Genomic DNA, 125,818 nt, shown 5'->3' with positions numbered 1-125,818 from the left:
GAGGGTTCTTGCTCTTTTGTTATGGCATCAAAACTAAAAGCTATCAAGGATAAATTAAAAATTTGGAGTATGGAGAAGATTATGAAGTTGGATATTGAAAAGAAGGCTTTGTTGAACACCATTGTCGAGATTGACAGAGCTAAAGAGGCGGGTCCCTTGACTAAAGATCTGAGACTTAAGAGGTCAATTGCAAAACTCAGATATGATAAGATGGTAGTAAAGGAAGAGATGAAGTGGAGACAAAGAGCTAAATCTATTTGGCTCAAAGAGGGGGATAAAAATACGAAATTCTTTCATAAAATGGCAAATGCTCGTGCTAGGATCTCTTCAATCAGCAAGCTGGTGTGGGAGGACAGGAGTGGTGAGTCTAGCTCCGAGGTTAAATTTGTTGCTACTTGTTTTCATAAGAACCTTTATACAGAGAGGTGGGTTTAAAAACCTTTTTCCCTCCTAGTTGCATTTTAATAAATTAAATGAAGAGCAGAAATTCTGGATTGAGAGGCCATACAAAAGAGAAAATTAATGGTGCAGTAAAGAAGCTGGAAAGTGATAAGTCACTAAGTCCGGATGGGTTTTCTAATCTATTTTATTTAAAATATTGGGATATTGTGAAGAATGATTTGATGCAGGTGTTCCAGGCATTTCATACTAATGCCTCATTTCAAAGAAGCCTAAATGCAACTTTCATCACTCTCATTCCAAAAATTGAGGGTGTTGTCAATATAAAGGACTTTAGGCCCATTAGTCTCTTGCATAGTTTTTACAAAATCTTGGTTGAAGTCTTGGCAGAAAGGATGAAATGTGTGTTAGGTAGTGTTATTTCTTGCAATCAAAGTGCTTTTGTCCCAGGTAGACAGATGGTTGACTCAATTCTCATTGCTAATGAATTGTTGGAATCCAAAAAAAAGAGAGGGGACCCCAGGTGTTCGTGTGTAAACTTGATATTGAAAAAGCTTATGATCATGTAAACTGGCATTGCTTGAACCTGGTGTTGAAGAAAATGAATTTGGAGCAGAACTTGAGAAACTGGATCAGAGTTTGTGTCAAAACCCCTAAGTTCTCCATCTTAGTTAATGGGCAATCGACGAGGTTTTTTGGGAGTTCTAGAGGTTTGAAGCAAGGTGACCATTCTCTCCCTTGCTTTTCATTTGTGTCATGGAAATTCTAACTCTTTTTAGCAAGAAGGTTGCTAAGAATGGGCTTTGGGATGGCTTTGCAATTGCGTCGGGCAAGAAAAAAGTTAATATTCTTCAATTTGTTGATGACACTTTATGTTTTGTTGATGCTTCCCCAAGTCAGCTGTAGGTGGTGCTTGAAATTTTGAGTTGGTTTGAGGTGGCGTCTGGCCTCAAGGTTAATTTGAGTAAATCTCAAATCATCCTTGTAGGTCATGTTACAAATCTAGATGACTGTGCAGAAGTAATGGCTTGTCAGACTGCCCATCTTCCGGTCAAGTACTTGGGGCTTCCCCTTGGAGCTAAATGTACTTCCTCTAAGACTTGCCAGTGATTGAGAGAATGGAGTGGAAATTGGCATCTTGGAAAGCTAAATATCTTTCTTTTGGGGGGAAAGTTACATTGATAAAAAGCACTCTCTCTAATCTTCCTACTTATTTCCTCTCCCTCTTCCCTATTCCATCCAAAGTAGCAAATAGATTGGAGCAAATACAGAGAAACTTTCTTTGGAGAGGTTGGGAGGAGGAGAAGAAGGTTCATATTGTAAACTGGGACCAAGTGTGTCTTCCTAAGGAAGTTGGTGGGTTGGGAATAAGAAAATTGAAGAACTTCAACTCTGCCCTCCTATGTAAATGGCTTTAGAGATTTGCAAATGAAAGAAATACATGGTGGAGAAAGCTTATTTTGGATAAATATGGAGTGGATTGGGTTGATTGGAGATCCAAGTGTCCTGTTGCAAGAGGGATAAGTTCCATTTGGATAGGTATATTGAAGATCTCTACTCTATTTGAGGAAGGAATCGGATATAAATTGGGAAATGGGGAAAGAATTAAATTTTGGAAAGATTCTTGGTGTTCTGAAATGTGTCTGAAAGGTGCCTTTCCTCTCTTGTATCAAATTTCTGTAAATCAAAATTCCTCGGTTGCTGAGACTTTCAATGCTTATGCTAATTCTATTAGTTGGAATCTGCTTTGTAGGAGGAGCCTCTTTGATTAGGAAGTAGAAGAGTATGTGAATATGTTGGGCTTGCTTCAAAATCAGAGGGTTGACTTGAACAAGGAGGATGCTTGGAGATGGAAATGGGAAGCTGATGGCTGGTTCATTGTAAAGTCTATGTACAACAAGTTGATAAGTTCAAGTCATGTGAACTTTCCGGCTAGGCAAATTTGGAACTCAACTAGTCCTTCTAAAGTAAAGTTTCTGCTCTGGACAATGGTTTTAAATAAGTGTCTAACCAGAGTTAATCTAATGAAACGTGGAATTCAGATTCTGGACGTGTCATGTGGTTTGTGTGGTGGGTTGGCAAAAACTATTGAGCATCTTTCTTTGCATTGCCTAGTTTCAATTTATATTTGGAGGCATTTCCTTCAAGCCTTGGATGTCAGTTGGGTAATGCCAAATTCGGTGAAGGAACTGTTGTATTGTTGGAGAACTGAGGGTCTCAACAAGAAAGGGACCTTGGTTTGGAACACTATTCCAGCTGTGGTGCTTTGGACTATTTGGATTGAAAAAAACAACAGAATTTTTTTAGGGTAAAGCTAAATCTCCAGAGGAAATGGTGCAGAAAGCTGTAGGCAAATTATTGTCTTAGGTGTCGGTAACAGAGGAATTTAAAAATCAAAACATGCGATTGTTGTTTAGTTCTCGATCTTGGATGCATTTGTAATTCTGAGGTGGCTCTAGGCAGCCTCTACTGGAGTAGGCTCCTTTGTACTGTTATGTGATTTAATAAAATACTTACTTTTTACAAGAAAAAAAAAAAAAAGACTACCGTGTGGCAGAAATGGGTTGAGGCAGCCCATATACTCGAAAATAACAACTTTTCAAAGAATAATCTCTCTCAAGGATGCCACGTGAAAGAATCAAGTCGGGTTGACACGTATACCTGGAAATTAAAAAAAAAAAAAAACATTTTGAGAAAATCTTCTCTTAAGACTACCACGTGATAGAAACGGGTTGGGTTGACCTATATATCCGAAAAAAATATATTCTGAGAGAATTCTCTCTCTCAAGACTGCCACGTAACAAAAAAAGGGGTCAGGTCAACCCACCTGAAAATGCAAAAATTTAGATAAATGTAAAAAATAGCAAAAAAAAAAACAGAAAATACCAGAAAATTACGAAAATGCAAAAAAAAAAAAGTAAAAATTTGCAAGAGATGCATGAAAACACCAAAAAATGCAGCAATTATGTAGAAAAGCACCAAAATTTATAGAAAATGAAGAAAAATACTAGAATTTTTTTAAATATGTAGAAAATACCAAAAAATACAAAAAATGCAAAAAAATGCATAACTTTTATAAAAGTGTTTTCGTAAAAGCACTTTTATAAAGTGCTCTTATTCTTTCATAAAAGTACTTTTATAAAAGTGTTTTCGTGTAAAAGTACCTTTGTAAAAGTGCTTTTGTAAAAGTACTTTTATAAAAATGCTTGTATGCTTTCCTAAAAGTGATTCTCACTTTCGCAAAGTACTTTCATAAAGTGTTTTCATGTAAAAGTGCTTTTGTAAAAGTACTTTCGTAAAAATATTTCTATAAAAGTGCTTTCCTGTAAAAGTGTTTTCGTAAAAGTACTTTTCATAAAATTACTTTATAAAATTACTTTTGTAAAAGTGTTTCCATGTAAAATTGAATTTGAACACGAAAGTTAATAAAATCTATTTTATTTCGTTTGAAATCACAAAATGAAATGTGACATGGCGGTTTGGATTCGTAATGAGATGTGTGCACACTAAGAGACCTAAGTTCGAGTCACTTTAAGCGTTGTATTTTTGAGATTTGGCAAGTATAAACCCAACCCGTCCTGACCCGCACGACCCAACCCACCTTGACCCTAATGGGTACCCTTGACCCAACCCACCCTGACCCTAATGAATTACTCGACCCATATTGACCCATAAGTGAGTTCCAAGGTGGGTGGGTCAAATGGGTTGGGGCCAAGATTGCCAGCCCTAATATATACATAGACACACACAAGAAGCATTGTATAGAATTACAAAAATATAGTGGGGAAAGTGAAGTAGGATGCAAATAAAAAATAAGTGATGAAAATATTATAGGTCAAATAGGACATAACTGGGTAAAGTTTATCAATTAAAATTGAATTTGTTCAAAATTGGATTTTGTACAGAGATATATGCCTATGTGAGTTAAAATGTGGTTACAAGACCTATACCTAGCTCCTCTGCAAGCTCATCCCACAAAGGAAGAAGTATCAACACAACAAGCACTATAGCAACTATTATAGCTGTTCTTCTCCATGTTCCTACTTCTGAGACATCGTTTAAGCATGGTTTCTCGGGAGTCCTCTGAATAAATAAAATCCACAAGATTAAGAAGAGAAGGAAGATAAACTATGAACATATGTAAGACCAGTTTAACACTTTTTTTTCATACCTGACATATCAACACATAAAGCCCCCAAGGAAGTGACAGAGGTCCTCCAAGCTGAAAGAAAGGATGGAAATGAGATTCATGAAAAGCATATAGATTCTTTGGAAGAAACCAAAGTGAAGGAAAAGAATAATTTTGAATTTAGGCTCAGTTTGGAAGTACAAATACAAATATGCAGAGCGCAAAACCTTGTATTTTGTATTATTTAGTATACATTTGTACTGTACATATTTGTATTTGTACTCTTTCCAAACTGAGCCTTTGGACAAAAAGATCAATTCCTGCCTGTGCCATACAAATTCAGGACAATTGGCTTAATTTTGACTCGTCACATTTTTTAAGGTAAATAAAAAAGAAAATCTATTAAAATAAAGGAAGCAACATACATCGCCAGGTGATGATAAAGATGAAATAGGGGAAATTTTTAATGAAGTTATCAGCATATAATGGTCCTGAAAGCTCATCATTCATTCACTCCAATTCTGACACGGTATCTCCATGTCAGAATTGGATCTAGAGTGTTGTATTATTGGCAAACAGCATTCACATCGAAAAGTAAATTTTAAAAGAGAGCTAAAGACCAGCAATGTTATGTGCAGAGAGCTGCAAAAACAATGGACATGGCACTGAACAAAAAGGGATGCTGGAACAGAATTTATGTACCCATAACCCCATATAGTTGGGACAGTCAAGGTTCAAATCTTCACCTTTACCACCCAATATGCATATTCGTATCGGGTGTATCAATATTTTGAACCTTAGGGACAATGTTATTAAATTCTGAGTTGAGAGATCAAGCAGTGTGTCCATAAATTGAATGCAGGGGAAATGAGTGTGTTGAAGAGGGATGAGTGGCAAGAAAATAAATGATAGAACTGGATATCAGTGCAATCGCTAGAACCTAGTAGCCCAATAAGTGACAAAAGGAGGGGAAGATAACCTACTAAACCTAAAAGAAAAACAAAGGTTGTAGAGCTATGGAAAAGTAGAAAAGAAAGAGATCAGCTAATTCAGGTGGCTGGTGTGGGGGATGGAAATCAGGATGGGTTGGGTTAAGAGATCAGCTAATTCTTTAGCTGATGGGTTAGCTAAACAAGGGATAGAAAGGGAAGCAATGTTTTGGGCTGAGTTGTAACTTAACTGTTTCTTTTTTCCTTTTCCCTCTTTGGAGGGTTTAAGTTGTTTTCGGAAGATAAGAGTGTTTGTCTTCCGTGCTGTAATTAGTATGATGTTTCAATGAATATAATGAATCAGTTATTGATAAAAAAAAAGTAGAAAAGAAAGACCTAAAGGGTCATGCTAGTAGCCTAGCAGGCATGGCAAAATGGGAATCATTTATCTGCTCCAAAAAGTTGCAATATGGATTTGTTGAGTTGACTCTGGATGTATACATGTAGAATAAGCACAGATGGAAATTAATCTGAATTCTCTACACCACTAATTACAGTGTCCACGGGAGCACTTGAGCCAATACCCGAACAATGGTCTTACTTGTAATTGGCTAAAACCAAGTATTCTCACTGTAACAGTGAGACATCTTTACAGTCAAGTACTTACCAAAAATAAAGAACTCAATAACCAGTCATTTTTTAAATACTAGAATAAGAAACATATTAATATCAACTTGTTCTAAAGTTGAATTCAACATGTTGTTGAACTTTATTGGCAAAAGAATATGCAGTGAAAAATAAAGGTATACCACTCCCAAACCAAGCAGCGTGTAAGTTGCCAAGCCAAATCCAACCAGTGCATCTTTGCCGAAAGCACCCTAAGAAAACAAATTGAATGTTAGAAAAGCAACGCAATTTTAATAAATAGGAAGACAAAAAGTTCTTAAATAACACACAGAGCTCCGCTATTATCCAAAAATAGTTTCTCATGAAGTTGATGGCAGCTCTAGTAATCTTTCTTGATAACTCAGTTGATTAAGGGAAAATTTTATCTTCCAGGAACAGTACATGCACCTTGTATGCATAGAGCTCAAGGTGTTTGTACAGATACATAGGGTATCCATGGGATTCACAGAGACAGTTACCAGCATTGGCAGTTACAAGAGAGAGAGGATGTGGCATTTAGAAATGTTGATCATGGTAATAGTTAAATGTCTTGTCAACATTTTGCAATGATGGTGGTTCAGACATTTAAAATTTTACAATAAAATTTTTCAAAAACCACCAAGACATTTAAACATCCTTTCATATTTTTACCTTTTGTAAGCTTAAATCACATGTGTTTAAAATCTAAATGCATATATTTAAATATAATATTTCAAATCTGAAATCCAAAAGCATTTAATCATAGGCCCGGAAGGCTGGAACTAGGCTTGGTCAGCCAAGCCCAGGCTTATATTTCAGGCCTAGGGTCTAGGGTAAAACCCTGCTAAGCCTGGCCCATGATCACCCCTACTTGGAAGGAGAAGGAGAGGTGAGCATCTCATGAGAAGAGTATGATAAACAGCTCCTTCAGTCTTCCAACTAGAATCATAATAAAACAACTCTTGCCAAATCAAGTGTGGTATATCTTGCCTCACAACTGTCCCATTCTTTGACTTGGATCATTAATTTTGGAGCTTTCAATCATGACTGGGTCACCAAGTGTGTTGCCCCTATCTTAGTCCTCTTCTTCACAGTTTGTTAATTAGCCAATGGTGCTACATCTTCAGTTTGCGGTCTGGATTATGTCTCTTCATCATTCATTATCTCTAACCTTCCTTCAATTTCATGTTGTTAGCAAGTAAACTAAATCCCTTAACCATTCTATTACATTCTTCCCTCCAATTCTATGTTTTTCAGGATCTAATGATAGGAAAGAAGATCGGTGATGGGCATGAAGATGGAGGGTTGCATTACCTTAACATTTGAGGTGGATCAAAAGTAGCTCTATAATCATCCCTTACTCCATCTTAGTGGCATTTATGTCTTGATCATCTATCACTCCAAAAGCTGAAGTCATTGATAACTACTTTGAGTCATGTGTCATATTTGGATTGTCAATCTTGTTAGTTGAGTAAGAACCATAGTCTTTTTAGTTTAAGAGTTGAAAGTAAAGTATCTAGTTCTTTTCTTCTTCTTCATTTTAACATTTGAAGTCCCATTAAAGTCAAGATATATAATGGCTACAGGTATTTTATAATCTTTATGGATGATTATTCAAGGATGGCTTGGATGTTGTAACTATGCTTCAGATGAATGAAATAGTAAAAATTCATCAAAAAAAAATGATGAATGAAATAGTAAAATAAAAAGTGAAATAGCTGCTGGTAGAAAGAAAACCCAGGCTCCTGTTCTGTTATGATTTATTCTATCTTATTTCACACTAACTAGGCAGTGAGGTATATACTTTGAGTTTGGAAACCTAGTTTCAGAGCCAGGAAGTGTGAAGTCCATATTCAATTATGCTACCTCTAGGCTAGCCAGGATACCATATATTTCTAGTTCAAAGATTGGAGAAGAAAGACGTATACCTGCACAGCTCTCCCACCATCTAGGCAGCCTACTGGAAGCATATTAAAAGCTGACGTGGTTAAACCACACCTGAAGAAAAAGCATAGATGGTAAGTGTTTCATGCATGGCATAAGCACCTAAAATATATAAATAACATTCAAGAATAGCTACATCACCAGCCTGCAATCACAAGAGGGTGGATAGAAACAGTGGCAGCATGCATGGCACTGCACGTAGATATTAACAAAACATTAATAAAAAAAATGAATGGAAGATAAACAAAAAATATTAGTTGGTATAAGAATCAAATATTGTAATTATTGCTGAGGCAGATACACACAGAAACTATCATGTGGTTGAGGTCTCTACCAGAGGAGCTGGATATAGCTGCTCAAATGCCATTGTTGCTAGTTTGTGATAACCACACTACTATTAATATTGCATACAATCCAGTACAACATGTCAGGACAAACACATAGAGGTTGGTCATCACTTCATTTATGAGTAAGTTGCCATGGTGATGTTTACATTCCATTTGCCACAACAGATGAACAGTTGGTAGATAAATTCACTAAAGGAGTTCCTAAGGTTGCACTACAGTTCACTCTTAGCAGGCTAGGCATGATTGACATATATGATCAGCTTGAATGGGAGTGTAGGAAAGAGTGGATTGTATCCTATTTAGTTTATGTTTCTGCTCATAGTACTATTGCTTATGTTTTTTATTTTATTTGACGTTAGTTATGTGCCTGTAGATAGTGGGCCGTGTGTCTTTCTTTATTTCTTATTGATCTTTACCAGTGCTGCTACCCAGCACAAATGTAATTTTCTTCATTGTTATAGTAGTCATAAAAGATAACTTGGTCAAATCTTCAAGCTAATCCAATCTTCTCTAAGCTTGACAGGTTTTTAGTTTCTCTAGATTGGGAAGAGCATTTGACAGATTTGTTGGGAAGAACATTGCCTAGAGTCACCTCGGATCATTTGCCAATTTGCCTGTTCCAAAAGAGATTTGATGGTGGCCCATCCCCTTTTAGGTTTGAAAACATGTGGCTTACCCATCCAGAGTTCAAAGCCAAAGTTAAGGACTGGTGAGATACTCCGGCTCAACCACCTATTTGGGAAGGCCAAAAGTTCTTAAAGAAATTGCAGCTGATCAAAGAAAGAATAAAATAGTGGAATAAATTGACCTTTGGGAGACTATAGAAAAAGAAAACAAGTCTGATTTCCAGATTGAGGAGATTGATAAAAAGGAAATGGAAGATCCCATCAGATAGTGATAGCGATTTACAGTGGTCTATGAAGGAACTGAGGTTACTCTTCTCAAAGAGGAAATTTATTGGAAACAGAAATTCAGGGAAGGCAATGGTAATACGAGATTTTTCCATGCCATTGCAAGCAACAGAAGGAAAAAGTGCCTAATTACTTCCTTAAGCTTGGGGGAGACTGAGGTTACTAATCACAATGAAATAGCCAAGACCTTTGCATATCACTTTAGGTCAATCTTTCATAGACCACTTAATGAGAGTTGGTCAATTGAAGATCTTGATTGGGAGACTTTGGGAAATGATCAAGTAGAGATCCTGGAGAAAAGGTTTCAAGAGGAGGAAATTAAGGAAGCAATTTTTTCAATGGACAGATCTAAAGCAACGGGGCTGGATAGCTTTACAATGGCTTTCTACCAGGATTGTTGGGAGATAATTAGAAATGATTTGGTTAGAGTGTTCAAGAAATTCCATAGGAGGGGCAAAAGTAGCTTGGTAATGAACTCAACTTTTATAGTTTTGATCCCCAAGAAAGTTGGCGCTGCCCATTCCAATGATTTCCATCCTATCAGTCTGGTTATGAGCATTTATAAGATAATTGCTAAGGTTCTATCCCTTAGAGTCAAGAAGGTTCTTCCCCCACTTATATCTCAATTGCAAAGGGCTTTTGTTCAAGATAGGCAAATTGTAGACTAGATCCTAATTTCCAAAGAGTGTGTCGAAGCCCAAAAGAAGAGATTAAGGAAGAAAGGAGTTGTGGTGAAGCTAAATATGGAGAAAACTTGTGATCTTGTGGACCAGAAGTTTTTAATTAAGATCATGAGAAGCTGTGGGTTTGGAGAGCTTTGGTGCAAATGGATCAGAGGGTGCTTGCAGTCTACTCATTATTCAATTCTTGTCAATGGGTTGGTAGTGGATTTCTAAAGGAACTATAGGCCTCAGACAATGCGATCCATTGTCTCCCTTCCTATTTACCCTAGTAGCTGAGGTGTTTAGCAAGCTGATTTTAAGAGCAATATGCAGCTGATTAAGGGCTGGTCAGTTGGAAGGGGTAGAATTCAGGTAACTCACCTACAATTTGCAGATGATATTCTAGTTTTATGTGAGGGGGACAATAGGTCTGGAGTGGAAAACTTGAAGCTGGTAGTTAATCTTTTTGAGAAGGTTTCATTAGGAACCTAAAAGAGTCTGAATTTCCCCTTGTTTCTGCTTTGCTCTCCTTGTTGAATTTTGTGGTTCTTGGAGATGGGGTAACTCAACTGGGACTTTCACCTGGAAATCTTTTTCTCAATTCTCTTGTAGCTTCCTCTCCCTTGCCTTCCCTTTCTTTCCCAGTAAAGGAAACCTAGTGTCCTCCCATTCCCCCTACAGTTAGTGCCTCCTGTTGGGAAGTGTTTCATGGTTGCATTAATACTTGTGACAAGCTTCAAAGAAAAACGCCAAATTGGTGCTTGTCCTCCAACTGGTGCAGCTTGTGCAAGGTTAATGGTGAGACTGTTTTTCATCTTTTAATCTCCTGTCCCTTTGTTGGCTTTATCTGAGAGTGGTTTGCCTCACTTTTTGGTTGTAGGTGGCTCTCTCCTGTTAGCTTGGGAGGGCTGTTTAACCTTTCTGTTTGCAGGTGCACTACCAAAAGAGGTAGACTGATGTGGAAATATACAAGGGCAGTTGTTTGGACAGTTTGGGAGGAAAGAAAGTCTAGAATTTTGGGGGAAATGAAGAGAACTAAGGAAGCATTGATTGAGACCATAACCCTCTGAGTGGCTCATTGGGTTAAGACATTGAGCTTGTTCTTAGATTTCCAGATTGATGGTTTCTTCAGAGCTTGGGGGACTATAGCTGCTTCAGCTTCTAGAAGACATGTTGAAACAGTGTTCTGGTCTCCCCCGCACCGTGGCTGGTTGAAACTGAATTCTGATGGGAGTAGTGTGGGAAATCCAGGCCCTGCTGGAATTGGAGTTATCAGGGATGGAGAAGGTTGTATGTACCTTATTCTCAGGTTCGGCTGGGCAAAGTAATCTTGCATCAACAGAATTCTTAGCTGCTGTATTTGGGCTTGGAAAGCTGAGGAATTGAGCCTAGAAAGGTTAATTATTAAAGGTGATTCCAAAACAATTTTGGACTGGTTAAGGAAAGAGGAAGGAGTCTCTTGGCACCTAAGGAATGGCCTTAAGAGGTTCAAAAGGCTCTCCAGGGATATGTTGATTCAAATTAATTGCGTTAGAAGATCGGCCACCAGTTTGGCAGATAGTTTAGCCAAACAAGGGGTACAAAGATGGTCTGTGTTTTTAGGCCTATATGTAATATTTGGGGGTTTGGACATCTGGTGTCCTTTTTGTATCCTTCACAACTTCTGGTTGTACTGCTTTATTTAATTTTAATGAAATCAGTTCTCTGAGTTATTGATCAAAAATAATAATAATAATAAAAGATAACAGGGTCTAACGCCCCATGATCTGTTTCTCACCTGAAAAGTAATCTTTCTTATAGTTTTTTTTATCAGCTAAAGGATTCCATTAATAAACTAAAAAAAGGTTAATACAACCATTGGAGACTTCCAACACACCCTAGTCAAACAAGTTTACAATTTTGCCCAAAATAAGTTTGGTCCGTCAACTCCCTGTTGGGCTAGAATATCTGCCACCCCATTTGCAGTTCTCCTCATCCAGATGAAACTAAAATTTATTTTGCTATGACATCAATTTCCCTAAAAGCATGCTTATATTTCCAAGGTGCTGATTTGACTATCTTTGTCCAATGAATGACTAGCTGTAAGTATCCTTCAACTTCCACATCTCTGAGACCAAGTTGCAGTGCTAGTCTCATTCCTTGTAAGAGTGCCATGATTTCAACCTTGACCAAGTCTCCTAAATCAACTGGACCTGAATACATCACTACCACCACTCGCTAGTGATTTCTAATCACTCCCCGAATGCCTGCTCTTCCCAGATTGGGAAATCTTTCTTATAGATTAATCAAGTTTATTAATTGGAGTAATAGCATATAAGGGCAACTTTTGGGGTTTAATATCAATAAAAAGTAATATATTTAAAAAATTTTCAAAAATAGGTTAACTTTTTAAAAATGATATCAATAAAGGGCAAAAACATTGTTTATTTTCTTCTTCTTGCCATTTGTTCACCAGAGCCGCCGCCCACCGCCATCCGCTGCTGCCCACTGCCGCTGCCACCTCTGTCTCCACCCATCTCCGGCAACATTGCCGGAGGTAGAGGTGGAGGTGGCAGCGGCGGTGGGAAGCAACGGATGGCGGTGGGTGGCGGCTCTGGTGAACAAATGGCAAGAAGAAGAAAATAAACAATGTTTTTGCCCTTTATTGATATTATTTTTAAAAAGTTAACCTATTTTTAAAATTTTTTTAAATATATTACTCTTATTGATATTAAACCCCAAAAAGTTGCCCTTATATGCTAGAAACCCTTATTAATTTGCAAGGTGCCAATCAGCTGATTGGTAAGACCTCCTCCTGATCATAGCAGAGACTTGGGATCAAATCCCGCCTGCACCTGGGTGGGGAGCTATGGATTGGGGGATGGGCTACCCCCCGTTGTGTAGCCCTTCAGAAGATATCAAAAAAAAATCAAGTTTATTAATTTTGAAATCTGCTGGACCAATCGACAACTCTGTTTAAAAAATTCAGATTAACTAACAAATCTATATCTATAGTATATTAAAAGTACAAATGAGGGAGTGGAACTTTTGTTTGACTAAAATACCCCTATTTTGAATTTGATCCCTCTCTAATTGTGAGGGCAGAAAGTGTAATTTCAACTACTACTTTTCACCTTATTTAATTCCCTCTCATTAGCTATTATATTTAAGGTATTAACTCCCATCAGTTTTAATTGAACCTTATTCTTGACTAAAATGCCCTTATCTTTTAACTTGGTCCCTCCCTAACTGTGAGGGTAGAAAATGTAATTTGAACTACTTTTTACCTCATCAATTCCCTCTCATTAAGTTTTATATTTAAGGTATTAATTTCCATTCTCTCTCGTTAAATCCTATATTTAGGCTATTTTTTCTCACTAATAAATTCTATAATTTTTTTGTTTGCTTTAAATAAATTCTGTCAATTAGATATAATTCCAATACTTTTGGCCATATAAAACCCATGTTTAAAAACCAACCCAAAAGTGAAGTTGTTCTCACGTTCGGTGATAGGTCAATAGTTCCACATTTTATGTCAAATATGTTAACCCTTGATGCCATAATTAAATTATAAAAATTAAAAATAAAAGATAAAACACAAAAAAGTTAAAAAATGAATAAAATCTGTAAAAATCAGTTGGGCACATCTCTAATATCATATATTTATCAAATTAAACAAAAATAAGTGTGATAAATAAGAATTATTGTTGTACACATTAATTTAAAAGAAATTATTGAAAATTTTGGAAACATATTATTACTATCATTGTCGTCGTCATCTAAAATTTCCACGTGTGAAGCATATGGACATTTACTAGTTTAACAAGAAAATTATACAAACCCAGAGAGCAATGATGAAAAACCTCAAACAGAATTGATGACAGGAAAGACAAGACATACGCATAACCAAGAGTTGCTCTGCTGATGAGCCCAAGAAGCAAAGAACCCTGGAATAGCATGCAAGGCACCTGCACCAAATCTCCTGCAGCATCTGGGTTTGATGAGAGCAGCAGGCCAACACAAAACATTGAAAGAGAAAGTGCAGCACCGGCAAAGGGACCCGCAATTGAGACATCAACTTTTGTCCTTCGATCAGGAAGAATAGATTTGAACTACAAGAATTGATAGGAAGAAAATGAGCAATATGGCATAAGATCAAAGCCCTCATCCCACCCCTTCCACCATTTGTCACATACATAAATAGTTAGGACTTAGACTGACAATGTTATTATTCAACAACTAAGTATTGAATCAATGGAAAGAAAATAACAAGGAAAGCAAAATGAAAAAAAAAATCAACTGCATATAATTAATTTCCAAACTTTCCTACCAAAAATATTTTCACTTGATTCATCAGCTACAGATTTGCACAGAATATTTCCCAAATCCAAAATCAATTATAATTAAACTCTATCAAATACCATCTATATATTCGGGTAGGTTGCAAAAGATTGCTCACCTGAGTTATTGCACCAAAGCTGCCAAGTGTAATGTTAGGAATAAAGTAAGGAATGCCCAGTTTTACTTTCTTTGGAAATGCAGCCAGGAAATGCCCAACCTCCTGTTTGTCAAAAATAGAGAATAAGAGAAAAACAAAGTAATCTATGTACAAATACGAATATATACAAAGAGTATTAAGAAGAACAAAGATTATCTAACAAGTAAAAGAACAAATACAAACCATGAAATTATCAGGAAAATTCATTATTCCAAACTAATAAAGATTATTTTATCAGTATCATTAAAGGTTGCACAAAACATGAAGGTGACCAGGACGTGCAAAAGGAACATCTAGAACTTGAACTGGAGCAAGGCAGATGCCAGCTAAGAAGCTTTGACCTAATTGCAAATAGACATGGTCAAGTTGCAAGTAGGTTGATGCCATTGCCGGTCTTAGGGTGAAATTTTGGGAAAACCAGTGGTAAGGAGACTTACCTCTATGTCAATTTATTTCTAATATAATTACATTATCCATGGCTAGTCTCACTTGGGACTTTGGTTTTTGGATGGGCTTGAGATATTACGGCAGTTAGGTGGTTAGACCTCTGGGTGTTATAAAGAATGTTTTTCTTGTACAAAATGGGGTTGATAAAAGAATCTGGCATCCGTTAGGGTCCCTCTCTTGTTACTTCCTTTTCAAATCCTTATATATCATCCCTCCATCCACTCAACCGTTTCCAGTCTCTCTTTAGAACGGTCTCTCTCCCTTCATATGTGCATTCTATAATTGAAGAGTGGAGAGAATGTCATGACTTATTCCTCTCTCTTGTACTTTCAATTCACAAGTAAAGAATCCCATTTTTCTTTTGTTTGGTTGTTCTTGGTTTTTACCGTTGGATATATTAGAGTATTAGACTCATTCTCACCTCAATCACTTCCTTTACACAGAAAGGGGAAAATCTCGTGACATTACACCAAGGAAACAGCACTATGGAGTAATTTGGACTAAAAGAAATGCAAGAATATTTGAGAAAAAGTACAAAATTTACATATTGTTGGAATTCCTTTTATTCTTTGTATATGGTCAGCAGGGTTATATTTGTCCTTATCCTATTTATTTCTTTTATTTTCTTAAATACAGCCAAAGTTGTAATTTAGCATTCTATCATTAAGTTAATAAAAGAAGGGTGGCAGTTGAGGAGAGTTTCAGTTCAATCTCCCCTGCTCTCAGCTTTACTACCAGAAGACAACAGATTGTTGCTGATTGGATGGCTCCAGAGGCAGGAAGGATAAAGTTAAACTTTAATGGCTAATGCTCATGCAATCCTGAACCCTTAGACCATGTAGGAAATGTTTTGCTCAGTTTTTCAAGCCCAGCAGGTGATGGCATGTCCCACAAAGGAGGGGGATCTCTAAGCCTGTGATAAACTTTATTATAACATAGTCAGCAAAAACTATCTTCTGAATTCCATTTTTCTAGCATTCCTGGAGCTTATCAAACTTATATATCAATGAAGCTATAATTTACTGCTGCAAATAAAATGCTCAAGTTCTAAAGTACCACATGAAAAGAGCAGTAAGTAAAAATGACAAGGTATGTGAGATAAGTACAAAAGCACAGTAGATCAAAGAGAAAAAGGATTCCCAATCTATTAATCAAGGGAATATGCTCTTTTTAGGAAATGGAAAAGACCTAGATATGGTCCCTAAACTGAAATACCAGCTGATAAAAACAAGTAAACTGATTAAGGTATTAACATGGGAATTGCACATATCAACAAGGACTGATGTAGCCGACCCCATATAGTTGGGATAAGGCTTGGATGATGATAATGACTGTGCATATCAACAAGGGAAAACACATAGCATTCAACCAATTGAATGTAGGGAAAATCCATGTGAACTGCAGAACTGTATTCCATCTCACTATCTCACTATATCTTTTTTGCGAGATAAAAGACTTATCTTGTATACACCATAAAAATAATGTTCTTGAGACTGATTTCAGCTCTCCCTCTATCTGGCATCATTGCGCTTAATTTTGGATGTTCTAGGTCACTTTAGATGTATGGAAGAAAAATGATGGTGATATCTGATACCTGCCCTTTTATGATTACCTGTTATCCACCATACTTGTTTTTATATGAATTTCTTAAGTCTCATCTTCTATAGATATTTTTGCTATTTCATGTAAAAAGAGCTTCCACCTATAGCAGTCTTCATAAGAAGGACCCCAGATTGAAGTGACATAACAGATTTTGTAAAATTTGCGACAAGAAATAACATGTATTGATTTGGGCACATGAAGAAATGATGTGGCCAGTTTAAACCACTCATCAGATAGCAACCATATGGATTGGAAAATTAACCATGTTTTCAGTCCCACAGTCTACTTAAGAGCTCCACCTCAATAATGTACCGGACATTTTCCCAAGTGATTATAGACATTGAAAGTTTTAAATTTTTGTTATTTTATCACTAAACTTTCAATTCTTTAATATTTTTTTTGAAAAGGTAAGGTTATTTATTAAAACAAGAACCAGTACAAAGGAGCTTAGGCCATTAGAGGCTGCCTAGAGACACCACAAATTACAGATACATCATGTTCTGAGATCTAAACAACAGACTCAAATTCTGATTTTTAAGCACCTCCACTGCCGACACCCAGGACAGAAGTTTACCCACAGCTTTCTGCACCAATTCCTCTGAAGATTTAGCTTTGCCCTGAAAAAATCTGTTATTTCTTTCAATCCAGATAGTCCAAAGCACAGCAGCCAGGATAGTCCTCCAAACCAAGATACCTTTCTTGCTGAGACCCTCAATCTGCCAACACAACAGCAGATCCTTCACAGAATTTGGCATTACCCAGCTGATTTCCATAGCTTGAAGAAAATGCCTCCAAATATATTTCTTTCAATTCTTTAATATTAAAGATGCACAGAAAATCTTTTGTTCTGAAACAGGCTGTTGTGCTGAAACTTGCCCCATGACCAGAGGATGATATGGGCTACATATGGACCTGTTTGAAACTGCTACCAGAGTTGCTATGCCAAAGATTCTAGGCTTGTCTATATCTCTTTGATTATGTTTGCATATATCAGTGTTATAAATAATATTGCAACAGTACCTCGCTATTTCCATTTCCTTGTTTATTTGGCATTCTTTTATTCACTGGTCAATAGTTAACGATGTAGAATGTACATTTGAGAAGTGGCACTTTAGTCTTTTATTTGCACCCTTGCTGATCTCTAGTCCTATGAGCAATGCTATGATAAAGTGAAAGTTCTGTTTTATTATTTGACAAGTGAAACTAAATTGAGGTTTAGTGGCAAAAAGCTCTTCAAAAAAGGAAAATATTACTTCACTTTGGTCACAACCTGAAGAAGATTTTATTAAATTTATCTTTGATGGGAGTAGCCAGGGCAACCCAGGTCAATCAGGTGTAGGGGGTGCTTTCCAGAAATAAAGGAAGTATTGTTGCACTGTTCTCAGGACCAGGTGGTGTGGGGGACTCAGTTAGAGGAGAATTTCTCCAAGTAATTCAAGTGGTACAGTTAGCAAGATAGATGATGAAATCAGAAGGTTTAAATGGCTTACAAGCAATATGACTTCAAGAATTCAATGGGAAAGAAGATCAGCTAATGGGTGGCAGATACTTAAACTAAGCAAGGGCTTAAAAAGGTTCATTTGTTCTGGGCTCATTTGTAATTTGACTTTTTTTCTGTGAGAAGCTGCACCTCACACCTCTCCTTGGGCCTCTTGTAATGATTGTGGGATTATAAATTTCAATAAAGTTTCTATGTTTACTTATCAAAAAAACTACTAAATATAGCTGCATGGGCATCACCTAGATGACTATGCACAAAGGGGACCCATATCTACTGGTTGTGTATTGAACTCTTTCACCATAACCCATAGAGATTATCTGTGCAAAATAGTATAAACATGGACCCAACTAACAAAAAGCAAATGGTGCAGGAGAACCTTCAGGGTTTTCCATATAAAATATGTGACAGCAATCCTTTTACAGTTTAACAAAGGTAAGGAGAAAAAGTAAGCAAGTCTAGGATGTCATCCATTTCAGACAATCAGATATTGTTATAATGCAATTGACCTTCACATAAGCAATGTCAATAGTTAATGCAATATAAACTAAATCCAAAATTTAGCATCAAGAGAAATATACAATACACTGCTCTATCCCACCTTTAACAGATAAAAGCTTAAAAGGTTAATAATGCTCATCGTCCTCAAATAAATTTGGAACAATTAAATCAAGTCCAAAACTTAGAAATCAATGTGTATTTAATAGGAATGCATCTGCTAGTTGAGTCATTTAATGAAGTCAGAAAAACAGATAAATCTTCCATGTGAATTGGTTTGGGGCTCAAAAAGGCCCCACAGGTTTCTCTTGCAATCCTCAACTAGTAGGGAAAATCTGAGACCAAAAATCCTTGCCATGTGAATAAAATAATCCCTGCTCTTGAGATAAGCTTAACATCAATATACCAAAGCTTCCAACAGCCATATATTCATAGAAAGGTCAATCCAGAGGAGTGGATAACTCAGATTAGCCACCTGATGAATAATAAACTTTGTTACCTTAAGCTACCCTGTTAATACTGAAAGCAAAAGTGGAATATTTTCATACATGGCAAAGCAGTGACACCCTGATCCAAAATATACCATCATCATTATCACCACCATCATCATCAAAGCCTTGTACCAACTATATGGGTTCGGATATATATATATATATATAAAATATACCATCATCATTATCACCACCATCATCATCAAAGCCTTGTACCAACTATATGGGTTCGGATATATATATATATATATATATATATATATATATATATATATATATATATATATATTCAATTAAAAACAATGGAAAAAAGACTCACATGAAATAGCTGAACCCCTAAGACGCCGTATGCTAGTGGCAGAGCAGAATCCACAAATGGGAATAACAGCTGCATATCAGGTGGATCAATGGCATTTGGATCTGTAAAGTACTTCACTACCTCTGGAGGAAGTCTATTTATCTGCTCCAAAGGAAAACAAAGTAGGCATTTTTCAAGTTAATAAGCCTAAGCTTGGTTTTCAGCATAAATGAGACAGCAGGGAGAAAAGTCAAAAAATCTGGAGAGTAATCATTTCATAAAAAGTATATTGACTCACCTGAGATGCAATTCCTAGCTCCACACAGGAGCCAATTGTAAGAACAAATAGCAATAGAGCAATTACATATTGCCAAAGTGTAGTAGGCCCTGGTTCTGAAACTTCTTTCCGCAGCAAACCAAAGCTCACTCGTGGCCCACCACGGGGGTCCATTCCTTCTGAATTGGGTTCCTCCACCATAAATAGGTTATACTTGTTGCCACTGACTTCAGCAAGTTGACGCTGGAGTTTTGCAAACACCTCCTCCCGCTTACCCCTTAAATTTCCAAAGAAAAGTATGCCCTCAGCAAAGTCTCCAAATGGCTCTTCTCTGGTCACCCAGAAAGTAGAATAGCCAAAAAGCTTTTCCTTAATCAGATTTACATCATTAGGATCGACTTTCTCTGGTCCAAGAAGTTCCATCAGTTTAAAAGAATCAACTTGGAAACTATTATAAGCGGGTCCCATAGGAGAAATATCTGGTGGCTGAAAAGTAGAAAACCCACAGCTAGAATCAGTACCATCTCCACATCATTTTCCACAGTTGTCATTCAATATATAGAACAACTTATATTCCTGATTTTCAACATTTTTTCTGTTCTTTTGTTCTTTCTTAATTCTGCCCCTTGCTTAAACACATAAACTATGTAAAGTGCATTTACAAGTGAAATTATTGAACTTCGGAGGGGGGGGGAGAGTTAGAAGTTGTACTAAGATAATAGCAGATCCTAGAGACAAAAGCATGGTAATTGAGAGATTGCAGGCTGTTCAATGAGGTATCTAACTAATTCACTTCTAACCTAATCAAAATCCAATATAATTCCAAGAATAAGTTAAAAAGATAAATGAACCTCATTACTACTGAAAAATACTAAAATTAGAAACCAGAAAATAATAAATAAATGGAGGGAATGGGAAGTACCCTGGAAGAGATAGATGTGAGAGTCTGGTCCGACTTGAGTTCATCGACGTTCCTCTCTTCCGCCTCTTCGGTCGTAGCCGTCAAGTTTGAACTTTTCGACACGTTATCCTCTTCTTCATTCCCATTGCTACTAAAACACCTAAAATTATCAAAGCGTCTCCTGAAAACCTCCTTATACAATCTTTGTTTACACAAGAAACACGGATGCTTTGAATTTTTATTCTCAAACATTCGACTTCTTCCACTGTAAGCTCTTCCGGTCGGACATAATCGGAATCTGAGGTTCAGAGGAGTGAAATAATAACTCGTCAGAGTTCCCATTTTCAAGTAAACCTCGTTAGAAACTTTGCAACTTAGGACTCAATGGAACGACAGTTTCATTTTGCAGATCGAATTCGAATAGAAACACTGTGTTTAGTCAGATTGAACTTGAAATAGAAACCGAAATCCTACGAGGAGAAAACCAAGCCGAACTCAATCTCGACCGGGAGAAAGCAAATGCACAGAGAGATCGAATTCGAACAGAAAAACTGTGTTTAGTCAGATTGAACTTGAAATAGAAACCGAAATCCTACGAGGAGAAAACCAATCCGAATTCAATCTCGACCGGGAGAAAGCAAATGCACAGAGATTTGCAAGGGTCCGTGATGGAGAGAGAGAGAGAGAGAGCTCCTCGACCCGTTTTTCGTTTGGCTGTGGCAGAGCGTATATCTTCTTCGCTGACCAGATTTTAATAAAATATCTTTTCCATTTTTTTAGAATTTATAAAAAACGGAAAAAAATTATCACTATTAAAACTAGTTTGGTCCCGTGCGATTCGCGGACATTGTTAACTGCAAATAAAAATCACATAGCTGTAGAAAGGATTAGCTGAACATGTTCGCTGTTGAACAAGCTGTAGAACCAGTGATAATGTTCCACGGTGGAGCTTATAAGAATGCATTTACTAACGTCAAAATTTTATTATTGATACATAGCTGTTGAACAAGCTGTAGAACCACTGATAATGTTCCACGGTGAAGCTGATTAAGGAAAATTTCCGATTAATACTGTATTAATGTGTAAATTTTAAAATGCGATAATTCAGTATTCGAATATTTAAGATGCACCAATTTAGTACCTACAGTTAATTAGTTGTTAATCAATTGTTAAATGGCATTTGAAAAGACATAAATACTCTTTGAGTGTAATCTAGTTTTCTTTATTAACAATTTAAACATTGACGAAAACTAAACAGTCCCAAATCCTTTTATCTTCTATTCAAGAAAGTTGGGAGTCTCATCTTAATGGGTATTCTCCTTATCATAACTTTCTTGAATAGAAAAGGCAAGTATTTGGACTGTTCATTTTCTATTAACATTTGGATGATTAATAAATAAAAAATTAGATAATACTCGAATGACATTTGTGTCTTTTCAAATGCTACTTGACGATTGAAGCGATTGATTAACAATAGGTACTAAATCGGCACGTTTTGAAAGTTCGAATACTGAATTGTTGCATTTTAAAGTTCGATGACCAAATCAACACTAGCCCAAAATACAAGGTACTAATTAGGAATTTCCCCTTATAATTATTAATTGATAATTTGAAAGATGCCTTTTTTTGTAGAAGTTAATTTTATTAACTAATAGTATTAAAAAGTATTGTAACTTGTTCCCCGAACCCATAACGCCCACACACTAGTGCAAGCTAAATTCCATCTTGTCTCTCCTAATGAATAAATTAATTTTCAAAAATATGAGTTTATGAATAATTAAATACTAAAAATATTAAAAAATCAGTAATTATAGAACTTTTTAAAGTTGACTTTCACTAAATTAAATTGACAAAAAACAATGTAAATTACCAATAATTATGAAAGTTAGAGATAATTACCAAATATAAATTATCAATATTAAAACTCCCCAATAATTTTCTAATTAAATAATTACCATAAACCAATGTAAATTACCAATAATTAATTATGGAAATTATTAAAATTTTAAATCTAATAATCTTCAAAAAATATTTAATTTTCCAACTAGTTATGGAAGTTATAAATATAATTAAAATTCCCTAAAAATTTCCAAATTAAATTTTTTAACAATTTCCAAAAGCCAATGTCAATAATATTTATTACCAAAAATAATTTTCAAAATCAAACATTTTCTCAAATTACATGAAAATTAAAAAAAAAAAGCTGAAAATTAATTTTCTCAAATTTAAAAATAAATAATTACCTAAAAATTACTAAAATTGTTAGGTAATAATTATCAATTTAACATCATAATATATAATCGATTTCATATGACAATAAATTAATACTAAATATTAAAATTTGATTGTTCAATAATTATTGACTTAACGAATTAAATTCCAAATACTATGAATAATTAATTACTAAAAATATGTAAATAATTTGATATTTTAATTATCTTATATGCTTGATATTTAGAAAGTTTCAGCCTTTGTTACTGTGGTAAAATAGGAGGCAAGGTGACATGGCCAAAGGCTAAGAACCCAATGATGTGGCAAAATGAAGGGCCTAAATAAAGTAAAGCCAAACTCATATTGGACCCGACTTATTGTGTTTATTTTTCATTATTTTAAAATTAAATTTAAATTGAGTTTAAATTAATATTTTTTACTTTTATTAAAATTTACTTTATTTACTAAATTATTGTAATTGATGTGTAATTTAAGTTTTGATATTATGCTAAGGTTATTATTGTTTAAAATTTATAATAATTTTAGAATTTGTTATTATAAATTAAGTATAATATTATTGTAATTAGTTATAATAATTATTATTGCTAAAATTAAAACAATAATTTATTTTTAATTTCATATTATAATAATCATTTTTAGACTGAATTAAATTTTATTACTTTATAATTATAAAATTATTATAATTAACTATTGGATTTTATAATGACAATGTAAAAATAAAACTTTTAATTGATTATTAAATTTTATTATTTTAGTTTTATTATTTGTCTTAATGTATTATTTATGTTTTCTCTTATTAGTATTTTAGATAATTTTTATTCATATTATTTCAATGTTGAAGTTTTAACTTAAAATGTTTTTAAAAAAAAAGTATTTTAACTTAAACTTTAATATTTTAATACATTTATGAAAAATTAAATGCATGTATTTAAAAGGTTGAGAGAGATAGAGAAAGAAATAGATAGTAAGATAGATACCGTGGGAAAAAGGGGTTAGAATAAGATGGTTTGTTGTAAGATAGAAGGGAGATGTTTTAGGAGGAAATTTTAGGTGGGGGGTAGTTTAGAGGAAATTTTAGGAGAAAATATGTTTTAGGTGATTTAGAAGGGGTGTGTGTGTGTGGTTGAGAGAGAGTGAAATTTTAGGAAGAAAGAGTCTCTAATTGGTCATTTCAAAAATGACATGGAATAAAAAATCAAAAATTCCAAAAATATTAAAAAAAAACAGGCTTCCTTGTTTTAGTATATACTAGCAGGGACCTATGTGCTACAAGGCTTTCTTAAAAGAATTTTAGGCAAAATGAGCTAGGGGTACAGCTTGGGTGGACCAAACCTAAGCTCAACCAAAACTTTTATACAAGTTTGGCTTGAGTTTTCAAACTTCATGTTGGACGGCCAAAAAACTCACTTCTAACCTAAACTTAGGTTGGGCTTAGGTTGTGAGGCCTAGGGTAAACCGAGCCCAACCCAACAAATTTGAGCTTGCCCAACATTTTATGATATACATATCTATATATTATCAATATATTCTACCAATAAATTGGGCTATAACGCTCAATATGTCAAAGCCAACCAAGATGTTGGGTTAAGCTCAGGTTGGGCCGAAGCTGGCAAGAGAAAAAATTATTGGTAATTTTCAATAATTATTGATAATTTACTACCAAATAACAAAAATAAAATGATGTTAATTACAAATAATTTTCTAACCAAAGCGCAAGTTTACCAACCTAGGCCCAACATCATGTTTTGAGCATAGGACTAGGTGTATTGACCTTTGTACCCAAGTTCCAAGCAAAATATAATGATAATAATCTGATATGCATATCATAAAATGTTCGGTGGGATCAAATATCATAGATATTTAATTGAATTTTATGATTTTTAATTAATTAATTTTGGTATATTTTTAATAATTATTTATTAATAAAATGAAAATAAATAATTATTAAAAACAGTAATATTTTTGGAATTTTTAATTAAACATGAAAACAATTAATTAATTTTTCTATGAGTTATAATAATTATTTATTAATTAAATGAAATTTATTAATTATTAAAAACAATAATGTTTTTTGGTAATTTGTAATTAATCGCAAATATAATTAATGAATTTAAGAGTGAGTCATAATTAAAAAATACTTTTCAATGAGATAAAATTTAATAATTATGAAAAATAATAATAATTTATGGTAATTTGCAATCAAGTGTTTATGTAAGATTTATTATTAAATTTATTTATTTTTAAACTATAATATTCACTAATATTAATAAAGACTAAATTAAAATTATTAATTTTAAATAATCAGTAATATATCACTTATTTATTAATCATAAATTGAAATCATTAATTATAAATAATAGGTAATATACCATCGAAGTCAAATGGGCAGGATTAATGGAAAACTAAACCATACCTGATCCATTAAACTTGTCACTTTAGTTAAACAGATCGGGTATTGGATAATCCACTTAACTTGTCTCTTTCACCCATCGTGAACACAACATATGCAAATTGATGTTGAAACAAATTTTTAAGATAGATTTAGTGTTTTTTTTTTATATAGAAACAAAAAGTGCTACACAAGAGAGGGGTAGCACGCCCCACAAAATCACCAAAACAAATAGAAGCAAAATCATCAGGAAGGGTACAAAGATCGAGAGAAATGACACCAGTAGACAAAGAATGAATCATATTCGCCAGCCAGTTTGTTGCTTAGTTTGACCCCGATACACGTACCTATAGCAAACTCTACCTTCCATCTTTTCCTTCATCTACTTGGTTAGAATCCTTCTCAATAGTGGTTGAAAACTTGTTGAAGTTCGTAGCTAAACTATGAGCTTCCCACGCCACCCATGCATCTACAACACTAAAGGGCGTATGCCAGTTTTTCTATCTTTGGATATCTCGTTTCTGCTCCTTGCAATACTTTACTAGCATAATAGATGGGTTATTGAACCCGATCTACTTCTTTTATTAGTACCGAACTGATCACTTCGTCGCTTGTTGAGAGGTACAGTTCTAAAATATCACCATCTTCGGGCCTGGTTAAGATTGACACACTAGCGAGGTATTCTAGAGCTCGTTAAACGTGACCTGATAGTCGTGGGTCCATTCGAACTCTTTGCTTTTGATTGCCTTAAAGAACGGCAGGCAGCGGTCCACTGATTTGGACATGAAGTGGCTATGCGGCCATTCAACCTCTGAAACTCCTTCAACTTCCAGAGTGGTCTCATATCTAAGATGGCCTTAACTTTGTCTAGGTTGGCCTCAATGCCGCGCCGGTTAACGATGTATCCTAGGAACTTGCCCGAGGTCACACCGAATACACACTTGTTTGGGTTCAGTCTCATATTAAACTAACACAAAATTTTAAAAACAAATGCAGGTCTTGTATTAATTCATGTGAAAATTGAGTTTTGACGACCATATCGTGTACATACCATTCTACTTTTTTGCCAATTAGTGGCGCAAATAACTTATTTACAAGCCTTTGAAAGGTTGCCCCTACGTTTTTCAACCCAAAGGGCATAACCTTGTAACAGTATAGACCGAACTCCGTGATGAAGGTAGTATTTTCTTTGTCCGTCGGGTCCATCTTGATTTGGTTATAGCTCGAATAGGAATCCAACAAACTTAGCAACTCATGCCCTAAGGTCGCGTCCACCAAGCGATCAATTATGGGAAGTGGGAAGCAGTCTTTTGGGCAAGCCCGGTTTTGAACGGTGTAGTCGATGCACATGCACCACTTACCGTTGGCCTTCTTTACCAGGACGGGGTTGACTACACATCTAGGGTAGTGGACTTCTCTTATGAAGTCAGCTGCAAGGAGCTTCTCAACCTCCTCGTCGACCACTTTCCACCACTCCAGGGCTAGGTTGCATTTCTTCTGTCTAACGGGCCTAACTACGGGATCAGTATTCAGCTTATGAGTCATAAGGTCGGGGTCTATACCGGGCATCTCTGTCGCGGACCATGCAAAAATATCTAAATTTTGAAGTAAAAGCTTACCAGTTCGGATCGTAGAGGTTCCTAGATGGAAGCACCGATCTGAAGCGTCCAAGATGGGTCGGCTGCTGAGGTCGGGACTACGACTATTTCTTCCGTGGGCGTGACTCGCTCTTCACCTTGCTCCGTAGGCTGCTCCAGTTCGAGGTCATCAGCCACATTGGTCTTTCCCTTCAGGGTGGCGACATAGCACTTGCGGGACTTGAGTTGGTCGCCTCGCGCTACCCCCACACCGAAGTTTGTTGGGAACTTCATAGCCAAATGATAGGTGGAAACCACCGCCTATAGGACATGGGTGATTGGCCAGCCTATTATGGCATTGTATGGGGAGGGGGTCGCGACCACCAGAAAAGTCGTGTTTGAATCTAACTACGCAAGGCCATGGGCCTACTTCCACAGGTACTGTTATTTTCCCAAGGGTCCGGACTTCTTCTCCGCTGAAGCCCACTAAAGGAGTGTCCGCAGACTTCAGGTCGCTTCTCTGCAACTGAAACTGGTCGAACGCAACTTTGAAAAGGATGTCGACCGAGCTGCCCAAGTCAACGAGTACCTGCCTGACCTCGAAGTCATTATTCTTAGCTTTATTACGAGTGCGTCATCGTGGGGGTAGTGGATCCCTCGCGCATCATCTTCTGTGAAGAAAATTGGCTCTTCTATCATCGGCCGCTTTGGAGGATTCTGCTCTTCCCAGGCGGCCTCACAAACTGACGTCCGAGTTGCTCAGGCCGCTGGTGATGAATGCGGACAGAGGGATCCAGCTTAGAGCCTGCGGCCAGAATCTCGAACCGGTTCTCTAAGAACAGGGTATCGGGCTTGGAGGGCTAAGACGATGTGAACATGGCGAGTCGGGGTCCTTCCTACCTGACCCCCCTGTGGCAAGGTCGAAGTGGCCGGTCTTTCCTGTCTGCTGTGAGAGGAGGCCAGACTCCTTGGAGGGTTTTGGGGGGCCTTTCCTTGGCGAGAAAGGTGCTCCTCTTGACGATGGGACCTGGCCCGCTGTGAGGCTGGGTGCCGAGGAGGGAGCTGCAATTGCTGAAGTTGAGGTTGTGGTAGCTGGGGAAATTGCTACTGATACTGGTACTAGGAGACCTGGTGTAGCATGTGTTGTAGATAGATCTGAAACAGTTGAAACTATTGCATTTGATCCTGCATGGCCTGCATGCACTGCACCAAATCTTCTAACTGGTTCGGGCTGGCCGCTGGGGGCACAACCGAGGGTTCACTGAATGTTGTTCCGACTATGGTAGGGAGTGGAGCAACGACATGTACCCCTGCAAGAGGCACGTTCAAACTAGGAATCCCGTTCACCGAGAGGGGACGGTGAACTGTCCGATGCAGACAGTAGGAAGCTGGGGCTGTTCTCAAGAGTTATCCTTATCCATGGTTCATCCGTTGTTGTTAGAGGAAGCCATGAGTATTGAGTTTTTTGAAGAGTAAAGAGATGTGAAAGTTTAGAGAAAGGCTTTTCGAAGCGTTTCCCACAGGCGGTAGCGTGATCCGGTCACTCCTAGTATAGTGAGAACGTGCTATTTGCACTCTTAGCCTTCATCTCCTTTTTGCTTCTCCTATAGAGTACTAACTTAAGCATCGAAGTATCCCCATCGGGTAAACTCCCTGAGGATTCTTCCTTTTCTTCATCTCAGGTACCTTCCAAGAGCCACATGAATGCCAGTTAGGAGTGATCGGATTGTGCTACATCAGAAACATTATAAAGCTTATATAAATCTTAAAAAATACATTAATAATTATAAATACAAGTTTTATATATGGCCTTAAATAAGTTATTTAAACACATCATAAAAAGATATTTAAACATACAAACCCATGCCCCAATAGCTTATATAAATTGTGAGATATAAGGCCTAATTGGTAATTGTCAAAAATAATGTAAGAAGTAAAATGTGTATTAATTTTCAGAAAATCAATATAACTTCTATTAATATTTATTAGTATATAAATTTTAATAATCAATTTTAACATTAACTAATGAACAATCACTAAGAATAAGAAATTTGCTTGAGAATAAAAATACAATACAATTATGATCAACACTTGGAATATGGCTTAGTGGTTTGTTTATGGTTATTACTTATTACAATCAAATTTTTAAGGTTCAACTTCAAATTTATTGCTCTATGCGTGTCTTATTTGTAGTTTTAAATAGGTTGGTTTAACGACGAGTCAACTTCAAATTTATTGCTCTAATGGTGGGTTAAATTAAAAATTGAATTTGAATATTGTCTTAAATGTACTAACTAATTAAGATAGAAAAGGAGATATTAAGAGGGGCAATAATTATAGGGGAGTAGGAGTTATTTAAGGCAAGTTGCCTTAAATGTAAGAGTTATTAGAGATACAAAGAATTATTAAATAAGGTTATTTATGAAAGATAGATAATCTAATATTACAATATGTTTCGGCCATAAGTTCAAAATATTGGTCTATATTGGTCCTGTACACAGACCCAAACGACCCCATACGAGTCTGTATCGATCTAATACAAATGAAAAAAGAACAAAATTACTAGATTTGTAGCATTCCACATATCGGGATTTCGCTCGCTATAACGATACGGGCCGATACTTTGCGATTTTTTAAACATTGGTTGCAGATGGGCATCCAGTGTGAGAGAAGAATGAATGGTTTATCCACCCTTGTTTTGATGAGAAAACGTGAATTTGGGAGTAGGAATGGCAACAAGGCAGGGTAGGATCGGGTTTTGCCCACATTGTCCCTAACCTCAAACTCAAATTCCCCACCCCGAACCCCGACGAGGCTAAAAATTCTAACCCCATCCCCTCTCCATAATGAATGGGGATCCTCGAATTTGTCCCACCCGCATCGGTCATTCCTACTTGCATACTTACAAATTTATTATTATTTTTTTAAATCTACCTAAAAGTATTTTATGTTTTGTAATATAATATTGTATAATATAATATAACATATATTAACAATTATATGTAGGTATGTAGGTATGTATGTGTGTGTTATATAATATAGTCGAGGTAGGGTGGATAAATAACATCCTCGATCCCCAAAGTTTCGAGTTTTCTCGAACCTTAATTAGTGGTAAAAGAAGTGACCCTAACCAGGGTAGGGTGAGGCCCCACGGGGATGGGTCAAATTGCCATCATTGTTTGGGAGGAGTGTGATTGGGGAAGATTTTGGGTAAAAGAAGAAAAGAGAGAGAGAGAGAAAGAAGAGAGACATGTGACAAATAAGAGAGGTTTCCTTTGATGCATAGGACTATTGCGAAAGGGAAGACCTAAATGACTGTGAATCTAAAATTTAACGAAAAATCATAGGTGATAAATGGAAATAAGGCCTAATGAAGTGGCTTCTTAATGGTGCAAGAAAGGTATTTTGAAGAGAGAGAGAGAGAGAGAGAGAATGCAATAGAATGTAGGGTTGGGGTAAGAGTGAAAGGAGATGTCATATGGTGTGGACATCTTTGTTTTAACATATTAAAGTGCAAATGAGAGTGGAACTTTTGCTTGCCTAACATACATTACATACTTCTTTTTTTTTTTAATTTGGTTCCTATTTAATTGTAAGAATAGAAATGTAATTCCAACAAACATTTTCTCCTCATTGAAATCCCTCTCATTTAAGTCTTGTATGTAATGTATATACTCCCATAAACATTTAATGAATCCTATTATTGACTAGAATACCCCTATTTTTGTATTTGGTCTCTCTCTAATTATGGGGACACAAAATGTAATTTTAAACTACTAAATTTCTCCTCATTCAACTCCCTTTAAGTCTTATATTTAAGATATTAACTCCCATTATTTCATTGAACCTTATATTAATTGATCATATTAATATTAATATTAAAGAACAAGTGTGAGAATGCATAATCATTTTTATAGATAAATAGAAATAAAATACAAATTTAAAACCAACCCAAAAATTGAGTTGTTTTCATGAAAAGACACAAAGTATAAAAGATACAAAAAAAAATGTAGAAAACATTTGGGCAGATATTTTGCTATAATTAGACTTGTTCACAGGTCGGATCGGGCTAAGTTCAGGTCGGGCTTTGTCTCTGTATTAACAAAATATATTCAAGCTTAAGCCCAAGCCCGATTCGACCATTGGGCCTAGGTCTTGAGCCCGAGCTTGGCCCTTATACAAAATCCAAATCCCAAGCCTGGCCAGAAAATTTGGAAAATATTTTTTCTTTTTTATTCGATTAAAGATTGTTTTATTTATATTAAAAGACCTCAAAACCTAAATGGAAGATAACACTATCACTTGAAAAAAAAGAGAAGAATAATAAAGAAAAAATATTATATATTATATAATACATTATCAAGTTGAGCTTAGGCTCGGACCAGGCTTTTTTGAGAAAGCCCAAGCCTGGCCTGAAAAAAGATCAAGCCCGAGATCATGGGCCTAGAATCCTATCCAAGCTTGACTTAGATCGGACTGGGCCGGGCCGGCACTTTGAGCTACCCAATCTATGAACAAATTTAGCTATCATCATCATAAAAATTATCACGTGCAAACCACATTCACACTTACTAATAGACACTAAAACAAGGAAATGTTTGAATTTTTTTCCCATTTTTGAATTTTTGATTTTTTATTCCATGTCATTTTCATAAATTAATAACCAATAGATATTCTATTTCCCCCTCTCATTCTCCTAAAAATACCATCTTAACACTCTCAACTTTCCACCTCAACACCCTTATTTTCGCTTTCACTCCCCACCCATTTAAACTCTTAAAGTTTAAGGAAAATCCTTAACTCCCCTTTATTCTCTCCTCCACTTTCTCATAAAAAAGGCATTATTTTTATAAACTGTGTATCTCCAAAAGAAATGCCCTCATTATTCTCTCCAAAATTATTTTCAACTCTTCAAAGAATAATCGAGAATCATCATTATAATTCTCAAACATTTGAGAAATAGACATCAAAGGGCTTTCTAAAACTTATTCCTTGCTAGCTATGGTGTCATGTATGTAGTGTGGAACAATGGATATATATCTAAGGATAAAATGGTAAAACCTTACCAACATATACAACATGATTCATGACAAATGAAAAATTGATGCCTCATGCATTAGAAGCAAAACAACACATCTCTGCAAGGCCAATGAGAAATTCACGAAACCTCACAAAGAGTAGTGATCAAACCTTATATGATCAAGATAATTTGACCTCATGAGCCAAGCTTATGAGGCAAGGTTAATTTAACCTCACGAGCCCCACAAGGGCAAGTTTAATTCGTCCGTGTCAACCAAGCTTCGCAAGGAAAAAATGGTTCGACCTCAAGGACCAATCCTCACAAGGCAAAGCCAATTCGACTTCATGAAGAAAGACTAATTCGACATCATGAAACTAAACCTCATGAAGCAAGACTAATTTAGCCTATAATTATTTTCCACACCATTGCCGCTAAAACTATATATATTTTTCACACTTGCCCAAATAACTTATAATTATTTTTAATTATTAAATAAGCTTATAATTTGCTTCATATAACCTATTTTATATTCATTCATCCAAATTGAAATGAAATACGAAAAACAAAATATCAAATACAAATAAAATAAAATAATTATTCCCCATTCATTCATTCATTCTTAAAAATACAAATTACATCCATTTGTTCTTAAAAATATCTTGTTCCATTCAAAAGACTTCATTTACAAAAACTTCTTTTCAACTTCTCTCAAAATCTTGTTTGGATATGAGAGAGAACTTCTCCTCTTTGGATATGAGAGAAAAGTATAATTCATCAAGTTCCCAAAATCATGTTTGGATATCAAGAGTACTTTGTCAATATGCTTGTATTCAGCAAAGCCATAAATGATCTTGTGGATGATTGTTGCACTTCTTGGAAATGTTACTTCTGATACTTCTCTTATGAAATTAAGTAAAAGCACAAAATCGGTTGCCTTTGAAAGGCCCTTGGCAAGATTAAAATATGAAATTGAACTCAAAGTTTGACATGAGAGCAATAAATCCTTCAATATTTGAAATAGAAGCTCAAAATCATTCCCTTCCTAGTGGCCATCAAGAGGGCATTATATAAATTTGCACTCAAGAATTACTACTTATTATGTAGATGATGTAGTAATCTTGCAACATCCACTAAATTTCCACCTCTGTATAGCTTCTCAACATAAATAGTATAAATTCTCTTAAACAGAGAGACAAACAAATCTAGGTCTCTAATCCTTCTTCATGGTGGTAATGGAATCATCCTTGTTGCATCTATGCTATTCCACCAGCAAGATACCACATTGCTTCTCTCACATCATCAAATCATGGAAAGCCTAGAATGAATAGGGTAATGCAAATTGTCAATAATCTCAAATAATGTAGAAAATAAGCTCTTAAAGATATTTAACCTTAAATTTTGTCCAATTATCTTTTTCGAAACCATTTTTAAAAGAGTTACAACAAAAGCTTTTAAATTTAGAACCAACCTATCTTAGCTTTTCATAACTAGAGTAAATCCAACCTTTTTCACCCCTGCTACAAAGAAAATATGAGCATTTTATAAAGACAATGAAAAGTCTACTAATTCAGGAAATTACAAAACAATGAACTAATCCCCACAGAAAAGACAACTACTTCCAATTCCAAAATGAGTTGGACTACCTTCAGGGCTCACCTAGGCCCAACAATAAAACTTGCCCCCCCCCAGCCCAATGTCTGATCCAACCTAAGGAATAGCCTAAAAATGGTAGTACAAGTTGAACCCAAGCTAAACCTAAGCAAAACAAAGGCCAGGTTTGAATCTAGGTGGATTTAGTTGGGTTGGTCGAGTTTGAGTGTTTTCTTTCAAATGTCTGTAGTATTTTTATTCAATTAAACTATATACTTAATTACTTATATGGTCAAAACATCATAACAAGCCAACCAACTTTGACATCAAGATGCTAACTATTCCTAATCACTCCAACACTCGAAACTGGATGGCTTTAATAAATATATAAGAAATTGGTGCAGTGGTTTAATAGTTTTCACTTGAATCTTAAATTCATTCATTACACTTCTAAAAGCAGTTCTAGCCAATCCTCATATATTCTTGGTAAACTTCAGGTATTAAGATTGAATCATACATTATTGAAGTGATTATTAATCAAATTGAATTTCAGTAGATTTATGATTTTAAAGGGCAAATGTATCATTTGTGGACCTATTAAGAATTTAAAAAAGGTTCAAGCCCAGATCTTTTGGATGAAAATAAATATAAGTAATAAAATATGCTTTGCTCCTAAAATCCCATTGTTTAAAACCTAATAAGTTTACAACTTTAGTTTGAAATTAGTATCCATGTCACATCATCAAAATGACTGTAACCTTAGTGCTAATTTCACCATCACCATCATCCAAACCTTACCCCAAATATATGAGGTTGGCTACATGAATCTTGTTTTGCCATTCCACTCTATTTAATGCCACATCCACTATTAACTTTAGTGTTAATCTATGGCAATAAAACATTTTAGTCAGTGTGTCAATGCTTCTAACATTTACAAAAAGAAATAGTAAATACTTGAAAAAAAATTCCAAATGTTTCCCATTCTATGACTTAATACAAACATTAAGACAATATTTTTGGGGATTTTTCATATTATTTGATGATTGGGATTGGAACCAACCCAATTTTTAAATTTCTGACCTACTAATTGCATGACCCTATTTTACTTCCATCCTTTTCTTTCCTCAACTAAAAAAAATGATGAACAAATGATGATAATATTGTAATATGAACACACTGACCATAAAAGTATAGGTATTCTATGAATGAAAATGGCTATGGTGGAATAAATAGCTTTTACCTCTACTATTTATTGGATATATCTCAAGTTCCAACTTACACACATGGGTTACTATCAAGAGTATCTTAATTAGATTGGATATATATAGTAATGGTGATTTTGATTTTTCAGGGGAGATGAAGTGTAAGTGTAAACTAATTATTTCTCCCTCTATTGTTGTATTGAGATTCTTTTTTTTTATTCATTTAATGGGATTGGGATAGACAAGTTTTCTTACCTTGGATAATGGAAAGAGAGTATAAAACAAAAGGCGATCTATAGCAGGATTTTATCTAGAAAAAAAAAATTATTCCTTCATAGTCTACTAGGTAATTTGTGATGCAATCTATGAATATGTATATAGAGTGAAGTTCAAAATAGCATACCCACTTTGGTTTTGACTTCTTAGAATTTTTGTCTTCAAGAAAACCTCAGACCTAAGAAACAAATTATTTTAAAGCATGAGTAGTACCTATTCGAGTGTTTATAAGGCAATATAAACATATTCGTACACATACTAACTTCAGTCATAAAAGCAAAGGGGGGAATAACATGAGATTTACCACTTGCAAAATTCTATCTGAAGTCAGTCAAAGTGGATAACAGGTATGGAAGACTTGCATAGGTTAAATATTTTATAACAAAAAAGTAAAAAAAAAAGGATATTATAAGTACACACCCCAACTCTGACAGGTGTCTTGTGACGCAACTCTTTAAGAACAACATCTTCTACTTGCTCCCAAAGAGATAGCAAATAATCTACAGCCTTCTAGGGATCATTAGCATATGCACTCAAACCTGGTTCTTTCATACAACAAAAATGAACCATAATTATAGAAAAGCATAAACACTAGACATGTACATCATAGGATAGGCCTTATATATGTTAACATGAAAATGTCTTCATTTATCTCTAATTATGGATCCTAAAATAAGTAGAGTGAGGAAACATTCATATAATTGATATTAATTTGAGTTTTACAAGTGAAACAATAAGAAGCAACAACCATTCAATGATCCCTTTCTATAGACCTCTTATGCTTTGTCCAATAAGTGATACAATAGAAAAGATATTTGCAGTGGAAATTGATTAACTTCAACAATTTAGTAGGTAAGGATTAATAAATTTTTTGCTTAAGCCACAGATGTTGCAAACATATTAGCAAATTATGGTCTTGAATCAGATGAATATGCATATGTGGTGAATGCCCTTCAAAAGAAGCTCCAAGCATGGATTGATTTTATGAAGTAAGTTGGCTTTGTTTATATAAACAGCACCATTGCAAAATATGTTTGGACCTAGGACCAACATTTGACACAAGTAGAATAAGAGAAAAAAATCCCCATATAACTCAGTTTCAAGAATGAAAAATACAATAAATAATTCCATTACAAATAAGTGCTATGCTAAAAAATATTTGCTAAAAATGAATGTGTTTAATATGTCATCTTTAAATAAATATAGAATAAAAATTATGGCATTATTTACATATAAATGTATGCTTAATCTATTATAAATATGCTTCATTAAAAATATATTTATAATCATATTTATATTATTAGATATATCACAAAATAAAGCACCCCTGTATTTTTATTATGCATTTATGAAATTTGTATTATTCATGTATTATATGCTTTAATTCCTATGATTTTTTGCATATTTGTATGGTTCAACGTCTAACATATTTTTGGAAAATATGAAGATTCAGTATATATTTAATTAATTTTTAAGGTCAAAAGTGCAATTGATTGTGTATGTGATTTTTGTTTCCAACACTGAAGCCAAAATCATGTTCTTGAATTTGGTTTCAAAAACATGTTTTTATCTTATTGTTCAACGTCATGTTCCATAAATCATATAATTTTAATACTAGAGAACTTGTTATTGTTTTCTATTTACAAATAGGACTCATTGGATATGCTGAACTTCTATTTACAAGACATGGCAAGACTAACATGTAGATGATGTAGCACTATATACAAACCAATCTTATTTGCACCAAGCACAAGAAAGAAATAAATAGTCATTAGGTCCATATATTCACTTAAAGAATAAAAGATATGAATATATATGGGGGTTAGTGAAAACTGATGATTTTTGAAAATTTTCTGATTTTAACAAATCACAAAGGCCAATATTTGTTGTTGTCACCAAAAAATAAAATCAACATTGAATGGATTTGAATTGAAATGCACTTTTCACTAAAAATTAACAGAATTTGGGTGCATATTCTAATTTATTTTTTGTTTAAAATTTACCTTATTATATTCATTTGTAGTACAAATGAAGTAAAATATGACATGTCAATAGAATAAAGTAAAACCCAAAACAAAAATAAACTACAATTTGTTTCTAAAATGACTAGTGGGAATTAAACTAGTCAAGCATTTGTTGTAGTTGGGAATGGTCCTCAAACATTTTCATTCTTAAAAACCTAGATAGCGTATAATGACATTCATAGGGAATGTTTCTGGTGTTCTATTGAGAAGCAAACAATTGTCTTTCTGTTACTAGAATAAGAGAAATGTTCCATAAAAATTCCATAAGAACACTTAAAGACCAAAAACTCCAAAAGTAAGAGATGACTCCAAGAATCAAAGAAAAAGACCAATAATTGCACTTCACAACAAGACAATCTGAAAATGCAATGCCAATTGAAAAAAAAAAAAAAAGAGAACCTGTTAAGATATAAAAGCTAAATTCCAAGATGTGCCTACGCAATAGAGACAATCTGAATAGGTAAAAAACATATTTCCATCTTGGCAACCATGTTGTCAAAGTGTTAGTATTAGTTGCCTGGGACAACTAAGCAAAAAGTATGTTGAATATTCAATTAATGAATAGGTCCAATAGCATATCACAAAGTAATTTTGAAGCTTCATTTGTTTGTGTTTATCTCTAATTATTTAAAATAATATAGTATATGCTTTTATATGTTATATGTGAGACCAAATATGCTCCTCACACACACACCCTACCATGCATTGGGAACATTTCTCGTACTTATAACTTATTATTCATGGGAGATTTTCTCAATGCACGGTGGATGTGCTTGTGAGGCACCCATGTGTGAGGAGCAGATCCCATTCCGTTGTATGGGTGTTGTTACTTCAACTAGTGATGGAACATTGTCAATGGTGTATAAACATAAAGAGGGCATAAATAAGAGAGTGTGAAAAATAGGTTCTTTTATGTTTTTTTCCACTCAATGTTGTGCATAAAGTAAATTTTTAATACCAAGCATTGCTAGTCATTGCATTAAATAGAGAGGTCACAATGATGAGAACTTAATCACAGTAACACTATTGACAAAATGCAGATCATAACCAAGAACTCTTAATTGAATAAAGAAAGAACCCTTAAAGCCACTCCTTTAAGTTTTGCATCTCAACATGATATAGACCATGAAGAAGAAAAAAAAAAGGGTGACCAAGCCAGATCTATGACTAACTAATTCCTAGGAAAATTTGATTTTTTTCCCCTCAAGTAAGATACCATGTATGTGTCCAGGATCTAAGAAAGAAGAGTTATGTATTTGTTTCTCATATCAAAAACCATTGCAATCAAATTTAACTTATATCCAATTACTGAAATAACTAGAAATCAATATACAATGAAGCAAGTCAGAAATTTAACTATTTTGCACATATAGAATCTAGAATAATTAGTATGGATGCTCATTCTCTTCGATAAAAAAAATTTAGTTTTCATTAGCAAGCATGGAAAATAGGACCTTGGCCAAATTTGAAATCCAACCAGTAACTTCATTTCAAAAAGTAAAGTACAACTTTATTAAACTAAAAATATCAGCTACACACAAAAGAGCCTATATACAATAGATGTATTTATCTGGAATAATCACATACAATACAAACTGACAAAGAGTCATAATAAAAAAAATGGAAGGGGATTTTTTGAATTCCATGCATTGGATAGTCACGAGTTAAGCATACTCAAAACCTTTCTAAGGATTGCTTCTAGTGTCAAGATGAGATTTTCAAGTATATACGAGTGTTCATTTTGTTCCAATGAACAGGGATTGCTTCCAAGAGGAGAGACTACACATTTCAGAATTTAATTAATTGCTACCTTAGTGCAACCGAGAATCAACATGATTCTAATCAAAAGGGATCTACAGCCCAGCCAACTGAATTCCTTAAGCTAATCAACATGATTTTACCACTTACCTACAAAAATTTAAGCAAATCTAGAAAAAAATTAAAAAGATAACATCAAATTCAACAAGAAAATCGAATAAACCAAGCATGGTTGATAATGAATCTAACCTAACTTTACCATTAAACTAAATAAACGATGAAATTTGCCTACTAATATCTACATAAATGACAAAAATCCAATCCTAAGGGATAACTATCCTAGGTCATGGAGGCTTTTGGTCTTACCTTTTGTCACTAATGAATGAACAAGGATGTGAGATGTGAGAACCTGAAACGAGGAAGTTGTTTTAGAAAAAAAAAGAAAATCCAATGAAGATTGTTGGAGAGAGAGAGAGGGCCTTCATTGAATCAATAAGATTGTGGTGTGATTACGAGAAGTTTGTTGCATTGGGAAATGAACTCAAACTTAAGATTTAACGTGGTCTCCCACTTGTTACTGCACTCGAGCTTTAGAGAGAGATTCTGTTGCTGATGAGAAATCAGAAATGGTTGAGAGAGAGATTAGGAATAAGAGGTGAAAAACTGATCGAGAGAGAGAGAGTGGGGATACGAAAGGGTGAGAAATTAAAAGAGTAGAAGAGGGAAAATCTTGGGTTTCACGAGGTTTAAGCGGCATTGCCAAAGACTTAAAATTTCTACCAATAGTCATCCATTTGCTAGTTAAAAAGCTGCCACTAATGCCTATTTTTCTTATAGTGACTCTAATGCTTGACTTGTAGGGAGTGGTTAGGGAATTCAAGAAACCCAAAGTTGAACACTCAAAAGGAAAAGAAGTACCATTACCAGTGCCTTGTAATATTAATATGTCAATTGGATATTATTGGAGAATTTGAAAAAAAAATTAGGTTCTTGTATTGTTAACATGCCAATTGAATATTGTATTTGAACAATTTGTTTTGGACTTTTAAATGTAATTAATATTTAAATTAATAAATATTTTAAATTATATTGTTTATTTATCAAAATTTTCATGTATCATTTGTTATAGGAATTGGCATTTTTAGATTGGATTTTTTTATTTAGTTTTTCATCCAAGGCTGTCAAAATGGTATATTGGCATTTTTAAGTTTGATCATCAGAGATTTGAGGTGAGATTTTGTGGTTGATTGTATCTTAGTATCCTTTAGGTAATGGATGTGTTAGATTGGATTTTTTTAAAGTTTAGTTTTGACAACTGCATAGATGGGGATTGTTAAAAAGCAAGCATGTATGATGAACATTAGATCTTTGGACTTTGGTTATGAAATTCAACAAGCAACTAAGTTTTAGTTTCCATAGTCTAATGATTATATATTAAAGCCTTTGTAGTGTCAGACATTGATCTTAATGTTTTTTACTTTTTGTTAATCAGATGTCGAGTTTATTGGTGTAGTTTACATGAGCATTTGACATACGAATTTTGCTAAAAGAGGGAATTTTGGGTATGTTGCCATGCCTTCTATTGGTAATTTAGTAAAGTTCATGGAAGTGTAAGAAATGACAAATTATCTCTAAATTTTCCATAAAAGTTGAGTAGTCCTTTCCATCGCTCCTTATCACTCGGACACATCTACTTCTCTTCTTTCATTCTGTGGTGCTCGTTGGCTTGCTCTCTATGGGATTAGGCAGCTTTGTCCCCTCGACCTTAGCTATTTTCATTTCCCCTTTGTCTTCCAGCTCTATGAAGTAGATGGCATCTTGTAGGTGCATTTATGACTTATCAAACAAGGCCTTGGTTGTTGGAATCCTGATTGATCGTCCTCGATGTTTAGCTTTGATGCACTAATGATATGTTGAAGGGACGAGAGCCAAGGCATGTATTATTGGGCATTCCAAGAGGGCGTGGTAAGAGGTCCACCTTGGGATCACCTAAAACTCCTACATGACGCTGAATAGGCCGCTTGCTACCTATAGCTCGATGGACCCTTCTGTGATGGACTTGTTCTTGTTGAAGTTTGTCACTTCCAATGGCAATCCTTTGATATCCTCTTTCCGGATGCTCATTAACTCCAACGTGTGGATGTAGATGAGGTTGATAGAGCTTCCTGGGTCAACCATCGACCTTCTCATTTCAAAACTACCTATTTTGGTCATGATGTATAGAGGTTTGTTATGGTGGGGGTCAGTGGCCAACATGTCTTCTGCTATGAACTCTACATTGCTGCAGTCGCGGCTGTAGGGTTGTAGCGGGTGTCTAAAGACTTTCGCCAATGCTCTGATTGCTAGTTTCTACATTGTCGTAGTGGCTACCTACTTGGTGAAGAATTGTTGCAGCTCTTAGCTCTGCACCAGCTTTTCTATTAGAGCATTAGACTGGTACTGGCCGACTGCTCCTACCACATTGATGTTTCCTCCTTGGGTATGGGTTAGGAGGGGATCAGTTCCTACATGTGATGGGTCTCTTTTGAGAAACTCATCCAACTTCACTTTCTGTACAAATAGTCTTTTCAATGTTTCCATCAGGTCATGGTGTGGTGACTGGTGGAAGTTGCACCATCTCCCACCGCGCTTATCCTTCTCCAGGTCCACTCCTACTAGTGGTGGAATCAGATTGATGACCCTGTCCTTGACTAGCTTGTTCATTATCATGATCACCTCCTCCCTTGTGTAGGGAAAGGGGGGAGGGACATTTCTTCTTACTGGGGCATTGTCGCATTGATACAACCCATGTCTGACTCCTTCGTTGCTTCTAGGCTTCCTATCAACTACATATACCTCATTCTTGTTGTATGGGGAGGTGTCTTTGACGATCTGTGCCATCCTCTCTGCACACCACTAGAGTTGGCTAAAGGTCTCGACTTCAACGTTTTCGATGCCAATCTTGTAGGTGGGGTGCATGCCTTGCACGCACTGCTCGACGAAACTTTTCTCAGTGGCATGTTCGTTAAAGACGAAGTGCATTAGTTTATGAAACCTCATAACATAGGCCAAAAGATCCTCCTCTGGTCCTTGCTCTATGTTTCGTAGATCAGCCATTGCCAGCTTTCTCTCTAGAGTGAACCACTTTGATAGGAACTTTTTGGCTAGTTCACCCCATGAATCAATGCTTCAAGGAGTGAGACTCACGAACCATGTGTATGCTGGGCCGGTCAATGACTTTGAAAATTTACGTACTTTGAGGTCCCTATCAAGATCAAAGGAACCAAGGGTGTCCTCGAACTTGCTGATGTGCTACTGCGGGCTACCTCTCTTTCTGTCGTATTGTGGCCATTGTTGAGGAGGGGTGTACCCAACGGGTAGGGCTTGTACAAGATACTGTTAGAATAAGGCTTTTGTAGGATAGTTGAATCTTGGGTCTGGTTGTGGCTTTCGACTACCAACCCCTGGACGTGTTTCTTCAACTTGTCTCGACTAAGAGGGGTTTCTGCTAACAGGTTAGTGTTGGGAGAGGCATGAGACTGGTGGGTAGGTTGGTGGCTTGTCTGGGTCAGGGTGGGGTTGGCCCCGCTGGGCTGCTCTAGTATGGCAGGGGTTTGGTTGGAGGCATGACAGCTGGGGTTGGGGTTAGAGTTAGCGACACTGGCAAGAGTGGCGGCGGAGATTTGTTCAGCTTGGGGCGATCGATTGAGTAGGATCTGGAAGGCACTTCTCGTTTCCTCCTACATTTGCTCTAGCCTTCTGAACCTATTTTCGAAAATTGCCTCAAACTCCTAGACTTTGTTTGGAAGTATTTGAATATCAACTTGGATAGGCATTTCCATCTCGGGTTGGTTCTCCATTCCGAAGTTGGTGTTCTCTGGGGCGTTGCTCTGTTATTCGGGGATGGTGGTGAGATTGATCCTCTGTGAGGCCATTCTCTATGATCAAAGGCGAACAAGAGATTCTACTATAGGTGCAGTATGGCTTGGATGGGGGAACTATCTTTGAAAGATAGAGAAAGGCTGGGAAGTGGGGAGATTGGCTTTTGGGCTAAGAGTGCTAGGGTAAGGAGTCAGAGTGAAGGAGTGCTCGAGTGCTAGATGTTGAGTGTTGGATACCGAAAGAATTTCACTATGAGGATGATCTCTATTTATGGGGAGATTCCTAGATCCTAAAAGGTAGGAGATAAAGGCACTTGTCTCCTATCAGGAAAGAGAATATTGGATTTATTGTTAATCATTAAGTGCACCATTGGGGTTTCGCCACGTGTCTTATAAGGATTTTCCTGAGAATCAACTTTCCTTCCCTTCAAGACCCCTCATTACTCTTGTGTGCTACTACCTCTCGTGCACTTTATTTAATTGGTGTGGCATTTAGTGGGGTCATTGCCCAGCGAGCAACATCCTGTTAACCTTATGTGGCACTCCACCACGTTTTTGATGGGATGTGGGCCTATTGCAGATTCAGGCACGTGTGAACCTTTTACAAAGGGCTCAACTCGGGTTTCTCTTGACTCGAGTTGTGAATGGGCTTGTAGGTGTGTAGCAAACCGCGAGTTTATTGCGGTTCCGCGATGCGCTCTGTAAATTCATCGCATAACATATGATGCATTGCAGGTTCATCATAGTGGGAAAGTTGACTATGGATTGGTCACATGCCACTCCGTGGTATTAATTTAGTGTTTAATGCTCTGTGAGGGTTTAAACAGATATTATATACTTACATATATATATATTTATAGAATTATAAATAAATATATTAATATCTATATCATTTAGTCATTTAGTGCTTGCATTAGTTGTGACATAGGTCTTCAAAATTAAATGAGAGTATCATATCATTAAACACTACTTTATTAAACACGGGAAACTAGATTAGCCTCATAAGCCACTTTAGTCTAGTATTGCAAAATTCGAACCTGGACTTGATTAGCTTGATTGTCCACAAATCAAATTTGAATATTTAACCAGTTGAACTAGATTAGCTCACTTAGTATTAATAAGGGAGGCGTTTTAATCACTTAGAGATAGATTAGGCAAATCAACCCTTAAATTGTCATTTATTTATTCTGTTTTAGGCCTTTTTTTTTTTTTTTGGATGACATGATATCCAGCGTGGAGCCATAAAAATGTTACAACAATGAAAAATCACCATCTAAAAATAATATCAAATAAACATTATTGTCCATAAATCAACCTACGCACCATTTTGTAATCTGAATCCATCTTCAACTCAATTTGGTGCATCTTTTGTGTTGTTGAAGTTGAACAGTCTATATTTTGATTTTTTCTCGTTTGGTTAAGAAAAAATCTATAACTCCGGAAAGACATAGGAAATCTCTTTTGGACTATTTTCTAGAAACTTTAAATAAAGATTTTTATTTTTTATTTTTAAATTCATCTTAGTATAGAGAAATGTCAAACTTTATTCAAATTACGAAGATTTTTATGCAAAAGTTCAAAGATTTTTAAAAAATAATTACCCAACTCCAAAAGTTCTGACATTCTCACCTGGGGTGTTATTATTAAACAGAATTACAGAACACAGCTTTTTATCAGACCGCCTAACACATATGTGAAAGGACACGATATCTAACCAATCAACGGCTACAAAGCCTTGTACGAATGATCCCGAAGATGGAGGCTCATCGCTGGCGGTTTAACAAATAAACAAAAAGTTGGACTCAACAAAGCCGGCATAGTGCCGTCAGATTGGAATTTATTTCCTAGATTACTTCATGACCCCGTCTTGTCGATTAAAACCAGCAATCGTCGTTTTCTCTCCTCCCCCAGCTTCTCTCCTTCAGGGCAGCCAATCTCCTGCTGTAACGCATCAAATTTGGCGGCCAGAGTCAACCTTTACTGTCCGCGTCAGTAGATTTGGGTGTTCGAATGTTCTCTGGCCCCATTCTTTTCTCCAAGGAGAGCTAATTTATTTGCGTTTCGGCGTCGATTTAGGGTTAATCTGGTATTGGTTCGAGTTTTTTTGGTTGTTTTTGGAGCAACTTTGGTTTCGGATATTTGGATTTCTATCGGAATCTCTTATTCATTTGAGGATCATTGTTTTTGTTTGAAAAAATTTGGGTGGGTGGGTTGATTTCTTGTTTTCCTTTTTTCCTTTTTGCAGAGTTGACAAAATTTATATTTTTTTAATGTTTTCCCAATTCTAGAGCATTTTGGGATTGATTACTGAATTCTAGAGCATTTTGGGATTGATTACTAAATTCTAGAGCATTCAGAATTGTTGGAGAAAGAGTGGGAAAACTTAATAAGGATATTGAGAGGTTGAAACTTGTGAAGGAAATAGTTGTTTTACAATGCCGCCTCTTGTGTCGGCCTCTAAGGCAGTTGGGAGGTTGTTATCAGGTAGAAACAATGTAGGGTTGTTGCTGAGGTCTGCTAGGAATCGTGGACGGTTTGGAAGATTTGTGCAGCTTCGGCGCTTGAGTAGCATTGCAGGTATTGAAAGTGCATCCGTCGATAAGTTGGTTGGCACTGATAACGATGTTAACTTTCCACTGAGGAACATTTATAGTATTGTGCAAAGGAGGAACTTCCTTGGTTGTGGAGATGGAGAAGAGGGGAATGTTCTTTCTAAGACTTACGAGGAGAGGCGTGTCATCGGGTATGCTATCCTTTTACATACCTTTTATTTGCTTTTTTGTTTTTCTCTGATTGTCTAATCTCTTTATCTACTGTACTGCTGTTCTATTTAAAAGTGCTTGCTTCTTGTACGGTTTCAAAAGCTACTGAACTACCTAGCTTGCTATATATGAATTATCCTGCAAGTCTGTAACATTCCTTGATCAAAAGAGTATCCTGTGTTTTGTTTCTCTTTCTTGATATTTTTCTCCTACTACTGATAAGATGGGGAAAAAAGAATCCGGAGGCAGTGAGGTAAAGCTATGATATGAAGCTAATGCTTTGCTGAGTGGGCTGGAGACTCTGATTTGGTCATTGGAGGAACAGTCACATTGTCATAAAAGCAAGTTCGCTAGATTTCAGCTTGAACTATTCATTCAAATGGGCTCTGAAAGCTGCCATGCCTGTGGGTGGCAGCTGTTCTAGAGGGAGTATGGGAAGGAGCTTCTGTAATCTTCTCTACTGGTTTGGAGTTATGTATGTATGTATGTATGTATGTATGTTTAGCACCTTTTGTTTATCTTAGGGCCTTTTTTTGCCCCTTACACATCCTCTTTTGATCAATAGTCTTGTACCTTCTTTTTCAATTTTCTAATATATCCTTTGCCATTGATAGGAAACAAACCAAACTAACAAAGATATGAAGTTGCAGTGGGATATCTAATTCCCAGTATGAATTTTAATCTAGATGCCAATTATAGCATGATCACTAGCATATGCATCATAAAATCTAGGCATCCGTGAGAACAAGGTATTTGCTTAGTGTCAGAAATTGTCTTTGATTCATTAAGAAATCCTTTTTCTCGGAGATAAATAAAAAAGGAAAAAAATTATTAAGAGAGAGGGACAAAAGAAAACAAAGAGGTGATAAAATATCACCCACATAACAACACAACCCCTTCAACCTAAAACACCAGCCCCCTTCATAACATAAAGACTTCAAACTAAAAAGAAACAAAAACAAACAATACACCAGAGATCTCAGTACACTATTAGCAAGCTTGCAAAGTAAGACACTGATGTTGGTCCCAGCTATCTGGGGTCTTGGGAGGGGTAGACTGGATATGGACCCCTAAGTGGTCTAAAAGGGAAGGAAAAAAAAAAAAAACGGAAGAGAAAAACAAAAAGGCTGAGTATATGAATATTTTAGGGAAACACTTTCTCGCTGTGAGTTTTGGCTAGAAAAATGTGTGCTCATGTTGGACCCAATGGGATTTATAGACAAAGGTATTAGGTAAATCATTTTGAATGACCATTTGTAGATTTCACTGGGTTCAGATAATCAAATGGAACTCTTGCATCTCCCTTGGAGGAGAATTATGACAATGAAAGGATGAAATGCACTATCAACTCTTGCATCTCTCATGAGTGCCATATGCATTTGGGAAACAATTGAGGGGCTACAGAACCTGGAAGTTTGGGTCTTTGACTGTGTTTGGGAACTCATGTTCTGGCTTTGATTGTATTTATGTTGAGAGACAGAAAAAGTGCAAACAGTGCAATCCCTTGTCCATCTGATCACTATCTGGACATCTACTTTGATTGTGAGCCTCTCATAATTGAGAGATAAGCCATCAGCTCTTGAACTTGAAGGAGGGAGAGGAACTCAACTCTGACTGAGTAACTTATGCTCACAAGGCCATAGCAAAAAAGCGAGACCTTGTGTTGGTATGTTGTTTTGTCTAAACACTTGTCCTATGCCAGATGGACCAAAATTATAGACAAGCAGTGATCGAAAACCAATTTAATGGCATTCTCCTTTGGGGGTGGCTGCAATTCAATAGGTCTGACTGAGCTGGAATCTTGAAATGGCAATCCAATCTTTGAAGCTTAAGATTGTCCATAGAATTCTAAATATATTCCATAGCTGTCAAGGTGTCTAGGCAATTCTAGGTGACAGTGGGGGCACCTTGTCACCTAGATGCCTAGGCAGGCACCTAGGAGATAAGAATTTCATAAAATAAAAAAACTATCATTTGATAAATAATTTAAAAACTAAAGTTCATCCAGTTCCCTACTTTTATATATCATTGAGCATGCATATTAATTTAAAAAATAGCAACATTCTTTATTAAGAACATTACATTTCCTTTCATAACATGGGAAATCATCATATCTAGGACAATAGTATATATATTTTTTTGAGAGAAAATGTAAAGTAATTCATTAATAGAAGACTGAAAGATTACTATACTCCCAAAAAAAAAAGAACATCATACAAAAAGATTACTATACTCCAAAAAAAAAAGAACATCATATAAAAAGATTACTATACTCCAAAAAAGAATTGTAAGGACAATTCTTTAACAGGTTGTGAGTTGCCACCCAGGAGTATAACCTTCCCCAAATGCTTTTAAGATTTCCTGACCAATTGATCACACCACCACTGGCAACGCCTTCCATACAATCTTACCTCTTTTCGATAGACCTCTCAAACCCCAGCCCCATAACAGATATTAATTTCAATACTTTCAAAAATAATACTAATAGGTGATGCCTAGGCAGGTACATAGGTGATGCCTTGACAACTATGATATATTCAAATTAGCAACTAAAGACTAATTTGGAATAAAATTTAAAAAGAGAAAAGGAACAAAGATGGAGCCATTGTTTAATTTAAAAGAATCCACCTTGTCATTTTTGTTGCCTAGGCAGGTACATAGGTGATGCCTTGACAATTATGATATATTCAAAGTCTAATCCAATCCATCACTGCCATTTATGCCCAATCGCCTCCATTGCAGATTGATCTTCATTCTGGAAGATTCTAGCCTTTTCTAAATTTCCAGCGGGTGGCTTGCAATTGCTATCTTCACATAACCGGTTTGAGCCTTGACAGCCAGGGGATACTGGTTCCACCTCCATAAGAAATTCTGCATATCTTAAGGAATGATATACTGGGCTCACTCAGCCAACAAGGCAGCGATTTAAAAGGCACGCCTAGGTGCACAGGCGAGCCACAATTTAGGGTATGCATCTCACCTAGGTCCCAGGTGCATCACCTTCAAAAGGCATGTGCCTGGTGTGCCTTACACATCAGCCCAGGCACACACCTTTTGAAAATCTGTGCATTTTTTCTTTTTTTTTTTGTGCTTAGCAGATGGGTCAGGGGCTCCACCTCCGGACCCTTGACCAAGAGATTTATAATTTTAAGCGTTTTTAAAATATCTTTTATTAGGATTGATCAGTGAGCAATATTAGCTATTTGAAGTAATGCAATCGGGAAAAAATATAAAGAGATTAAGAGCTTACATGATTGAATATGTTTTGTATGTTATGCTTGATTTTATTTTTAAAATTTCATTTTAAATATGTTTTACATGTTGTATTTATGTAATTTGAGATAATAGGTTTATTTAAAACGTTTATTTTATAATTTAGGTTTATATTTTTAATTAATAATGTGTTTAATATTTTTAATATCTTGCTTTTCTTTTTTTTTTTTTAATTTTGGCATATTTTTGATTTTTTAGCATATTTTGCATTAAACTGCATTTTTATCTTGTTTTAACATATTTTGAATTTTCAGTTCAGTTTTTGGATAAAACTTTTTTTTTATTAGATATCATATGTTTTTTTTTTGAGCAAAGTTTAAGTATAAATTATATTGATGTAAAAGGTCCTTTGTACAATGAGAAGCTGTACACACCAAAACAGAAGGACCTCAAAAAAAGGCCATCTTCAAAAAGTTACAATCAGAAGTAACCTCTTTAAATTCAGTATGTATAGACAACCAACCCAAAGCCAAATTGATGACTTCAGCTTCAGTAGAGGTTTAAAGATCAAAGACCCTGCTGTTCCTTTCTGTCCAAACCACCCACATAATTGCTTAGGGAATAGAAGACCAGCAAATCTTTCCTTGGTCATCTCTCAGATCTGCCAAGCCTCCAGGCAGGCTTTAACTGATGCTGGCATAAACCAGCTTAACCTCAGACTACTTAAGAAGTGGCTCCAGATCTTTGAGGCAAAGTTGCTGTGTAGAAACAGATGGTTTACTGTTTCTGTATCCCCACCACAGAAGCTGCACCTCAGGTCACTGCAGTTAAAACCTTTTCTTACCAACATCTCTTTGGTGAGACATTTCTCTAAAGCTGCCCCCATACAAAAAATTTACTTTAGAGGGAGCCACTGTTTCCCAAATGGCCCGGCTTGGGAAGAGGGTTTCAAAACCTCCCCTTATGGCGTTGTAGAAGGGTTTAACTGAAAACTCCCTACTTCTGTTCCCTTTCCACACTAGAGAATCCTCGGATTGCAGATTCAAAACCTGAGACTGAAGCAAAACCAGGAGATTCCCCACCTGCTGAATCTCCCAATCAGTGAAGTCCCTTATAAAGGCTGGAGCCCAGCAAATAGCATTATTCCTTATCACAAATGTATCCGCTACCAAGGCTTCTTTATCTTCAGCCGAACTGAACAGGGTGGGAAACATATCCTCAAGGGAATTCTCCCCAGTCCAGGCATCCAACTAAAACATAATCCTTCTCCCATTCCCAACATTAAATCCAACTTCCATTCTGAAAAGGTTCGAAGCTTTGCATATTCCTTTCCACAGACTGCATCCATAGGTCGACATGGGTGGACCACTACTCCAACCACTTTCATCCAGCCCATATGTTTCTGCTATTACTTTCCTCCAGAGGTTGTCAGGTTCAGCAGCAAACCTCCATAGCCAACTTCCTAGCAAAGCTAAGTTGAAAGATTTTAATCTCCTTAACCCCAACCTCCCTTGAAATAGGGGTTTACAAACCTGTACCTAGTTTACAAGATGATATTTGTGTGAATCCTTAAAACCCACCCACAAAAAATCTCTCATCTTTTTTTTTTGTTTTTTTTTTCAAAAACCTCTATCACTTCCGAGGGGATAGGAAAAAGGGTCATGAAGTACGTTGGCAAACTTGCTTGGGCACTCTTGATGAGTGCTGCCTTTCCACCTTTGGAGAGGTACCTTGCTTTCCAAGTGGCCAATTTCTGATCCATTCTTTCTGTTATTGGATTCCAAATATTTTTTGAAATGCATTTGACTCCCAATGGCAACCCCAAATAATTTGCTGGCTGCTGACCAACCTTGTAGCCCAACAAGTCTGCCATACCCTGGATGTTAGAGGCATCACCCACAGCTATCATCTCTCTTTTTTCTATATATCAGATGTTTCATTGTTAGCAAAATGGCCCTTGCATCTTTATTTGCGTCTTCCGCTTTTATAACACAGCAACAAGGATAGAATTCCAGCCTACAAAGAGCTGGGTCAAACAAGATAATGATTTCCTGTTAAGCCTTTGAGGAAGTGAAAGTTAGAGGAAAGTTGAGGCATAGTTGTTAAGGCGCCTAGGGGAGCCTAGGCGACCACAGGACGTCTCTGTTCCGTTCCAAAATAAATATTATTAAAAAATAGTGCAAAAATACAGGAAAAAATTTAGAGAAGGGGGCGGAGACCAGTTTTGTTCCCAAAAGTATTTAAAAAAACTAAGAAAATAAAAGACTAATAGGACCATTTGAATAAGGAGGAGGTGGCGACGGAGCCCCTGTTTTGTTTCCTACAATATTTCTTGAAAAAACGTAAGAAAAAAATATAGGACCACAGGACGATTTACAGATGAAGAACTTACCTGGAGGTCCTAGACGACTTGGAGTCTTGGGCTGAAAAACTCTTCTCAGTCGTTGGTCTTCTCTTCTCAGTCTCGGTTGAAACAATGGAAACTCTTCATAGTTGTTGGTCTTCTCTGTCTTTTCTGTCTTCTCTTCTCAGTTGTCCTTTTCTATCTTCTCTTCTCAGTCTCGGTTCAGAACTCAAACCCAAAAGACTTGTAACATATGCGTAACTCTAATAAAAGAAGAACCATCTTAATGAAAAAGTGTAACATACAACAGGGTGTATGTTAATAAAATAAAACCAACCAATAAAATGATATAAATATATATGGGCATTCAAAAAATGATACAATATTTATGGGTAATATGAAAGCCATATTGGCTTTAGGCGAGTCGACCTCTAAAAGTCGCCTAGTTGCCTAGGCATCATCTTGACAACTATGAGTTGAGGTTGAACATAAAGGGAAGCAAGGAGGGCTATGTTGTGTTGACTGAGTTAGATCCATGGAATGGCTCTGGATCTTTGTGGAAGGAGCAATTCAAAAGGCAAACAAGTTATCTGTTAAGAGATTGTAACTGAAGATAGTAAGAAATATGTAGTTGAAACTTGAAAGTAAGAAGAATGCCAAGGGAGCTGTACGTGGAGTAAGGAGATTAGAAGATTCAAATGCTGATGGAAGTTATACCAACATGGGCCAACATTCATTGGGAAGCCAAAAAGACGTTGGGTAGATAGAAGGTCAAAGGTGTAGAGAACAAGTGACCTCCCCGGCACGTAGCATAACTTTTGCACAGGTGGTCATTGGGAATACTGCCATGACAAATTCTAGTGTTATTGAGGTTAGCGAAGAAGCAAATGTTAAATCCCAAAATAAACCAAGGAACAAGTTGGCTGAACCAGGAGTAGACTGAGTTGGCAGGTTAAGGAGTCACATGAAGTAGGATGGATCACTTAGACGCATTGAGGCATTAGCCCCACCTAAATCTCTTGGGCTGAGGGCTAGAGAGGAGTCTAAGTCTGGTGGGCTTAGCACCAAGCCCATGGTTAAAGTTGTTTTAGATGCACCAAAGTCACATGAGCCCTCACATGGCTGGGGGGGGGGAAGTAGTTGATAGATGATTTTAACCATCTATCTTCTTCCTCTTCGAGCTCCACCTCTCGGTTATGAAAAGTTGATGACAATGCTCAATCAATTAACTCACTGTAGTGGATCCCAACCAAGAAAATGAAATGTTTGTCGTTTGAGAGGCAGAATCCAATATGTGTCAAGCACAATGACTTAGAGAAGCTAGAAAGTGGAGAATGACCTATTGTAGAAGATAGCAGTGATGATTATGGTTTGGATGAAACCTCAATCCTCGGTAGCATTGGCTTGCATGCAAATAGGGAATTTGAACACGAAGATTCTTTTCCTAGAAGAAGGGACTGTTGTTGGATGCTCTAGGGAAGGGTAAGTGTGGTGGTGGAAGAAAGGGGGAGATTTGGGTAAGGTTGCAATGAAGAGAAGAGTGGGGAGGTGGATAAAATATGGGATCTGATTTGCATAGAATTTGAGGAACTCAAACAAAAGGAAGGCCATGTGGATGGGTACAGTGAAATGAGAGAGATGGTGGTAAGGAAGGGGTTGACTCTAATAGAGGAGGATTTCAAGTTTTAGCTTTGGCTCCCATTGATGAGAGGGGTCAGGTGCATAGTTTTCAAGGCGCCAAGGTGAGGCTAGGTGACACCCAGGTGTTGAAATTTTAAAATATTAATTTTTCTTGAGTTTTTACTTTATCTATGCTTTTGTAAGCTATTTTATTGGTTTTGTGTGCTAACTAGCAAGCTTGTACACTATCTATTAACTCTATAAATCATTCAAATGAGTATAAAACTATAAATTTCATATAACTAGCAAGCATGTACACAGTACACTAACTAGCAAGCATGTACACTAACTATTAACTGAAAAAAAAAAGTGCAGGAACTAGGAAGGGAGGAGAGGAGTATAGGGGCGGAAGAAGAAGAGGAAGTAGAAGAAGTATAGGGGCGGAAGAAGAAGAGGAAGAAGAAGAAGTATAGGGGATTAGGGGCAGGGAGGAGTATAGACCCTTGTTTTTTTCAAAAAAAAAAAAGGGACTGAGAGTTTGAGACTATCGACTGAGAACAGTCAGGGGCAGAGCCCCTGTTTTAAAAAAAAAGTACTGAGACTAGGACTAGCGACTGAGAACAATCAGGGGCGGAAGAAGAAGAATGAGTGGAGCTGTGGAGGAAGGGAGGAGTATAGGGGCGGAGCCCCTGTTTTTTTGAAAAAAAGCAAAAAATGACTGAAGAAGAAGGGAAAAACTTACCTGCTGAAGCAGAGGTGCGGTGGAGTTGGGCTGGGGAATGAAGTCTTCGGAAAAAGGCTTTGTACTGTTATCTTAATAATAAAATAATGATAGTATGTAACCGGTTTTATTTTAAAAGAATAAAATATCAAAATAACAAATTAAAAAAATATTAGATGTATGTAGGCTATCAAAATAACAAATTAAAAAAAATATTAGATGTATGTAGGCGCCCGCCTAGTTGTCTAGGTTTTTGCTTAAGTCTTTGGGTGTGCGCCTAGTATACAAAATCCGGGGCGTTTGGGCGAGGCGCCCATGGAAAACCGCCTAGTCGCCTAGGCGACACCTAGGCATCGCCTTGACAACTATGGTTAGGTGGATGAAAGGGCCGTAAAGAAAGGAGAGGTGAAAATGAATGTTAAGAAGGGTGAGGAAAAAAAGAAAAAGAAAAAAAATATTTGAGCTGGGAAGATTAATTTGTGATATTAAGGGAGATTTAGAGTTTAGTGGTAGGGGAGATAGGAGGAAGGGTGCAAAGTAAGGAGGTGTGGTTTGTGTTTGAGGGCTTTCTTCTGATTCATGGCTATGAAAATAATTAGTTGGAATATGAGAGGATTGGAGAGTGCTAGGGAAAGGAGGGTGATTAAGGATCTAGTCAAAAGGGAAAAGTTTGGCATTGTGCTATTACAAGAAACAAAATTATTAGAATTGGATGGAAGATGGACAAGGAGTGTATGGAGGTCTAGAGGAGTAAGTGGGACCTCAGCCCCATCTTGGGGAACTTTACGAGGGATTGCCAATGAATGTGTAGAGGAGATGAAGAGATCTAGGCAAGGTGGTGTAGCTGGATGTTTGGTTGTGTTAGTACTTGCCATTATTCCATCCAAGTTAATGGGGTGCTAAGGGATTTTTTCTTTTTCAATTTGTAAGGGTATTAGACAAGGGGGTCCACTTTCACCTTTCCTTTTTTACCCTAGTAGCTGATGTGCTTGGTTGAATCATCACTAGGGCTGATAGGGAAGATGTTATAAGGGGATGGAAAATAGGCAGAAGTCGAGTCCTAGTTACTCATCTCCAGCTTGTAGATGATTTGATATATATTTTTTTTTTGTGATGGTTATTGAGAAGGTAGGAAACCTAAAAGACTTGATTAGAGGCTTTGAAAGAATTTCCAATTTGAAAATCAATCTAGAAAAGAGATGCATAGCGAGTATCAATTTGGAGATGGAGTGTTCTATTTCTTCTTCACCTTTGTCCTATTCAGGGCATCCATTAGGGGCAAACCCTAGGGAGAGTAGGTTTTGGACTCCAGTAACAGAGAAGTTTGAGAAGAGATTAGCCTTGTGAAAGAACAATTATATTTTTCTAGGTGGTGGGATCACTTTGATGAGAGCTACCTTGGCGAACCTACCTACTTACTAGCTTTTTGTCTTTGGGATATTGCTTAGAGAAGCAAAGAAGTTGGAGAAAGTGATGAGAGACTTTCTTTGGGAACCGGGAGAAAGTAAAAAAAGATCATTTTATTAGATGGGAGATTGTGGGTAGAAGTAAAGAGGAAGGGGGATTATGTCTAGGAAATGTGGTTCAAAAGAATTTGGCATTGTTAGGGAAGTGGTGGTGGCGGTGGCTCTTGGAGTGGGAGAGGCTTTGGCATGAAGTGGTGAAGAGTATACATGGATGTTTAGAGAATGGGTAGGATGCTGGTACATCAAGGAGGGTTAACTTGACAACACCTTGGAAGTCAATTCATAGTTTTTTTTTTGTAGTTTCTCAATTGTGTTAGGTATGATGTTTGTTTTGGAAACTCAGTTCGGTTTTGGGAGGACACTTGGGTCAGAGAAGTCTGGTGTAGGCTGCTTCCTTTTTCAAGCTCTTTTGCTAGACCTCCATTCAACAGGTTCTCCCCTTCAAAGAAGTCTGGTGTAGGCCGGTTCCCCCCAAGGTTATGGCTTTTTGTTGGGAAGTGTTCCATGGGAAAGTGAACACCTTGGATGACCTACAAAAGAGAAGATCCTTCCATAGTATTTCACCTAATTGGTGTACTCTTTGCAGATCTCGTGGTGAGGGCTATTACTATTTATTCTTATCTTGTACTGCCATTGCAGAGCTTTGGGTATGGCTTTTCTCTTTGTTTGGGTGCAAGTGGAATATGCCAGCAGAAGTAAGCACGATCTTTAACCTTTCTACCTTCATTTGGCCCCATAAAAGAGGTAGAAATATGTGGAGGTGTGCGAGAACAGCTTTGATTTGGACAATTTGGGAAGAAAGGAATGCCAACATCTTCCAAGAAAAGGAGAGGGGCTGCCAAGCTTTGAAGGATTGTATTATGTATAGGGCAATACACTGGTTATAGATCTTGGAACTCTTTCACCAGTTCTCTTTTATTAACATATGGAAGAACCAATTAGTAGTAGAAAGTTGCTCCTCTTCAAAGGTTAGGGTAACTACAAGTTGCCCCCCTCCCCCCTTCTCAAGGCTCAGTGAAGCTGGATGTGATGGGAGCAATGTTTTAAAATGCGGAGGTGTGACGCGAGGCGTTCCACTACCTAGAAGCGTGAGGCGTAGTTTAGAACGCAAGAGGCGTAAGCTTATGCCTCCTTAAGAGGAGGGGGGTTAGGACGAGGAAGGAGAGGAGGATGAAGAAAGAGGGATCTCATTTTTTCTTTATTTTTAATAAAAATATTTTATATTAAGAAGAATAAAGATGCATAACATTAGTTGAAAGGGGAGGGGGGTCCGGAGCAGAGCAAGACCCCCCTAACTCAAAAAGAAAACAAATTGGGCTACATCAAAAAGGGGGCGAAGCCCCCCAGCTGAAGGGGCAGGGGCAAATCACTTTCTTTTCCCTTATCTTTTCTTCCCTTCTTTTTCCTTTCCTTCTCTCTCTCTCTGTTTTTTTTTTTCTCTTTCCCTTCCCTTTCTTTTCCTTTCCTTTTTTTCTTTTTTTTCTTTTTTTTTGTCTTTTTATATAAATGTGCATGAGGCGTATGCCTCTAGCACGCCTCATGCAAAAAGTGCATGAAGTGTACGCCTTTTGCACCTGAGGCGTACACCTCAAGGTGTTTTGGGAGCGCCTCACCTAGAGGCACGCCTCCAGGCGTATGCCTCCCACGCCTTTTAAAACATTGGATGGAGTAGCCAGGGCAACATTCTTCTTTACTCTGGCCCCTTGGGCTTTGGGAATTCTGTTAGGGCAGAATTACTAACAGCCATACAAGGAATATTTCATGCAAAGGAATTGGGTGTGAAGCATCTGGTGATTGAAGGGGATTCTAAGGTAGTGGTGGAATGGTTGAAGAATCCTGAGAATGTCATGTGGTGCTACAAGAATGAGTTAAAAAAATTCAAGTGGTTGACAAGGAATATGTCTGTAGCAATACAGTTGGTGGGGAGATTAGCTAATGCCTTTGCTGATGTTTTGGAAAAACAAGGGGCAAATAGGGAAACTTTATTCTGGGCTCAACTGTAATTTTTTATTAGAATTCATGTATTTTATGCTTTGTTTTCTGTATATTCTGTTTGGAGATGTGACATCTTGTGCCTCTCCAAGGGACTTCTCATGTAATCTGTTTCACATAAATGAAAATTTGATATTTTAACTATAAAAAAAAGGAATGTATACTGGATATCAAAGAGAGCAAATACATAATTCTGGAGCACCAAGATGAACCTATGCTGGATAAAATATGACTCATTAATTCTCCTTCAGCAAGTCACGAATCCTATCCTCAAATCTTATATATTTTATGGTACATGGGAGTTATGACCAAATTGTGACAGGGACTTGATGTAGGAGAGGATAATAACTTTTTAGAAGTTTCTTAATTATTTTTTGGTAGTGGAGAGTTCTTCAAAAGTAGAAACCAAAATCTTATGAGTCTCGAAAGATGTGAAGAGGTCAATCAAACTATCAAAGCTAATTAATTTGTCATTCCTTCTAAATAAACTTAGTTTCTTTATCTTGCATCAAAATTCTTTTCTTTGTGACGACTTCATGTGGCCTTTCTGCTATGATTTGAAGTTCATTTACCTAGTGTTGTTTAACATTTGAGCAAATTTGATTTGTTATGATCAGGTACTCTCCAGAGCAGTTATTTGCAGTGGTTGCAGCTGTTGATCTGTATGAAGATTTTGTCCCATGGTGTCAGCGATCAGAGATACTTCGACGCAATGATGATGGATCTTTTGATGCTGAGCTGGTGATTGGTTTTAAATTTCTTGTTGAAAGTTATGTTTCCCATGTAGAGTTGAACAAACCCAAGTCTATAAAGGTAATTGCCTGTTCTTAAATTTCTAAATTTTTTTTCTTAGAGAATTTTCCCTGTAATCTCCTTACTTTATCTTTTGGCAAAGATATAGAAGTCAGTTAATGCTATAATTGTAGGCTTGAAATTCAAAGCAATGCAACTCAGAGATTTATGGAGCAGTCCAACTTATGGTGTCACTTATAAGATGTCAAAAAATAATGCATTGTTTTTGATGCATAAAAATAATACATTGTTTCTCTTGATCAAACTTCAAATAGTTCTCTTAGAAAGTTGCACCATCATACTCCAGAAACTTGACCACCAATAAATCATAATTGTTACCATCAAGGTAGGCCCAAGTTATCACCCAGCTGGATTTGGGACAAAAAGGAAGATATACAAGTGAAGATACCTGAAGGGGAAAGAGTCCAAATCCGGTGGTCCCTTTTTGAGGGGTCCAAGAAAACCCCCTGAAGACCTTAGATCAAAGGTCTAGCTAACCTATTTCAAAGTCACACAATCCTCTTCTAAGCCCCAAGTCCTAATCAAACCCTCAGCTAGAATTAGAAGGAACCACAAAGGAAGCAATACGCTCATCCCTTTGGTTAGAAATTGCATAAAGGGAAGATAATTGTTCTTTTAGGGGTGAGTTGCCCATCCAGACATGATCTCGAAAATTTACAAGATTACCAGAACAAGGATTAGAACTGATATATGGTAAAAAAGAAGGTAGGATAGCATGGATAGATTTCCATGGAGAAGCTCTTGTAGCCCTAGCCAAGACTCCAACATCCCAACCATCAATTGCAAGCCCATGAATACTAATGATTATCTTTACCCACAATTTGTTCCTGTCAATTGGCAATCTCCAAAGCCACATAACTAGCAAAGCAACACTTCTTCCTAAATATTCCCCAAACCTAGCACACCAAACTTTTTGCTTATTCTGACCACTTCCTAGCTAACTCCATAGTCATTTTTCTCCTTCCCTATCTCCCACAAGAAATGCCTCATCAGTTTTTCCAGCCTCTTACTAACCCCTTTTGGAATCCTAAACAATGATAAAAAATAAACTAGCAAGTTGGCTAGAGTGGACCTAATTAGGGTGATCCTCCTCAAGGACAAACAACTTTTCTTCTAGGATGCCAAGTTTTTAGTAAACTTCTCAATTACTGGATTCCAAAAACTATAGCCTCTTGGATTATCCCCCAAAGGTAAACCCAAATAGTTCATTGGTCATTGAAAAACCTTGCATCCCAAAGTTTCTGCCCCCTCTACAATTTGTCTTTCCTCCATATTCAAATCCACAAGGCAACTTTTTTTTTTTTGATCAATAACTTTGAGAGAATTTTATTAATTAGAAAACTTTAGGATACAACAAGAAGGTGTGAAAGAAATCAGCTTAGTAAGCTGACCTAGGACAGAATTACAAATGTGCCCAAAACATGTGTTCTTTGAACCCCTTGCCTTGCTAAGCTATCTGCCAAACTGTTGGCAGATCTCCTAACCCCTGGATTGACATGTTCCTTGACATCCATTTAAATCTTCGGAAATCATTCTTCAACTGCCATGTCACCCCTACCATGTTCTTGACATCCCGCTTGGATTGCTTTGCTAAGCTATCTGCCATGTCATTCCCCTAAAATTAGATGTTTTTTGTTGGGAAGTTTACTACGGTAAAATCAATACGATGAATAACCCGCAGAAGAAAAGACCTTTCTTGTGTTTATCCCCTAACTGGTGTACTTTGTGCAAAGCGCAAAATGAGGACTGTTACCACTTATTGATTTCTTGTCCTTTTGCTGTAGCCATTTGGAATTGGGTATTTGATTTGTTTGAGTGCAGGTGGAACTTGCCAACTGAGGTAAATTTGCTGTTTTCCCCATCTACCTTTGTGTGGACCACAAGAAGAGGGAGAATTATGTTGAAGTGTTTAAGAGCATCTCTCCTTTGGACTACTTGGGAAGAGAGAAATTCCAGAATTTTTCAAGAGAAGGAAAGAACCATTCTTGAGGTCAAGGAGTGTATTCTTACAAGGGCTATTTTGTGGCTGAAATCCTTAAAGCTCTTTGAAAATTACTCCTTTGATGATTTAACGAGGAATTGGTCTGCAGTTTCCCTCACTTCCTCTTGGAAGCCTAGAGTTCAAGTAACTTGGACTCTGCCGATGGAGGGTTTTGTTAAGCTGAACTTTGACGGGAGTAGTCAGGATAACCTAGGACCGTCTGGGATTGGTGGTGTACTGAGAAATGAGAACAACAACATCATTGCCCTTTTTTTTTGGGACCGGTGGGAATAGGAGACTGTGAGGGCTGAACTCCTAGATGCGGCACAAGGGATACAAATTGCTTATCAACTTGGAGTGCTGAACTTAATAATTGAAGGAGATTCCAAGGTGGTAGTAGGGTGGTTGGCTGACCCGGGTACTGTCACTTGGGACTTCAAGGATATTTAAAAAAAGGTTAAATGGCTATTGAGGGACATGACAATTAGATTTTAGTGGATGGGTAGATCGACTAATGCCTTGGCTGATTATCTTGCTAAACAAGGGGCTACTCGGGTCTCCTTTTATTGGGCTTCTCTGTAATTTTCTGTCCTTTGTTATGTTTATTAACTAAAGGGTTGATGGTATCCTCCACTTCCTCTCCTTAAAGGGGAGGTAGCATCTCGTGCCTCTCCCCAAAATGTACTATCTTTGGCTATGAATTAATAAATCTTACAATTCACTAATAAAAAAAATGCCATGTCACCCCTTCCCCTTTCTGCAACCATTTTATCACAGTTTTTGAGTCTCCCTCAATGATCAGTCTATTAATACCCAACTCTTTACCCTTCTCAATCCCGTATGCTGCAGCTAGAATCTCTGCCCTTGCCACATCACCCTCCTCCACAGGACCGGAGTACAAGACAACTTTTATCTCAGTTAACTTTCAGGTTTGACATCTTTTCAAAAGTACGTACAATCATTTTCAGGTTTTGCACCCACCTAGGATCACCTCCACCACAAAGCAGAATTGTATCATCAACAAATTGTAAGTGGGTGATTGGAACCTTTCCTCTACCTACTCTCCAACCCCTAATCAAATTTCTAGCATTGGCCCTAGAAATCAATCTTCTAAGCTGCTTTAAACAAGAAGGGGGAAAGGGGGTCTCCTTGCCTTAGCCCCCTAAGGGCCGCAAAATGATCCACAACCTCGGATCATTTATTCAATTTTCATTTCAATCTAAGTGGTATTTGTCTATCACATAAGACTTTTGGTGCACCCCTCCATTTTGCCCACCCCGCTCTAATTCTTTGGGTGACACCCTCCTCAATCTCTCCCTTGTTATGATTAAACCAAGGTATCGTAAAAGGTTACAATGTGTTATCTCTTGATCTTCAATTCTAATTGTAACCTTATTTGCACTCCTATTATTATTAAATTTACATATTGTATATTCTTCTTTAGCCCTACTTATTTTAATACCTCTTGTTTCTCAGGATTTTTTCCATCGACTTAATTTTGCATTTTGTTACTTTCATCAATTAGAACAATTCCATGAGCGAACAACATGCACGACCTCCTCTTGAATATGATTAGTCAATTCATCTACGACCAATGCAAATAAATAAGGGCTAAGTGTTGAACCTTGGTGTAATTGCAAAATTTGATGTCTCTCCCACGTGTTCTAACATTGGTTATTGCACCCTCATACATATTCTTAATTAGGTATATATACCAATTAGGGATTTTGTTCTTATCCAAGATCGGACATATTATCTCTTTGGGGATTCTATCTTTTGCTTTCTCAAAATCAATGTACATCATATGGAGATTTCTCTTCTTTTCGCTCAACTTTTCTTATCAATTGTCTCAAAAGAAAGATAGCTTCATGGTTGATCTCCCATCTATAAACCTAAAGTGGTTCTATGATATACTTATTTCATGTCATAATATTTGCTCAATTAATCTTTCCCAAAGTTTTGTGGCTTATGGGTTTAAACCCTCGATAGTTATTACGACTTTGTATTATCACCTTTGTTCTTAAATATTTACACTGCTTTTTCTTCATTAGTGAGCCATAATAAGCCTACTTCTCCCATACCCTTTCCACCCTTCTATTTGAAAACTATCTGGTTCTAACACCTTTCCCTTCATCTTATTTAGAGTCTATTTCACTTAAGCAATTCTAATTTTATGAAGTTACATGCCATTTCTAACACTATTAGTATGATTATGACTAATATCTCCTTTGCTAGTGCCCTCTACATGTTTTTTCTTCACTTTTATGAAAACTCTTTGATCTTTATATTTAATACACCTAACAATGTTTAAATCTTTGCCTTTTCTTTCTCTCATCTTTGCTAGTTTATAAATGATTTTTTCTCCCTCTTTAGTGCCTAATTTATGATAGAGCTCATTGTATGCCTTAAAATTTAATTTCCGGACTCAAAAGAGAAGGAAATCAGAAGGCTTTACATGAGATTAAATCTGTATAGTTGATAGGTAATCATGGTGTGAGTTTTAAATTTTATGCCCAAGTTGTAGGTGAAAAGATGTGGGCCTCATCAGAAAGGCTGACATGTGGAAAGGAGTTGATGGATAGGGCTGGTTAAGGTATAAATAAAACCAAACATGGGATTAACCAATCTGACCCAAGCAAGCTGGTGAAGGAGAATGGGATTATACAATTTGACTTAAGTAGGCATGTGATGTTGACAATGATCTTGCGATGATAGACAAACAGTTGAGTCTTTCATCTTCTTCCTTGGGACACATCACCAGCAGACTTGCACGGAAAGATCTCAAACTGAAGTAAACTTGTCTTTCATAGACAAATCCAATCGTAGGTATTGCTGAAAGAAGAAGAAGTACCAGGAAGATAATTTTGAGAGCAGCACTTATTTGGACAATTTGGGAGGAGAGAAATGCTAGAATTTTTAAGGAGCAAGAAAGGAATAAAGGGGAAGTTACTGAATGCATTCAGATAAGGGTGGTAGATTGCCTCAAGATTTTGGAAGCACTCTCTCTCTACAGATGACATTATAAGGAAGTGGTGAGAAGTGGCTGGGAGATGTCTAAAAGGCCTTGGGTTAAAAAACTTGACTCCCCCAGATGGAGTCTTCTTAAAGCTTAACTTTGATGCCAGGAGTTTGGCCAACCAGAGTCCCTCTGGGTCTGGGTAGGAATGTTTAGAGATGAGGAAGGTCATGTAATAACATTGTTTTCTAGACCCATTTGAGAAGGGATTCCATAAGAGTAGAGCTACTATGAGTACTGTGGGCAAAACAAATGCAAATAGGTAAATTAATTATTGAAGGTGATCCAAAGGTTTGGATGGTTGCTGAATAGGGAGAGAGCTCTATGGCAGTATAGAAATGAAACCAAACAGTTTAAGTGGCTAACAAAGGAAATGTAAATTTTAAAGCCCAATGGTAAAATGATCAGCTAACGGCATGACAGACACTTCAGCTAAACAAGGGATAGAGAAGGATCAATTGTTTCGGGTTCAGTTATAATGGGAGGGATATATATTTGTGTACATGCATACATAAACATATACATTTATGCCAGTTTCTTTTCTTGATCAATAACTGTGAAATTTCATTGAAAGAAGATAAAGAAAAGTGAGTACAGATACAGAGTACAATCAAGAGATAAAACCGCTTATCTCTCCCCAAAAATCCCTTTTCACTTTTTAATTTTTACAATTGAGCCCAGATTGCAAACTTCTTTTGACCCATTGTAATCTCACTTCCATATCTTGTGTCAACCATTTGAATTTCTTCCTTTCATTGTTGTAGTTCTAGAATTTTGCCTCCTCCCTTCGCAGCCAATCCACAACCAATTTGGAATCTCCTTCAATAACCAGTTTTCTATATTCATGTTCTTTGCCTTTATACCCCATTTATGTCAAATTTTAGTGTGGGCTGATTGACCAACCTGAGCTTGACCCGGGCCCGAGCCAACCCTAGTGTATCAAATATCAGTGCAGGCTATCCCAGGTTGAAAAGGTCAGGCTTGACCTTGTGCTTGGTCAGGGCTTGGGCCTTATGTTCAATTCTTTGGGTTGGGCTAAAACCTTGCCAACCTGCCTGACTTGCTCCCCTAAGACCGGGAAAGTGAATAAATTACACAAACATCATTGTAGAAGGGGATTCAGGAGTGGCTGTGGGGTGGGTTCAAAGCGAAGAAAGATGTCTTTGGCAGTACAAACACTTATTGAGAGAAACAAAAGAACTCAAAAGGGACAAAGTGGTTGCAATACATTGCGTTTACATATCTGCAAATGAGCAGGCAAAACAAGGGGTAGGAGAGAATCTATTTTGGGAGGATGTCTTATCTATTTTGTTTCTGCTTATTTTCATTAACAGAATTTGTAATGGTACTCATAAAAAAAGGCTATTTTAAGATATATTAAGACCCATAGTAGGAGCTGTATTTTATGCTGTTCCTTTTTCTTGTTCCCATTGGTACTTTTTTCTTTTTGTTTTAATTTTTACTTTTATGCTGTGGTGTATTTAATGATCAAAGATGTTCCTTTTCCAGACAACTGCAACTGAAAGTGGTCTTTTTGATCATTTGATAAACATTTGGGAGTTTAATCCAGGACCAGTTCCAGGGACTTGTGATCTTTATTTCTTGGTGGACTTTAAATTCCAGTCACCTCTTTACCGTCAGGTATTGTTCATCTGGTTAAGTTTATTTACCTGAACACTGAAATAATAGCTATTATGATGCTGTTAATCTTCTTTCATAGCTTGATTATTGGTAGTATTAGAATTATTGTCTACATATATGGTGGGGTGAGGAGACTGTTGTCCTTTGATGCGACTAAAAAAAGGAGGAAAACATGTTACCTTTTCTCAAAAGAGAAAAAAAAAACTTGTGTAGAGCCACAATGCTACTCATGTAATGTTGTGCAGGTCATGCTATTGGATGACTGCTATTATGGTCCATAATGGGTTTTTATTTCTTCTTATGGAGTGGAGCTTGAAGTTAAAACTATATTCAAGGCTGTTATAAATGATTGCCACTTTGTTTTCCATAAAGAGCATAACTTAAATTTATTTTTTACCTCTTTTAGGGTATGCACCTTGCCTAGGTCTCAGGCACAGCTCTTTAAGGTGAGTGCCTGGTGTGCCTTACTGATGCAGGAGCGAGCTTAAGAGTCAAGATTGAAAATTTGTGAAATTTTATGTATTTCTGTATTTTTGGGCACCGGGGATTTTTTGCCATTTTACAATTTTTTCTGTAGGGTCCATTAATAAGGTTTGATTGAAAATTTATAGTTTGTTTATGTTTAAGATTTCAGAGTCATTACATAAGTAGGATTAGAGTTATTGAGTCTTCTTTGAATTGAAATAGCATGACAGCTTAGTTTGAGTCCTACTAGGATTATTGAGTCTTAACAGTTTTGACTTCTAGGACTAGTATAAGTCTAACAGCTTGACTCCTAGAATTATTATGAGTTTAGAGTCTATAAATATGTATGGTCGTTTTACACAAAGAGCAATGAAATTTATTGAGTTTTTTTCAGCTTATGCTAATTATGGTGAGTGATTCCTATACTCTAGAGTGATTCAATGTATTTTCTCTCTTCTTTCTATCCCTATTTTCTTTCTTATTTCTTCAAGAAGCCATTACAACCATCAACAGCCGTAAATTTCTGATCAAAGAAGGCCATTCAACATTCTCAAAGGACTCGAATTGAGCTGGTCCTACATTTTACACTTCAGCTCAGGCATGTGCATTTTGAAAATTTGTGCATTTTTTTCTGTTTTTTTATGCCTAGCAGCTGGGCCAGGGGCTCCACCCTCGGACCCTCGACCAAGCCCCTCGAGGCAAGCCCAAACAAGTCTATATTGCGGATTGAAAGATATTTTTAAAATTGTAAAATATTGCTCATTCATTCATCATAATAAAATGTGAAGTGTAGAGCTATGTGAGAAAGGAGTGTGAATGTGATTGAGGTGAGTTTTCCACTACTACCATTAATATGTGAAATAAACAAGAAGGTTTTAAATGTTGTCTTAGAGAGTGTCCACTACTACAATTAATAAAATGAACACAAGTGTTGTTCATTTGATTATAAGAACACATAAAACTCAGTATAAGGTTTATTCATTCTTCTGATTAGAAGAATAACATGTTCGTACAGAAGGCAGCTCAATGTGTGAGTGTGACTAGGTGCATTTTACTTACAGGCATGAGTGTCCAGATTGAACCTTGGCATAGCAAACCTACTTTTTCTAATGTTAGTCTTATACATGTATTATTACCACCAAGTGGAAGTTATATATAAAATCTGATATTGCAGAAGAAATAAAAAGTCTACCAATTTCTTTTGGATCTTCCTATCCTTGCTGGTGAATTAGCAAGGCCATTGGCTGGTTGAGGAATTAACCTTAATGAGCTGTTAAACCTAGACACAAATGTCTTTGCTTCTGTATCGGATTGCTATCCAATCACAACTTGGTGGTTTCTCTCAATGATCAAAGCATTCCAACCTGATGATGAAGGCCAACTTCAAAACGGGAAAGATTCTCAGTTCTTAAAGTTCCTTTCCCAACTGGACTGGAATAGTTAAAGATTGTCAAAATAAGAGTTGCCCATATGGTCTGAAAACACTTCCTAGTTCCCACATATGTTGGACCATATTACTGAGAGAGTAGCCATCAAAATTGAAGTTTTTCATTCCAAAATATGGTTCCATTCAAACCTGATTCGCCTGTCTTGTGGATTATATTACAAACTACCACATCCCAATACCTAAGGATAGAGTCCATAGATACACCTTTGAATGTTTTGTTGTTTGTTTTTTGGTCATCATACTTCTTTTGATTCATCTCTAGTAGATTTCTAGGGAACCACTGATGCAGGAGCCAAATAATCAGTGCTTTAATTTTCTATTTTTTATGTATTTCTGTATTTTTTTTGAACAGTAAGGGTGTTTTGGTCATTTTAATTTCTTTATGTGGGATCCAATATATTAGTTTAAATTCTACTCATAGTTTAGTTATATTTAAATTTTTAGTCATTGGTTAAGTAGGAGTTATTTAGTTTTCTTTAAACTTCTAGTGATAGTTTAGATTATGCATATAATTAAAGTTGCAAAATGGGCAATGAATTTTGGAGCTTATTTTCTGCTTACATTGCTTGTGGTGAGTGATTGTCCAAAGCCCTAGAGTGATTATAGGATCCCTAGGAGTGATTCCTAGCTCTCTCTCTCTCTCTCTCTCATGGTTTTGAGTTCAGCCACCCCTTGTTATATGGGGGTTTGGGGTAGGGCTACCCCTTGTTATATAGCCCATTTGTCTACCAAAAAAATCATCAACTAAAGGACTGAGTTGATTCTGGGTAAGTCTCCTCTCCATTCCCTTCTCAACATCCAGAACACCTTTTCTAGAGAGAAACTAATTCTTTAAAGCTTCCTTATCAAACCTTGGTGTAGATCAGATCTTATTCAGCCGTTCCCCATATCTAAGGCTTTTTTTGTCATCCTATTGAAACTGTTTGAGAAATTCCCACTAAAAACCTAGTTCTCTAAAGTTTCTAATTTTGAGAGAGATCATCTTTTTATGCCCAACCTCGTAAAACCTCTCCAAATTCAAAACCCTGCTTTGGTTCAAAACCTTCCTCTAAACAACTTAAAGAAATCCCATGCCAATCTTGAGATATTGAAATTTCCTTATTTTCTCTCCAGAGATTTCTGCCTGTGGATTTTTGACATGATAAGTCTTGTTTCCATAAAGAAAAGCGTTTTTTTTTTTTTTGAAACCCATAATGAAGGGCTGGTTGCATCCATGAAATTCTCATGGTATTCTGTTTTGTATAGAATGTTATTCTTTTCTTTTTGGTTCATGGGCCTACAAAAGTGGGGTAGCTCATCACTCCCCTGATGCTGGTGACAGCGGGATTTGATCTCAAGTCTCTGCCACAACCAGCCAGAGACCTTACCCAATGTTGGTCCCAGCTATCTTTATTATAACACTTGCTAATATTTCACCTTTGAAGAAAAGCATCTGGAATCTCTGAAATTAAATTTGTATTCATTATCTGGTTCTTTTGCAATAGGTGGCATCTATGTTCTTTAAGGAGGTTGTCTCTCGTCTCGTGAGTTCTTTTACTGATCGCTGCCGTCTAATATATGGACCTGGGGTCCAAGTCCTTGAAAACTCTTATGGAGGACAGAGGGCATAAAAATGGTTTTCATTGAACCTGACATCAGAACCAGAGAATACCGACCTCATCAATTTGCTGCCTTGGACGCATGCTGTGAGGTCATCTAACTCTTTTAGAGGCTCATACTGCTTTGCACTCCAAGAATTGCTGTTTACCTATTTTCTCAAGTTTAGTTTGTAGATAGTGAATTTTGGTGATTACAGTATGAAAGGTTAAAAGGTCCATTTAAAATATTCTGGTTTTACACATCAATATATATTTTTTGGCCAACGGATTTTCTACCTTGATTTTCTGTAGTGCTTTAGTCCTCTGGTGGGATGTTATTCCTCACGTTATGTAATTGGGCTATTCTTCTACTTATGTAGTATTATTGGTTCCTCTTTCATGTATAATTGTACATCATTATTATAACGTTTATCATTACCATCTAGTGATTAATATACCATTGAAATGCCACTCAGAAAGGCCTTGCAATAATGTTCAGATCATGTAGTAGAGTCCTAGCGGCTTCTGGACATAGCACTTTTAGATGTATATCCAAGTTCTCAATCCTTGTTATACTGAGATTGTATTCTTGGTTATCCTAGGTCATGAGCAAGGGTAAAAAATATCAGTATTATGTATTGTATCATTAAACTTGAAAATGGATTCATATTTTGATATGCTTGGAAGTTTGAATATTTGTGGATATGGTGGGAAGATATGAATAGGCTGAATATATTAAACTTTCACAAATGCAACGAATACATTAATACTAAATCTAAGGTTGAAATTAAGGTATAAATGCATAACAAATTTTTTTTTTTTGAAAACGCATATTTCATTCAATCAAGTTGATAAAAAAAAATGCCGACAAGGCTCAGATACAATTTTTCAAAAGAACAAGATATATAAATGGATGAAAGAGGACATAAAGAACTTTCAACCAAATAAATGTGAATTAGAATCACCAATAGAAATTGAAAAGCACATCTCCCAATCATCACAAATGGGGAACGAATCTGACAATAGAGGTTTCCAAAAGATTGCAAATAATTGGTAATAGTATAGTTGGAGTAGATCGCAAAAGACGACAAAGCTCTACACATAACAATCGCTACCAGAGAGGATAATTGCCATCCATAACTGCCTTTGTTGTAGAACTGCGAACAGAATTTACCATAAACAATATCTATCGGAGAAACACGAATTGACTCAACCATAGATGGCAAACGTGAAGCTACATCCACTAGTATCGATTGCTCAATAGAGTCCAAGAAAAGTAACCCCTTGTTAAAACTCCCACAGAAAGAAAAGAAAACACAATAAAGAGGCACAAAGAACAGTGGGAAAGAGAAGAACAAACGACGGGGGAAAGGCGAGGGAAGAACAAACATATATGGAAGAAAAAACAGAGGGAAAGGAGAATCCAGATGGGAGAAATCAGAGAACAAAGCTTCGAGAAAACTCAAGAGTAAGCTTCTCTCGAAACACACACACACACAGAACGAGAACGAGAGAGAGAGAGAGAGAGAGAGAGAGTAGATGGGGAAAGGAGAAATCCTGAAGGGAGCTACACCAAAAGAAAACCCTAATGATTGCCTCCTCAAGCTGTTGTAGATAGCCAAAGTTTCATTTCCTAATTAAATGCATAACAAATGCATACTATAATAGTTAATATGAAGAAATATGTTACAATCAATATAGTGGGACACGTATCATACACTTTTACTGATGTTGTATCTACTAAGAATCCAAGAGACATAGAATATAAATTTTTATAATTATTATTTGCATAAAGCCATTAACATATTATTTCTTATTTTAAGCTAAAACATTAATTAATATTTATATAAATATATAATTAATCTAAAAAATATATTGGATTCATTAGAACATAGAAGATCCGAGACAGAAATCATGTGTAGCAATTATATTTTTATTACGAAATCAATTATATCATATAGTTTTGTATACTAACAAAAAAGTCAATCTTAAATTCTTAAATATTTTATAATTATACTTTTTTGGAAAACAATAAATATGTTATTAATTATTGTAAAATGAAAATATTAATTAATAATTTACAAAATATAATCTTAATTTGAAAATATATTAGGCCTATTAGAATTTCTAAGATGGATATCATATGTAAGTTCATAAATTACTAAAATAATTATTCTGCTTTTAGTATTTTTATTTTTATAAATTGTCAAAATTAAAAATACGTATTTGTTATAAATATGGATTAACGGATTTATAAAAAAATGTTTTTATTAATGGTTTTTTTTTAAGTTTTTGATTGGACATTCATATATAATATTATTTATTTGAATTACATGTACCCTCAAGTTAAATAAGGCCTATATTATTTAGTGATTTGTAAGACATTGGTGGAAGATGGTTTAGTGATGAACAACCATACATTTTATTTAAGAAGAAACAGGCTTGGGTCTTGCCAACGGCCTTTGAGTAACGTTTCAAAAAATGACCCGGAAATGGAACCATTCTGGGCACTTGTTTTTGGGTCAATGGTCCAACCGTCCGGTTCAAATGGATGGTCCGTTCTAACAGCAAAATTAAAAATATAAAAAAATGGTCAAAAACTGTTGAACAAGTCGACGTTCGTCGCCCGGGTCAACCGTTTATTAACTTTTTCAACGGTTTTTGACCAGATTTCAGGTTTGGGGTAAAACAGAACTGGTTGCTTGGATGGTTCCTAGGTCGAATGATCTGACCGTCCGGGTCAACGTGATTTAGAAATGTTGCCTTTGAGGCGATATTTTTTAATCTGTATTTAAAAGTGAAGGACTTGCCAAATAATTTATAAATATTAATTACTGGATTTAATAGATCATTCATTTCATTAATATTTAAAAGGGAAAGACTGATTTTATTGATAATTTTTTTCTAATTTTTTATTGTACATTCATATATAAAATTAATTATTTGAATTGCATGTACCCCCAAGTTAAATAAGGCCTATATTATTTGTAGAAAATTGGAAGATGGTCATCATGGTCTAGCGATGGACAATCATTCCTCCTTTTTTTGAAGAGAGAGGTTGAAGTCTTGCCAATAGCTTGTGAGATGTTATTTTTTTAATCTGTATTTAAAAGGAGAGAATAAATCACAATTAATGGCATTAATAGTGGTAATTAATGGGTTTAATTCCTCTAAGGTGGAGCTAAGATTTTTAGGGATAGATTGAATTTCGCTTGTGGATTGATGTCAAATTCACGGGTAGGATGTGGTTTATAGGGGGATTACTAATAGATTAGGGGGGGCTGCAATTTCAGATTTCTGAGATGGATTGTAATCCACTTATCCCTAATATTATAAGGGCCACAATAATGGGGCATAAAAGGTGGGATTTGATGGGTTATGTGGTGCAATTAATAAACACTTAAAATTTGAATTTCACAATACCATAGGTGATATTTCGAACTTGATGAATTCTAGTTCTGCCGCCATTCGGTCTGATCACATTTTTGGAGAAGTTGGCAGATTTAATGGCAAGCATTAGCCTTGGTTCTGGATTTTCTAATGCTCTTTTTGTGGTTGAAGATTTAGGCTTCAAGATATTTGGGTGCTTTCTCTGGACTCCTTTAGCGTTTTTTTTCTTCTATTGGTACAAAAGAAAAAGAATTTCAAAATAAATGATTTGTTTTGACTGATATGGAGTATGGACCAATACAAACTGATGTATCGTTCAATACTGTGGATGCAACAATATATACGAGAAAAGTTTTTAAAATCGAATTGGACAACGAATCGATCAGGGGTTTGGTTCTCGGGTCGAATGGTCTGATCGTTCAAACTGAATGGATGGCTTGTTCTGACAAAATTAAAAAAATAACGGTTCAACCGCTCAGATCAACGATTTGCTGACTAAATGAACGGTTTTTGATGAAATAATGGTTCTGAGGTAAAATGTTCCCGGTCACCTGACCGATTCCCGATTTTTCCGATTCGATATGGTTTTGAAAACCATGCATATGAGCGTAGTTATTATTTGGCCATTTTGTCCCGTGGATATTGATACCTAGAACCTTACTATGGGAGGAATTCGGGTCAGTCCTCACACAACTGTTCTCATACGGTCCTTACAACCTTTTGCAACCGTGCATTGGGAATATGTTTCTATGCATGGGGAGATATTCCTATTGCACAGTTGCAAATGACTGTAACCTGTAAGGACGGCTTTGTGAGGGCTGAATCCTAATTCTCATGGGAATGCCAGAAGGGTGGATTGGAAAGACAACTTTAGAAGATGCATCAAGATATGTTTAGGAAATGCGTGGACCCATGGATACGATGGAATCATGGAAAGTTTATAATATATTAGGAAACACCCAATAAGTCCTAGAAATGCAACAATGATGCTAAATCTAAGGCTCAAATGATTTCAATTAAGGTATAAAACCGTTTAGTAGCCTGATATTTGGGTTTAGTGCCACTTTGGTCTCCAAATTTTAAAACACGACAATTCAATATCCAAGCTTTCAAAGCATGCCAATCCAGTACCTACCTTTAACTAGCCGTTAAGTGGCATTTGAAAAGACACAAATGCCCTTTGAGTGTCATCTAATTCTTTTTACCAATAATTAAAACGTTGACAAAAATGAACAATCCCACATCCTTGCCTCTTTGTTCAAAAAAATTGGGGTCACGTCTCAATGGGCATTCTGGTGACTCTAGCTTTCTTGAATAAAAGAAGCAAGGATTTAGGAATGTTTATTTTTTTATCAATGTTTGGATGGTTGATAAAAAAAATTAGATGCAGGGAAATTGTGTCTTTTCAAATGTCATTTAATGTGAAGAGTGAACTAATGAGAAATAAGGGATTTCTCTCTCCGTGTGGACAGTTTTTCCTCTCAATGAATTCTTGAGCCATTTTTCCTTCGGATTTTCATCGGTGATCCATTATTTGGGTGGCTCTCCTTATAGTGTCGGCTTGGTTGCTGTGACGCGGATGAGAAATATGGAATATTCGGGTTAGATTCTTTGAAACCGGTGTTTGTTTGATGGAATGGTGCGAGAAATGATGGGATATCACTTCTCAAAAACTGGGATGCGGGGTCTCACTAAAATGGTGAGACCTTGGTGAGAAACGAAAAGCCCGCGACTCAACACCCTGTGATGGCCACCACAACACCAAACTGAACATGCCTCTAAACACCAAATGGTTGCCTAACCATCGGGAACAACACCGGACTGAACTTCCGATGGCCACCATGACTCACCCACCATTTCAATTGATGACCAGGTTTCCAACCCCCCAAATGCTTCCCGTCGAACACCATTCTGATGCCAAAACCAATAGTCATGAATGCCATTAACCAATTTCACATCCTCACATCAGCTCCATGCAGAAACCTAGAGGAGACCAGAACCTGTAGCACAGAGAGAATGTGTGTGTGTGCGTGAGAGAGAGAGAGAGAGAGAGAGTGGGCAGGGAGATCAATAATTTCATCAAGGTATGGATCAATAACTTCATCGGTTTCTGGGTTGACGGTTCAACCATCCAGTCTGAATGGATGGCCTGTTTTGACAAAATAAATTAAAAAAATAAAAAAATAATTAAAATCTAAAAATGGCCAAAAACCATTGAACAGGTCGACGGTTCAACCGCCTAGGTCAATGGTTCGTTGACCGATTCAACAGTTTTTGGCAAGGGACCAGGTTTGGGGTAAAACGAAAGTAGTTGCCTGGACAGTTCCCAGGCCAAATGGTCTGATAGTCCGGATCAACGGCGGTTCGAAAACCATGCTCTTAATTTTAATGATCAATTAATTATTTTGTTTTTAAATTTAGCTTAGAAAGTAAAAAGAAAATGAAGCACATGTTATTTCGGCAGGATGTAATATAACATAGTGCTAAATATTCTAGTCTTTCATTGATGTAGATGATTTGGGTTTGATTCTTACAAATTGCATGTAACTTTTATAGCATGGTGTTTTCTTATTTTTCTTCTTTTTTTTTTTACGCGAAAAAGCAACATCAAAGAGTACAATGTTGAAGACATAAAACCTTGGTTAAGAAAATATAGAGAAGAAACAAACATGATACATCATTAAAATTGGGCTGAAAAACCTCACCTAACCCAGTTGCAGCACTGAAAAATCTAATCCTCACTAAAGCATCTTATATTGGTATTTTGAACCCTGATGAAGGAAGATTTGGCCCGACCTCGTAATCACTCGACACGTGGCGAAGGCAACAGCTTGGCATGACAGCACGCCCAAGACGCGAGCTCCGAAAAGTAACCAGTGGTCCAAACTCCCTACGAGGAGCCCGAACTCCCCATAAGGAGCCCAAGCTCTCCCTTAAGCCCTGAGCTTTGCAAGCACAAAGGGCAACGACCCGAATTGGCCTGCCCCATGGTAGTTCGGGACACACCTCTATCCGAACTCAAGACTTCACCTCACTCACCACTCGAGCACTTCGCCTCCAGGATGCCAAACTGAACAACCGTACCACGCCTGACATCGAGGAAGTCCGTACCCAGGGGCGGTGCACCTGACTGACTTGGGATTTGACGCTTGACAGCTGCACTCCAACGACCACCTGCTACCGCCATCTCTAGTTGTAGAGATGGCTCCAGCAAAGAGAGCAGTGGCGGTTCTGTCCCAACAGAGGTGATGACACTCAAACTGGCAGGAGTGCAGGGATAATCAGACCCGACCTGACAGAAGCTTAGGAGTGAGTGCGCGAGGTGATTATAAAAGGCTCCCTACCCCCCAAGAACGAGGTATGTGAACTTTGCGCCATCTAGTTTTATCTTGCCTTTGAGAGAATTCTAACTTGAGCTTCGGAGCAATCTCACCAGGTTCCCCCCGGAGTTTCCTTATCTTCTTTGTTACAGGTTCCCTGTAGCTCCATTCAGAGGCAAGGTCGTTGACAGCTAGGACCGACCGGATTGTGCACCATCAATTGGCGCCGTCTGTGGGAAACACTTCTAAAAGCCTCCCTCTAAAACTCTCATAACCTCTCTTCTTCCAAAAACCCCAACACTCATTGCTTCTTCCAACAATGCCGGACGTGGCACAGAGACGAATACCACCGGGGAACAACTCCAATTCCCCGTGGTGTGCATCAGACAGTTCACCATCTCCCTTCTGGTGGATGGGATCCCCAGCTTGAATGCACCACAAACAGTGGCACCCGTAAACATTCCTGCCATGAACATCCCTCTTCCACTCCCTATCGAAACAACTTTTGCTAAACCAACTGTTGTCTCCCTGGTGACCCGCCAGAACCAGTTTGATGACCTAATGCAATGCATGCAGGCAATGCAAGCTCAAATGCAACAATTCCAGCGACATCAACTCCAGCAGCACCAAGTACTACACCACCTCTCTCAACACCACTATCAGTAGCAGTTCCCCCAACTACCCCTGAACCAGTCACTGCTTCCACCTCGGCACCCTGCTCCGAAGCTGGTTAAGGCCTCCCCTCAGGGTGGACGCCCTCACCGAGGGGAAGCCTCCCAACTCCAGAACCCCCCTAACAACCAGGCCTCATCCCCAGGCCGAAGGGAAAGTAAAATCACCCCCGCCTCGCAGCTCGCAGGTGGGTCGGGAACCTCGCCCGCAAAGTCAGCACCTCGGTGCTCCAAGCCTGAGTTCCCACTCACAGAGAACCGATTCAGCGCTCTAGCAGCAGACTACCAACATTCCGGGCCCATCGAGCTCGGCAACACAGAGGCCAGTAGTGCCAGTACCAGACCCACTCAACAATGAAGGCGCCGGCGAAGTTGCCGAATTGCCACCCGTGTCCTGCCCGAGCTCAGAAGTAAGGAAGAGATGAGCTCGGACGAGGTAAAAGCTGCCCCAATTCTCTTAGTTCCTTCCCTCATTGCATCAGAACTCCTGGCAGTCCCCATGCTCAGAGACTTCAAGCTCCCACCTTTGGACAAGTATGATGGGTCCTTTGACCCCAACGACCACGTTGATGCTTTCCAGTCCCAAATACACCTCGCTAGGGCCAGTGAATCATGCATGTGCGTGGCCTTCACCACCATCTTCAGGAGGGTGGCCCGCACCTAGTACAGGAACCTAGCCCCCGGTCAATAAGAAGCTGGACCCATTTCGTGCAAGTCTTCACCGCACACTTCGTTACCAGCAAGCGGTGCCCCATGACCGAGGAAAGCATCTTTGGAGTAGTCCAGAGGGAAAGAGAATCCATCCGGGGCTACATCAAGCGGTTCAATGAAGCATTCTTGCAGATACCACGATTAGACCCCACAGTATAGCTCGCGACGACCAAGAGAGGAGTAACACACAAGGAGTTTAAATGGCACATGGTAGCCAGCCAGCCTATGATCGTGGCCGAATTCCTCAAACTCGCGGACAAGTTCATGAGAACAGAGGAAGAGATCAACCAAAGGACCAAAGGCGGGGTCGAGAAAAGGAAAAGAGAAGGTGAGCCCTCCAACCCAGGTGACAGAAGAAACCCGGCCCGGGAGGCAAAGCCGAGCCTGCCATCCCGAGCTCCCTTAGCAGTTCGAACGGATTACACGCCGTTAAACACAAGGCGGACTGAGATCTTGATGACGATCAAAGACACCCCATACGTAAAGTGGCCACCTCGCCTAAAGGGGAATCCAAACGAGAGAAATAAAAATATGTACTGTAGTTTTCATAGAGATCACGGTCATAGTACCAAACAATGTAATAATCTCTGGGACGAGATAGAGGGACTCATCCATCGCGGATACTTGAGAAATTTTGTACAGCATAATAATAATAATAACAATAAGGCAGGTCGACAAGGGGAGAATGGAAAGGACGCCCCCGAATCTAGCAGTAGACAAGCCGAAGCGTTGCAACGATAGCCTCCGAAAGAGAGGCCAGTTCGGGGAATCATCCATGTGATAGTGGGAGGTTCGGTGGTAGTAGGGTGTACTTTGGCAGTAGCCCGGACGTTAGTTTGCGAGGCAGCCCAAGAAGAACAGAACCCTCCAAAGAGGCTGAAGATAGAAGAACCGATCTTCTTCACGGAAGACGATGCGCGAGGTGTCCACTACCCCCACGATGACGTGCTCGTCATAAAACTAAGGATCAATGACTTCGAAGTTAGGCGCGTACTTGTGGATTCAGGTAGTTCGGCGGACATCCTCTTCAAGTCGGCATTTGACCAGTTACAGTTGCGGAGAAGCGAGCTGAAGCCCGTAAACACTCCTCTGGTGAGCTTCAACGGAGAGGAAGTCAGGCCCTTCGGGAAGATAACAGTACCTGTGGAAGTCGGTACATGGCCTTGTGTGGTTAGACTCAACCACGATTTCCTAGGGGTCGCGACCCCCTCCCCATACAATGCCATAATAGGGCAGCCATTTACGCATTTTCTGTAGGCAGTGGTCTCCACCTACTATCTAGCAATGAAGTTCCCTACAGACTTCGGTGTGGGGGTAGCGCGGGGCGACCAGCTTGAGTCCCGCAAGTGTTATGTTGCCGCCCTGAAGAGAAAAACTAAGGCGACCGACGACCTCGAACTGGAGCGGCCTACGAAGCAGGGCGAGAACGAACTTCGCCCACAGAGGAAACGGTCGCAATCCCGACCTTGGCTACGGATTCGGCTCGAACGCTACAGATCGGTGCTTTCGTCAAGGAACCTCTATGAACCGAACTTGTGAGTTTCTTACTTCAAATTTTAGATATTTTTGCATGGTCCGCGGTCGATATACCCGGTACTGACCCTGGCCTTATAACTCACAAACTTAACACTGACCCTGTAGTCAGACCCATTAGACAGAAGAAATGCAACATAGCCCCGGAGTGCTGGAGGGCGGTCGACGACGAGGTCGAAAAGCTCCTCACAGTGGACTTCATAAGGGAAGTTCATTACCCGAGCTGGGTAGCCAACATAGTGCTGGTGAAAAAGGCAAACGGCAAGTGGCGCATGTGCATCGACTACACCGACCTGAACTGAGCTTGCCCAAAAGACTGCTTCCCCCTCCCCAGAATTGACCGCCTAGTGGACGCAACCTCGAGACATGAGTTGCTAAGCTTCTTGGACGCTTACTCAGGCTACAACCAAATCGGGATGGACCAGTCCGATGAGGAAAAAACCAGCTTTATAACCGAGTTCGGCCTGTACTGCTACAAGGTCATGCCATTCAGACTGAAGAATGCTGGGGCGACCTTCCAGAGACTTATAAATAAGCTTTTTTGGCCCTTAATTGGCACGGAATAGAATGTTATGTAGACGACATGGTCGTCAAGACGCAGTTTTCACAGGAATTAATACAAGACTTAGATTCTGTCTTCCAAATTCTGCGTCAATTTAGCATGAAACTGAACCCCAACAAATGTGTCTTCGGTGTCACCTCGGGTAAGTTCCTAGGGTACATTGTCAACCGGCACGGTATTGAGGCCAACTTGGACAAGATAAAGGCCATCCTAGATATGAGACCACCCCGAAAAGTAAAAGAAGTTCAGAGGCTAAACGGCCGCATAGCCACTCTGAGCCGCTTCATGTCCAAATCGGTAGACAGTTGTCTGCCTTTCTTTAAGGCAATCAAAGGCAAAGGGTTCGAATGGACCCGAGACTGCCAGTTTGCGTTCGACGAGCTAAAGAGCTACCTCGCCACTGTGCCAACCTTAGCCAGGCCCGAGGAAGGGGAGGTCTTAGAACTGTACCTCTCGGCAAGCGACGAGGTGGTCAGTTTAGTACTAATAAAAGAAGTAGATTGGGTCCAGCGGCCTGTCTATTATGTTAGTAAAATTCTGTAGGGAGCAGAGATGAGATACCCGCAGATAGAAAAGCTAGCATATGCACTGGTAATTGCAGCTCAAAAACTCCGCCCATATTTCCAGGCTCACACTGTCATGGTCTTGACTGACAAACCTCTGAGGCAAGTCTTACTCAAGCTTGAGGTTTCCGGTCGGCTAACGAAGTGGGCCATCGAGCTCAGCGAGTACGACCTCTAGGATAAGCCACGAACTACTATTAAAGGCCAAGCCTTAGCAGATTTTATCACCGAGTGCACGTTTATCCTCGAAGTCCCTGGGTTGGTTGAGCCCGAGATCCCCAGTTCGGGTGAGCCTGGAGCTCCCAAGCTAATAGAGTCTGAACCCCGTGAAGTAGCAGCCAGTGTGGCATCTCTCCTGGTTAGGCCAAACGTGAACTGGGATGAGGAGCCCTTGATCCTTCACGTAGGTGGCTCCTCGAAGCAGCAGGGCAGCAGGGCTGGAATAGTCCTACGCGACCCAGGTGGCACGAAATTGGAATATGCACTACGCTTTGAGTTCGCGGCATCCAACAATGAGGCGGAGTATCAGGCACTGATAGCCGGACTGAACCTAGCGCAAAAGGCAAGAGCAAAGCACATAGTTATCTGTGGTGATTCCCAGCTTGTGGTCAACCAGGTTACAGGCGAATACGAAGCACGCGAGCTCACTATGATCGCATACTTGGCAAAAGTAAAGGAGGCTCTGCTCAACTTCCAGTCACACTTCATCAGTCAAATCCCAAGGTCAGAGAACACTGAGGCCGACGCACTGTCCCGGTTAGCCAGCACGAGTCACAACATGATGAGAACCGTGTACATAGAGGACTTACCTCGGCCTAGCATTCTCGGTGGGGCATAGGTCGCTTCCGTCCTTGAAGCAGAGCCGAACTGGATCGACCCACTCGCGAGCTTCTCGTTAGATGAAACCCTCTCTGCGGATCACAATGCAGCCAAGAGGGTGCAGCGCCATGCAGCCAAATACGTCATAATAAACGAACAGTTGTACCGATGATCCTACACGCTTTCCTACCTGCGTTGCTTGCGACCTACCAAAGCCTAGCTCGTACTCCACGACACTCATGAAGGTCTGTGTGGCGGACACCTGGGGAGCAGAGCCCTCGTCCAAAAGGCACTTCGACAAGGATACTACTGGCCAACGATGAAGACAGAAACTGTCGAGCTCGTCAGAAAATGCGACAAGTGTCCGAAGCATGTCAATATCCACCATCAGCCTGCTGTTGACCTCAAGTACCTCACCAGTCCATGGCCCTTTGCACAATGGGGCATCGACCTCTTGGGGCCATTCCCGCCAGCAACAGGTGGGAGAAAGTTCCTAGTGGTGGCAGTGGATTCACAAAGTGGATAGAAGTTTAACCTCTAGCAATAGTTACTGCCTGAAACATACAGAACTTCTTTTGTAAGAACATAGTATGACGCTTCGGGCTACCTCGGATACTAATCTCAGACAATGGCAAGTAGTTCGAGGATATCAAGTTCCAAGAATGGTGCCAAAATATGGGAATTCGTCAGAACTTCACATCGGTCACACACCCGCAAAAAAGCGGTCAGATAGAAGTAATGAACAGAGCATTGAAGCGGTAATCCCGACGAAAATCGAAATACCTACACTATGACTAGAAGCATATGATGATCAGACAATTGGAGATGAGTTACGAACCAACCTCGACCTACTGGTTGAGGTAAGAGACCTCGCGCACATCCAGACAGCGGCCTACTAGCAAAAAGTAGCTCGGTACTACAATGCCAGAGTAAAGAAGCGGAGCTTCCGCGTCGGCGACCTGGTTCTCCGTAAGGTCATGGTACCTGAACCCGACGTGGGAAAACTTGGACCAAATTGGGAAGGACCCTACAGAGTAAAGAGAGTGCTCGGGGGGCATACGAGCTCGAAACCTTAGAGGGCAAATAAGTACCCCGAGCGTGGAACATCGTCAACTTAAGGCGATACTACCTATAGACCACCAAGCGAGTGGACAAAATCGCTACTAGAGACTAAGTATTAACAGGAACATCGGCATCTCAGAGACTAAGTATTAATGCCAAAACAGGTCATGCGAGTGCAATAACCCGGGCAAGAAACAGATCGGGCATATGGTCAGTTCGGGAGAAAAGAACAACCAACACTTAACCAAAAGAAAAGTCATTCCATTTCAAAATAACGGAGTGTACAATTCGAACAATTTTTTATTTTTTTTGCATTTCACAGGCCCGAAGCTACTTCTTCACCATCATAAGGCACTTCAACGATACCTGAAGGCCCTGCCTCGCCCTCGGAATCCGGCTCACCATCAGCGGCGTTGGCCATATCCTGAGTAATGCGCGAAGTGGATATGGCACTAATATCGAGCTCGGGGTACGTAATCCAGATCATCCATCGGCTTGGTTTAAAACCCCTTCTATACGAGTCCACCATCAGGTCGTCAAAGCTCGGCGAGGCGATATACTCATCTACGACCTTCTTCTTGGCATCCTCAATGCCTTGAGAAAAGATTTGCGTCCTCTCCCTAATGTCTGCCATGTGCTTCACTATGACTCCCATGGCCTCGGCATCTCTCTGAGACCTCGCCTGCCTGGTCTGTGCAGCATGAGCAACACCTCAGTAGCGTGAACAACCGCCTCAGTAGCTCAGGAAGTCGCCTCTGCAGCACGGAAAGCCTCTTCGTCAGCTCGCACCTGCCTCGAGCTCCTTTCCACATGGGCCGCCAAGGCATGGATTGAAAAATTCACCTACCAAAAGGAAAGAACAAGTGAACAAAAGAACAACAACAAGAGCGATAAAAGCAAAGAACCCGACAAGAAATCTGACTTACCACCAATGGCATGAGTGACAGCGCGACAAGCCACCTGGTTCAAAGGAAGATCAGTCCACACCACGACCTCCTTGGGGAAAATGGCCTCCCTACTCTTCTAAAGAGCATGGTTCGGCGACAACACGCTCCTGAATTCCCCTTGGGCTCCCGAGCCCGAGGGCTCATCTCGCGTATAAGTAGACCCAGAGTATGCGGGAGCCCCCGTGTAAGTAGTCTCGGCATAAGGGGCCCCTGCCACTTCTTGCATTGGAGGAGCCATATCGGGCTCCCTGGGTGGATCCTCTGACGGGAAGTCTGGTACCTCAGGCTCCGCATCTCAGGGCAGCTCGACACGAGTTCGCTTGGCGACTCGCTTCCTCCTCTTCATGCCGTGAAACAGGTGCCCACCACGAGTCCCTTTTGAGTCCATCACACCTGCGAAAAGAGCTCGGCATAAAAAAAAGAGCAAAACAAAAAACGTCTTTGTAAGGAACCTACCCGAGCTCAGGCTGGCGGCAATGAGCTTGGCCTCTGTTAGATACTGATGGCATTTTAGCTTAAGCCGTGCCCATTGCCGGAGGCCCTTCACCGTCTCTTTATCAAGCGCAACACCGGAGTCAGGGGCGACCATCCCCCACCCGGTCTGAAACGGCCACCCCAATACACTTCGCACCCTGAAGTAGTTTCGCTTCCACGCCGGGACCTTGTTGGGAAGTTCATGCAAAATCTTAAAACTCGGGCGGGGAGACAGGTAATATGCCCGCCTACACCCGGGAAGGGGACCCGCTTGCTTCTTAAGCATTAAAATGGAAGACTAGATCTCCAAGTCTAAAGGGAAGCCCTGTTCACAAAATAGGTAGATTGTCCCGACCTAGTTACGAATGGAGTTCGGGTGAAGCTGGCCGACCGTAACGTCGAAGTGGTTCAAGACCTCGACAAGGAGGGGGTGGAAAGGTAGTCGCAGCCCCGCAGCGAGCTGCTCCCGGAATATCACGATCTCTTTAGGACCGTGTTCCCAAGGAAAGTTACTCGAAGGTATGAAATAGGCGTACTCCCTAGGCAAATTGTAATAGGTAATAAGGGATTGGAGCCCCTCAGGCATCATGGTCGAGCAACCAAACTTGTCTAACGTCCGACCCCGACAAGAGATGGATGCCAAACTACCCGAGGCGACTCGGCCTATTGTTCGAACTCTTCCTCGAGCTCTACCTTCGGCTCGCTAGAACCATCAGGGGATGCAACTAGGTTCGTAGAACCTGCATCTGACCCACTTGAAGAACCGTCTGAGCTAGCCAAGCTATACATCAAGGAGAGAAGATAGGATTCCAGGAAGGTACTCACCCGGAAGAAGGCTTGAACGGACTACTAGAACTTGAACACGAGCAAAAACCTTGAATGCGAACTAAAAGCCTGGACGCAAGCTGAAACTTGGACGCGAGCTCAAGAAGCAAAGCGCAGAAGTGACAAAGCGACTAGGGTCCCCCACTATTTATACACATAGTGACTGAGAACCAACAATGCAGATCACAGCCAATCCGACGTCCCGCAGTCGCACTGACCACACATCCCCTAAGACCGAGACGTGATTGGTGCACGCCTTTCTGAAACTGACAGAACGCCGACGCATGTCTTTCTGAAACTGACAGAACGCCAACGCACGTCTCCTCGCATTAAAAGTGCCAGCAACGCATTTTTTCAAATTTGAAAAGACCCGCTGTCACGTCTCCCAGCGGCGTGCTTTTTTGAAATTTGAAATAACCGCGTGCCGCCACATCTATCAGCATTTTTAGACAGATTGGCGCGCTTCCCGTCTCTTTGGCGCTCGAGAAACCCAGAAAATCCGGATGAACATCTCGCGCTATTAGTCAAAAACATTTCGAAGTACGGGACAAATCCACCTGCCACCTCGCGAACTCCTCGCGCCAAGGCAAGCCCTTAAACACGAGGAGTCGGGGGCAATTGATGAAGGAAGATTTGGCCCGACCTCATAATCATTCGACACATGGCGAAGGCAACAGCTCGACACGACAGCACGCCGAAGACGCGAGCTCTGAAAAGGAACTAGCGGTCCGAACTCCCTACAAGGAGCCCGAACTCCCCGTAAGGAGCCCGAGCTCTCCCTTAAGCCCCGAGCCTTGCAAGCACAAAGGGCAACGACCTGAACTGGCCTGCCCCATGGCATTTCAGAACACACCTCTATCCGAACTCAAGACTTCACCTCGCTCACCACTCCAGCACTTCGCCTCTAGGACGCCAAACTGAACAATCGTACCACGCCTAACATCGAGGAAGTCCGTACCCAGGGGCGGTGCACCTGACTGACTTGGGATCTGACGCTTGACAGCCGCAGTCCAACGACTACCTACCACCGCCACCTACTACCGCCATCTCTAGTTGTAGAGATGGCTCCGACAAAGAGAGCAGTGGCGGTTCTGTCCCAGCAGAGGTGATGACACCTGAACTGGCAGGAGCGTAGGGATAATCATACCCGACCTGACAGAAGCTTTGGAGTGAGTGCGCGAGGTGATTATAAAAGGCTCCCTACCCCCCAAGAACGAGGTATGTGAACTTTGCGTCATCTGGTTTTATCTTGGCTTTGAGAGAATTCTAACTTGAGCTTCGGAGCAATCTCACTGGGTTCTCCCTGGAGTTTCCTCATCTTCTCCGTTACAGGTTCCCTGTAGCTCCGTTCAGAGGCAAGGTCATTGACAGTTAGGACCGGCAGGATTGCGCACCATCAAACCCCATGCTTGATTTTTTAGGGTCAATTTAGTTTCCTAGAATAGGTGCTTGGAATCGGAATCAGAATGGCCCATTCCAATCTATATTCTTAGCGGAACAGGATTCTCCCATATGGGGGAATGGCTATTCCAAGCCCGCCTAGGGAATGGGATTCTCATTCTAGAGTATGTCAAGAAGTAAAGAATTGATAAAAAATCCCAAACCTTAATATTAATAAAATAACAAAATATTAGTAAATTATTAATTAACAAAATATTAACAAAATAGTTATAAAATATTAATACTATAATTGTGTTTCATCCTTGAAGAATGTTAGAATGAATAAAGATAAAAGGCAAGGGCTCTCTTGATTTCCTCCAACCCTAAACTAGAAAATAGAATAGATGATTTAAATGACCCTTAAATTTTCAAGGTAATGCTTGTCAGTTGTCATCGTTTTACCTTACTCATTTCCAAAAATAAATAAATAAACTTGCCCTTTACTATTTTATTTGAATTAAGTCAATTATTAAAATATTTAAAATTTTCATTACTATACAGATTTTTTTCATACTCCGTCGGTGTAGGCAATTGCCCTACATTGACATATACATTGATCTGCCAATGAGAACTGGTGATGTGGTGTCCAAGATTTCTTGTATGCGACACATGCATGGTGGTGGAGAGGATGGAGGTAGTGCAGTGGAGGAAGTAGCATCAAAAGTATCCTCACAAGAAAGGGAAGCTGGTGGTGAAGAATGCTGTGAGAATGATGAAGTAATGTTTTGAGGATAATTGGCAGGTGCCATTGGTGCTGTTAGTGACGATGATGAAAGAAGAATTGGAGCCAGTGCATGAATGATCACGGCCAATTGCTGGATGGAGACATCTATACCTTTTATGAGAAGAATTGTAGCCATTAAAGATGCATTGTAGAGGCCGGTGACGATTATGTGTTCTCAAAAGTGGATAAATTGTGCAATCAAACACTTTGAGAAAGAAAAGACTTAATTTTGTAAGAGAAAAGTAACTCAGAAAATTTGAGAAAAAGTATCAAAAATATCAGATTTTATCTTAGAGGAAAATCCATGAAAATTTACTATAATCATCAAGAAAATTGACATAATATTTGTAATCTTTACTATAATCACCAAGTGTTCTAGTATTACAATCAATATGAATAAGGTCAAGAATATTGTGAATTTAATGTGAAGTAAACCTTTGAAAAGAAACTTTATATGTTGTTTTCCCACCAAATAGTCAAGGTAGGTTTTCAGATGCATATCTTTGGCCGCAATAGGCAAAACTCCTATACTTGCAAGGGTCTCGAGTCCCTTCTTGTCTATGTGGTCAAGTCTCTTGTGCTATAACTCAATGGAGGGATTTTCAATAACATTTACTTCTCCATTACAGATAGTTTCTTGCATGACATATAGAGTAATTCAATTTTACACCTCTAGCCAATACAAGAGGCCCATTGGTGATCTTTCACTTCTCACCAAAACGTCTAAAGTGTACAACACCATCTAAGTAGCTAGTGGAGATAAGATTGAGACAGATTTCTAGAGTGTTTCTAGCATTCTTTAGAAGTAGCCGGTAAAGATTGGTATTCAAACAAACCTCCCCCATCTTGGCAACATCACTAGAGCCAAAGTCATTGCTAGTATATGATGAGAAGAAATCTCGTTGAGAAGCGACATGGAACGAAGCACCTGAATCTATCACCCAATTAGAGTCTTGGCATGCATGGTTTATGGCTCCATCACCACAGATGATAACAACCTTGCCATCAATTGCAATAGCCGCAATGTCCTTTTCTTCCCTTTTGTCTTCACCTGTTCGTCTAGATTTCTTCCTCTTGAGATTTCTACATTCTTTCTTGATGTGGATAGGTTTGCCAAAGTGGTAAAGTTTTATTCATTTCCTTGATTTTGACCTTCCTCTAGACTTATCTTTGTCATTGCCCTCAGAGGGTTTTCTGGTTTTTCTCCTACCTCGTTAATTAACAATCAGAGCTTCATATTGAGTGAAGGTTCCATTCTCCTTTCTCCTTGTATCTTCATTAAGAATGTTGTCCTTTACAATGTTCAAAGTCAGTACACCATTTGGAGCTGAGTTACTGAGTGAGATCACCAAGGTATCATGGAGAACTTAGAGGAAGCAGTGCTTGAACCTCGTCATCAAACAAAATCTTCATGCTAAATAACTTATTTAAGACTTCTTAGAACCTGCTCAAGTGTTCTACAACATCGCTCTCATCCTTGTGCTTCATGTTTACAAGCTTTTTTGATCATGAAAGCCTTGTTCTGCAAGGCCTTATTCTCATATAGGCTCTCCAACTTCTACTAGAGCTTGTAAGTGTCAACTTCTTGTGTAACACAACGGAAGGCACTCTGGCCTATCCACTATCTATTTTTTCCAATTTCTTTCCTGTTCAACAACTCTCAATCATTGTTGGTTTTGGTCTAGGGTTTGATGCTTTTTACTTGATGGGCTAAAACATCTCTTTACAATAGAGGATATCTTTCATTTTGGCCTTCCAAAATATGCAGTTTGAGGATGCAAGCTTGAATGTCATCTCGAAGATAAATAAGCAAAACAAGGACAAGACATAATTATATGCAAAATTTTTATAAAAAAATGTTTTTGAAAAATTGAAGGGAAAAACCTTGAAATAACAGTCCAAGAAACTTCTTGATGGAGATCACTTTGAGACTGAAGCGTCACATAGAATTTATACTTATTTTAGGTGTAGATGGCATTATTAGTTTAAAGCTAACTATGATTAATGCAAAATTTGGGTTTAATTGTAAAATTTCTTCTTAGTAGGGGTTATTTGTAATTTTCATATTTGGTAGGAATTTAAGTGTAATTTTTAGTTTCTAGGTTTCTTTTAAATTCATATTTTGTTAGGGCTATATTATGTTTTGCTTTGAAAAATAAAGTTTTTGAATTCTCTTCTTCTTCGAGCTTTTCTCCCTCTCTTCTTCTTTCCCGTTTCTTTCTTTCTTTTTTCTGCTAATAGGTGCTGCATTAGTTTGTTTATCAGAGCCTGATTCACATCTGCACTTGTGGAGATTCCAATGAATTTTGGGTTCCACTTCCATGGAAACATGAGAATATGCAGGAGCTGTCGCCCATCGAGGGCTAACACAAGGGAGTAATGGGCCTCCCTTGTTAGCAATTATACAAAATATGACTCCAAAATGGACATTAGGCAAGATCCTAGGCAGTCTAAGGAGGGAGAGGGAAGGTGTTAGGCACCCCTCTTCCATTCTTGCATTGTGAATGCCAAAAAATATTAAAAAAAACATGCAAAATTATTCCTCCAAATCCAATGGGGATTACTACAAGGGGATGTTTTCTCATGAGAGTCCATCCCTTCCTCTTCTTCTCTCTGGGCATGAGAGACACTTAGAGGAGCAAAGGGGCAGTTGAATACACAACCACCCCCTCCCCCTTATCTAAAGTCTTCCATGCTCCTACTCAAGAAGGGAAGGAGGACCGATTCCCATGAAACCCATCCCACGGTCACCCCTTCACTATGGATTGAAGTATGTCATGAATCACAAAAAGAGAGTAAATAAGAACTAACAATGCCAATAAGAGAGAAAAAACTAACTCTATGACAAAAGACCAAGGGAGAACCAAAATTTAGCACACAAGAATTCAAAAAGAAGTTTTCAACCAAACAACCTAACCAACTTTATCCAACATCAAGTGAAAAACAAATCATGCATTCTACACATATACTCAGTCTAGTGTCATTAGTCAACTACTAAGAGTGCAAAGACAATGGGAAACAAAAATAAAACCATTTATTCTAAACATTTTTTTTTCTTAAAGAAAAGACATGGAAACAAAAAAGCATAGAGAATAACAAACCTGGTGAAACACGACGGATGCTCGTATATGGCCTTTCTTCCTTGTGGTTGGAGGATGTTATTGGGAGGAGTTTGATGGTCAAAATTGGTGAAGCATGACGGATGCTCATTTGGCAATGACGAGAGATGGTGAGCTATGTTGGAATGGTTTGAAGGTAAGATTGTAAACCAAACTGAAGGCTTCTTTGTTTCTTACTTCACACCGGCCTTCCAATCCCTAAGCTTGCATCTGTCATGGAGCTCCGTGGTGGAGTGTTGTCTCTACTCCTTGTGCCCAATATCGAATGGAGGAAGATGGAGAAGGATGGTAGAGAGATGAGAGATTTTAGTAGAGATGGAGAGAGCCTCCAGAGGTGTTTTGGTTGAGAGAGAGGTCCCTTGTTTGGGAGAAGAGAGTTTTACCAAGGAAATATTTGGTCCATGGGGTCCAAGGAGGGGGTTCTTAATTTTTTTTTCCTTTTTTAAGAAAGGATAGGAGGGAGAATCAGGAGGGGATTGTAGACAACCCATTTTTGCGCCCTTTAGTCTTTCTGTTGCACTTTGAGCTTCAAGTGTGCTTCAACTAACCTCTTAGTTGACATAGGGGCATTTTTGAAATTTAATAAAATCTGGGGCCTTAGAAATCCAAAACCATAGGTACATAGAGCCCCAAAGTCCGAATCCAACAACACCAAGATCACTCAAATTCGACACTATTTACCCTTTCATCTTAACACTAAAATCGGAAATGATTTCAATTGTCTGATTGGAGTCATTTTAATCCAGAAGCCCATTTTAGGTCAAATCATAAATCCAAAAGCATAGGTACATAGATCCCAAAAATCCAAATCCGATTATACCAAGATCACCCAAATCCGACATCTTTTACCCCTTCATCCTAAGACTTTAAGTTAGAATCGATTCTGATCGTAAACCTTAGTCATTGATCTTTCTAGTCTGCTTATCTCAACTCTTCATTACCTTCTAGAAACCTTTATTAGACAGTTGTATGCCCTTAGCTCCAATCGGATTAATATAAATTATGACATTTATTGTAAATGAATAAAGTACATATTTGATTCATGTTATTGTGGTGTGTTTCTATGTAATACCCTTAAACTGGACACTTATGAGACTCGTGTTAGTTTATAATGCTCACAACTGTTGGATAAGTCTGGGGAGATTGGTGTGCCGCCAAGTGTTGGGGTGGCCTGCCTCATCTGTCAAGGTGAGACCCAAGGTACATGTAGTGTATGTTTACTTGAAACCCTGAACCGGACCAGATTTTCAGTATTGCCTTGGACCTTGGTGATTAGTGGGCAAAACTGAAAAGTTACACCTAACCCTAAGACTCGATTATGATACTACACTAGGCGTCGGATTGGGCTGTTTTTGATATGCCAATTAGTGAGATCCTTAGAGGGGATCAAAACCTGGGTATGTTGGGACAGTCCGAGAATTCATCTGAGTGGGTGATCATACTGATAGGATCAGTCCCTTTGTCGGACAAAGGTAATGATCGGGGATGCACTCTCTCTGATGGAAACCAAGACTACCGACAACCGATTTCAATCGTTGAAATTTTGCAAAATATATTTTATATACGGATATAAATATATATATTATGGTTTCAAAATGTTTGCAAAAGGTTTTAATTCCCGGGATCCATGTGAGTAGAGAGTGCAACATTGTTCCTTGCAACCAAGGGAGAGGTCCTCTCTTGTTTGACAGTACATGACCATTATGGGCTGAGAGGTTAAGTGTAAGACCATTGAGGTTAATACCTGATGGGCTAATCTTACATATGCCCATAGTCCCTAGGCTTTTATAAGGTGGCTTGGCCCAGGGACCACTTAGTGTAAGTGTTGGGCCCATTAGGAGTCCATGTGATGGGCTTCAGGGGGTGCATTGTCCATAACAGTATATTCGGCCAGGCCTTGTAACAGAGGCTGGCCTGAACCCATGTGGCTGATGAGTAGATCAATGTTTGGGTCCCATGCCATACAAAGAAGCCCAACTGGGCAGTAGTTTGGAAGTATACTGAGCACTAAGACTTCATGGGTCTAAAGCCCATTTCGAACTAGGCTGATTTGATCAGTTAAATAAAGGGGCAGATCTGAGATTAGATTAGCAGATAGGATAGGGTCTTAATCCTATCAACTCAGAGAGTCCAGATCTGAATACAAATTCAGATCTAGAAACCTCCTAATAAGATTAGGAGAGGGTTGATCTAATCTACAGATAAGATAAGGGTTTATCGTTATCACTTAAAGGGAATCCAGATCCAAATATGATTTGGATCAGCAACTCCTAATGGGATTAGGAGCTGATCCCTTTAAGGTTATAAAAGGAGGAGGGGGCGACAACCTCTTAGAAGATCACATCCTCAATTTCAGAGCAAGAGTTACAGAAGAGAGAACATAGCATCTAGTGAGACTGCGCTATTTTCTCCTTGCCGCCTCCTTCCTGCCACTGCCATAACTACCGGTTTGATCTCCTGTTCAAGTAGAAGCGATCAAGATTAGATCTTGATATCAGCCTTTGGGGAAAGGCTGATATGAAGTTGTGCTCAAGCCTCCAATGAATTTTTGTGAAGGGTTCGGTTCGTTGGACGAACACTACTGATTCTGCTCCAACATTCACTGTCATCTTCAGTGGGAGCAGTCTTTGGAGTTTTTCTTTGGGCGTGAACACCTTCGTTGGGAGATACTGTTTCTCCGCATCAGGTATATCCCTCTCTTGCTTATGGTTTCAGATCTGGTTCAATTTAGGGTTCAAGATTAATCCTTGAAAATGCAGATTTTCTAAAATGGGGAACGTGATTCCCAGATGAGGGGAGAGGAAATTTTTGAAATTTCGCCCAACCTTCCTATAGGATTCAGCCATCCATATGATGGATCTCTCATTCCTTCAGTGGTATTAGAGCCATGGTTCAATTCTTGAATTGAATTAAACCAGATCTGAACCTGCGCAAATGGGCAGAAGGCGTTCTACCCGATTTGCGCAGATTAGGGGTTTTTCTGGAAAATTATTTCCCAGATAAAGGGCGATTGATCTGAAATTAATTTTTATAAATCTAGAATTTTATTTAGAATTGTTCTTTATAATTTCTTTATTTATGGGTTATTCGCACAAGTGGATGTCGAAATCTTTTTCTGGCTCGTGACAATCTACGATTTGTAGTTTCTTGATTTATTTATTACATTTGGTCTATAAAATAATTTTTTTTTATTTTTTAGACTGAATGTATAGGATTCAATCTGATGTAATATTAATAGAAATTTTAGGGTTTCTATTTTATTATTTTGGATCGAAGATGGCGGCGTAGGAAGGAGATTTCGCAGATGGGGAAATCGCTATTTGCGATTTGCAGTTTGTGAAACTGCATACTGTGGTCTAACTTTTGTTTTGCAGGATGGAATGTGCGAACAACCCTCTTTGACTGATTCTTGTTTTTCTTTTATCGGTATTTAATTTCAAATCAATTTCTTAGATTAAATCTTTAATTAAAGATCAAACCCTAGACCCATTCGAACTAGATTGGTCCAAACTGGTTGGACCGAATCTAGGGTTCGATCAAGGCTGATGTCAGCCATAATTTTCCACTGATGGGCCTAAGGATTGATATTTAATTAAGAGTTTAATTTAGGCCAACCTATAAGGCCCAATTTTAAATTGTTAAAACTGCTAAAAGCCCACAATTGCAGACAAGCTATATAGGTCGAATTGCTAACCCTAATTTGGCCCATATACATAGATAATGTTAATTGTTAATGTTATGGATTAAAATGGGTTTTAATTATGGTCTTTATAGATATTTAATTGATTGGATCAATTTATCCCTACATGTGATGTATGGATGTGTGGTGTGCAACGTTAATGGGCCATAAGAATTTGGCCCATGCAGATACGATGGTCGATCTTACGCACACAATGGCTGAATGCACATCATTGCCATGATGCCCCTAAAGATCATTGGATGATCCCCCTTAGTGGTGGGCCCCACACCTAGTAAAGAGGATACATGCGAAACCCTAGCCGATTAGGGCCTACCGAAATCTAGCTTTATGAAAGTCAGTGGGAGCCACTTTGGTTTGACCTAAATCAAACTAGGGCATAATTTTGTTCCCTCCAGCAATATGAGTGCATGTGATAGGGAGATTCATATGATGAACTCTCTAAAGGCCTTCCATCATTAGCATGAAGATGGGTCATTCAGTAATGAGGAAACACACCACAAAATGGGCTATCCATTTGCTGTTGGATTTGTTTGAGTGTTTAATAAGATGATAGGATTTGTCTGAGTGTTTCATAAGATGATAGGGTTAAGTGCAAGTGGGAGTTGTTAGACAGTTGTATGCCCTTAGCTTCAATCAGATTGATGTACATTATGACATTTATTGTAAATGAATAAAGTACATATTTGATTCATGTTATTGTGGTGTATTTCTGTGTAATACCCTTAAACTGGACACTTATGAGACTCGTGTTAGTTTAGAATGTTCACAGCCATTGGAAAAGTCTTGGGAGATTTATCCTGGTAAGGCTGACACTGGTGTGTCGCGAAGTATTGGGGTGGCCTGTCTCAGCTGACAGGGTGAGACCCTAGGTACATGCAGTGTAGGTTTACTTGAAACCCTGAACTGGACCAGATTTCCAGTATTGCCCTGGACCTTGGTGATTAGTGGGAAAAATTGGAAAGTTACACCTGACCCCTAGACTCGATTATGATACTACACTAGGTGTTGGATTGGACTGTCTTTGATATGCCAATCAGTGAGATCCTTAGAGGGGGTCAAAACCTGGGTATGTTGGGACAGTCCAAGAATTCATCTGAGTGGGTGATCATAGTAAAAGGATCAGCCCATTTGTCAGACAAAGGTAATAATCGGGGATGCACTTTCTCTGATGGAAACCAAGACTGCCGACAGCCGATTTCAATCTTTGAAATAACAAAGAAGAGATTTCCTGGGTATGTTAGTATCACGATAGACATCAAGATAGATTTCATGTATGTCATAATTGCCAGATTCAAGATGATCGAAGAGATTTCCCAAAAGATGGTGAAATCATAAAGAAGGTCAAAGTGGATATTTGTAGTTACGATAGTAGGTTAGATCCTACTATCCTAGTGCTTTCCTAGATTAGTTATCAGGTATGGAAGATTACTTTGATTGGTATAACATGCTTGATACTCAATGTGTTCACTTTAAGATAAAGCTAATAGGGTCTACCAAGCATTATTGGCAAGGGGACCAATGAGACATTGAGTGTATAGGTGAGGCACCCCTCACTTTGTGGGCTGAAATGAAAGCTAAGTTAAAGGAAATCTATCTTCCCACATTATAAAAGACAATTATTAGAGAATGGATGAACTTGAAACAAGGATCGTTAACTGTAACTGATTACCTTAACCAATTTAAGGATTTGTGTATGAAATGTTATATAAGGGAAGAACAATGGGTAACTCTCACCAAGTTCATTAATGGTTTAACACCTTAACTAAAAACGGAATTGAATATGCATTCTCTTGACACTATATAAGATGCTTACCATAAGACCTTAGAGCTTAAAATCCATGTCCAAATAAGTATCTTTTTAAAGACCAATAGGCCTAACAGCCAAAACCAAAGATGTCTAGTGGTAGTAACAGTCCTATTCAAAGAACCAAAACTAACACTACTACTAGTTTACAACAAAAGGGCCTGACATTCAATGTTTTAGTTGTCAAGGTAAAGGACATATTGCTTCATGTTTCCAAATTGAACTTTAACCATAGGCACAGATGAAGAAGAGTCTTTTGAGGGTGAAGATGTTGATCATGGTTGTGTTGATGATGATCTCCTTAGTGTTATGAGGTGTATACTATGCACTCCTATTGAGACAAATGATTAGAGGCACACTAGCATTTCTCATGCTTGTTTTAAATGTGGGGATGTTGTGTGAAAAGTCATCATTGATGGGGGTAGTTCCATAAATGTCGTATCCAAATCTGCCATATTAAGAGTGGACCTCAAACTTGAACCGCACCTACAACCATATAGAGTAGCTTGGGTAGATAATACTCCACCCGTGACTCAAGGTGTTTGCTTCTTATCCAAATGAGTGATTATTCAGATAAGGTCTAGTGTGATGTTCTACCTATGGATGTTGCTCATGCCTTGTTGGGGTGTCTATGGTCATATGATATGAATATTACCCATTATGGTCAATCAAATATATACATCATTAAGCACAATGGGAAATGTAACTTTGTGAAACCAGCCAAACCACCTAAGAAGGATAGATCCAAAAAGGTTTTCATGATTGACCCTCCAGAAGGAAACCTTTGCACATTCTAACTCAAAAAGAATTTGAACGGGAAGGCAAAGAGTTAGGTGTAATTTCATTTGTTGTAGTTAAATTGTTTTTCAGAGAAATTGTTAGGCTCCATGGTTTGTCTACTTCATTTGTGTCAGTTAAAGATGTCTGGTTTGTCAGTTATGTTTGAAAAATAGTGTGGAAACTCTTGGAGATGAAGTTGAAATTCTCAACTACTTTTCATCCATAGACTAATGGTCATACTAAGGTTGTTAACCGAAGCGTAGAATATTTACTTAGATGTTTAGTTGGTGAGCACATAGGTAGCTAGAACTCGATGCCCACTGTAGAATTTTCTTATAATAATTCAGTCAGTCGATCAACCAGGAAAACACCTTTTAAGATTGTCCATGGCTTTACCTCTCGTACATCTATGACCATGTTCCCTTACCTCTTGATGCTCGTCCATACTTATACTCTTGCTAATTATTTTTTCCAACATATCTATGATTTTCATAATAGTATAAGATGAAAAATTGCTTTAAGTAATGAAAGCCATATACTTACTACAAATGCACATCGCAAAAATCAAGAATTCAATGAAGGAGTTTATGTCATGGTTCGTGTGTCTTGAGTGTTATCCAATGTACTCTTGTAAAAAGTTATATGTCCAAGCCAATGGCCCATTTCACATTACCCGAAAGATAGGACCTAATGTATATGAACTTGATTTACCTTCGAACATGGTAATTAGCTCAACTTTTAATGGGGAGGATTTGTTTCCTTATCAAGGCACCTTGGAGCCTCCTATTCTAACTATAGGTGTTCCCATAACTAGTAATGCTTCACCTTCACTACTCATACCCACTCTTCCTTGAGTTTAGTCTTCACATGCTGAACAAACTAAGAATATCCTCTAAGAGGAAATTGTCACTTACAAACTAGGTGATTTTCAACATTTTCTTGTGAAATGGAAAGGTTGCCCTAACACTGCTACTACTTGGATTTCAGAAAAGAAACTTTGTCACCTAGACCCAGATCTATTGGAGCAGTACTGATGATGCGCAATCTGATGCTCCCTGCTAGCGGATTGCTTAGGTTCCAAACTGAGTAGGTCGCCTAGTTGAGTTGCAGGAAGAGAGAGACCAGAGTGTTTGCGATGCTTTCCCGATGTGGGCACTCCGATGCTTAAGTCAGTGATGAGTGTATTGAAAGCTAGAAACAGATAGAACTAGAGCATTATGAGAGCTAAATCACACATACCTCATTAGGTTGGAAGTGAGACCTTTATATAGGCATTGTTTGGCTTGAGCTTCACGTACTGTGTCCGAGATCTCCAAGAAGACGTGGTTGATCGGTTTGAAATGCTCGAAGGTAGTTTCACATGCAAGCTATGCTTTTGTGCCTTCCTTCGAAACACTCGATGTGGGAGTTGACTTTTAGAGGACCCGGGAATGATAGAATGTACGCGGAGTTTTGCGAGCACATCTCGTAGATCACCACCTAGACCTCAGTCAAGTCAGTAAGTCCTGGAGGGAGGTCGCTCCTCACGCCGAGGTCCCTTGGAACGGTACTGATGAGGTTCCGTAGGTTGGAAAGTCCTTGAGATAGGTCACTTCTCATGTTGAGGTCCTTTGGATTGGTAACAATGAGGTACCATAGATCGGCCCTGGACGAGATGCTTCTAACCTCCTTACTGAGGTGCCCAAGCTGTGTATGAGGTGTCCTGGACTAATTCCAGGGTGCGTCTCCTTGACTTGGTGAAATACGTGACTATCCATGTGGCAATGGGGTGACAAGCGGCAAAGATGGATGCCACGTGTCTCTAGGTTAGTGGAAGGACAAATCACCCCTCATCAATTGCCCCCCACATTGGAGTCGATGCCAATTCGGCCAAGGATGTAGCTTGTTTAAAGATGAGGCCCAAGGTGACTTGCTCTAAGCATCGATCAAGTCATTCTGCTTGGGTTGGCCGACTTGTCAGGCTATTATTGGCGCGAAATCAACATTTCTAGTCTAAAAGTAGTGCACACACTTGAAATTGGGTATGGCTTTTCAAAATTCAAAATAGGGTGCGCTTTCAAAATTTGAACTATGGTGTAGATCTATTGGAGTAGTATTGATGATGCGCGATCTGATGCTCCCTACTAGCGGACTGCTCGGGTGCCAAACTGAGTAGGTTGCCTAGTTGAGTTGCAAGTAGAGAGAGATCAGAGTGTTTGGGATGCTTTCTTGATGTGGACACTCCGATGCTTAAGTTAGCGATGAGTGTACTGAAAGTTAGAAACAGAGAGAGCTAGAGCACTACGAGAGCTAAATCACACATACCTCATTAGGTTGGAAGTGAGACCTTTATATAGGCATTGTTTGGCTTGAGCTTCACGTACCGTGTTCGAGATCTCCGAGAAGACGTGGTTGACCGGTTCGAAGTGCTCGAAGGTAGTTTCACATGTAGACTAGGATTTTGTGCCTTCCTTCGAAACACTCAGTGTGGGAGTTAACTTTCGGAGGACCCGGGAATGATAGAACATACGCGGAGGAGGTTGGCGAGTACATCTTGCAAGTCACCACCTAGACCTCAGTCAAGTCGGTAAGTCCTGGAGGGAGGTCGCTCCTCATGCCGAGATCCCTTGGAATGGTACTGACGAGGTACCATAGGTTGGAAAGTCCTCAAGGGAGGTCATTTCTCATGCCAAGGTCCATTGGACTGGTAACAACTAGGTACCATAGATCGGCCCTAGACGAGATGCTGGTAACCACCCTACCAAGGTGCCTGAGCTGTGTTTGAGGTGCCCTGGACTGATTCCAGGGTGTTTCTCCTTGACTTGGTGAAATACGTGACTATCCATGTGGCATTGAGGTGACAAGCTGCGAAGACGGATGCCATGTGTCTCTAGGTTAGTGAAAGGCCAAATCACCCCTCTTCAATTGCCCCCCACATTGGAGCCAATGCCGATTCGGCCAAGGGTGTAGCTTGTTTAAAGATGAGGCCCAAGGTGACTTGCTCTAGACGTCAATTGAGTCATTCTACTTGGCTTAGCCGACCTGTCAGATTATTATTGGTGCGAAGTCGACATTTCCAACCTAAAAGTAGTGCACACACTTGAAATTGTGTATAACTTTTCAAATTTCAAAATAGGGTGCGCTTTCAAAATTTGAACTATGGCATGCACGTCCTTCAATATTTCGAACATGGGCTTCTTCCTGAACTGTTGAATTGGGAAAATCTGGTTTGTCGGTGTTCCACGCTTCTTTCTATAAATTAGAGGGACCCTTAAGGGCCCCATTTTGTTATCCAATTTTGGACTTATGTTAGGGCAAAGATTGGTGAAGCTTTGATGATCTCCAGCTCGACGGTGGTAGTTTCCCATGACCCATCTTTTTCCTCTTCTCATCGGTGAGTATCCATTTGCTCTTAGTCATGTCTAGCTAGTCGAAGAGAAAGTGCTACCCGGATGCTTGGGCTGTTGGAGATCCTCAGCTCAAGAGCGAAGAGGTTACCATAGAGGGGCCTCGACCTCTCAACCAACCTCATCTAGAATAGGTTTCGGGACCTACGAGTTGTCAGATGAGGAGATAGTGGATCTAATTACCACCTATCAGATCCCTAATGACTTGAACTACACCCAGTCTGAGGACAGACAATATCCGTGGAGCCATGGACGGACCAAGGTTTGTGTCTTCAAGGAAACCCTCATTGTTGGGCTCTACTTTCCCGTTCATCAATTTATTTGTGAAATCCTTAGACACTACAGTTTGGCACTGGGTCAACAATTGTAGGCACCATTTCTCTAAGCTATCACCTCGATTTCCCCTTAGATATAGATGTCTTCTTGGGGATATGCAGTATAAAGAAGGTTCCCAATGAGCCCTACTGTTTCTACATCAGCTACCAATTTGGTTTTAAGCTTTTGGGTGGTTTTACATCCAAAATTGTGAACTGGAAGACAAAGTTCTTCTTTTTGAGCTGTGAGGAAGGCTGGCCAATGTTGACGACTTGGAGGGCCGAGCCAAGAAGATACGAAGTCGAGTTCAATGAGGAGTTGCTGAATGAATTAGACTCCTCGATTAACATCGCTCCTTAGTCGATGAGTTCCATGCCAAATCGATACTCATCGAGGCTGGCCTTAGCCCTATAGGTAGGTCGCACTACTCTCATTACCTTCAAATTTTGTTTCTTACCCTTTGTCCCTCAATTTATTTTTTTTATTTGATCGCAGAGGGGTCGGCAGAAGGTCGAAGAGAGGTCGGCAGAAGGTCACCTTGCTACGGTTGACCTAGAGGAGGGCAACGACCAGATTCAGACCAACCTTGCTCACGTCACTCTAGTACCATTGGCGAGTGTTTCCCACTTTGATGAGGTGACAACTCCTTATGGCACGAATGTCCGCATGTATCATGAGCTTGACCCCGTATGTGGCACTTTGTATGAGAAGGGACATTCTCCTTCCTAAAGATGTCCGTGTGTATCTTGAGCTTGATCCCTTTGAAGTCAGTGCATGGATCATCTAGAATTTCATGCAGGTAAATATCCTTGGAAAAAACTTTCTTCGTTGCTTGATTTATCCCTTGCCAAGCTATTTTTATATCCGTAGATCAACTCGCTAGGTCAAGTCATGCTAGATCTGGTCACTGCTTCAAAATGTGAGTCCTGTGAGATGAGGGCCAATATAGAAACCCTCCAATCTCATGTAGAAGTAGCCTGTCTCAACACCGAGGAGGACCGGCAGCGATTTTGTTCCCTTAGTGCGAATATGAACCACGAGCTAGAAGAAGCTAGGGGGACTATTGTTAATCTGAACTGCGAGCTCCAAGAACGGTGGGCCAGGCACTCTGATGATATTCATCAAGCTGAAGTTGTTGTTGTTGAGCACTTTCACTGATCTTCGGATTTTGAATAGGAGAGAATCAAAGTGGTGGTACCTCTCTGAAGAGGGGCTTCAAGCTGTGCCACCATTTTCTTTGATGCCTGTACCCAGGCCTTGACTTGGGTTGTATCTCTCTTAGGTCGGTTTCAAACGATCTGACCCAAGAGGTCGAGCAAGAGGCAACTACTGCAAAGGAGGGCGACAACAATGAGTATGACGGTGAGGGTGGTAACGAGAATGACGATTAGTGGAGGATCTATCTTTCCATATAGGGCTCGAATATGATATGGAAAAGATATGATACCAGGAAAACAACCTATCTTCTATTTTTGCTAGGTGTAGTCAATTCTCCCATAAATGGAACTTCTGAAGTCTTCCCTTCCTCGCCTTTCCCTTTTTTCGTTTATCAAGTTGGCCATGAAATGCCAATGCCCTTTGAGATTGATTCGAGTGTGCCTTAGTTGGTGTGCTAGAAGTATATTTCAGCTTGACCAAGTCGGAATTACGCTCACCCTGCGAGCTTATCAGTCGTACTAAGGCAGAGGGTGCATCTGAAGCATCTAGGAGTCAAGCATGAACCGTGACTACAATTCTACCATCGTTGGTGTGTGACCCTCCTGGGTTTGCGTTCACATGTCAATGTTGTACATGTGATGCACCTGCTCTTGGAACTACTGGTCGTCCATTCCTACGAGAGCCATGGGGGGCTCAACCTGAGGGGGCGGCTCTACTGTCTTTAGGTTGCTGACTCTCATGGGAACCATGAGTGGTTTGACTTGCGAGGTCGGCTCCATAATCAACTGGATACAAACTCTCATGGGAGTCATGGAGGGCTTGATCTGCAATGCAGCCTTACAGTTAGGGCTAAGAGATTATCTAGGCTAGATATCTAAAGCTTACCCGGGTTGGTCATTCAGATTCTGCCCCCTTGTGATAGCATCATTAATATGTGCGTTGCTTTTAACGTTGTTGAAGACATTATTGCCTGAGGATGCAATTGAGCTTAGGATTAGAGAAAGGGGAGAACTTGGCTTTGTGTAGCATTCCCATAGACGATGCCAATTGATGATGCGCGATCTAATGCTCCCTGTTGATGGACAGCTTGGATGCCAGACTGAGTAGGTCACCTAGTCAAGCTACAAAGAAAGAGGTTAGAGCGTTTGGGTTGCTTTACCCGAGGTGGGCACTCCGATGCTTAAGTTAGTGAAGAGTTTTGAGAGAGCTAAAAAACAAGAGAGCTAGAGGGTTGTGAATGATAAACTGTGGATACCTTTTATGAGGAAGGGGATGCCTTTATATAGGCAAGTTGTCGTTAGGCTCACGAAGCGCGTCCAAGATTTCTGACCCGTTTGGTTCGGAGGTGGTTTCACGCCTAGAGGTGGACTCCGCATAAGCGGGTAGTGCTTATCCGGTTGTGCCTAAAGCAGGTAGGGTGATAACCAACTCTTCCAATGTGGCATCGTGATCTCGGAAGAGTAAAAAATGATAGCTCGCTTAAGGAAGAGGTCTCCCAACGCATCAAGCAGGTCACCAACTGAGTCCTATTTAGGTCAGTAAGGTCTTGGGGGAGGTCGCCCCTAATGCCATGGTACCTAGCTTAGTCGTGATGAAGTCGTCACTTGAATCTTCATTAGGTCAGAAGAGGTAGGTCGCCAACTGAGTTTTCGTCAAGTTAGTGGAGGTAGGTCGCCTCTTCCGCAGATGTAGTCTTGTCGAGATCTTACGCCATCAGGTTGGTAGAGGTAGGTCGCCAATTAGGTTTCTATCATATTGGCGGAGGTAGGTCACTAGTTGGGTCTCTGCCAGGTTGACGGAGGTAAGTCGCCACCTGGATCTATTTCAAGTCGGAGGAGGTAGGTAGGTTGACCACCATGTCATGTAGGTTGCTACTTGGACCTCAGTCTGGTCAATGAGACCTTGTTGGTAGGTCTACATTCGTGCTAAGGTGTCATGCTTGGTCCTAAGTGGTTGTCTGGATCCTGACGAGGTGTCTATAGGTTAGCCATGGCGAGGTGGTGACAAAGTGGCCTTAGGGCATGCGAGGTGCATCCAACATGGTTCCGAGTAGGTCTGTGTCATTTTGTCTAAGGCAAGTCATCGCTTATGTGGTGTCAGGTGTCATGCAACGGTTTTGGGATCGCCACATGGCATGCTATCACTAGAGGGTCAAATTTTCTCTCATCAAGTATGAAGAGTTCTTTTCAATCAAGGAGAGTTGATGGAGATAACTTTGAGATTGAAGCGCCACGTAGTATTCATACTTATTTTAGACATGGATGGCATTAGTTTAGAATTGCAATTTGATAGGTATTTGATTGCAGTTTTTAGTTTCTAGGTTTCTTATAAATTCACATTATCTTAGAGTTGTATTATGTTATGTTTTTAAGAATAAGTTTTTTGAATTCTCTTCTTCTTCGATGGTAAGATTACAACTTCTCTGGTTTCTACAAGAGCATGACAAAACAAGAAAATGAACTCTTCTTCTTCTTCTCTATTATAGACGATAACTTTGCATTGTGTTTGGTTTGAAGGAAAAAGTAGAGAAAGGAAAGGAAAAGAAAGGTAAGAAAACCTTTACAACCCTTGTATGGGTTTCCCTACCTTTTCCTTTAAACCAAACATAGCCTTGGTGTTCACTCATACACTGATACATGTAGTAGCTAATACAAGCTCATTTCACTAGTCTCACAATAGTCTAAAATTAATTGGGATAATTAAATAAATAAATAGGCAAGGGTGATAATTCAACTCCTATTGCTTCAATTATTAAAGATACCCAGCATGTTAAAAACAACTCAATTATCCCATCACTGAGACATGAAGTCTTTGGAATACCAAGGTCGTGCATAGAATGCCAAGAGACATGATGCTGCACATCACCATCATTAAGTCTCAATGAAAGGAGCAAGATCAATAGGGCAAGTATGTATGTATGTATCTACACTCAATTGCCAATGTTAACATCCCATTGCCATCCTTTTCCACTATTTTACTATTTAAAAAAAAATATTAATAAAAATGTTTAGATTTTAGTCATAAAAATAGAAAATTTCTAGCAAAAAATATGCGCAACATAAGAAATTGTCCACACTCAATATGGGTTTAATATGGATTGTAATGGACTGGCTATACATAACCAAAAAGTAAAACTTCGGTTGGAGTAGGACCATCTTGGCTCCATTGCTAATTTAACGTTCCTTTTCTTCAAATTTCCTTATGAAAGTAATTAACGAAGCCGGGCTTTAACTGATTTGATGGTTGTTGGTTGGTACTTTTCTTAATATCGGGATCTGATCTTGCCAACAAATATCCCAACCAACACTTTTCATCATGATCTTTGTCCGCACACATCATGCATGGTGGGTTTCAGAGGGATTTTTGTTAGTTATTCTACTGTTTCCATTACAAAGAAGTCATGGTTCATGGATATAGAATGTATAATTTTCTCCTCCTCTTCAGACTTTTTCTGACAAACCAAATACATTCTTGGTATTTGTATAATTTCCTTTAAATTCTCAGAAAAGTCAAGAAGAAATTAAGCGTGATGACACCTGTGAAAGATCTTAGGTTGAGTCCCTAAGCACACGTGCTCTCTCTCTCTCTCTCTCTCTCTCTCTTTTTCTCTCTTGTATTGATCAGTTAAATAGATCGAATAAATCTATAGCAGATAACAGGGGTCACTTTGGAGCAATACTCATGAGCTAGCTGACGAAAAGATTAACAGCACTACTCCAGTAGTAGTAGAAAGAATAAGTTTTCATTTCATTTCTGGCGATGAAGTATCTGATTCTCCAAAATCACTGGGTTCTGGATCTCCTCCTCACCTTCATCTTCATCCTGCATTGGTTGGAACAGCTGAAGAGGCTCAAAGCTGCGAGGCGACGGGCCCATTTCAATTGCGAGGTCGAAACTAGAAGGGAGGCCGCTCATGGTGACCAGATTGTTCGAAGCCGTGGAATTGTTCGAGAATGCTGGCTGCAGCACTGACAAGTGCTGCTGCGTGCTCATCTGCAGCTGCAGGGCGTTTGTTACGGCCAACCTGTTGTTAATCAGCTGCTCCTGCACCACCGAAAGCTCCGCTTGCAACGCGGCCACCTGACAATCGATTTTTGTGTGATTATTAATTTATACAAATTAAGGCTAGAAATAGAAAAGTGCAGGAAAGAAATTAAAGTTGGGCATGGCCAATGAATTGAACCTGCTGCTGTAAGGCGAGAATGGTGGAGACGCAGCCATAAACAGGATCAGACAGCCGAGCCTGGGCCTCGTAAGATATGGTGACGACGGTGTCGTGCCGTCGGTTTGTCGGAACATGCAGGAGAAGCTTTGACACATTACTCGCGCCGAACACCTTGTGCACAGCTGCGAAGCGAGCGGCCCCTTGGTCTGTCCCGAAATATGGTGCGAAGATGCATCCGCTTATGCATTTCCGCCTCAAGAACTTGCATGCTCCGCATGGAGCCGCTGCGGATGGCACCGTCGCTGCCGACGGAGCGGCCGGGCGTTTCCCGGCGCCACCGCGGCGACTGTTGCACGAGGCCTTCTCGGACGTGTCGCCACCTTGTCGCATGTCCATGTCGACGTACGTGCTACCTGCTGATGCCGGAATGTGGTGATGAGTAGGGGGGAAGAGGGGAAATGTTAATATGTAGGAGGGAGGGGAACACGTTAGTCTCGTGAAGGGTTGGCGAGGTGAATGAGGTGAGCCTTTGGGAGACGTTATAGTTGGCGAGACTTGAGAGAGAGAGAGAGAGAATTTTCAGAGAGACTGTAAACGAGTCGGATTCGGATCCGATTAATCTAACTCCGCTCTATTCTTATTAAATAAAGAAAATTATTTCCTTTTAACTTGTGCTGTTGTACTATAGCAAGGGGGAAATTACATATATACTCTATTATAGGTGGGATTTTGGAAAATAAATAAAAATGTATGAAATAGGGTAAAGTTAAAGTGAAAATTTCTCTCTCTATATCAAGGTTTTTAAAATTAAATTGGACAACGAATCGGTCAGGGGTTCGATTCTTAGGTTGAACGGTCTGATCGTTTGAACTGAATGAATGACTCATTCTAACAAAAAAATAAAAAACGGCTAAAACAATTGGATAGTTTGAACGATTCGATCGCCCAAATCAATGGTTTTTGGCAAAATAATGGTTTTGAGATAAAACGAAACCAATCACTTAACCAATTCTCGGTTTTTCGATCTGACCATCCGATCCGATCCAGTTTTGAAAACTTTGCTCTATATACAGTATTATATCACATATATGGGCTCAAATTTTTACCACACTGCATATAATCTCATTTATTAAACGGATGTAGGTTTTAGCATTCAAACCCGAATAGTTGGATCGGATGTCGGATGGGTATCGGATTTTTGGAGTTCGTTGACGGCCCCAAGAGGGAGGCTGGAATGTTTTTGTAATTAAAGAAAGATCTGAATGGAATCCACACGTGGAAGTATTTTACACGTGCAAGGGGTTTTTGTATGGAGATTGGTTGGTTGATTGGGGAGCAGCAGGACACAAGAATTGTGCTGCCCGTGGCGTGTGGGATGGTGAGCACCGAGAAAAGAAGAGGCCCAGTATCACACCATAAGAGACTGGTGTCAGGTGGAGGTGGGCCCCAGCAAGGGTAGTTTCTTTGACAAATCCTTGTATTTTTTTTATGCCGGAGGAAACTTCCATGTTCTCCCAACACATGAATTATCACCTATTTGCATTAATTACATGATTTGGAGTCTAGACTGAAAGTCTGAAACCGGTGATTCAGTCTTGATCAGACCAAAAGCTTTCGAGGTGGAGGACATAGCTTATAAATGTAGACATGTTTAGAGTGTGGATGCACAGTTTCACACACTTCACCTAATAAACAGAATACAGAGTTTAAAGCACTAGTTTCTCTTGTTTCTGTTGTTGGATCCATGAGGAAGAGAATCTGGTTTCAACAAAAAAAAAGGGTTTGTCCAAATCGAGTTTCAATGTATAAGCCAATTCAGTTAGAACACAGGTTTAATTTCAATATGAAAGCGGCCATTGGTAATGGATTCGGTTAAGAAATTGAATGTAACATGGGCATCTTTTAAACACCAGTGCCATTGCGTGATCCCTTCTAACATATATATAAAACCTAAATCCTAAACCCTAAAATTAGGGTGACATTGTTAAATCTAAAATTTGAAATCTGAAAAGTTAAAAAGATATTAAAAGTGTCTAAAATCTAAAAAGAGACAATTATTTTTTTGACTTTTTAGAAGTTCTGAATAAAGAAGGTTTGTGTTGGATCAAACCTCCAGCATCTGAAATTCGCTAATTTTACTATTTTACCTTTAAATTAGACTATTCGGTAATTTTGAATTCAACTTTTATTATTTCATAACAATAATTTATTAAATTCAAAATAATATTGAAAAATATGAATAAATTGTAAAAATGAAAAAAATAATTTATTAAAATAAGAAAAAACGGTGGACGATGAGAGTTGTAGTGGCGTCCGTGGACGATGGAGGAGTTGCAACGGATGAGTCACTTGCTTAAGACACTTGCCACTGATGGTTTGCTGGAGTCACTTGCGGCAGTGGAGTCGCCACCACTGGTTTGTCGGAGTCACTTGCGGTGGAGGAGTTGTCGTCGTTGGTTCACTGAAGGAGTCACTTGCCACAATTGTCGAGAGTTGCAGCGGCGATCAAAAATGAAAAATAGTGGACGGAAGCCGTGAGACCATAAAGAAGAAGAAGAAGAAGAAGAAGAAGAAGAAGAAGAAGAAAGAAGAAATAAGGGAGAGAGAGAGAGAGAAGGCCGGGACTCGTCGCCGTTAGTTTGCTGGAGGAGCCACTTGCTGCCCTTGCATCAAGTGGAGAAGATAAACAGTGAGAGGGAGAAACGCAAGCATGTTTTTAAAGATATTCTGGACTTTCGACCAAGTCTGAAATTGTTAGACAGTTTTGTATGCCCTTAGCTTCAATCAAAATGATGTACTTTATGAGTTTATTGTAAATGAATAAAAGTGCATATTTGATTCATGTTCCCTTGGTATGTTTCTATGTAATACCCTTAAACCGGGCACTTAATGAGACTCGTGTTAGTTTAGAATGTTCACAGCCAGTAGGTCAGTCTGGGGAGACCTATCCTGACAAGGTTGACACTGTGGTGCCACCAAGTCGGTTGGGGTGGCTTGTCTCAGCTACCAGGGTGAGACCCTAGGCACACACAGTGTTGGATTAATTGAATCTTTGAACTTGACCAGATTTCCAGTATTGCCTTGGACCTTGGAGATTGATGGGCAAAACTAGAAAGTTACACCCGACCCCTAGACTCGATTATGATATTGCATTAGGTGTCGGATTGGGCTATCTTTGATGTACCAATCAGTGAGATCCTTAGCGGGGGTCAAAACCTGGGTATGTTGGGACAGTCTGATAATTCATATGAGTGGGTGATCATAGTGACAGGATCAGCCCCTTTGTCGGACAAAGGTAATGATCGGGGATGCACTCTCACTGATGGAAACCAAGACTGCCGGCAGCTGATTTCAATCGTTGAGATTTGTTTTGCAAAATATATTTTATATGAGATATAAAAGTATATAATTTATGGTTTCGACATGATTTGCAAAAGGTTTTAATTCCCGAGATCCGTATTTGAGAGAGTGCAACACTGTTCCTTGCAGCCAAGGGAGAGGTCCTCTCTTGTCGGGTGGTGTATGATCATTATGGGCTGAGAGATTAAGTGTAAGGCCATTGAGGATAATACCTGATGGTATAATCTTGCATCTGCCCACAGTCCCTGGGTGTTACAAGGTGGTTTGGCCCAGGGACCATTTAGGGTAAGTGTTGGGCTCATAGAGCCCATCTGATGGGTTTCAGGGGGTGCACTGTCCATAACAGTGTATTCGGCTAGGCCTTGTATCAAAGGTTGGGCTGAACCCATGTGGCTGATGTGTAGATCAATGTTTGGGTCCCACGCCATACAAGGAAGCCCAATTAGGCAGCAGTTTGAAAGGCTAAATGAATACATAACCCTAAATAAGCTCATTTCGAACTGGGCTAATTTGATTAGTCTTTAAGGGGCGAATTCTGAGATAAGATCAGCTGATAGGATTGGGCCCACACCCTATCTACTCAGAGAGTCCAAGATCTAAATGAGATTTAGATTTAGAAACTTCCTAATTAGATTAGGAGCTGACTGATCTAATCTGCAGATAAGATAAGGATTATCCCTTATCTTAAAGGGATTTCTAATTCAGATATGATTTAGGTTAGCAACTCCTAATGGGATTAGGAGTTGATCCCTTTAAGTCTATAAAAGCAAGAGGGGGTGGTAGCCTTTAGACATCCAATACAATCACCAGCAACAGTCTTGTCTTCAGAGCTGAGATCACAGAAGAGAGAATTCTGCACCCTGCAAATACTCTCTATCCGCCTTTTTCCTGCAGCCGCTGCCTATAGCAGTTCGATCTCCATTGCTTGGGAGAAATCAAGATTGGATCTTGATTCCAATCTTTTGGAGAAAAGGTTGGTAGGAGTTGTATTCACAAGCCGTCCAAGTGATCCTTGAGAATGATCAAGTTCTTTTGAAAGAACACTGTTGATTCTGCTCCACCCTACACTGTGCCATCTTCAGTGGGAGCAGTTTTTGGATCCTTCTTTGGGCGTGAACACCTCCATTGAGAGATACTATTTCTCTGTATCTGGTATTATCTCTCTCTCATCCTTTTGGTTCAGATCTGGTTCAGTTTATGGTTCAAGAATGATCATTGAAAATATGATTTTCTAAATAGGGAATTCGATTCCCAGTTGAAGGGAGAGAAAAATTTTTGAAATTCGCCCCCTTTATTCCGCAATTTTGGGCATCCATGTGATGGATTTCCTATCCCTTCAGAAATGCATCTGAACACATTCAACGCCTAGCCCAAGTCTTATTATTTTAGATCTGAAAATAATTTCCAGACTCAAATTCAGATACACTTCCAAACACCTTTGACATCTGAAAAGCGACATTTTCAAACTTCAGAGGTCTAAAAAGTGTTATCAAATGCCACCTAAGCATTTGGTCAGATGCATTCTACGAACTGACTAGGTAGGAGCCAAAGTTTTTCCCCTTCCTTCACTATTCGTCCTTTAGTACTTATCCTTCCCCTTTGAGATCTGCTCCACTTCCATGCACTAGTTGTGGAGCTTCCTCTCTTTAATGTGTTTCTACTAGCCTTTAGCTGGTTATTTTTTCTAATACTAATAGATCTAATCCATGGTCCAAAAAATTCTAGGACCCTCTAAGATTGAAACAGATTAATAGAACATCTCCTTCCAATCTTTCCACCTTATATAACCTCTAGTGGTCCTACCATACCATGAATTAATATTGCTCATATCTTTATTTAGCATCACCCTTCAGCACAAAACATAAGTTACATTAGAAATGGTCTTCATTCTTAGTTGTGGGGATTGTGATTTGTAGTGTTTTCAACCATTCATTGATTCGGCTAGTTGAACCACTCGAACCGTCACCAGGTCAAGATTTTAGATTCAATTTTAGTAAAACCTGGAGGATTGTTAAAAACTGTTGATTAGGTAAAAACCAATTAACCTAGATGGTTAGACCATTGACCCATTCAACCTGGTGGTCGTGTCACAAGTTACACACTAAATGTGTATACAAACTTTGGGAGGCCATAACTTTACACTTTGATGCCCGATTAAGGTGATTTTTTTTGGTAACTTTTCAAGAAGCGTCTTGCCCGCTATTTTTGCCAAAAAAAAGTTTTTGTCTCAAATTTCAAATTTTAATATTTTTGTAAATAAAAAATTAAAAACTGAATTAAAAACATAAATTAAATTTAAAATAATGCATATATTACATTTAAAACATATTATGTATGTATGTACATATAGTTGACGTGGTACGGCCTGACCTATCTGACCCGGACAATCAAACCAATGACCCGCGATGCAAAGGACAAAATGAACAAAGAAATACTAGCTAGCAAAACGAACTCCTTGTTTGAAAAGTTCTTATGAATCATAAAGATCTTCCTCTTTATGATACTCTTTATTTGTTATTTCTTAGAGAATTTTTTGTGGTGTATAATTGGCTAATTAAGCAATTGATAGTGTCTCCCTTGAACTTTGCCCATAATTACAAATTATTTCGTTTTACTTTGGCTAATTTAGTTTATTACCCAATAATTTAAAGTCTATTTTCAAAACATCCCGTAATTTATACCACTTCTAAGTTCTAATTAACTTTCAGACTGTGGATGTTGGGAAGCCCTATTGAGCCCCTTTCATGAATCCACTAAAAGAAGCTTCAACTAGTTGAAGACAGCAATTTTGTGATTAAACATCAGATTTTTTACTAAAAGTTGCTTATACGTTATTTATATGGGGTCCACCCAAGCTCAAATATTATAAAAAATATAAGGAGTATTAAATGCAATTTTAAGAGACATTGCCAGGATATGCTTTGAATATGCGCGGATCAATACAGTGTAAAAATTAGGGTTTACATGGAGATGTGTTAGAAAACTCAAATAAGTTCCAAAAGATATATCAATGATGCAAAAAGATGCATACTCTAATATCTTTCCAAGTATGGACTACTATGAAGTTGTTGGGAAATGTTGAAAAAGATGGAATAACTAATATATATTTGTACTTATTAAAAAAGCTAAGATATATTTGTATATATATCTTCACTCTTAAGAAGTCATGCAATATACTTGCTGTCAATATTTATAAGTATATAAATTTTAATAACCAATTGTTTCATAAAATTTGTTGATATGCATGCACTAAGAAGAGAAAATTTAAGATAAAATTTAGAACTTAAATGGTTATAATACGTGACTACTTGAATTATGAAATGATAGTAGATTTGTTGTCTCTCAACTTAGATATTTAGGTTCAAATATCTTTTTTTCTAGCTTTTTTGCAACTAAAAAATGTTTTAGGTATATACTAGTGGGGCCCGTGCAGTGCATGGCTTTGTTAAGTAAAGCTAAACAATAGAAACACATAAGAATAGAAAATTGTTTTATATTTTAACTTTTTACATAATTAATAATTATTTATATTTTATATACCACTTTTAATAAATAATTTCAGATAGGGCACTTTATCAAATCGATGAAACTAACCAACCTGATCCCAATTGGTCAGTTTTCTAGTCAGCATCGATTCATCTGTTTCCCAACCTGACCAGGTCAAGTTAGTTTCAGTTTGGCCATTTGGAATAAGCCGACCAAAACCAAACAAACCCAACCATAGATATATATTTTTATTTTAAATATAATTTTTAATAAGGAAAGTGGGAAATTTCCCATATTTCTTAGTCTAAAATATTTTATATTGTAAATTAAAATTTTTAATTTATTTTTTTAATAATACCACTTTAACATTTTAAATTTAAATTTAATTATTTAAGTTTAAATCTTTTGAACTGATTGGCCAAACCAAAAACTAACCCAAACCAATACCACCCGAGTTGGCCAGTTTCACTTAACCAACTCCCCAATCCAATTAGGTCCATTTGGTTAGCTAAACAACTTGCGACTGAAGCAAATTAACACATGAACACTTATAATTTTGGTTAATTTAATAGTCTAATCTCTAATAAATAACAATAATTTAATCTCCAATAGTTATTGAAAATTTATAGCAAAAATACACAATTATTAAAAATAAATTTATAATGAAAATACAATAAATAGAATAATTACAAAAGTATAATAAATACTAAAAATATATTAAATTAGTTAATAAATAGTGTAGTCTCCAATAATCATTAAAATTTTTATATTAAATAACAAAACAAAAAAAAAGATTTATACATAATTATTGAAAATATATTAATCACAAAAATACAATAAATAATTAGTAAAAATATAATAGTATTAATTTCTAGTATATATAAATATATAATAAATATAGGTTTGTAACCTCTATGAAGCTCATGGTTGGCTCAAACAAAAGGAGTTGCCACTTATTTTTCTGAGGAAATAGACCCTCATTTTCAACTCTGAAAATATCAAATTATGTTCAAAATAGTAACTTCATTCGCCATGGGATAGGCACCTAAACAATATATTCTGAGTTCCAAGGATTGGGAGAGGGAAGGTGTTAGACACCCGTCTCTCCAAGTTACTATAATAGCCCAATACGGGTATTTTTAGGCTTAATTTGTAGCAAAAAAAAACTAATAAAAATGATTGATAAGAATTCCTGCAATTTGGTGAAAAACGCTCACAACTTCTGAAACTGATTTAAGGTGATGTTATCGGGTCTTAGGTACTAATTTCCCTAAGACCCTCCATTCTCTACCTCTTTTTCTCAATCTGGAGGAAGCAGGAAATGTGAGTTCTCCATGGTTTCAAGACTTCAAGCAACCCAGAACTAAACTGAAAAATAAAGACTATAGATCTAAGTTAAATATTAGATTGAGAGGTTTACCTCTTGTGTATGGCCTTAATATGAGTTTTCCAACAACTAGAACAAGTTTGGATGAGGCTTGAATGAGCTATTGAAGTAGAGAGAGCTTCTAGTCGCCAATCTTTAGTTTAAGAACAGAGGGGCAAATTTGAGGTCTGAGATTCAAATGCTTTGGAATTTTAGGTAAATTAGGGTTCTAAAGAGACTAGGAATTCTTCTAAAGTCTCTCCTCTACTTCTTCCATGTCGAGTTTGGTCTCTATTTATAGAGAAAAGGGGGGGAAATAACTCTACAACTTGCTGAACTACAAAGCCTAGTCTTGAATAGAGTTCTTTCATTAAAAAGGGAAAATATTTTGAGTGTAAGAGGCTTGTAGTTAACCTTTCCTTTTTTGTGTTCCTCAATTTAGGATGGATTTTTACGTGTTTTGTGCATCCAATGAGAGATTGTCCGGAGCTTGCCGAATGTTGTCATTTCATATTTGGAGTTGTTAGTGGCATAGAACATAAATTTGAATTGCCCATAAATCCTATTTTATCTTTTCTTAATTATATTTTAAGTGGGGGTATCTTTGAGATTTTGGACTTTTTAAGTCTACTAGTCTTAATTTTGTTGGTCCAAGTGTTTTAATAGGTCAATTAAGGGGCTGACATCATCAGCCCCAACCCTTTTTGAGGTCTTAAGTTTGGACAACTGATGTGACAATTTAATCTAATACGTTGAAATGGAATCTTTCTAGTTTAACGATCAAATGTGTGAATTAGGTAATGAAATTTGATGTAGAAGGGTTTTTTGGGTCTTTGAATATCCTGGTGAATTCTAGTTGGTCAAATAAAGCTTAGATGATAGAAATTCATGGTTGAAATGCTCTTAATCAATGAGGTTGACAGAATCTTAGTTTGCTAGAGGGTTAATCAAGGGAATTTTGGGCTGAAATTTGGTGGGTTGGCACTTTGGAGCGTCCTGAATCTATGGAAGTGGTGGATATTTTATCAAAGGTGTGGATTGATAGATTTGGTTCAGATCAGGTCTTAGCTTATGGCTTAACGAGAAGACCTGAAATGGAATCTTGTTTGTTTAATGGCTAAACAAAGGAGTTAACTCACGAAATTTGACATGCAAGGGCTCTTTGGGTCTTTGAATATGATGGTATGGTCTGACTAGTCAAACAGATCTTGGATGGTAGAGATCTATGGCTGGTATGCTTTAATTAATAAGTTTTGCCAAAATAGAATCTTGGTCTGATGGTGGGTTGAACGGAGGGATTTTGAGTTGAAATTTGGTAGAGTATCATGGATTTGAATTGTAAGATTGTTGGAAGTGTTTGATTGTGTCATGGACGTGTAGATCATGGGTTTTAGGCTCGAGAAGTGTCATAGTGTCAAATGCGTTGAAGCGGAACCTTTAACAGATAAGTAGCAAAATCAAGGAGTTTAGGGCTGAACTTTGGTGTGATTGGATGTTCAAATGTCTTGTTTCACATGATGGAATCTGATCTGGGAACAATTGTGGTGATGTGGCACAATCATGATCGTTGAAAGGGAATTTTGTAGATCTAACAGTGGATTTAAGGGTATTTGAACTGAGATCTAGTTTCCTAGGGTTCTAGCACATCCTAAAGAGAATGGTAAGTTTGATTGGGCATCCAAAGTGTGAGAAGTGGGTTAAAGAATAGACCGAGCAAAAACCAGGTGTTGACAACTACCCCTCTTTGTTGAAGGCAGCAAGCTACCAAACAACAAAGAAAAAGCACGTAGGGATTTTTGTGAGGGCTAAGAAGAAAAAAGGTGAATTCTACTACTAGAATTTTTAGTCATGGTCAAAGTTGATGTAGTGCAATGCCTTTTCTTGGAGGTGTGGTATAATCCCAAGCCTTGTGCGGCAAATGAAGTTATCATGTAAACGGCAAAGTGGTGCCATCCTAGAAGAGGTCATGATAATGTTTTGGCCTTTGATATTTTGGTTATGCTATTTTTTTCTTGTAATTTGTGACTTGTAACATTCAGTTTTTGATGACTTTGATCACTTTATTTGATGCCTTCGATAGTGTTGACAATCCACGATTTTGATTATAATTTGGTAAACTTGATTTCGGTATCAATTTTTATTTTGAGCTTGTTAATGATAGTTTGAATTTTCGATACTTAATGCATTGATTTGATGCTCAGTGAATTCACTTTTTGATATTTGATGAGTTGATTTTAAAAAGCCAACCCAATTTGGTTTTGACAATCTTGATTTTTAATATTTGATGGGTTATACTGATTTTGATTTGATTTCAAAACGGATTTGATAAGTTTGTCAATTTGGATTTTCTGATTTTTGATGAATTGAATTTGATTGGTTGATTATTTGACTTGATTGTATGATTTTGATTTGATCAATTTGATATTTCATTATTTGATTTGGCTTGATAATCTTAATTCCGATTCATGAGACCTAAATTTGATTATTTGACTTAATTTGATTTTGATGCATTTGAAAATAATGATGATTTGATTTTATACACTTAATTTGATGAGTTGATTTAATTTTAATTTTTGATATTCGGTGAGTTAACTTGTTTTATTTGATGGTTTGACTTAATTCAATAAACTTAACTCTAATTTTTTATATTTGATGAGTTTATGAATTTGACAATTTTGATATTTTCTGATTGGATTTGATAATTCAATTTAATTTGATAAACACAATTTTCATTTTTGATGAATTCGATAATTTTGATATTTTATGATTTGATTTAATTTCGATTTTTGATGTTTGATGAATGAATTGGATAATTTTGATATTTGATGGTTCATTTTAATTTGATAAGCTTAATTTAAATTTTTGATATTTGATTAGTTGAATTTGATGATTTAATTTGGATTTTTTATATTTGATGATTTGATTTAATTTCGACTTTTGACATTTGATGAATGAATTGGATAATTTTGATATTTGATGATCTAATTCAATTTAATAAACTTAATTTTGATATTTGATGAATTTGATAATTTTGATATTTAATGATTTGATTTTGATATTTGATGAATGAATTGAATAATTTTGATATTTGATGGTTGATTCAATTTGTTAAACTTAATTTTGATCTTTGATATTTGATGAATTGGATTGATTTTATTTGATGAGTTTGATAACTTTGACATTTGATGATTTTATTTGATTTTTTAAGGAAGAATAAAGAAATTGAGGTTAACTATGCCCAATCGCGAGCCCTTAGATAACCTTTGTCTAATTTTTGTTCGGCTATAATTCTCAAAATTAGGAGGTGCATCAAATAGTGAAGGAATGTTTCTCATTAAATTAAAGAAAGAGAAGACTTTGTTCTCACACAAATAAAAAAGAGAACTTGCTAAGGATAGGATCCCCTATGGTACCTTGATGAGGGCCTCTTGATAAGGTAGACTCTCTTCTCTTTTTCCTTTTTCCCCTTTTCGCCCTTGGTGCCTTGATCGGGGTTTTCACCGAGTCCAGTGTTGCGCATAGAGCCATTATTGATTTTCATCTGGGTCGCCAAAATTTGATCCTGCCATGATCTAATATTTTTACTCGAAGTGCCCTTTTGGGATTTCACTTTGCCCTTTTAAGCCACACGATTATTTGTGTTATTTCTCTCCACTTGCTCTTTCTTTCGTCATTGCCACGAGGGAATGGGAAAGGCTTTCCTTGTCATCTGATTCCATGTTCCTACTTTTATCTTTTATTAGGGAGGTCTTAGTGTTGGAATGAAACATGGCTAATGTTCAATGGTAGGATTTTCTTGTTGATATAGCTTGGCTGAGTTGTTATGGCTTATTAGGATACTGGAATCCTTCTCTCTTTCTTTTTTTTTTTTTTCTTTCTTTTTCCTCTCTTTTTCATCTTTTCCTTTCTTTTTGTCCTCTTTATTTCTTATTCTTTTATTTTTTTGTTATCTTGCTCTTTCCTTTTATTATTCTTTCTCCTTTTTCCTTTTCTTTTAGTCCTTATTTTTCTCTATCTTTAAGGATTGCCAGTATCTGACCGTTGGGACATTCAAAGAAATGGTCACAAAAGCTCAACTATCTTACTAGTGACTTATTATTATAACATGGGACAAAAGGAATAATAACAAAAGAAATGGCAAAAGATAGTCTCCCTTTATTTCACTGATAGCAATTGATACATGGAATAGATTACAATTTAAGCATAGTTCTATTTTTACATGATCTAGGTTGATTGGCTCTAGTAGGTCTTTGTCATCCATCTTGATGACTATCAATTCTCCTCCAGATAACCTCTTCTTCACAATATAGGGCCCTCATGTGTAGGGTGAAGTTGGAATGGTAGCACTAGTTCTCTTGCTTGTACATCTTGGGGACGTACCCTCTTGCTTGTACAGCTTGCTCATAATGTGCTTGGGTTCATTCTCTCTTTGGGATCTCTAATTGTAATATCACACACAAAGGTGACACTTTGACTTTTGCTGGTAAGACTGCCTTCATGCCATACATCAAAGAATATGGCATTCCCCCAGTTGATGTTCTGACTAATGTGTGGTAAGCTAAAAGGGCATACACTATAGGAAAAACTTACCGGCAGTTTTTGAACCGGCAATAGGGTGACTACCGCTGGAAATGTTAATCTTTAGTAACAGTCCCATGTCTTTTATTCTTCTTCTTCTTTTTCTTTTCTCATTTCTTCCTATTCCCATACTCTCTGTATCTCTCCGTCATCTCTTTATCTCTATCATTTGAGCTTCACACCCTGACCTCTCCTCTTCAATCGAGCTTCGCACAATAATCCACTACTACAATTTAGGACTTTTAGTTTGGACACTTAATGACAGGAAGCTTTTGCTTCTCCTCAATCTCCATTTATGGCACAGAACCAGAGAACACGATTTGGGATTTTGAAAATTTGGTGGATATAAAGAACAGTAGCAGCTGTGATGGCTAAGAAAAATGACTAGAACTCCATTGCAATAAGTTAAGGCTCCTTGATTTCAAACATTTCTTTCTTATCTAATTCGTTGGGTTTTGAGATTTTAGATTTTTTTTCTTCTGTTTCTGTGAACAAATTCGTTTTTGGTATTTTTTCTATTAAATGGTTCTAATATCTTCTTTTCCTCAAGAACAACAATAGCTCTCTTGGATTAGAAGAACGGACAGTGCTGCTGGTTTAGGATTTCAGGTCTCCTGGATTAGAAGAACGAATGAAGGACAAATTCTGTTTGCTGAAAAGGTATTGCACATGTTTCTGGCTCTTTACCTTAAATGTTGATTGTTTGAGTTAATGTGTTTTATAACCTCATTGCTCGTACGATGCATTTGCAAAGTAACAGAACACATCTCATGGCCAAAGATGTTGGTCACCTCTGCGTTCAAGCTCCAGCTTTACAATTGGAGGTGTCGACACCACCAGGCTTGAGGTAGATTTGGTAAATGCAAAATCCTGATCTTGATTAAACTTAGAATATGAAATCCTGAATTAGACTGTCATTTATTAGAAAAGGAAAAAGAAAAAAGAAAAAGAAAAAATGGAGTGTCATGCAGAAGTCTAAGTAGATATCTAATTTTATTCTTCGCCAAAGCAGTGCATTGTTTATGTATACTAATAATTATTATTTTAACTATATTTCTTCCGTATACATAATTATAACTGATGAAGGAAGATTTGGCCCGACCTCTCTCATGTGACGTGGCAGAAACAACAGCTCGGCAAAAGGAGCCAAGCCTAGGCGGGAACAAGGGGACACACTTCGCCGAACTGACCCTTGTAACAGCTCGGGATACACTTCGCCGAACTGACCCACCTGTAACAGCTCGGGATACACTTCGCCGAACTGACCCACCTTGTAACAGCTCGGGATACACTTCGCCGAACTGACCCACCTTGTAACAGCTCGGGATACACTTCGCCGAACTGACCCACCTTGTAACAGTTCGGGATACACCTCGCCGAAACTGACCTGCCCTATAGATACCTCCGAGCTCAAGACCGCCTCGCTCAGCAACACCGGACGTGGCACGGAGAAAAACGCCACCGGGGAGCAACTTCAGGTCCCCGTAGTGTGCGTTGGACAGTTCACCATCCCCCTTTCGGCGGATGGGATCCCCATCTTGAACACGCCACAAGCAGTGGCACCCGTAAACCCTCCTACCACAAGCGTCCCCTTTCCTCTCCCCATTGAGACAACTTTCACTGAACCAACTGCCGTCCCCCTGGCAGCTAGACAAAACCGATTGGAGGACCTGATGCAGTGCATGCGGGCAATGCAAGCCCAAATGCAACAGTTCCAGCAACACCAGCTTCACCAGCACCAAGTGCTGCACAACATCTCCCAGTATCACTATCAACAGCAGTTCCCCCAACTGCCACTGAACCAACCACTACTTCCACCTCGCCACCCCGCTCCGAGGCCGGTCAAGGCCTCCCCACAGGATGGGCGCCCCCGCCAGGCGAAGGCCTCCCGGCCCCAGAACCACCCCAACAGCCAGGCCTCGTCCCCAGGCCGAAGAGAGAAAAATGTCATCCTCGCCTCGCAACCCGCAGGCGGGTCGGGAACCTCGCCCGCGAAGTCGGCACCCTGGCGCTCCAAGCCCGAGCTCCCGCTCACCGATAACCGATTCAACGCCCTGGCGGCAGACTACCAGCACTCCGGGCCCATCGAGTTCGGTAACACGGAGGCCAGCAGCGCCAGCACAAGGCCCGCTCAACGGCGAAGGCGTCGGTGAAGTCGCCAAACCGCCACCCGCGCCTTGTCGGAACTCAGAGGCAAAGACACGAGCTCGGACGAGGTAGGGGCTGCCCCGGCTCTCTCCGTTCCTTCCCCCCTTGCATCAGAACTCCTGGCGGTCCCCTTACCCAGAAATTTCAAGCTCCCACCTCTGGACAAGTACGACGGGTCCTTTGACCCCAACGACCACGTTGACGCTTTCCAATCCCAAATGCACCTCGCCAGGGCCAGCGAATCGTGCATGTGCGTGGCCTTCACCACCACCCTCAGGGGGGTAGCCCGCACTTGGTACAGGAACCTAGCCCCCGGGTCGATAAAATGTTGGGCCCAGTTCGTGCAGGTCTTCATCGCACACTTTGTCACCAGCCAACAGTGCCCCAGAATAGAGGAAAGCATCTTCGGAGTAGTCCAAAGGGAAGGAGAATCCATCCGGGGCTACATCAAGTGATTCAATGAAGCCTGCTTGCAGATACCACGGTTGGACCCCTCGGTGCAGCTCGCGGCAGCCAAAAGAGGGATAACGCACAAAGAATTCAAATGGCACATGGTAGCTAACCAGCCCGCGACCGTGGCCGAATTCCTCAAGCTCGCAGACAAGTTCATGAGGACAGAGGAAGAAATCAACCAACGAACCGAATGCGGGAACGAAAAAAGAAAGAGGGAAGGCGAGCTCCCCAACCCAGTCGATAGGAAAAACCCGGCCCGGGAGCCGAAGTCGAACCAGTCGTTCCGAGCTCCCCTAGTAGTTCGGACAGATTACACGTCGTTAAACACAAGGCGGACCGAGATCTTAATGATGATCAAGGACACCCCATACGTGAAGTGGCCACCTCGCCTAAAGGGAAATCCGAACGAGAGAAATAAGAATTTGTATTGTAGTTTCCATAGAGACCATGGCCATAGTACCGAGTAGTGTAATAATCTCTAGGACGAGATAGAGGGGCTCATCCGTCGCGGATACTTGAGAAACTTTGTATAGCACAACAATAATAACAATAAGGTAGGCCGGCAAGGGGAGCACGAAAAGGATGCCCCCGAGTCTAGCAGCAGACCTGCTGAACCGTTGCAGCGACAGCCTCCGGAAGAGAGGCCAGTTCGGGGAACCATCCATGTAATTGTGGGAGGTTCGGTGATAGCAGGGTGTACCTCGGCAGCGGCCCGGACTTCAGTTCGCGAAGCGGCCCTCGAGGAACGGAACCCCCCAAAGAGACCAAAGACCGAAGAACCAATCTTCTTCACGGAGGACGACGTGCGAGGGGTCTGCTGCCCTCATGATGACGCGCTTGTCATTAAGCTAAGGATCAACGGCTTCGAGGTCAGACGCGTACTCGTAAATTCGGGCAGCTCAGCGGACATCCTCTTTAAATTAGCATTTGACCAGCTACAGTTATAGGGGAGCGAGCTGAAGCTCACGAACACTCCCCTGGTGGGTTTCAGCGGAGAGGAAGTCAGGCCCCTTGGAAAAATAACAGTAGCTGTGGAAGTCGGCACATGGCCTTGTGCGGTCAGACTCAACCATGATTTTTTGGTGGTCGCAACTCCCTCCCCGTACAATGCCATAATAGGGCAGCCGATCATGCATATCCTACGGGCGGTGGTCTCCACCTACTATTTGGCCATGAAGTTCCCCTACGGACTTCGGTGTGGGGGTAGCGCAGGGCGACCAGCTCGAGTCCCGCAAGTGTTATGTTGCCACCTTGAAGGGAAAAACCAAGGCGGCCGACGACCTCGAACTAGAGCGGCCTGCGGAGCAGGGTGAGGAACGAGCTTCGCCCACGGAGGAAACGATCGCAATCCCGACTTCGGCTACGGACCCAGCTCGCACACTGCAGATCGGAGCTTCCGTCGAGGAACCCCTACGAACCGAATTGGTGAGTTTTTTACTTCAAAATTTAGATATTTTTGCCTGGTCCACAGTTGACATGCTCGACATTAGCCTCGACCTGATAACTCACAAACTTAGTACTGACCCTGTAGTCAGACCCGTTAGACAGAAGAAATGCAACTTAGCCCTAGAACGCTGGAGGGCGGTCGACGAGGAGGTCGAGAAGCTCCTCGCAGCAAACTTCATAATGGAAGTCCATTACCCGAGCTGGGTGGCCATCCCGGTGCTGGTAAAAAAGGTGAACGGCAAGTGGCGCATGTGCGTTGACTACATCGACCTGAACCGAGCTTGCCCGAAAGATTGCTTCCCCCTCCCCAGAATTGATCGCCTAGTGGATGCGACCTCGGGACATGAGTTGCTAAGCTTCCTGGACGCCTACTCGGGCTACAACCAAATCCAGATGGACCCATCCGATGAGGAAAAAACCAGCTTCATAACCGAGTTCGGCCTATATTGCTACAAGGTCATGCCCTTCGGATTAAAAAATGCCGGGGCTACCTTCCAAAGACTTGTAAATAGGCTATTTCGGCCCCTGATGGGCATGAAGATAGAGTGCTATGTAGACGACATGGTCGTCAAGACAGTTTTCACAAGAATTAATACAAGACTTAGATTATGTCTTCCAAATCCTACATCAGTTTAGTATGAAATTGAACCTCAACAAATGTGTCTTCGGCGTCACCTCGGGCAAATTCCTAGGCTACATTGTCAATCGGCACGGTATTGAGGCCAACTTGGACAAGGTAAAAGCCATTTTAGATATGAAATCACCTCGAAAAGTAAAAGAGGTTCAGAGGCTAAATGGCCGCATAGCCGCTCTAAGCCGCTTCTTGTCTAAGTCAGCAGACCGCTGCTTACCCTTCTTCAAGGCAGTCAAAGGCAAAGGGTTTGAGTGGACCTAGGACTGCCAGTTCGCGTTCGATGAACTAAAAGGTTACCTCGCTAGTGTGCCAACCTTAGCCCGGCCCGAGGTGGGTGAGGTCTTAGAACTGTACCTCTCGGCGAGCGACGAGGCGATCAGTTCATTACTAATAAAGGAAACAGACCGGGTCCAACGACCCATATATTATGTCAGTAAAATTTTGCAGGGAGCAGAGGCAAGGTACCCGGAGATAGAAAAACTAGCATACGCCCTAGTAATAGCAACTCGGAAACTCCGCCCATACTTCCAGTCTCACACCGTCATCGTCCTAACTGACAAACCTCTTAGACAAGTTTTACTCAAACCCGAAGTCTCCGTTCGACTGACGAAATGGGCCATCAAACTCAGCGAGTACGACCTCCAGTACAAACTGAGAACCGCTATCAAGGCCCAAGCTTTGGCAGATTTTATCGCCGAGTGCACTTTCAGCCACGAAGCCCCACAGGTCGAGCCCGAGGTCCCTAGTTGCGGCAAACCCGGAGCTCCTTAGCCCATAGAGTCCGAACCCCGCGAAATAGCAGCCAGTGTGGCATCTCTCCTGGTCAGGCGAAGAGCGAATTGGGATGAAGAGCCCTGGATCCTTCACATGGATGGTTCATCGAACCGGCAAGGCAGCGGAGCTGGAATAGTCTTGTGCGGCCTGAGCGGCACAAAAGTAGAATACGCACTACACTTTGAGTTTGCGACATCCAACAACGAGGCAGAGTACAAAGCACTGATCGTCGGGCTGGACCTAGTGCGAAAGGTTAAGGCAAAACACTTGGTCATCTGCAGTGATTCTCAGCTCGTGGTAAACCAAGTTACCGGCGAATACGAAGCACGCCATCTCTCCATGATCGCATATTTGGCCAAAGTAAAAGAAGCCCTACTCAACTTCCGGTCACACATCATCAGGCAAATCCTGAGGTCCGAAAACACTGAGGTCGACGCCCTGTCCCGGTTAGCCAGTACGAGTCACAACAATATGAGAACTGTGTACATAGAGGACTTGCCTCGGCCTAGTATTCTCGGGGGGACAGAGGAGGTCGCTCCCGTCTTAGAAGCAGAGCCGAGCTGGATCGATCCACTCGCGAGCTTCCTGATAGACGAAACCCTCCCTGCAGAACGTAATGCGACCAAGAGGGTGTAGCGCCAGGCGGCCAAATACGTCATAATAGACGAACGGTTATACCAACGGTCGTACACGCTCCCCTATTTGCGGTGCCTGCGACCTACCGAAGCCGAGTTCGTACCCCGCGACACTCATGAAGGCCTGTGCAGTGGACACTTGGGGGGCAGAGCACTCGCCCAAAAGGCACTTCGACAAGGATACTACTGGCCAACGATGATGGCAGAAGCTGTCGAGCTCGTCAGAAAATGCGACAAGTGTCAGAAGCACGCTAACATCCACCATCAACCTGCCTCCGACCTCAAATACCTCGCCAGCCCGTGGCCCTTTGCACAATGGGGCATCGACCTCCTAGGGCCATTCCCACTAGCAACAGGCGGAAGAAAATTCTTAGTTGTTGCGGTGGATTATTTTACGAAGTGGATAGAAGCCGAACCTCTGGCAACTGTTACGGCTTGAAACATACAGAACTTCTTTTGGAAGAACATAGTATGTCGGTTCGGGTTACCTTGGGTTCTAATCTCCGACAATGGCAAACAGTTCGAGGATATCAAGTTCCAAGAGTGGTGCCAGAACATGGGGATTCGGCAAAATTTCACATCAGTCGCGCACCCGCAGACGAACGGTCAGACGGAAGTAATGAACAGAGCCATCCTGCGCGGACAGAAAGCGCGTCTGGATCGAGCTAAGAGATTGTGGGCCGAAGAGCTACCAAGTGTCTTATGGGCTCACCGAACGACCGAAAAAGCAGCCACGGGAGAAACCCCCTTCAACCTCACCTACGGCACTGAAGCAGTGATCCCGGTGGAAATCAAAATACCAACGTTGCGATTAGAAACATATGACGATCGGACGAACGGAGATGAGTTACACACCAACCTCGACCTACTGGACGAGGTATGGGACCTCGCGCACATCCGAACAGCGGCATACCAGCAGCAGGTAGCTCGCTACTACAATAGCAGAGTAAAGCAACGAAGCTTCCGAGTCGGCGACCTGGTCCTCCGTAAGATTATGGTGCCCGAACCCGGCATCGGCAAGCTTGGACCTAATTGGGAAGGGCCCTATAAAGTAAAAACAGCGCTCGGGGGCGCATACGAACTCGAAACCTTGGAAGGCAAACGAGTACCCCGAACGTGGAACATCGTGAACTTGAGGCGATACTACCTATAAACCACCTAGCGAAGTGGACGAAATCAGGCCCTATGTGCCACAAGGCAAGCCGAGGAACTTCGGCGTAGACAGCACATTATCAGCTCGGCAAAAAATCAGTTTGCAGCATAAAAGACCATGGAAATTTAATAACCCGGCAAAGAAACAGCTCGGGGAAGATGAGCAAGGGGAAAAAGACACTCCATTGCAAGAAACAGTACATTGGCAAAAAAAAATTTACATGCCCGGAGCCACTTCTTCGCCATCGGAAGGCACTTCAACAACACCCGAAGGCCCTGCCTCTCCTTCAGAGTCCGGCTCGCCATCGGCAACATTGGCCATCTCCTGAGTTATACGCGAAGTGGTTATGGCACTTACATCGAGGTCGGGGTATGTATTCCGGATCATCCACCGGCTCAACTTGAACCCACTCCTGTAAGAGTCCACCATCAGATCGTGAAAATGCGGGGAGGCAATGTAGTCTTCAACTGCCTTCTTCTTGGCGTCTTCAATGCCTTGGGAAAAAATCTGTGTTCTCTCCCTGATGTCCTCCTGAAGATACTCGACTTGATGCTGCAAATCCAACTTCAAGTCTGCCATATACTTGACAACTACCCCCATGGCCTCGGCGTCACGCTGAGACCTCGCCTGTCTGGCCATCGCGACGCGAGCAGCCTCTTCAGCAGCATAAGCATCCGCCTCAGCAGCCCGGGTATTTGCCTCTGCAGCACGGAAGGCTTCTTCAGCAGCATGAGCGGCAGCCTCAGCAGCTCGCGCCTGTCGCGAGCTCCTCTCCACTTGGGCCGCCAAGGCATGAATCGAAGAATTCACCTACCAAAAGAAACAAGTGAGCAAATGACAACATAAGCAACAGAATAAAAAAGGAAGGCAGAATCTAACTTACCACCATGGCATGTGTTACAGCGCGGCAAGCGACCTGATTCAAGAGAAGATCGGTCCACGCTGCGACCTCCTCGGGGAAAGTAGCGTCCCTACTCTTCTGAAGAGCGTAGTTCGGCGTCAACACGCTCCTAAACTCCCCTTGAGCTCCCGAGCCTGAGGGCCCAGCCCGCGTATGAGCAGACCTGGAGTGAGCAGGAGCACTTGAGTACGCAGGAGGGCCCGTATGAGTGGTTTCAGCGTAAGGCGCCCCGGCAGTCTCGTGCACCGGTGGAGTCACTTCGGGCTCCCTGGGCAAATCCTCTGGCGTATGGTCTGGGGCTTGGGGCTCCTCATCCAGGGGCAGCTTGATACGAGTTCGCTTGGCGACCCGCTTCCTCCTCTTCATACCTTGGAACAAATGCCCCCCACGAGTTCTCTCCGCATCCATCACACCTACAAAAACGAGTTCGACATCAAAAAAAAAAAAGCCGCATAGCCAGAAACCTACCCGAACTCAGGCTGACTGCAATAAGCTTGGCCTCCGTTAAGTAGTGGTGGCACTTTAAGCCTTGCCGTGCCCATTGCCGGAGACCCTTCACCGTCTCTTTATCAAGAGTTACGCCCAAATCGGGAGCAGCCTCACCCCACCCGGTCTGAAAGGGCCATCCTTGTGCACTTCGCACGCCGAAGTAGTCCCGCTTCCAAGCCGAGACCTTATTAGGAAGATCGTGCAGAAGCTTGAAACCCTGGCGAGGAGAAAGGTAATACGCCCGTCTCCCCCCAGGAAGAGAACTCACCTGTCTCTTGAGCATCAAGATAGAGGAGAATATCTCTAAGTCTAAGGGAAAGTTCTGTTCGCAAAAAAGGGAAATTGTCCCCACCAGGTTCCGAATAGAGTTCGGATGAAGCTGGCCAATGGTGACACCGAAGTGTTTTATGATTTCGACGAGAAGGGGATGGAAAGGAAGTCGCAACCCTACAGCAAGCTGCTCTCGAAAAATCACGATCTCGTCGGGACCGTGTTCCCAAGGAAAGCTACCCGAAGGAATAAAATATGTGTACCCCCAGGAAGATTATAAGACAGAAGTATGGATTGAAGCCCCTTAGGCGTCATGGTCGAAGGGCCAAACCGGTCTAGCATCCGACCTCAGCGGGAGGTAGACGCCAAACTGCCCGAAGTGACTCGACCTACTGGTTCGTAGTCCTCAAACTCCACCTCAAGATCACTGAGGCAGTCTGGGGACACGGCTCGGTTGGTGGAACCTACATCGGCCGTACTCGAAGAATCGTCTGAGCTATCAAAGCTAGACATTGGGGAAAAGACGAATTCAAGAAAGTACTCACCGGAAAGTTTGAAGTAAAACCAAAGAACCGTGAACTGTATAACTAGCCTTGACGCGAGCTGGAAAAGAGTTGGACGCGAGCTGAAAGGTTGGATGCGAACTCAGTAGACAAACCGCAGAAGTGACAACAACCGGGGTCCCCCACTATTTATAGCTACAGTAACCAAGAATCGACCGTGCAGACCAAAGACGATCCGACGGCCCACGTTCTTACTGACCGCACAACCCTTAAGGTCGAGACGTGATTGGCGCACGTCTTTCCGAAAAAAGCGAAACGTCAGCGCATCTTTTTGAAACCGACGTCGCTTCGACACGCGTCTTTTCGAAACTGATGCGCCGCACGTCTCCTTGACAGTCGATCGCACACGTACAGCAGTGGCGTGCCTTTTTGAAATGACCCGCTGTCACGTCCCAGCGGCGCGAATTGGTTTGAAATTTAAAACGCGCGGTCACAACCACCAGCGTTCTTGAGTAAGCACGTTTCCAGCCTTCTCGAAAACCGAAAGAACCCTAGAAAAAGCGTCTCGAACAGTGAAGGTTCGAAGGACGGGACAAATCCACCAGCTACCTTGCGAAAACTCCCCGCACCATGGCAAGACCCCCGACGCAAGGAGTGGGGGGCAATTGATGAAGGAAGATTTGGCCCGACCTCTCTCATGTGACGTGGCAGAA

The 125,818-nt window shown here is 39.4% G+C and overlaps 3 protein-coding genes across 4 annotated transcripts; 1 reads left to right on the top strand and 2 right to left on the bottom strand.

Annotated features, from left to right (window-relative positions):
* Nucleotides 1-4,241: 4,241 nt before the first annotated feature.
* EGY1 (Peptidase M50 family protein) lies at nt 4,242-21,212 on the bottom strand. The gene is made up of 10 exons (XM_088970971.1): nt 20,477-21,212; nt 19,576-20,040; nt 19,299-19,439; nt 14,405-14,506; nt 13,846-14,057; nt 8,188-8,238; nt 8,031-8,100; nt 6,267-6,335; nt 4,571-4,621; nt 4,242-4,482 (listed from the first exon to the last, which is right to left on the bottom strand). The coding sequence occupies exons 1-10, from the start codon at nt 20,795-20,797 to the stop codon at nt 4,324-4,326; spliced, it is 1,641 nt and encodes a 546-aa protein (XP_088827097.1). The 5' UTR covers nt 20,798-21,212; the 3' UTR covers nt 4,242-4,323.
* A 22,984-nt stretch (nt 21,213-44,196) lies between these two features.
* Nucleotides 44,197-67,920, top strand: LOC148871521 (Polyketide cyclase / dehydrase and lipid transport protein). 2 transcript variants are annotated; one of them, XM_088973751.1, is made up of 5 exons: nt 44,219-44,469; nt 44,629-45,126; nt 57,119-57,314; nt 63,821-63,952; nt 67,349-67,920. In XM_088973751.1, the coding sequence occupies exons 2-5, from the start codon at nt 44,819-44,821 to the stop codon at nt 67,472-67,474; spliced, it is 762 nt and encodes a 253-aa protein (XP_088829877.1). In that variant the 5' UTR covers nt 44,219-44,469; nt 44,629-44,818; the 3' UTR covers nt 67,475-67,920. The 2 variants fall into 2 exon arrangements, with proteins under 2 accessions (XP_088829876.1, XP_088829877.1); XM_088973750.1 differs by having other exon boundaries at nt 44,197-45,126.
* Nucleotides 67,921-102,145: 34,225 nt separating this feature from the next.
* Nucleotides 102,146-103,381, bottom strand: LBD20 (LOB domain-containing protein 20). Its single transcript, XM_088970819.1, has 2 exons — nt 102,928-103,381; nt 102,146-102,824 (listed from the first exon to the last, which is right to left on the bottom strand). Exons 1-2 carry the CDS (start codon nt 103,303-103,305, stop codon nt 102,492-102,494), a joined length of 711 nt encoding a protein of 236 aa, XP_088826945.1. The 5' UTR covers nt 103,306-103,381; the 3' UTR covers nt 102,146-102,491.
* Nucleotides 103,382-125,818: the final 22,437 nt, after the last annotated feature.

The sequence above is a fragment of the Nelumbo lutea genome, chromosome 2, assembly GCF_056320005.1.
Source record: "Nelumbo lutea isolate HS-2025 chromosome 2, American lotus-T2T, whole genome shotgun sequence".
Taxonomy (NCBI): Eukaryota; Viridiplantae; Streptophyta; class Magnoliopsida; order Proteales; family Nelumbonaceae; genus Nelumbo; species Nelumbo lutea.
The sequence above is the reverse complement of the archived record's forward strand: the minus strand, read 5'-3'. Positions and strand labels throughout refer to the sequence as shown.

Coding starts and splice junctions, on each gene's coding strand:
- LOC148871521 (XM_088973750.1), top strand. CDS start 44,819: ATGCCGCCTCTTGTGTCGGCCTCTAAGGCAGTTGGGAGGTTGTTATCA. Junction 45,127..57,118: donor GAGGAGAGGCGTGTCATCGG/GTATGCTATCCT, acceptor TGTTATGATCAG/GTACTCTCCAGAGCAGTTAT. Junction 63,953..67,348: donor AGTCACCTCTTTACCGTCAG/GTATTGTTCATC, acceptor CTTTTGCAATAG/GTGGCATCTATGTTCTTTAA.
- LBD20 (XM_088970819.1), bottom strand. CDS start 103,305: ATGGACATGCGACAAGGTGGCGACACGTCCGAGAAGGCCTCGTGCAAC. Junction 102,825..102,927: donor TTCTCGCCTTACAGCAGCAG/GTTCAATTCATT, acceptor ATCGATTGTCAG/GTGGCCGCGTTGCAAGCGGA.
- EGY1 (XM_088970971.1), bottom strand. CDS start 20,797: ATGGGAACTCTGACGAGTTATTATTTCACTCCTCTGAACCTCAGATTC. Junction 14,058..14,404: donor GCTTTGGTGCAATAACTCAG/GTGAGCAATCTT, acceptor CAATTCTTGTAG/TTCAAATCTATTCTTCCTGA. Junction 6,336..8,030: donor ATGGTGGGAGAGCTGTGCAG/GTATACGTCTTT, acceptor TTGTTTTCTTAG/GGTGCTTTCGGCAAAGATGC.